Below are 118,528 nucleotides of genomic sequence, written 5' to 3' on the forward strand. Positions count from 1 at the left end.
GCAGAAAATTTACTCTGTTAGATAAAAAATGAAAAATTGTAAAACTCTATGTAACCCTAATCCGTGTCAAATCCTCTCAAAGAAAGAGTGTTATCTTTTCCTTAATAATAGTTAAATCATACTTAACTATTTGTATATAACTACTTTTCCTAATTTCATGATAAAAAATAATTATAAATTTATATATTAACAGGTTACTGTTACCTCTGAATAAGTAAAACTCTATAAAAGGCACTTGTTTTCTTCAACAGACTTGTTTTCTTTCAATTCACCACTCCTCATTCACCTTCTTATATATTTCATTTTAATGTTGTTATAGATCCAGTTGATTTGATCTATGGCTCATTATGATTCTAAATATGTAACTTTGGTTAAATTGGTTGGTGAAGAAGACCTAAAATGGAAATGCAGAGTAATATGTTTGAGGGCCATACAAGCATGTCAAGATTAGTGGAGATCAAACATCTTAAACATATTTGTTGAAAGTGAGGAAATTTGGAAAACAGGAATATCTTATATGTTAGGAAAAGTAAGCTCAGAAATGTTACATTTTTTTTTTTTGTTAAGAAACATTAGTTATTAGTTATTCATAGATGTTAGATGTTTATTTTGTTTGCTTTCCTGAAGTGTGTAATATGCAGCTGATTTATGTTCTGGTCCAATTACTTAACTTTCTTTCATGTGAATTTTATAAGTGATAATAAATGGTTTACTTTGTACATTTTTGTTGCTATGATATGTAAAATCTTCTTTTGTTGTTGTGATAATATATTCAATCTTTTGAAGATTAATGTTCTATTAATTATTTTCTCATCTAAAATGACGGTGGGTATATATTTAGCTAACAAACAGGCAACACCATATGAATAGGGGGTGCGAAAACAAATTTTCACCTTTGTAAAATCAAAGAACAAATCACTTGACCCAATAAGCCATCTTGGGCCTCTGTTCTGATCATTTCTTTTTAGGCCCCCTTGACTTTGTTTACCCCCGAAAATCCACTTTTTCCCTTGAAAAAAATTCGATTCGCAGAAATCGAAGTTTTTTATAGTTCAAATTCAGGGAAAATTTGGTAAATTTGATAAATTGTGAACCCATTGGTGATTGATCTTCTCCCCCTCGGCACATACAAGGGAGAACAATTATCTATTTCATTTGAGTAACTGAATATCCCTAACAACTATGAAGACTAATTATAAGTTAATTAGTTAGAATCATATCAGCAACAAAACTTTTTCTAAAGTTTTAATATTGTTGTATTTTTGTAATAGTTTCACACTCGATAACACTAACACTACTTTTTTCTACCGACTCAATAACACTAGTTAAATTAGAAGAAATTCACACCGGTGCATGTGAGAGTAACTTTATTTTGAAATGTTTTTTTATTTTAGTTATAAAGTGTCTAAAAATTTTATTCACAATAGAAAAATATTTTTTAGGACATTTTGTAACTAATAAATCAATCATTTTAGAATAAAGAGAATCTCAAGTATTTGAACTCCACAATCTCTAGTTTTATATCTTTCATTTACTAATACTACTACCCTATATTTTTTTTAGAGGCCCCTATTTTTTTAGGCCTTATGCCGTCGCACGTGTCGCACACCCTTAAAAGATGTCTCTGATCGAACTTAGAGTCTCATGCATATTACTCCAATCCGTCACACCAAACCTAATAATGTTTTAATAATTAAATACCAATTATGCAAATAAGTTTTATATAAATGGTGGAATATATGTCACTGCGTTGACATTTATACCGTCTCTTTTTTTTTTTCCTTTGGTCGAATATATTATTATTATTATTATTATTATTATTATTATTTTCATTCATAGATTCTTTTATTAGGGGGAAAATCTTATTTGAGATTCTCTTAAACACTAAATATAAATACATCTATATATATAATTCCTAGATAGTTCTCCTACTATCCATCTTAACCCTAATCCACATCACCCATTTACATCCAATTAAATCACACAATAATGCCACATCACTTTCTTATATTATATCATTTTCATCTCTTTTTTTTTTTACATCACTTCCTTATATTATATCATTCTCATCTCTATTTTTTTTATATTATATCAATCTCATAATAAATAATAAAGAATTATGATTCTCCAATAATCCAAAAATTGATGTCACAAGATGTTACATATTTCTACATTATTATTGAATTCTACCTCTCCAATTATCCAAAAATTGATGTCACAAGATGTTACACTCTTCTACATTATTATAACATTTCTTAGTGACAATGAAGATGAACATAGTTGGATTCTCTTTCAACATTTATCCCATTTAAATGTCAACCGTTTTCATAGAAACAACAAAGAGTTTATAATTTAGTCACAAAAAAAAAAATACGAAGAGTGTATACATTATTGACTTAATTACATTATAATTTTAGAGAAGAGTGAAGGTTATGCAAAAAGTTAGGTTATGAGATTGAAATATATAATAACCATTAGCATTATCATATTTCATTCAATTTTGATGGTCTGTACTCATTCTCTATACATATAGGTATATATATTGGTTGGAGGAAGTGATAAGTACATCACTTTTATATTATTATTATTATTATTATTATTATTATTATTATAATTTTCATTTTATAATACTTATTGTTACAATTTATACGAATAATTTTTCAACACTAAAATATAAAATATTACATAACACCTGTGCATCGCACGGGTGTGGGACTAGTTTTCATTGAAATTAAAACTTTGATTTGTCACGTGTTGTACAAAATTATGGCTTTCAGCTAATTAAACTTCTTTTTTGTTTACAATGAGCTGAGAATCGAATCAAAAACCTATAATGTACTACCCAAATTCATCACTATTAGATCAAACCATGACCTGCTTTCAGCTAAACCTTTATTTGACCTAAGTTTATTATTAGGAAATAATAATAATAATAATAATAATAATAATAATAATAATAATAATAATAATATTAAGTGATGTGCATACATGCCTGAAAAGCTATATAAATAATAAGTGTGATGTACTTGTGCATATATAGAATGAAAATGATGCAAAAATAAAGAGACAAAATATTTTTCCATTTTTTCATACAAGATAATTAAATGAAGAAAATATGAGAGTGACAGGCTAACATATTATAGAATGATTAGGAGGCACATGAGAGAATAAGCAACAATATATTGATAATCATTGATTTTGAACTTTGGCAATTAGCATCATGGTACAATATGATATCTATGTTGGACATATTCTAATGCTCCATAACATATAATATAACTAGTCACCGCCCGTGCGATGCACGGGTTTGGAAGAACGTCATATACATAATAATCATGGTTGTTATCAATCATGAATGCTATGAGCCAAATAAAGTTAGTCATAAACATATAAAAATTAATCAAATTGGTTCATTTGGCGGAACACCAAATTTATTTCAATCATGGATGCTGTCAATTAAGTGGGTTAATCATAATATATCATTGCAAATATAGGATGTATTAAATTAAAGATATCATATAATTTAATCTTAATTAAGTGGGTTAAACATAATTGATCATTGCAAACATAAATGCAGACCATATGCACACTTCAAGTGAATCATCACACCGAATTTTATAATGGAACTTTTATGACCCATGACATTTATAGAAAGAAGATTACTACTATTTGAGAATAGATAGAAGTGCTATGGGACATAGGAGTGCTATTCAAAATATAGGTAGGAGAAATTTTAGTGATGATAGAAGAATTTTACGAAGGACATGATAGCAAGTTCCAAAATAGTATTCTTCAACATATGAGAATTATTTCTACCTTCCTTTCCTCTCATCAACCTTCAATGTATAACCCTTTTCTAGGCCAATCACATTATATCATATGAAGCCAAATTCAATTTACAAAAACAACCACATAAATTATCATTATCATGACAATATGAAGAAAAAAAAGTTTCAATGCACAATAAGGATGCAAGAGTACATTAGGATATACTTTAAAGAAAAACATCAATACATAGACTCAATCTATTTCTCTCTTCCTCTAAACAATAATTCAAAAATAATCACAGCTCATTTTTTCCATTAATTTGGTTGATAACTTCAAACTCCAGGTCCCTCCCTCTTTAGGAAATCATGTCGCATATAGATCTAAGGCCCCAAACCAAATTGATAATCTTCTATCATATCCTACAATCTAAAGTTCCCTGCATAAAATTTGGAAATTCATTTTATCTGAGATAAAAAGATAACTATATTGAATATTACCAGCATGATTTGTCATTGGTTTCAATTCCACAACGTGCAACAATGTAAACATAGCTATATTGAACATAGTTTATCCATAGTCATGGAGAAAATCAAATGGATAATCAAATCAAGAATAACTAACATCTAAAAAGCAAGCAATCAAGTAGAAAAAATAATCTTAATTGTTAAAAAATAAATTTCAATATAAGTCAGAAAAAATAATATAATTCACACAATAAAACTGCTAATTTTGCCAAGACAATTATGATGTTCAAATGTTACAAATAGAACCACGTTGCTGCTATGTGACAAAAAATTTACCTCATTAGTATTGCTTGTACTTATCACCTCATTAGTTTAAATGAGAACATGCATGGTGTATATAGAAGTTTTTCATTTATGTTTCAATCCCCACCACTTAAGTCATGCTCAATAAAAATCTCATTCCACCGACCAAACAAAACTAAAGAAATTCCATTAATTGAAATATCACAAAGAGATATAATCAGAGAAAATTAATGCAGAAGTTAGAATCTTTTTACCTATAGCATTTAAAAAGGAAAAAAGGCATAACCAGGTAACCTATATCAAACACCACCAATATTTCCCCATACTATAATACTCTGCAATTCAAGTGCGAAAAAAAAAAACCATAAGAAGATAAAATATAATCAAATACCAATCAATTTTCCGTTAAGAAAAAGTCAATTACTTCAACACTCAACATGTCAAAATTATCTTCTTCTAACCCTTTATTTATTTAAGAGGAGATGAATAGAAAAGAAAATTAGAAGAGTGGTGTATTTGATCACAATGAGAAAATATGTGTGTATTAGTGAAGGAGTTATTCAAAAATATAGGATTGGATGCTCAAGACTTCCTAAAAAGTATCAATGATGATGTAGTCATCCCTATAAAATAGTAGTAACCATACATACCTATCCCTCCTCCCCTAAAAAGTAGCAATTATGATTCGCCAACATGAGTTCCAAATTTATATGCACAAGTAAAAAAGGAATAAAAAGTTGCTTACAAAAAATAAAATAAGAAGGGGTTTAGTTGCTTAATTAGTGTGTTTCTAATTGGAAGATCCCTAATCTCCCAAACAAACAAAACAAACCCCCAATAGCTACATCATGGAAAAACCACTTTTAACTCTCATTGTTAACACATGGAATTAAGGATCATGATGTAAGAGATAGAAGAAGAGAAACTACCTCTTATAACACAGATAATTAAAACTTTCAAGCTAATCCATCCTTTATCTGCAAAAAACACAATCTCAGCAAATATTAGAAAATAAATCATCAAATAATCTAGAAATTTCAAATTTTACAATCCATATCTATCCTTTTCATTCTATGCGAAATACATTTTCCACTATCAAGTGTTAGATGCATCCTTTTGTTAAAATAAAAACACAATTTAAAACAGGGAATTGGAGGTTCACTCATAATCCCTGGTTATTGAAATTCAGAAATGTTAATTCTTAAGATAGACATGAATTTAAAGTAAGAGACTACAATATTTAATGTGCAGTAAGGGACTTCGGATTAATCCTTTATCTTTTTTTTTCCTGAAGCTGAACTTTTATATTACCCTCTAAAGATGAAAAGCAACAATGATTCAAGCAAAATTAGGAAGAAAAACACCGGAAGAAAAAGAAGAAAGAAAATGGAGAAATGGAATAACAATTAAACTCACTTGTTGGGATGATCTGCTGTAGAGAACATGGAGATAAAGTATAAAAAGTCATCGTGGCCTTGAAACCGACTGTGTGTTCGTCACTGCATCCGTAGAACAAAATTTGACACCATGAAAAGTGTAGGAAATGAGCAAACATACAAAATTGATAGAAATCAAGAAATACCACTCAAACTCCAAAGTAAAAGAGAAAAGAGCACATGAATCCACATTGTTTACCTGAACAAAGGAACATCAAAATGCGCAGATACTCCTCCAAAACCATTTGGTGATGAACTGTACCTGCCATTTATGCTTATTAGTTTTAGGTGCCTGCTGGCTAAATATAAAATACACATTTGTAACCCAAAAAAAAAATGAGTCGTGAAAGTGCAATTCAATGAGGCAATCAATCAAACTTGTAAAAGGAGAATTAATTAAAACTGTAAAATTTACACAAAAAGTAGTAAAATAATAAAGATTTGATCAAAGAATAAAGTGGAATATTGTTAAGAGTTAATACAGACTTACAATAGTAGGAGTAGATATCAGTTCATCTTGCGTTGCATTTGCATCTACAATCATGCCACTTGATGCCTGGATAGTGCTTATGCAAAGATTTGAAGCATGGACCAATCAGAGTGCAAACTGTCCAAGCAAATTAAAAATGCATGATGTAAGTATGCAAACTCAAAATCAATATTGTTTTAATATTCTCACTTCATAGCTAAATCACTAAGCACATTATAAAAAAATAAAAATAAAAAGATAAGCCTCAATGGTAAACTAAATTAGTAGTACCTTCATTATCACACTGGGAGATTACTCTCCTTCATAAGTAACACTTCCATATCATTTTATAGCAGCCTTACCATACGCCACAGAATCAATCAATAGATCAAACAATTCAATAGCACGCTATGTAGAAAAGAAATTTTAAAAGGGACACGGTCCAAAAAAATTAATGAATAAAGCTACTGCCTTCACAAATTTCACCAAATCTTTCATTCCATCTAAGAGTAGTATGCACCTAATTAGTGATAGCTATGGTTATAACAATAACAAACATGTTCTAAGCAAACATAAGATAATAGAGCATAATAGACATGACATTAAGTGATGACAGATCAAAGAGGCAAATAGAAAACATAATAGAGCATAAACATGACATTAAGTGATGAATTCAAATGCATATCAGATATAAGCTTACTCTCCTTCATAATTAACACTTCCATAGCATTTTATAGCAGCCTTACCATAGGATCTAGAATCATAAGATCAAACAATTCAATAGCACACCATGTAGAAAAGAAAATATAAAAGGGACCCAATCCAAAATAATTAATGACTTGTAAGAGCTCATATTAAACCCTTGCAGCAGGTAACTAAAGTTGTTAGATTTGAATCAATATTCAACATCATAAAAGAGGTGAGTTATATTAAGAAATTGGTGACCTTGTTACTTGATTAATTCATATTGAGACGCTATAAGATAATGTATTCACTCATGATAAGACATTCTTGCAAGAATATTCATGATATGGAGGATTGGAAATGCTTTTGAGCTTTTTGTCAAGAAGCTATATCACTGATCCTTATATCCATGTTAAATTTCCCATTAGTCATTTAATTATGTGAGATAGGATGCCATATGGAAAATGAAGGGTTAGAAGAAGACAGTGTTGAGATAGGATAGACAAAACGCAGAGGAGATGAATAGAAAAGAAAATTAGAAGATTGGTGTATTTGATCAATGAGAAAATATGCGTGGATTAGTGAAGGAGTTATGCAAAAATATAGGATTGGATGCTCAAGACTTCCTAAAAAGTAGCAATGGTGATGTAGTCATCCTTATAAAATAGTAGTGACCATAAATACATATCCACACTCCCCTAAAAAGCAATATTAGCCGCATTCATAAGTATTTGACCATACCACGACATTCCACACTCAGCTTTGTAGCTTGAAGCTGCTTCTTTTTTGGAGCCCTCAACTGCTGCAATTTCTTATTCATCTGCAATTAACAATCCACACAGGTCAAATTCTAATATTTTACTGAATAATATGCTGCATACATGAAAAACAATAACATTGCATGGTGGACAACACTTTTATCAACCAAAGTAAATAGTTGATACCGTTTAAACCATTTAAACTAATATCATAAAGAACCCAAAAAAGGATATAAAAGGATGGAAAAAAAAGCGAACATTGTTTTGCATGTGCTCTAATTTCACCAGGATCAATTTTAGACTGGGGGCGGATCACAAAATCCAAAGGTTTTGCTTCTGGCCTTGATGTAATTTGTCTGGTAGACAACTTTCCAGACCTAGGCCTGCATTACAATTAGAATTTACCATCCAAATATAAATCAGTGATTCTTGAAGTGACAAAGTGAACAAAATAAGTTTATAAACATCATTCAAACCGTACTGTGAAAGATTCAAATCAAGATCACCATCTCTAGATGCCATCCCTGCAGCTGTATTTGCTGGCCTGTAAAATTTCAATAAAACTATATAAATCCAACTATTTACAATTTTTTGGCAACAAACAACCTGTCACAATGCAGTAAGTAAATCTAATAATGCATGAACCAGGCAATTAGAAGAAAAATGTATAAGCGTACTTTTAAGGAACCCTATCATCCTCACTATTTTGCATGTCTTCAAACCGAGTACTCTTATTAAATAAAGGTCGGCTCTGAAACCATAAAAAAGATGACAATAACATAAGATAATAGCAAAATAATGTCTTCCAAAAACAGCAATTTATGGTGATAGTAAAGCACACAAAAGATAATGTCAAACACAAGTTTTCTTCTACTTACCCATTTATCAACCAATTCCTTGGCTAATTTCCTATTTAGATTGATTTATTCATCGGACCTTGATGAAAACATAATAACCTGTCAAAACAATGAAAATATCAGTCTAAGATATTACTTCCAAATTCCAATAACAGCCTACATGTAGACACCCCCTGCAAATAAGGACCTAAAAACCCTAATTGGAAAGGAAAACCTTTAACAGAACAACACATTATGATTTAACACCAACCAACCTTGATGGGTAAATGACTTCAACACCAGTAACTTCCTTTGATATAGATTTCAAAAAAATCTCTGATGGCTTAACCCTAGACAAAAGCCATACCCCTAATCTGCAAAAACCCAAAACCACATTTAAGAATCAAGAACAAAAATTTCCCAAAAGAACAGAAACAAAAAACTTGAAAATTACTAACCCAGAATCTTCTTCTTGAAAGATCCATCAGGTGCCTTTTCCAAACCAAACCAACCCAACCATCATTCATCTGCATCAAAAGAAGTCATTAAAAAACAAACACATACTGTAAAATTCAAAACAAAGAACAATGGGATGAAAATAATATCAGGCCCAAAAATAGGTTATATGTAACATACCATGCGTAAAGAATAAGCTCCAGTGATTTCTGAACTCGTGGTTGCTGGAAGAAGGGAACCTCAGGTACAGTTCTTGGACAATCAACGGCAATCTAACGAACGTTAAAAGTAAAGAATTAAAAAGAAGAATTTATTTTCATCGTTAATAATCAAATTCAAGAGTGGCATGTGTTATACTTAAGGATATACCTGGCGAAGCATGTTGATCTCATCATCTGAGCGTTCTGTATCAGGAATATCATAATACTGAGAAACACAATCAAGAATGTTAAACGCTTGAAATCAAGGGAATGAAAGACACTCAAGTAGTTAAGTTTTTATTAGTGGATTATGGCTTCTTGCCGTTATTTCGTAGGAGTATATGTTTACTATCAATTGTTTGTGCATATAAATAAACCAACAAGAACCTGAAAAGAAAAACATATAGCTAGGTTTTTTTTATATATATAATCTCCAATTTTAAGAGCAATTAAACATGGTGCAAATGCAAAATTAATAATTAGAACTGAAACCGCGCTCAATCATCGACACTTTTCCCAGCTTTTATTATTATACCAACATTTCATAACAATAATCCACAACACTAAGAAGAAGAAGCCATCCAATTTGATTACATGAAAATTGGGGTCAATTATCATTATCAGAAATACACAAATCATTCCTAATCAATTGATCTTAATGTTTAAAAAAATCAACTTTTTTGAAGGGTTTTTCCGATATCCGATGAAAAAAAAAATAATCAACATGTGAAATCAACAAATCGGGCAGCGTAATTATCGAGATCATGATTTTTTCTGAAATAGCCATCTTTTTTTTTAATGAAATTATGAATTTTTTTTCTTACGAACAACTAATTTCACAGAAAAAAAAAAACGAAGATTGAGGGAAAAGAAAAGATACCCTTGAACATTTCTGAGGGTTTGGTTGAACATAATAATAATAATAAATATCTTCGTAGAACATTCATTTTATTTTATGCTAAATGCTAGTAATAACCAAAACATTATATCGAAATGGTTAATAAGTTGCTCGGAAGAATTCGAGTTCGATCTCTAATAAAAAAAAATAAAAAATAACTCAGACTAATTGAAAATATATCTTTCTAATTGTTGTTTATTATTTTTTAATTGCAAGGAAAATAACAAAAAAAATAAATTAGAGAGACAATATAATTACAGATTTTGTCTTTGGTCCCCAATTAAAAATTTCTCAATTTCGGTTCCTCCCTCATATTTGCATACTACTAAAAAATAGTGTTGGAACATGTTTAAAATTATAAGAAATTGAGATAATAATGCTTTAATTATCGTTCATCTTTTCATTCCACACCTGGCTTGATCAAAGTCAGAGCTAAAGCTCCTAAAAAAGTACAAGTTTGTTCATCTGAATCATGATTTCTAACATAACATATTCATAGAAATAAAATTCATCTAATGCTTCATATAATCAATCAATCATACCGATTTGTTTTGTGAGCAATAGCTACAATCAATACTGTTTGGTGGAATTGAATACAAATAGTTTTGTGCTATGACCAATTTGTAAAGAGAACAAATTGAATGAAAATTCTCTATCATGTATATTGATTCCATCATATGGTGGTAACTATTAACAGAAAAGCTATTCCATTGTATGGTAACTACTAACAGAAAAGCTACATTAAGGGAAAGCTAAACTACAGTATAGGAACCAACAAGCCATCACCCATCAGTAACAAATTGTGAGATATAGGAAACAGAAAAGCTAAAGTAAAGTATATGAATGAATATAGTATAGGAAAACAAGCTATCATCAGTAACAAATTGTGAGATATAGGAAGGAATAATAGGATAGGAACAAGCTTGTGGCATATCTGAATTGCATTTCATTTCATTTCAAGCATCCATGTTCTCTTAAAGTAGTGCATCATCCAATATCATCACCTCATCACATCACCTGAAAAACCAAACTATATATTGATTAATAAACACTTGTATCACAAAAATAAAAAGAACATAGTGCCTAAATAGTTGTTGATTTATGCCTAAATAGAGGATGTCAGTATAAAGCTTAGAACTACCAACAAGACAAACAGATGGTTGTTTACAAAACATATAAGTGAAAGTGAGACCAATTGATTCTTAACATATAAATCAGAGACCAATTGATTCTTAACACTAAGTCAGACCAAATGAGACCAATTGATTCTTAACAGTATTTTTTTTTTTTTTTGAATCGGCAAACTTGATTCTTAACAGTATATATAACATATAAATCAGAACCAGAAGTAAAATCTTGTCAACAGATAGAACCAGTGGACAAGTCAAAACTGAAAAGTGTGACAACAATCACAACACCAAAACTATTAATCAATAAACACTACTACTCATAGAGAATATAAACCAGTGAACAAAATTATAAACCTTACCTCTCACTCAGCAGGAAGTAAGGATGCTATTGTGATGATTTGATGCAAGACTTCAGCAGTGTAATCTTCATTGGTGTTTCCAATGATTTCTTCAACAGAATTTCTTACCACAAAATTATTTAAAATCAAGCTGTCTTCATCTTCACCATATGTTAGAATACGATTGAGAATGAAATTCTTCTTCTCAGTGTTGACAGCAAAGGTAAGTAACAGTTGTGAATTTGGGGGAAAGTAGAACCTGTCATTTTCCGTCAATGCTCCGATCGGCATTAAAATTGTCCTAGTATCAGATTCGATGAAAGTCCGAACAGAATTTGAATTTGACTCTTCTCCATAGGAGAAGAAATGAATATTCAAAGCATTCAATGCAGAATGCAAGTAATGATGTATAAGATCACAATCATCATGGAGGACTATGATTTTCGATGATTTAAAGCAACCCAACATCAGAAGTTGATCCACTCTATGAAGCACTTGTAAAAACTTATTAGATTGAACCAAGAAATCATGAAACTCAAAGCATGTGGGACACATTGGATGATTAGGAAATGGGTCTAAATATTGGTTGAAAGCATCTACACAAGAAAAACATGATTCATGATTGCATGACAATAAAGTGTTTACAGGATTACCCATGCAAGGACCAGCGCATAGTCGATTCTCCATCATCATTCCAGACAGCCTCTCCACAGCCTCAGCATTAAGAAGATTCAATTGCAATCCAAGAAAATTCCATGGCAAGGAACATGCCCATGTAGTCAAAAGAAATGATGTAGCACATTCCAAATTTGACGCTTCAGGATCGTCAAATGTTTCAAGGGCCTTCTGAAGTAGTTCTCTATAGTTCATTCTCTCACGATCAGACATAGTCACAAATATCGTTTGCTCCATCATAAAGTTTCAAAAAAGAACAAGATTTGTTTCAACAAAATGTTGAGAACAAGTGTCTGTAGAGAAAATGTTCAAGTGTGTGTGTGTAAACTAGTTTCAAAAAAATATTAGCGTTGGAGTTAGTTATAGTTTCAATTTCAAATTGTTCAATCTTGATTCTTGATTCTCAGCAGCAACCAACCTGCTGCCATCTCTGTTTCACAATTTTAAACCGTTAGATCGACGCCTTTACGGCATGTGTTTTTATTTTCATTAGCGGATATCATTTATGTTTTGTTCAAATAATCTAATTAAGGTTTTCTTTTTTAACAGGAAAATTAAATAAGGTTAATTCACTATGGTGCTAGCTGAGCATAATCAGTTAATCACGTACTCACATGACATATACTTACTTAATGTATCTTCTTCTTTTTTTAATATATTTAATAATAATATTAAAATCATGTTTTGTAAGCCAGCTCATCGTAAAAAAATAATAACTATGTTTTGTTCTCTTGACCAAAAAAAAACTATAATCATAAGCACTTTTTTAGCCGAAAATCGACAATAAAAAATTAGCTGAAAAATATAAAATCGACGATAAATACTAAAATTGGCCGAAAATCCAAAAAATCGGCAAAAAAACCTAAAAACCCAAATATCGACTATAAACTATAAAATCGGCCGGAAATCCAAAAAATCGGCAGAAAAATCTAAAATCGGCCAAAATCCCAAAAATCGACTATAAACCCTAAAATCGGCCGAAAAACCTAAAATCGACCGAAAACCCAAAAAATCGGCCGAAAACCCCAAATTCGACCCTAAACCCAATAAACTCGGCCTAAAACCTAAAATCGTCCAAAATCTCAAAAATCGACTATAAACCCTAAAATCGGCCGAAAAACCTAAAATCGACCGAAAACCCAAAAAATCGGCCGAAAACCCCAAATTCGACCCTAAACCCAATAAACTCGGCCTAAAACCTAAAATCGTCCAAAATCTCAAAAATCGACTATAAACACAAAAAAAGGCCAAAATCACAAAAATTGACTATAAACCTTAAAATCGGCCGAAAACTCAAAAAATCGGCCAAAAACCTTAAATCAACTATAAACCATAAAATCGGCCGGAAACCCAAAAAATCAGCCAAAAAACCGTAAAATCGACTATAAACCCTAAAATCGACCGAAAACCCAAAAAATTGGCCGAAAATCCAAAAATCAGCCAAAACCCGGAAAATCGACTATAAACCCTAAAATCAGCTGAAAACAAAAAAAAAAAACGACTATAAACCCAAAAAATCAGCCGAAAACCCAAAAATCGACCGAAAAAACAAAAATCGTCCGAAAACCGAAAAATCGACTATAAACCCTAAAATCGGCTGAAAACGAAAAAATTGGCGGAAAACCTAAAATCGGCCAAAAACACTAAAATCGACTATAAACCCTACAATCGGCCTAAACCCAAAAAATTGGTCGAAAACCTTAAATTATAGTAGATTTTTGAGTTTTCAGCCGATTTTTGAGTTTATAGTTGATTTTTGGTTTTTCGTCATTTTTTGGGGTTTTCGGCTGATTTTATGATTTATAGTCGATTTTAGTGTTTTTGCCCTAATTTATGGTTTTTGGCCGATGTTATGGTTTATAGACGATTTTAGGTTTTTCGGCCGATTTTTTGGGTTTAGGGTCGATTTTCGGGTTTTTTTTTTCCTAATTTAAGTTTTCGGCCGATTTTATAGTGTATACTCGAATTTAGGGTTTTTGGCCAATTTTTTTGGTTTTCGGCAGATTTTAGGCGTTATAATCGATTTTAGGGGTTTTGGCCGATTTTAGGTTTTTCGGCCGATTTTTTAGGTTTTCTGCCGAATTTTTGGGTCTAGGGTTGATTTTATTAAGATAAATAAAATTAAATTAAGGAAATTCAATTATATTACTCAAACTAAGAATTTTACAATTTATAGAATTTCACCGCTTTATCCAAACAATGAAATTTGAAAATGAAGAGAATTCAATTGAATCAATTAAATTACCTAGTATTTAAAATCCCTTAAAATTCTAGAATCCCCCATCCAAACACAGAAAATAACCTTTTAGCAAAAAATAATGAATAATCATATGTCAATCTAATGGTTTACACACTGCAGCAGAGATGGCAGCAGGATTAGTTGCTGCTGAGGATCCAGATTGCAAATCGTTAGAGTTGTATTTAGCTTAGTTGTCAACTAGTTACTTTTATTCTTCTCTAGTTATTGAGTGAAGACTCATCTTATAAAATAAATAAACTCTATTTTACAAATTATATTTCAAATTATACTAGTCAATACTTTATGCCATTTTAAAAACTCAATCAACATTCAATAAAATCCCTTTATTTACCCTCTTTCGAACTCAATTTTAAAAATCAATCTACATTAAAAAGAATTATTATGAACTCCAAGGGGCCTTAAAGGGATCCCTTGGCTTCCTTCCTTTTTTTTTTTCCTTGTTGTGGAAGGCTTTAGTGGTGTTATGCGGAAAGTGGTGGAATTGAATTTGTTTCAAGGTTTCTTCATTGGTAGGGATCCGGTGGTCATCTCACCTCTTCAATATGCGGATGATACTTTGTATATAGAGGAAACAACGGTGCCATATTGGTAGCGTGCTTGGTTCCATCAACTTGGTTTCTTTCGAGCAGAGCTATCAAACTATTATATTGCTCCTTAGTCAGAGAGACATTACCTTAATATGTAGCTCTCAGCTGTGCGTTGCCTGCATCATGATAACCTTCATCATTATCAACACCAGCATGATTTACATAAGCATTGCCTTGATGTCTTCTTCCAAATCCCCAATTGGATGGATAATCCCCAATTGATGTCATCTTATAACAAATATCAATTATGTGACCATTTCTACCACAATAGGTACAAACTTTATCTTTGTAGGGATTGCCTCTGCCCCTGCCACCTTGATTATTACCATAGCCTCTACCTCTGCCATAAACTCTACCTTGACTGTTGACTCTCATCTGCATTGGCTGAAGCCTCAATCTCATCATTCTTGCTCATGAATACCATAATTCTGTTGTCTTTCTTCTTGTAAAACAATAGAAAGAACCTTATTGATAGTTGGTAGTGGCTCCATCAACAGTATTTGGGAGTTGGGACCTTACACTTTGATATTGTTCATTCAATCCCATAAGAAACTGAATGATCTTATCTTCATTCTTGAACATTCTTGCATTGCGCATAGCTGCATAAACACATGGAAGAGGACATGCACATCTTGGCATGGGCCGAAATTGATCAAGTTCTTCCCACATGGATCACATTTCAGTGAAAAATTCTGACACCTTCAAAGCTCCTTGCAGATATCTTTCTTTAAAATCGTTCCATACATCTACCACATTTTCGATGTAAACCACACTCTCTGCAACTTGTGGTTTTCATCGAATTGATCAGCCATGAGTGAACTAAATTGTTGCACCTTTCCCATGCCACTGCCTTGATTGTTTCTCACCATCGTGCTTACTCCAAACGATAACTATCTGGATTATACCGGGCTCAATGATACCATATTAGTGTTACTTACATTCATAGAACTAAGAGAAAGGAATGAAAATGATTCTCATTAATTGAAAGACAGGAATTACGATGTTATATACAAGTTGCAATCTCCTAATTAACTATACACATGGCATAAGTGCCTCAACAACTTCTAACTAGCTATAACTACCCTGTAAATACCACTTAGAAATGAGATAACTTGCAGGACAAGTTAGTGAGTTTCTTCTTCTATTGTTAGAAATTAGAAATATTAACATTGTAATTGTTAATATTTATTGTTCTATGCCACATGGGTTTATGTCACATGGGTTGTTAACATTGTAATTGTCAATATGTTATCTAAACGTTAGAGAAAGCTGCAAACTAAACTCACGTGGCTTCGAGCTTGTGAAACACCTGCAGCAATTTAATCTCTAATGCCACATGAGTTTATGTTAACATTGTAATTGTCATGTACTTAATCTTCTGTTAACTTTAAATATTTCACAATATTTATCTAAAAAAACATTTCACAATATTAACATTATAATTGTTTTTAATGCAATATGTTGACTCAAGATAGAGGTTTTAGACATTGAGAGCTTCATGTTGAATGTGTGGTGGTCAATTCCTTAAACCTAAGGCGATGGGTAGTTTGGTGGCTAGAGACTTCACAACAAATCAAATCAAACGTTGCTAGAGATGGAAAAGGAGGCTAGAGTTCGTCACTCTTACTATGAGAATAATAAGTGTACGGGTGCGATGACTAGCATGGATTGTGATGGAGGTGAATAATTATTGAATACTTGTGAACTTTGTCGGGCTAAAGTTAGACATTGTTGTTAACCTACCTTATTGAAGTGTCTTCTACCCGTTTGATTAAGATATAATTTCTTTTGTTTTTAGGCTTCTGCCCTCTTGATTCTTTTTTTTTTTTTTTAAAAAAAAGACCCTATACTTGTTAATGTTATTCAATTATGAAAAACTCTCCATTGTAACTATTGACACTTAAACATTGCACTCACACTTCTGATCGAAGACGTTTCCCGGTGTCCGCCACCGACAACACCGAAAAATGTGATCACGTTGCATTATGTTATTTTCTCGAATTATCAATGTCAATGTGTCTGCGTCGTGTTCGTGCTTCATAGTTTACACAAATGAAAAATGTGATATTAAATTAACTTTGCCTAAAAGGATTACCATCTAATTAAGACTTTTGCAGACAAATAAATCTGCTTAGACAGTGTATTTCTGAAATCAATGTAATTGTCGTCATGGTATCAATATTCTGAAAAAATATTTCACAAGAAGAGATTAATTAGAACAATGAAGAAATATTTCTCAAGAAGAGATTAAATATTAGAACAATTATGTCTGTCGTGCTCCATCAACTAATCACCAGCACCAAACATTCCCATCTTGTCTTTAGCAAATCCTACGTACATTCTTCATTATAGTTTGTAACCCGTCAATGCCACCAAATTGCTTCAATATTTGTGGAGAGAGGGCACTCATGTTACCCTTTGGCATTTTAAACCTTTTCCATATATTTGCAAGACGTTTGTACTCTTCCACCATCTCCAACACTTCCCTAACTTGATAACCGGAACCTCGAGCTATTCGCATCATGCGTGATTCATTCATGAGCTTTGGGCTTGAACTATCCAGCTCTGAAACATTAGCATAATATTAACGTTTAAGTAAAAATATATTACAGTATATTATTTCAATGAAAGCATAAAGATATATTGCATGCATAAAGTTGGTATTTTCAACATTCAATTCCTAATGCATGCCTTCGTTTGTCATTGAATCCATCATTGTCATGTAACGCTTAACTTTCATCTGGCTTTCTTTCTCACGGCCTTTTGGCATTAGTTCAGCACTAAACCCTGGAAGCATGGAAAACACCTACATATATCAACGAATGAGTCAAATAAAATAGCAGTCACCAGATAATTGCTATATGGAAACAATAAAACAAGCGCTCATTAGATCATCCCCAATGGAATGGTCTCTCATTTTTAAGATCCCGTACCTATGAGGTACCCAGATTGGGGAAAAATAATTTTGGGTACCTAATGAACACAAGGTCTCAAATAGGTACCTTCTCTCTCCGCGGGTTCCACTCCTTTTAAAGATTAAAATATTGAAATATAATGATATAAGTTTTTTTTGGTACAAATAATGATATAAGTTATTGATAGATAATTAATAGATTTTGTTTAAAAAGTTTGTGTGAACTGGTGGGTTGGCGAGGTTGAGTGCTTATTAGGTACTACTATTAAAAAAATTATAAATGAATGTGTATAAGTGAGACCCATTTAAATACTCAAAAATAGATTTCTCCATTGTGGATGTTTATGGCGCATCAAATGTAAATATATAAATAAAAAGTCAATGAAACATAGTTAATAACCTCGTTGATAGGACCCATTTTGAGTAGGCTATGAAATTGGTCATACATAATCCTCAAGGTGAAGTTTCCTTCTGATAGCTTTTGATGCAATTCAGCCTGTTGATCCACAGGAACAGCTTTATGAATTCTGTCCATCAACCCGGACAAGTCACCCATGCCTAGTTCAAAAGCCATTTGACATTGACAATGATTAAAGATTACATATTCATAGGAACTTCCCCTAAAAAAATATATGCATAGGAACTTGGTAATCATTGAATGTCCTTGATATATATATTGAGAGTGGATTGCCTCCTGTCTGAAATTAAATGGAGGGTGTCCAGTTTCTATTTTCACCTTTAGATTATATTTTTTTATGATTTAATTAATGTAGAAAAGGAAAATTGAGTGGTCATGATTCAACTGCACAAAAACTTAACAGGAGACAATCCTCTCTCTGATATATAAAACATATCATGAAATATATTTCTCATTCCTATAAAATTACGGATCTTTTAAACTAGTCCCTATAAATTTTTTACCATTTAGTCCATACATTTTATAAAAATAGACGCTTGTAGAGGGTATGGAGTAAAAAGATTGAGACAAAATAAAAGCACCCGTTTTATTAAAGGTATGGACTAAAAAATGATAACAAAAAAATTATAGGAACTAAATTCAAAAAAGGAATATTTTATAAGGAGTGAAAACATATTTAACCTTATAATATATTGCATTGTACCGATGAAGCGAAACAAGAAAGTAAAAAGTATACCTAATAAACGACGGACAAATGGCCGGACTTCAAAAACTTCAAACTCATCCATATGTTCACCGGTTCCCAGGAATATGACATGACTCTTGGTCGCAGCAACACTGCGCATATAACATTAATAAGACCAATGTACCCAAAGCAAAATAAACAAAGAATAGTACAAAATTACAAATACAGGTTTTGCCTCATCTAAAATGAACTCTCACTTTAAAAGGAAATCTCAATGCTAATATTTTAATACAAACCGTTGAATTTTTTAACAGTTAAGATCTTACTCTATGGAGGTGGATCCTGAAAACACAATCTTTTTAAAGGCATCTATGACTTTGATACTAGTGTGTGTGTATTATCAGCTGGTAGTAAGACTTACGCGCTAAGAGAACCACCACCCTTGGCATGGCCATCCATTTTGGTGATAATTACAGCTCCAACAGCAACACTCTGTTTAAATGCTTGTGCCTGACCAAAAGCAGCCTGACCAATACTGCTATCCATAACAAATATAACAAGATCGGGTTTCTGAACAACACAGAAAATATGTTATAACTTATATTGAACTCTTTTTAAAATATTCGCAGCCTCTGGTGGTGCCAGGAGGAAACCAAAAGAGTGTCAAATGCAAAAGGTTTTAGGAAATAGTAATTCAAAATGCATATTGCTGCATAAACAATAAATGATTATTACCGTTGCTTCTGAAAGTTGACGCATTTCTTCAAATAGGGCAGCTTCTTGTTTGTGCCGCCCACTGGTATCAAGAATTATAAGATCGCAGTTTTCTTCCTTGAATCTCTCCACACCTTCCACAGCAATTTTGACAGGATCTGACTCCATATAGCTACCATAAAAAGGAATTTTAGCTTTAGTGGCATTTTGCTTCAATTGATCAAATGCACCAGCTCTAAATGTATCTGCACACACTAAACCTGGCTTCAATCCTTTCTTCTGATAATAATGAGCATATTTTGTACAAGTTGTAGTCTTCCCAGAACCTGGATGAAGATTTCATTATAATAAGTATCTGATCAACTAAAAAAAAAATGCTGAATTTAATTGACAGGGGGTAAAAAAGTAAAGTAACAAACCTTGTAAACCAACAAACATGACAACACTTGTTTTTCCTTTCTTGGGAAAGAAGAAAGAAGAAGACTTAATTCCGGTAGTAGGATCCAACATTTTACAGAGTTCGTCAAACACAGCCTACAAACAACAACATGTCAGTATGAAGAACCAATTTTTACGTACAGTAATTTGCAACAAAAAATAAATAAAAATTGTTACTTGTTGGATGATCTTGCGTTTGCTGTGACCGGCAGCGAGACCATCCAGATTGACGATGTTCTTAATATTGGCGTGCATGTTTCGAATGAGCTCGAATTGAACATCGGCTTGAAGGAGAGCTCGATTGATCTCGTTGAGACAATCATGGAAGACTGCCTCGTCGATCACCGTTGAATTGCTCATATTCTGGAGAGCACGCGAAATGCTCCCTCCTAATTGCGCTAGAACCATCTTCCTTTGCTTTGCTTCCACAGATCAACCGATTTCGCCAATTAGGGTTCCAATTTTTGACTTTGATTGCTGCCAATTAGGGTTCCAATCAAGTTTCACTTTGATTGATTTGATTCTATAGATAGATAGATAGATCAACCGATTTCGCCAATTAGGGTTCCAATCAAAGTTTGATTTTGATTTTGATAGCTTTCCTCGCTTATTTATAATTATAATAATAACGTTTGAAGTAGCTTTTTTTTCCCTCGTTTTCTTCCTTATCTTTAGAGGTAAGAAGAAAAAAAAATCTATATTTTAAAAAAAAAATTATAATATAATATAATATTAAACATATCTTTTTTTTTAATAATATATTAAACATATCTTTTAACTTTATTATAATAATAAAAAAAAATTAATATTTAAAATAAAATAAAAATTTACCGAATAATTTTAATTTTAAAGCTATTATTTCTAGCTTTATGATTATAAGAGTTTCTATGCCTAAAACAAATAGATCAAACGGTATCTTAGTATTTGTTGAGATTTTCATGTTTTATTCCTATCTTCTTATCTAATTATCAAAGTTAATCCCAAACAAAAACAAAATTTTATTCCTATTCTACCCTTTCATAACTAACTTTTATTTTAAATGCATATGGTTTGTTCTCATGGTTGATTTGATGAGTAAATACCCTCAAATTATAAGAAGGGTAGTTAAAAAAAACTTTGATCGTCGCCATGAGCTTAACTCAGTTTGGCAGGGACATCGCACTACATCGCTCCTTGGACCAGATACCGAGCCTTAAAAAAATAGTTAAGATTTAGAGGACTTCAAATCAGGTCAATGGCACAGTGCCTATGCAGCTCAATAGTTAAGATTTTGGGATGATAGATAGATTAATAGCATTCTATCTTGTTATCGGGACTCGGGAGAACTTCCCTCATGCAAATTTTACCTATGCAGCATATGTTTTTGCTTGAGAAATTAAGATTATCATTTTTATTATTTTGAAAAGATTTTTAGCTCAATTTTTAATCGATGTTTTCGCTTGAGCTGCGGAGCATCTGCTTGTGCAGTCCTGTTTATCTTACAAGCTCAAATCTGCAGCAGTTCCTCTGGTTTTTTTTTGTTTGTTGTTGTTAGTGATTGTGTGGTTTGGTAATTGTTGATTTTGGAAAATTTTCCATAGGGGCTATGCTCAACTGCTCATGTTTAATTTGTTTTATGATAATAGTAGCTGATTTGAGTGCACAAACTTATACGTTTCAAGAATTCTGGTGAACAAGGAAGCAATGTCTTGTGAAAATTTTTACGTAGAGGGACTCTAATACTGGTTATATTTTGATTGGTTTTAATCTGTAACCTAAGTATGGAATACCCATTTTACCCTGAGGGAAGAGGAATTGGGTATTGGCAGTCGCCTGGAACTCAGTTGAAAGAATCAAGATCATTAGATGGTGGAATCAACAATTTGGTGTCAGAGGATATGCCTAGCAGCTTCTCTGAGCTCATGAAATTTGATACTTATGCTGGTTTGTGTTCTGGTCCATCCATGACTGATCAGATTATGGCTAATGAGCTTCCCGTCTCTTGCCTCGGTATTATATCAATCACCTGATGAATTCAATATAGTAGAACAAAACACCGGACAATTCCATATGACAGGAGTCGGTGGAAATTACAATAATTCGGAAAGCTCCCCCATTTTTGGGGAGAAAATTGTGCGTCAACAGATGGATAGCCTGCATGGTTTATTAGACAACAACAATGATGCAAATAACTTAAGTTCTAAGCAAAACATTAATGACTCTTTACAGCATGTTAATACTTTTGGCATGGACAATTGCATAATCTCCAAGCCACCTGATTTGTCACTTGATGAGAGAATGCTGAAAGCCATGTCCTTCTTTAAAGAATCAGCTGGTGGGGGAATATTGGCACAAGTTTGGGTACCCATAAAGCATGGTGGTCAAGTTTTCTTAACCACTAGTGAGCAACCTTATTTACTAAATGCTTGCAGGGTATTGTGAAGTATCCAGGACATTTACATTTTCTACAGAAGGAAAACCAGGTTTTTTACCGGGACTTCCTGGTAGTGTGTTTATCTCCAAAGTTCCTGAGTGGACTTCCAATGTTGGTTACTACAGTCCAAGTGAGTATTTGAGGGTTGAGCATGCAAGAAATCATGATGTTCGTGGATCAATTGCGCGTATGGCTTATAAATTTGCATATTATATCACAACTTATGGTAGTAATGATGCATGTATTTCTCGTGCTTTTCTGCAGCTTGTAAATTTAAGGACTACGATGCCTTTTCGGCTGCTTCCTGAGGTATTTTCTTAAACATGTTTTTTATTTTCCCACTGGTTTTGCACTTCTTAGAATATTATTTCTTCTTCTGCAGTGTCTTTCGAATAATAAAAGAGCTGCTTTAACAGAGATAGTTGATGTGTTAAGATCTGTGTGTCATGCACATAGATTGCCACTGGCACTAACATGGATTCCTTGTTTTTACACCGAGGGCACAAGAGATGAAACTACTAGAATACAAATTAAAGAGGGTAATTCAAGTTCTAGAGAAAAAAACATACTGTGTATTGAAGAATCGGCTTGCTATATAACTGATAGAGCGATGGAAGGATTTGTGCATGCGCATTGAACATCCTCTTGAGGAAGGGAAAGGTGTAGCTGGGAAAGCACTTCAATCAAACCATCCTTTATTCTATTCTGATGTTAAAACATATGATATTAGTGAGTATCCGCTTGTTCATCATGCACGCAATTTCAATTTGAATGCTGCAGTTGCAATCAGGCTAAGGAGTACTTATACTAATAATGATGATTACATATTGGAATTCTTTCTGCTTATCAATATGAAGGGGAGTTCAGAACAGCAACTTTTATTAGACAACCTCTCAGGTACCATGAAGAGAATTTGTAAGAGTTTGAGGACAGTTTCTGGTGCCGAAGTATCAGAAATGGAAAGCTCGCAGGCAGGATTTGAAAGAACAGTGTCCCGAGTTTCCCCCCCTCATCCACGAGAAAATCTCGTATACCATTTATAAATGAAAACCATGGTTCTGTCCAGAAGCTGTCGTCAAGGGTTTCTAACATGAGAAACAATGGAAATGAGCCTTCTTCTAACCAGGAGGTACTGTCCTTTGACCCTAATGCATGAGTTTTAATGTGAAATTGCTGCTCTATCTGAGGAAGCATATTTGTTAAAAATGATTGTGAATCATGTAGTAGAGAACAAGGGACCAAAAATACTAAACCTCTATGACTATCACACTTCACTTGTGCTATAAAGGAGTATGCTAATGGGGCAACAAATCGATATAATTTATTGTAAGTTATTGACAGTTCATCAGGCTCATCTAATAGCTCTGCTTCTTCAAGAATCGCTTAATTAATCAATAAATGGGTTCTAAATGTGTAGTAGAAGAAAAGGAGAAAACTAGAAAAAAGAACTATGATCAGTATGCAGCAAATGAAAATGGCATACTTAACAAACATAAACTTGAGATCATGATTTTTTTTTTTTTGAAAAGCCAAAAGATTTTCAAAAAAACATAAAAAAAAAGTCCAAAAAATTGTAATCCTAATTTAAGATTTCATTCGCTCTCAGATGTACGGATTAATTTTAGTTTTACAGAAAAGTCACACAAGCGATGAGAGTTCGGTGTCACGTCCGTCAATGATTGGTCCTCAATGTAAAATTTGAAGGAAAATGGAGAGATGGACTTGGGCCTCTGTTCTGATCATTTCTTTTTAGGCCCCCTTGACTTTGTTTACCCCCGAAAATCCACTTTTTCCCTTGAAAAAAAATTCGATTCGCAGAAATCGAAGTTTTTTATAGTTCAAATTCAGGAAAAAATTGGTAAATTTGATAAATTGTGAACCTCCTCACATTGGTGATTGATCTTCTCCCCCTCGCATTCTGCACATACAAGGGAGAACAATTATCTATTTCATTTGAGTAACTGAATATCCCTACCAACTATGAAGACTAATTATAAGTTAATTAGTTAGAATCATATCAGCAACAAAACTTTTTCTAAAGTTTTAATATTGTTGTATTTTTGTAATAGTTTCACACTCGATAACACTAACACTACTTTTTTCTACCGACTCAATAACACTAGTTAAATTAGAAGAAATTCACACCGGTGCATGTGAAAGTAACTTTATTTTGAAATGTTTTTTTTATTTTAGTTATAAAGCGTCTAAAAAATTTATTCACAATAGAAAAATCTTTTTTATGACATTTTGTAACTAATAAATCAATCATTTTAGAATAAAGAGAATGTCAAGTATTTGAACTTCACAATCCCTAGTTTTATATCTCTCATTTACTAATACTACTATCCTATAATTTTTTTTAGAGGCTCCTATTTTTTTAGGCCTTATGCCGTCGCACGTGTCGCACACCCTTAAAAGATGTCTCTGATCGAAGCTAAAGTCTCATGCATATTACTCCAATCCGTCACACCAAACCTAGTAATGTTTTAATAATTAAATACCAATTATGCAAATAAGTTTTATATAAATGGTGGAATATATGTCACTGCGTTGACATTTATACCGTCTCTTTTTTTTCTTTGGTCGAATATATTATTATTATTATTTTCATTCATAGATTCTTTTATTAGGGGGATAATCTTATTTGAGATTCTCTTAAACACTAAATATAAATACATTTTCATTGAAATTAAAACTTTGATTTGTCAAGTGTTGTACAAAATTATGGCTTTCAGCTAATTAAACTTCTTTTTTGTTTACAATGAGCTGAGAATCGAATCAAAAACCTATAACGTACTACCCAAATTCTTCACTATTAGACCAAACCATGACCTGCTTTCAGCTAAACCTTTATTTGACCTAAGTTTATTATTAGGAAATAATAATAATAATAATAATAATAATAATAATAATAATAATAATAATAATAATCTATAACAAATAATGGGTTTACTTTTTTGTCCATTTTGCCCTTAACTTCCTTTATGGTTTTTTAATTATTCCATAATTGCCCTTAACTTCCTCTCTTTTTTTTATGGTTTTTTCATCTATATCTATTCTATACTATAATATATAAAAAGAATACATGAGTTTTGGGGTAGAATTTTCATAATACCAACATTACCCTTGCTTTTTTTTAGTAGCAACAAAAATCTTTTATTAACAAACTCACCATAACATAAGGCGTATCTTTTTTTTTGGGTACATAAGTTAGACACAGGCTGGCGCGGCTGCCTGCCTGGCCCGCTAGTAATAATAATAATAATAAGTGATGTGCATACATGCCTAAAAAGCTATATAATAAGTGTGATGTACTTGTGCATATAAATAGAATGAAAATGATGCAGAAATAAAGAGACAAAATATTTTTCCATTTTTTCATACAAGATAATTAAATGAAAAAAATATGAGAGTGACAGGCTAACATATTATAGAATGATTAGGAGGCACATGAGAGAATAAGCAACAATATATTGATGATCATTGATTTTGAACTTTGGCAATTAGCATCATGGTACAATATGATATCTATGTTGGACATATTCTAATGCTCCATAACATATAATAGAATCCAAGGTTTTCTTTCTTTTAGTTTTTTTTTTTTACCTTCTTATCCTCTAGTTAAAAGGAAACATATCTCAACCACATGACATCCTTTTTCGCTGGTTTTCTTTACCTTTAAATGTACACATTCTATGATGATAGTTACATGGTCACAAATTTTATTAGGTACCTTCCCTTTGCCTTTCTGAAATATATATAGCTTAATTATGCCTTTATTACATGACAAGTTTATTTCTTTTCACCTTTTGCTTGCTTTTGATGCCTATAATACATCCACCATGTTTGTTTGTGTTAGCTTTCTTGTGGTTGACAAAAACTGCCGCAACACTCGTGTCCTCCACTCCACCAACTAAAAGATAGATAGTGTTCCTAATCCAATTGCTTCTCTTTAAAACTATTCTATCAAGGGACAATGCCAAAGCAATCCCAATATATCTAGGACATATATCTATATATGGTTGAGGATTAGAGCATTTTGCCGGATGTTATAATCAGAGTTCGAACTTCGACTCAATCACTTGCATGCGATTAAGTTCCAAGTAGAAGATCATATCTTAGGTACGAAATAAAACCTTAGTAGGAGATGGCCGACATCAACGACCGTAAATCTCCACCAAATTACGCTAGTCAAATATAAATTTGGTTTTCATATATTTTATCTACCACTTATATAATATACATAATACATGGATTTTACACACATATGGTTCACAAGTAAATAAACTAAGATTTTCCAACCAATTATTAAATTACTACTGCATATAGTTTTTGTATTTTTTGGACTAGTTTTTTAATTGTGGCACATGAGTTTTTGGAACATATATGCAGCACGCATTCTGGCACAAACAAAGAAGCCAAAGTGATGCACATGACTATCTAACTTTATTAATTAAAGCAAGTGTTGCTGCTATTGCTGTCCTCCTCCACGTTTTCAATCCTGATTAAAATATTCAATTATGTTAATTTTGTCTAAGAAAGTTGTATATGTTATTGGAATTACAACTTAATTTGAAATTATGTGTTGGAAATGGAAAGCTTATCTGTTCTGTGAAGTGAACACAACTATGCAATGAACAATTTAACACACTGAATAGTTTTTTTTTTTTTTTTTGACTAATGAATGTAAGTAAATAGTTGAAATGAAAGGGTTTGGGGTCCAGTTTCAGCCAATTGCGCACCTCAACTAATTTACCTCTTTGATTTTGATCAAAAGCACTTTTGTTTGTGGTTATTCATACATCACCACATGTTCCTTCACCATCAAACAATAACTATTTATAATTTAAAGTTTTCAATTTGAGAATTATTATTTTCTTTTACAAGTTACTCTTTCTTTTGTATATATTATATTCAAAATAATTAAATTTTAATGAAAAATAAACAAACAACAAATTATGCCGTTAATCTTTTTTAGATTGTGTCAAAAAAAATCTTTTTTAGATGACAAAACCAAAAATTACTCTTTTAAATATTAAAATGGGAACATGGTTGTTTTTCTTTATCATTTTCCATATACCTACCTTATTGACATTTTACTAGTACTTAAAAGAGACCAATGTGATTTTTTTTTTTTTTAGTAATACCAATGTGATATTTTTTAATACTGAAAGGACTAACCAGACAAAAAAGTCTTACAGTATTAATTAATGTTTTAATATTTAAAATTTAAATGACCAACTTAATAGTAAAAGGATTTTGGTCATTCTATAATATATATTTTCTTTATATTTTGATATACATTTAAATAGTAAAGTCACCCTCGTCTCTAAGTTCATGTTCATCTTTAAACGTTAATAGTAGAATTAACAATAGAGTTATGGTTGACCAAAAAAATAAATTACAATAGTGTTATGGTAAGAAGAGACATCACTAGACACCAATGGTACAAATAGAAACTAAGAAGAGACATCACCAATTGATTTGAATTCTTCTACCAATAATAATAATTGAATTAGTGAAAGCCAATCGACCATATCAAACTTATTCAAAAATTTGTTTGTTTTTTCACGATGGAGTCTAGTTTGCAGCTTTTCTCCATATATATAAATCATAAACATGTAAGGGAAAATGGAATCCCCTTAATCCAAACCTCTTGTAGGATACTAGATCCATAGAAGAAAGAATGTCTTTTACCATTCCATAAATATCAATATAAATTACGATAAATCGTTATTAAACATTGATTATTATGAATTATTCTATTGAATTTTGTTAATGAATAGACTTAATTATTTAGATCATTCAAATTAGCCCAACAAAAAATCTCTATTGTTGTTTAACTATTTAATAGTTGTCTCATTAAACCATTAATCTGTATGTTCGAAAAATCGTAACGGCAATAAGATAATCATACTTGCATTAACTTCGAATATCTCCCTAATCTTAAATGTAATTTAATATATATACATATACATATATGGTGGATTGGTGGATTCACGATATGGTGGATTCTAGGATGAGGGCTTAATTAAGTCTCTCACCGGTGTACCACTAATCTTAACCATCGGATTAAATTGCCCCACATAATTTCAATACTCTTTGCCACACTAAAAGAATACATGAGTTTTGAGGTGGACTTTTCATAATACCAATAATACCCTTGATTTTTTTTAGTACCAATTTAATAGTAACAAAAATCTTTTATTAACAAACTCATTATAACATAAAGACACATTTTTTTTAGCAGCAAAAATCTTTTATTAACAAACTCACCATAACATAAAACATATCTTTTTTCGGACATAAGTTAAACACAGGCAGGCGCGGAACGCGCATGCCTGACCCTTTAGTGTTGCATAGAGCAATTTTCTTTTTTAACGCGAGATTGAGGATGGTGACAGAATTTTAACCATACCAAAATTTTAGTGTTGCATATGCAGTTGAAAATTATTATATATAGTATGAAGGGTAATGTTGTCAATATAAAAAGTCTATACCAAATTGAGGTATTCTCTTTATATTATGTATAGAATAGATATAGATAGATGTATAGATTAAAAGTGAGCGAAAAAATAATAAACTAATATGAATGAAAATTAAGAGTGAAAAATAGAGATATATTCAAGAATGGCTGACAAAATTTATGTATATTTTGAAATTTTTGTAAATATTGTATAATGATGATGTTTAAATTCCAACAACACTCTCTAAACTCTCACTAACTCTTGCTCTGACAATGACTCATACATAGGCCATAGCAAGAAGAAGAGAAAATGACATTTGCAAATTGAAAAGCAACCATTTAACGGCTCTTCTCTTCTTTTCTTTTCTCTAACAAACAAAACCTCTTCTTCCTTTTTTCTCTATATTTACTGTTACTTTTCCCATTTCAATCTCTCACCGACACCGTAACGGTTAACGCCACCATTTTCCGCCGTCGTCTCCGATCTACTTCCACCGTCTGGTATTTTCTCATTTCTTCTTCATTTTCCATTTTTCTCTCTGTGTTAATGTTAGTTTTCTGTTTCATTTTGCCATGCGTAAACCTATTCAAATCAAATCAAATGGTTTCACTGCTGCATTAGATTTTTCTCATTATTATTATTATATGTGTTAGTTTTGTTGAGTTTGATCTTTGATATTCATCATTCATTTTTCAACCTAGTTCCTTCTGGATTTCTTAATATTTTGCTTCTACAATGTTCTCTATCAACACTGCATTTCTTGTAGTTGAAATAGATAACCAGAAGTAGTGAATTTAGAACTATTTTAGGTTATGAATTACAACTTAGAAGCTTAATTGTAGCAACCGTATCATTGTTCTTGCGTTTCAGTTTGTTTGAATTGGATTATATCTTGTTTGGATTAATTATCAGGTTATCTTTGGTTTTTGATTTCAGGATACAAAATGATAGGATCCTTTCTTACCTGGGCGCTTGTGTATGCTTCACAATCTCCGAATTTTTTGAATTTATATGTTTTTTAATGATTTTAATTGTGAGATATTTGAAATTTAATGATTATTTCTTTGTCCTTTGGTGTGTTGGCAGGAGTGTTTTTGGATATGCATATCCAGCTTATGAATGCTATAAAGTAGTTGAAAAGAATAAGCCGGAAATTGAACAACTTCGATTTTGGTGCCAGTATTGGTATGCAATATTCATTGATCCTCCGTGCTAAACTTATATATACTTGATAACTTCTAGTAAATTATGATACTAACACTGTTTTTAATTTTTGTCCCATGTTGCAGGATTTTGGTTGCTGTTTTGACAGTGGGTGAGAGATTTGGGGATACATTAATATCATGGTAGATGACTATACTATCTTGGAAGTTTTCTATTCTAAATCAAAAAACTTTATCATGGATTCTTATTTTTGAATTGACTTCTTCTTGAAGGGTTCCAATGTATAGTGAAGCTAAATTGGCATTTTTCATTTTTTTGTGGTACCCCAAGACAAAGGTATATGATTATTTACTGTGGTGGAATCTGTTATGAGTTTATTATTTGCATCTCTTCTATATGATGGTAAAAATTGATGTTCGTGTTAGGGAACAACATATGTATATGATTCCTTCTTTAGACCATATGTCGCAAAACATGAACCAGAAATTGATCGGAGCTTGATGGAACTAAGGACGAGGGCAGGAGATTATGTAGTTTTATATTGTCAAAGAGCTGCTAGTTACGGTCAGACGAGAATATATGACATTTTGAAGTTTCTTTCAGCACAATCAACACCAGCACCTCGCCCTGCTCAGGTAGTTCACTAGGATTATGCATTGGTTTTATCTGCTATTACATTTGAGTTTGACTTAACTATGAATATAATCACTAATGGATGTGCATATCAGAACACAGTTAAACCTACATAGAACTTAATAAATACCTGTTAAAACATTAATCTAGGGAGATTTGAACAAGGAAAATAACTAATATCTCAAATGACTCTCATTTTTTTCTGATAAGCAAAATGACTCTCATTTCTACTAAAGAAAGCGGGACAATGGACAACTAATGACTCTCATCGTAAAGTTGTTATTCACTAGAAATTTTGTAGATTAACATTTGATTGATCACTAATATGGATATTGTAGTGTTCTTTGCTGGCATCGTATGCTTTCCTTTCACTTCCATCTTGAAAGTATGTATTCATCACTGGAGGAAGATGGGAGAAAGGGAAAGAACTCTATCACACAGTCACAATTCATATTCAATATATGAACAAATCCGATACAAGAAATTATTATATAGCGCTGTAATTGTGACAACAACAACCTGACAACCTAATTAACTTGTAACTAACAATGTTATATCAACCTTTTTATTCTCCTAACATAACAAACAAATTCTCTTGAATTTGCAGCAACGACCAGGTGTGAGGGTTCGTAAACCTGCACCTGCCAAGGACCAACCAGCTGCTGCTGCAGAACCACAAGTTGAGGAACCCCCATCTCCTGCCTCTAGCACATCTTCAAGTCAGTTCCAGAAGGAAGTAGCAGAGGAATTGGATTCTCCACAAGCTCCTAAAGCTGCCTCTCCCGTTGTAGGCTTAAATAAACAGAAGTCTTCTGTAGCAGGTTTAAATAAACAGAAGTCTTCTGTAGCTGATTTAAAAAACCAAAAGCCACCTGTAGCTGGTTTAAATACTCAAAAGACATCTGTAGCTGGTTTAAATACTCAAAAGTCATCTGTTGCAAGTTTAATTACCCAAAAGTCTGCTCCTACATCTGAAACAATTATCATATCTTCATCAACAGAGTCAGACTCAAAGAAGATTGAAGCTGTGTCACCTTCATCCTCTTCAGCAAATGAAAATGGAAAATCTCCTAAAAAGGAGACCATAATGGAAGAAAGCATTCGGGTTACACGGGGAAGACTAAGAAAAACCCGATCAGCAGGAACCCAGTAGCACAATGCTGTCAATGTTTAGCCTGAAATAGGGTAGTTGGACACCATACTGGAAATTGAATTATAAAAAGCTTTTATGTATGGTTTCCGGAGTTTTCATTCCATTTTTGCTTCGTTTTATTTCTTTTTATAAACTTGTCTAGGCATGGAATCGTTAGTAGCTTGATGCCAGTTTTTATGGACTAAATATTCTGACAGGATGAATGTTTGCATCAGCTGCTCTGTACAGCAGGTCTTCCTATCAAGTGTAACAAACAGTATTAACATGTTTTCCACTTTTTATGGACTAAATATTATGACAGGATGAATTTTAGTTGGTTTAACATTTTAAATTTAGATTCTACTTTGCAGTGAAATTGATAGTTGTCATCATCATCATCATACAAAACAGTATTTTGAAAAGTAAATATTAGAAGCAGTAGTTCAAACAAATGCCAACAACATAGCCAACTGAGCTTAATATAGTATTCATGATGAAAACTTCACTGCAGGAGTAAGTATGAAGTTGACGTTAAAAAAAAAAGTGAAAGTAAGAATGACATTAAATTTAGCTTGACTTTATTTTTGAAGGAATGGTACCGTTAGAACTTAGAACAACGGATATGATTTGGTAACGGAAGCGTTGAAGAAGTGGCTAAATGGCCATGATATGTGTAATAATCTTGTAATAAAAAATAATAACAACATAACATGGATAAGATTCTATCATGTGCTGGTGAGAATTTGATCAATTTATTATCATATTCTCTCCCTCCTCCTATTTTTAGTATTTTATTTGATTACAAAGGACCACCAAAATATGACTTACGTTGGAAGTCAGCTACTATAGACAAATATCTAGAAATTTTGATTATGGGTTGGTGGGGCTGGAAAATGCATGTGGCATCAACTACATATCGTTTAGTTTTGTAATATCTATACAATGTTGATCATCATACATAATAATCGAGACTAAGATTAGCTTTGGTTGCCACAAACATATATGACATCATAACCAACAATCCTTGAATTCGACACCACAACTCACCAAGCAAAAGTAGCAAAATCTCTAACCACCCTCTGCCATAGTGCCATTCCATATGCAGTTGACAAAAACATGAGTGCTAACAAAACTCTTTTTTACACGTTTTCTTTTAACATTTACACTCTAATTTAGTAAAACACATACGAGTCTTGGTGTATTTTTTGTTCTGCGGTGAGAAAAATTAATTTTGGCATAATTGATTCTGACTATGATTAAGTTGAAAATAGAATGATTTATATTTGAATATGTTCATGTAAAAGTGAGTTAAACAAAAACTGAGTACAAAATAAATTCTACACCTCTGGAATCAAATTTAGCCACTCTAGAAGTGGAACAAACCATATACAACCTTTATGTGTGACATTTTTAAAACAACTGATTTCAACAAGTTATAGAATGAATATTAGAGTATTCATGAGAGAATTCCTATGACTCCTCAAAATATTTTTTATTCTAATAAGATATATGCAATCTACTCTTTCACACATGCAGGCCATCACATACACAGAGGGGATTTAAATGGCCTATTGAGCACGAGAATAACAAGATAATATAGGAGTTTGTATTTTTTTTAATGTGTAAATCATAGAAGATAATATATATAAGATAAAAATAAACGCAGAGTAACATATCTATTTATTTTAGCAATAGATATATTCTTTGAACATATACTGTTAGTTTTGTGACGTAGGTAACTTGAGATTTAACAGTGACTGTTCTACTATATTGAGATTTATGGAAGAATGTAACAAAAAGTGTTTAGTTAAGAAAAAGTGAAAGTTTGACTATTATAAATTTCAGGTAAAAAAAATGAAATAAAATTGAAAATCTATAAAGTACAAAATAAATGATGAGATAGTTAAAAAAGGCTTGTGGGCAGAAAAACAAATATCTAGTGTACATTGGCCAAATTTAGGTTTTGGCCGACAAACAGAGGTGTACTGAATCAGCTGCTACTGATCTTTGTCCCACTGAGAATGTAGCCCCCAAATGCACTCATTTGCATGCACGGGTGAGTTCTTGATGGAAGTACCTGCATAATAAATATATGATTAAGTTGTTATCAGATATTTGTACAGAGTTGGTAATTAAATTGACATGTGATTAGTTTTTTAATACTATAAGATAACAATTAGTTTTTTATCTCCCCTTTTTATTTACTTTTGTCATAAAAAAGGTTCAAAATACTTGTATAATTTCATAGTATTGATTATTGATAAGAATAACTAATACCTGGTATTCGCGTAGCCAAGGCTCTGTTATTTGCAATCCAATGGCCATTTTCTCAAGCTGTAGATTGTGCATGCAGGTTGCCAGAGGCTGCAGTTTATAGAACAAATAAACAAGATTCTGTTAACAAATGAGTGAGCAGAATCATAATCTATTTGGTATTTTTTTTTTTTTGTTAAGTATCCTAGTGGCTAAAATTCCACCCTTGAGGTGAATAAGTGGATTGTTCGGGTTCCAATTCCGGCCCCTGCATATATAATGAAATGTTCCTACCAACTGAGCGAAACTCACAGGGACATCTATTTGGCATTTAGTGCCAAAGAAAGCATGCCAAGTTTTCAACTTTAAAAACATACCCAAATGAACGACCTACACATATGAGCTACAATCTACAGGAGTGCATCATAGTTATGTTGATAATTTGTGCAACATTGATTAATGTGAGTTGGAAAATGTTTGATCTCTTGAAAATTTGCTACCATTCATAACCTATCTTTTATATGTTCCTAAAGTTATAGCAAAGCTACCCAGAACAAATACCGTTGGATCCTTAACATTAAAGAAATAAAGAAAAAAACCAATTGAAAGTATTATCATGCATGGATACCTTTAAATTAAATCACTATTCATTAAGCTGGAAATTGAATTACAATTACCTGAAGATATTGATGATAAATAGCAAATGGGGCAGAGTTTGATAAAAGTGGTAAGAGGTCTTTAACCAATGTCCAAGTATCCAAGTCTGGTGCAGCAATAATTAGGCTGTTCAAATTTAAACAAAAAAAAAAAACTCAACTTTATGATTTTTTGAATAGTGAGTCAAATACTTCAAAGTTTAAATACCTAGAAAAACCATTTTCCTTCCACGAGTCAATCATTTCTTGAGATGCTTTTTCTCCAGCTTTTATAGCTTTGCAAGCTCTTAGAGCAGGAAATGAGCTATTCTCAGCATTCTCAGCACCAACATCAGAAATTACATTTTCTGATGAATGAGAGATTTCCTCCATGCTGACTGATGCATTCATTTGATCCTGCAACAATGCAACATATGATAAATTGTTCAAACAGTAAGATAGAACTGAATAGAAGTTCACAGAAGATGCAGTAACATTTGATCCTGGAACAATGCAACTTACATTTGACTGACTTTCCAAACTGCCAACATCATGTTTCGGATTTTGTTCGGGTGATTCCTTTTGTGACAACAAGTCAGAAACGGAAGTCCTTACAATTCTGCGATAAATAGAAGATGTTAATAACACCAGAGGCAAGAAACAGAACTTCAGTACATGCACATTCAAACAAGTCATGTAAAGTACTAGTAGTTTTCTTTGGCTCTTAGATAGTAACAGAAAATTAAGGATGCTTCAGTTTTGTATGGTGAAAATGCATGGCTTCAATCAATACTCCTAGTACCTACTTATTCAAAACATGTTTATAGACATGTCTATCCCAGAAGAAACTTCTATAAACATGTCTCTTTGATTCCTGAACTATAGTATTAAATTTTAATAAAAAATGCATCTAAAGTAAAACTGTTCATTTGGAAGAAAAAACTAATTGCATTATTAATGTAAAAAGATATCCAAGCCAATACAAAGAGCGTCCAAAACTATCTCTGATAAATGAAAGCTTTGGTGATTTGGTTTTTTTTTTTTCCTCTGATAAATGAAAGCTTTAAAAAGGATAATTGTTTCTCTTTCAGTGCAGCAGCAGTAACTAACTTACTTCAAGATGAAGACTTAAAGAAAAAAAAATGTTTTCATGATATTAACCTGAAAAAATAATTGGTAAACTGCAGAAAACACGTCAACTGACCTCTTGCAGATTTCATCGCTTAAATTAAATATCCTCACAATATCCATGGAGGGTGCCTGTCCAAGGTATGAGTTGCATACAAAACCAGTTCCTGTAAAACATTAACTTTAGATTGTAAAACTTCAATCATGTATTACCTGCTTAACTATGAAAACCCACATTACCAATCACTCAATCCAAAGATTGTTATGAGTGGAAAGTGAATATATCTATAGATCAACAGCATAATGACAATTTTTTAAGTCTCGTTGTTATGAAGTTTATTGCACACCACCATATGGGAAAAATAACAATATCTAAATGGCCAAGTTAGTTTATATCACACCTCCTAAACGTTCTGCCACAGCACCAGTAAGAAGGCCACCAACCATGTCAACAACGAGAATGTCAGAATTTGAAGAAACATTAGCCATCGAAAGTAGAAGGGACAATGTGTCCACCCGCAAGAATCTGAATCAGTTATAGTCAGTTTAGAAACCAAATCAAGGAGATTTATATCACTTAATCTAGAGAGAATGATCCTATAAATCAATTTTATTTCTATAATAGCCACACACACACCCCTTAAAACTTGCCACACACTATACACAGGTCCAAAACGCAAGAAAAAGTGAGCTCATAATATTTACATCCAGATATTGATAATGAAGTCAGAAGTCCCCAAAAAACAAAATTCAAGAATTAGTTGTTTAGACTCAAAGTTTGTGGTTTACAGAAAAGCACAAAATAGCAGTAGCCATATTTTATAGCCTGTTTATTAGTTTTCAAAATTCTAATGCATTCAAGGTAGAAATTGCTCTTTTCTATTCTTATTCTTTTTTCTCTTCTCTGACCTAAGCCACATACATACATTAAAAGTGTTATAATGCCATCTCTTCATGGTTTACATCATGCTTCAAAAAAATAGCTCAAACCTAACAAAAGTAAATTCAAATGGTAAATATGCCTTACCCAATTTTCAATGGATACTTCTTGAAATAGGCCTCACATATACTGCAAAAAAAAAGTGACAACCATAAGCAATTGAGTAGATACTAAAAAATATACATATTTAAAGATATGTAACAGAAAAAGGGGATCATAGTGAAATCAAGGGAAGGGAGCATTTGTATAGTTATTAATGAAAACAGAATTTGCTTATACCAAAAAGACCTCAAATTTGTTTAGAGATGATTTTTTTTGAACTTCAAAATTAATTAAGCATTAAATTGATTGTTTAATGCATTTGTGATGAATGAGACAGAAATTAGTATGAGACCTGAGTACAACACAAAAATAAATGCATTTGCCAATCAAATGTCAATATTTTAGTTTTAGGACCTTTTCCGGTGCATTAAATTCAATGCAAAAATCTGTCTCATTCATCCCAAAAATATCAAACAATCAATTCAAATTTGTTTAGAGATTGTTAGAGTTGATTTTGTTTAGGTATGACAGTGCGTAGAGATTATGCACTTAATATCAATTACCATTGACAGAGCAGAAAACAGATGTTCCCAAATAAAAAATAAAATATTTATATTTACTCATACCAGATCATGTAAAAATTTGATTTTTAAGGCACACATCATAGAAAAAAGAAATGTGAAGCTTTCACAATATTTCAAAATAATAACATAAAAATAAAGGTCACCTTCGAGCTACAGGACGCCTTATAAGTACTTTTGGTGCATATTTCTTCTGCTTCTTAAGTCTATATTTCTCCTGCAAAGATATCATGACTCATGAGCTTCAGATTAATCCCTAAATAAGGAGAAAGTAAACAATTTGGTCCATAAAACATGTAGCTTGTGTTATTTTGATACCCAAGGGTTTCTGTCTACCCAGAGTATTCCCAGAGTTGCCAACTTGCTTAAGAGTTCACCCTTCGGGTATTTGGTATCGTCAGTAAGCCCTTGTAAATAAGTTGATGTTAAAACGTTAAATGCACACATCTAATGTTATTTTGCTATTACTATTATCATCTTAATGCCCTTATAAGTAATGTTTTACACTAGCTCACTAACCCCAAATGCAGGAAGTGCAAACTTGTTAGTAATTCCTGGACTTGTTACATCTTTACTCTAAAAAAATAAACTGCATAATATCTTTATGCAGTCAGATCTATACCTGTGAGAATGATGTTTTCTTATCAAATGTTGCACTATTGGCAATCAGAGCTTCAATTATTTCATTACCCTTAGCACCCTGCCTGCATAAAAAGAATAGCTTAATTTTTCACTACTGAATCTCAAAGAAATGATAACTTGACAATGTAATTCAGAAAAGCATGATATGGGTTGCAGAATTCACATTGACAGCAATGACACTAAGATGTACTGTATTTATTTATATGGCACTTCTACATCAAAGTTCTAGAGCCAAAGTACACAAATAGAGAATGCACCAAACTTTATCATTGAGTCCCGAGAGACAACATTAGCATTGATAATCCAACCAAAATAAGATGCCCAGAGACAACATTAGCATTGATAATCCAACCAAAATAAAATGCCCTGACCTTCGCATATCTTCTATATCTTCACCGGTGAGGCTTTGGGCAGTATTATTGTCGATCAACGACCGGTTGTCCTTCGACTCACCACTGGGTTGACCATCTTTTGACTCAACTTGGAATTGACCGTCTTTTATTTCTTCAGTGTTATTAACACTACCTAAATAGCAGATTGAGATGTGTCAATCATTAAGTTTAGAGTCAGAGTAAAAGCATAGAGTGCAGAGAACATAAGTATATCTTATCGAGAAACCACAAAGAGTCGAAATCAATCACAGATAACCTCCCTCCCTACATCATATTGCTAAAAAGCATGTAAAACAAAGCTATTAAAAAAATCAACTACTGGGATTGGATTGGACTAGTTGCCAAGGGGCGCCAATTTAACCCTCTTCAACACAGTTGTAACTTGTATGTTAGTAGAAAAGAATGTAGTTTGGTTGAAGCATAAAAACTGATATAGACTGAACAACTACAACTAAACCTTAAACAATGTTGTCAATTGCAAATCATGCAAAATAGCGGTTTGTTCAAATTCTTCTATGCAACAATGAATGCTATAGTGCCGCTAAAGCCTCTATAATTCATAGTTTCATACTAAATAGCATATAGCCAAACAATAACAACTTTTTCAAATTATGCTATGCAATAGCGTCACCTCTATAACTACTAGTATTTAACAACACTGGCTAACTACATACACTCAATTAAATTTTATCGAATAGTTGCGAGTGTCAGTGTTGTGTCCGGTATCTGTGTTTGTACCTTTAGATTGGAAAGGCGATAAAAAAGCAGCAGCATCAGAAGAAGAATCAAGTTGAAAAACAGTTCCGAAGGGACAACCGATCAATGGTTGCAGTGAACAATTCTTATTTCCAATCTTCAATTTCCTGCATTCATTCATAGTAGATTGTTAGTTACAACAAATAGTATATTAGAATATTAGAATCAATAAATAAATAAATAAAATAAGAAAATAGAGAGAGAGACTGACGCAGCAGGAGAAAGACGAGCGAAAACGAGACGATCACCGTCGTTGATATCAAGCAATACGCTGCAACCTTCCCATGTCATTCTCGATTTATTATTATTATTTTCACTACTCATTTTTCTCAATTCTAAATTCTTCAATCTCAATATAAGATTATTATAGTTATAGATTGAAAAAGATAGATAGAGATTCTTCAATTGAAAAACAATGAATGAATGATGAAACCTTCTTCACTTCACCGCCGCCAGATTCGATAACTGTAACTGTATAAATAAATATCTTTACACAGTTTTTTATTTCCGGCAATAGATTTTGCTCATCACATAAACCCTCTTCTAACTCAAACTAGGGTATATAAGTAACTTCGTTTTTTTTTTTTATCTTTTTTTTTTTTATTATAAAATCTTTGTGATTTATCTATGAAGTCCGGATACGTGACACGATATACGATACAACGAGATATATTATTTAAAAATTAAATTTAAAATTAAATATATTAATAAAATCAACAAAGTGACAATTACATATTTTAAAAATTAAGTAGCAGACAATTAGTGTTATGAATCGAAGGGATAAAGATCATAGATGTCGGCAAGATAGAGTACATAAGAGTATTCATGAGGAAGATACTCATAGAAATTCATATTGAATGAATATATATTGATAAAAAGAATTATTAAAATGTACAATAGAGTAACTTATTTATTGAACTTATTTGGAGCAACTAACTTCCTAACTAACTTTCTAATCTCCTAAGCAACTTGGTAATCTATCAACCAACTCTAATTGATTAACTAACTACCTATACTCTTAACAGCCCCCCTCAAACTCAACATTGGAAAATTTACCAATTCGAGTTTGAATTACAAAATCACAAAATTTTGGTATCCAGATGAATCAAATACAATGCAGTCAATGTGTGCATGTGAAACTCAAACAAGGGAAGTGTCAGACCAAATCTTCCACTAGAACATGATCTTAATCCTAACACAATTTCCATCTCTGGTAACAAATCTCAGCACCTAACAGAACTAAGAATGCATATGTTGTAATAAAAGTAGGAATCAACATCAAATAAGAAGAGAGTGGATCCAACTGCTTCACATCCTTTCTCAATCATAGTGTAAAGATAAAAACAATACTCTAGTGAGCCAAATGAATTTCTTTGTATTTTGTTGATAAACTGAACAAACTTGCGCCAAATTTAATCTGAACCAAACATACATTCAGCCCATTGTCTTGAAGCAGAAATTGTAAGCAAGGGTCAAACTCCATAGTGAAGTGTAGAATGCTACTAGTAAGCTACAACAACCATGTAATGTTTTGGAATTATGCTTCGAGACAGACAATTACAAACACCTTTCAAACACTACCATCATGTTTGCATCTAGCTCAAAGCTCACTTATATAAATCAGCATTGAAGATATTGCAATGGAACAAGAATAAAAAAAACTCCAATATATAAGTGTCCATAGAGAATAATAGTAACGCGGGAAACCCAAAAAAGGAACTACACCAAACAAAAACAGTGAGCTGCTCTAAGATGAAACATGGATTCATTGCTAAATAGTGAAGGGAATGGAAACTCTCAAATATTTCTTCAAATCCAAGCAACTTCCAAATACCAAAGCACAATGAGATGAGTGTAGTTCACATAACTCAATTCAAAATTGTGAACAGCCAGACTCAAGCCAATATGCAAAGGACAAGTTATCATTCCAATTTCCACGTTCAATCTTCCAAACTCCAAGAACAAAGCAACTGTAACAAGAAGCATAATGATACCATACGAAAACTGAAAGAACGTTGCCTCCAGGATAAAAAAACAAAGTGCGATGATTTTAAAGAATGATAGCGCGGCGATAACATCATTGCAATGAAAAATACATTCGATGTAAACAGAGAAAATCGAAACGAATTTGTTCCGCCAGGATCAAAAACTATGATGCATAGACCAAGATGATGAGAAAAGAAAACGATGCTCGCCGACGAAGGCAGTAGCAAATCAGAAAGCGTCTCACCTTTCTTGCTGTTTTGATCTTGATCTCGCGAGAATTGGACGTTGTTGTCGTGTTGACGCTCGACCTTGATCGGAGAAGAAAACGCGTGAACGGTGGATTGTGAAATCACAGAATCATGATGTTCTGCTAGTGTGAATTTGTTCAACAAACATTCAATTTGCCCAATCTTGACAGTGCATCCTTTGATCTCTGGTTTCACAATCTCAATCGATATGATCTGAACATTTTCAGAATGAAAATTACCAAAACTGAAATTGCAGGAATCATTTGTTGTAATTGATTCAAGAATAGAGGTAGATGATTGTGAAATCTCCCCTACTGCCTCTGAAATTGAATCACTTGAAGAATCTTGAATATGGATTGAAATAGCAAAGCTTGAACCAGCTTTTTGAACTTGATCTTCTTCACAATTTTCAGAACCGTGAGCGGAAGCGCAATCTTCATCTTCATCCCTCGGGTATCGCTCTGATACCATGTTATGAATCATGAAATCGAAGAGATAAAGATCATAGACGTCGGCAAGATAGAGTGCATAAGAGTATTCATGAGGAAGATACTCATAGAAATTCATATTGAATTAATATAGATTGATAAAAAATGATTAAAATGTACAATGGAGTAGTTTATTTATAGAACCTATTTGGAGTAACTAACTCCCTAACTAACTTTCTAATCTCCTAACCAACTTGGTAATCTATCAACTAACTCTAGTTGATTAACTAACTATCTATACTCTTAACAATTAGTACTATCCCTAAAAAATATCATCCGTACTACCAAAAAAATAAATAGTTGGTTATCCATAAAGAACATTATATTTTAACATTTAATACTAGGAAACACGAACTGTATCAATCTCCTTTCCTAAGTTTCAATCATCAAAGAACATTAATTTTTCGACACTTTTCAGATACGCGTATCAGAGAAGTATCTGACACGTATCAGTTGCATTTTTTTATAAATAATAATATTAATTTTCGATACTTCTCCGATACGTGCATCAGAAAGTATCGGACGAATATCACTATCGAGTACGTCTTACTTCGCTAGGATGCCTTTTGTTGCATACATGCTGTTGGATCAATCGAACCGTTTAAAAACATCCACGTGGCCTTCAATTTGTCTTCAATTTCGTTCGTGATCGACTGATCGTGACTATTTTTTCTTTCTTCATTTCTTCGCTCACTCACTCACTCCCTCACCACTATTCCAACGCCACGCCGCCGTCGTTAACGACTCACTTCCGGTTCCATTTTTTCTGCTTCACTTCCATTTTCAATCAATCATGCTCACGAGAAGAAAAATTCTCTCGTTATTTTCATCTTCAAAACTAATTTCTCACAAATTGAATGCAAATGCACTTCCACATTCAATTCACAACAATTTTCCCCAAATTTCAAACAATTTTAGGGTTTTCTTATTCCATCTCTATGGAACTCAAGATTCCAAATTTCCTGAATACCAGATGCCTACTGTTACATGGGGAGTGATTCAAGGTCGAAAAGAGAAACTTGTTTCGCGTGTTATTATCTTTGATTACCTCAAGGGTTTGGGAATTATTCCTGATGAATTGCAGGATTTAGAGCTTCCTTCAACCGTTGAGGTAATGAGGGAACGTGTTGAGTTTCTTCAGAAATTAGGTTTGACCATTGATGATATTAATCAGTATCCTTTGATGTTGGGTTGTAGTATGAGGAAAAATATGATTCCTGTTTTAGGTTATTTAGAAAAAATTGGGATTTCAAGGTCTAAACTTGGTGAATTTGTTAAGAATTATCCACAAGTTTTGCATGCTAGTGTTATTGTTGAGCTTGCTCCTGTTATTAAGTTTCTTAGAGGGCTTGATGTGGAGAAAGATGATATTGGGTTTGTGTTGCAAAAATATCCTGAACTTTTAGGGTTTAAGCTTGAAGGTACTATGAGTACTTCAGTAGCTTATCTTGTTAGTATTGGCGTTAGTCCTAGAGATATTGGTCCAATGGTTACACAGTATCCTTATTTTTTAGGTATGAGAGTTGGTACGATGATAAAGCCACTCGTTGATTACTTGGTCAATTTGGGGTTGCCTAAGAAGATTCTGGCTAGGATGTTGGAGAAAAGAGCTTATATACTTGGTTATGATCTTGAAGAGACTGTGAAACCAAACGTTGATTGTTTGATTAGTTTTGGTTTGAGGAAGGAATGTCTGCCGTCGGTTATTGCTCAGTATCCACAGATTATCGGGCTTCCTCTTAAGGCTAAATTGTCTTCGCAACAATATTTTTTCAGTTTGAAGCTCAAGATTGATCCGGAAGGGTTTGCGAGGGTGGTGGAGAAGATGCCACAGGTGGTTAGTCTTCACCAAAATGTGATTATGAAACCAGTTGAGTTTTTACTTGGTAGGACAATACCGTCGCAGGATGTGGCTAGTATGGTGATCAAGTGCCCTCAGTTGGTTGCGCTGCGAGTTGAGCTCATGAAGAACAGTTATTTCTTCTTCAAAAGTGAGATGGGGAGGCCTATAAAAGAGCTTGTGCAGTTCCCTGAATACTTCACTTATAGTTTGGAATCAAGGATTAAACCTAGATACCAGAGGCTCAAGAACAAGGGGATAAAATGTTCTTTGAATTGGATGCTGAATTGTAGTGACCAGAGATTTGAAGAGAGATTGCAGGGCAATTATATTGAAACCGAAAGTATAGGTCCTTCATTCTGTATTGGTGGGAAATTAGAGTTACCTGGGAATGACATAGTATCAGATGAGGAAGAAGAGAGTGATGATGAAATGCTATACAGAAGAACTGTTTCTCTTTAGCACAACAATGTTTTTTTTTTTTTTTAAATTTCTTGATGAAACAACCATAGAGTATAGCTATCATGTCATCAAATGAAGGACAAAGATTCATCAATATTTGATATTTCCATTTACTGCACTTGTTTGCTGCTAATAGAGTAATAGTTGACATTTCAAGTTTTCTATTCATTCATTATTCTCAAGGGCACAACGATCATTTAGGTGAAGTGAGGTCTGAAACCAATGACAACATATAAATAATCACAGACAGTGAGCCAGAGACCAATAACTTCAAGCTGTTGCTGAAAGTTCAGCCGCATCTGTTACGAGGGTGTGGTTATGGTAATTTGAAATGGTAAATGGATTTTGAAGTTGAAATAAAAATATAGCTGCATACTTTTTCAGTTCTTTGCCACTCATGCATATCCATCCCTCTATAAGGAAATGAAATAATTCTGTTGAGATTTGATATATGTCAAAATGATCATTAACATGTTCTTGCATAGATGTTTCAAGCTGTTGATAGATATCGATTCGAGCGGCTGAATACATCTCCATCTACCATACCATGAAATATCGTTGTGTGTATTTAGCATTGTTATGCATTTTCTTGGTTGATGTTCTCTGGTAGTACTGCTTACTTTTTGTTACTCCTCTTTTTCAATACAATCCTTGTTTTAACATAAATGTTAGCTAGGGCTCTGGAACTCATGCTTTTCCTGTTTGAATTTATGGCATAATAAATCTGCTCTGAACCTGTTTAGATTTACTTTTCATGAAGACTGAAACAACATGGGTCGTCTATGTTTCTCTTTACTATTCTTTGAGCCTTTAAGTATTGCTTTCGAGACCCTAAATGCATCTTTCCAGATTTGAGATCAGCTCATATAATCGGATCATACAGACGGACACAGAACGTGCATGTCTGGCCACGAGTGACAATGACGGGAGGAGATGACAGGATATACTGAAATTATAAATTATAATTTTCAATTAAAAATTTTAAGTTTTTTTTTATCTTTTAAAGATTTTAAATTTCAAATAAAATATCATTAAAATTTCAAATTTAAGATTTTTTTTAATCTTCCGTCAAAAAAAGATCTTTTTTTAATCTTTTAAGATTTGTTTATTATTTAAAAACATGATGATTTGAGTCAAAAAAAAAAAATCATGATGATTTAAAGATTTGTTTTGTCTCTGGCTATATATTTGTTTGACAGAATCTCTGGCTATATATAAATAAATAGCTACTTAGCCATCACGAATAATAATAAGAGAATTAAAGTAGCGGTCCTTATTATACAAAAAAAAAAAAAACAATGGCGTGCGAGGAGGATGAGGATAGGTTAAGCAGTTTAACTGATGATATCTTGCATCAGATTCTGTCTTTGACTCCGACCAAAGACGCAGTTAAAACAGGAGTACTTTCAAAGAGATGGTATGGTCTATGGCGTAGTTGTATTAATATCTACTTCACAAATATCAATTTGGAAGACGAATCCTCTATACTCAACTTCAATCTGTTCCTGAGCCAGATCTATTATGTACACCACTTTGAATACATTCTCTTCAACCGTTTCTACATCGACATTCAATATTCGGCAGACCCTAATGATATAATCTCTCATAGCATTCCCAGTCTCTCCCAATGGATCAAATATGCTGCTGGCGCCAGAGTTAAGTTTCTTCATCTTCTTCTAAATTATGTCCATGGTAATCTTCATCATCTTAATTCATCCCCCCATTTGCCTAGTGGCGTCTTGCGTTGCAAAACCCTAATAGTCCTCAAGCTTCGCTGGTTTTTAGTAAAAAGTTTTCCTTTTACTGATAAAGTTGATTTTCCCGAACTCAAAACCCTTCATTTGGAAGACATTAACTTCAAAACCCATTCGCTATTTATGTTGTTTCTTGCTGGATGTCCGGTTCTTGAGGATTTAAAGGTAGCCAATGTATTCTTCTTGGAGGACAAGACGGATGAGGATGATCAAGTGTCCGCAAGCTTAAACTTAAGCAACTTGATTAGAGCAGATATTACTAACTGTTGCTTTCGTTTTCCGATCAAAACACTTTTTAATCTGGAGTTTCTAAGGATACAACTATCGCCACAGGTGCTTAATTTTATTGTTCACATGATTTTCTATTCTAGTGATCTTTGTTCTGATTTCTGATGTCTACTCTTTCTTTTTGCCTAATTTCAATTTTCCAGATGTATACTCCTGATGATTTTCCCACCTTCCATAAGTTGACTCATTTGGTGATCAATAATATTTCGGATTTGGTACTACAAATGCTCCACCACTGTCCTAAACTTCAAAATCTCGAACTTTATCAGGTTTCTTAAGTTTAAGAATTGTATTTAATTTGTTTATCTTTTCTTAACTTTATGATTAATTTTGTTTTGTGGGTTATTAACAGAAGACACAAAGTGAGTCGTGGGATAACAGAGAACAGGGAAGTTGGGTGGTCCCAAAATCCGCTCCAAAATGCCTTTCATCATATCTTCGAAGGTGCACTATTCGGGACTTTGCACTTCAAGACCTACATCAGGACATTATGTTAGCAAGATATATTCTAAATAATGCTGGACTTTTACAAACCATGACAATATGGAGTGACAAGGAAAAACATGAAATAGAAATCGAATTATCTTCATGTCCAAGGGCCTCTGCAACATGTCAAATTTCAGTTTCTTGATCATAATAGGATAGGTAAGTACTAAGTTGTGAGATCTTTATCTCAAATAGCAATGTCTGTTGTTTCAGCTTCTATGGACATTCGCTGCCAGGAAACTGCTGTATAACTGCTGTATTTGATGGTTTGATGAACTCTGCTCATGTGCTATCTTTTCTTTTCATTGCTTATGCATAGGCAGAAATTAAATAAGCCTCTGTTTTTTTTCAATGGAATCCTATCAATCTGTCTTATTTTGATATCATTTATATTTGAGGTGTTCATCATCATCTAGTCGCGATCCTGAGAATCTGCACATGGAGCTAGTAATGGTCATGGAATTAGTAAGGGACATGAAGCTAGTCAGTGAGCTGCTGTTCACAGAGCTGCATATGTTAATTTTAGTCTTTATCAATGAAGAATGAATGCTTAATTTGTTTTTTTGTTGGTATTAAACATATATAATTTTATACTTGGTTATAACTTTGCATGTTATTTTTATTTTTGTATATTTCTCAGTATTATTTTTAAAATTGATGAACCTGGAAAAGAATGACCTTTGTAAAATGCAGTAGTTGACCAATCGTCGAGAGTGTCATTTTGCAGCTTTTCAGTTGTTGCAATTACACTTTTCATTTCCTGCAAGTAGTTCATTTTCATGTAGTGAAACATAGAGATTAAAAGTAGATTATACGACATGGTACTTTTGACAAACTACAACAAAATTATGATGGGTACTTGGTTAACTAGACATTAGTAAACCTACCGGCCGCCACCCTCTTTTCCCTCAAAATCCGAACCTTTTTTTCAAGATGTAGTCTCTGGCGTGGTGGTGCGCTAGCAATCTTATAGTTACAACATACATTGTACTAAGCAAATTAGTCTATACACAATTGCAATTACCGTAAAATAAATCACTGGGATTGCCAAAACATGTTATCCTAGTTTGAACTAATAGTAGATTGTGATGGTGCTATATATACCAGATCGTAGAAACATGTTAAAATAACTGCTCTCATATTTCATGCAAATGAGTATCACAAGAATATATAGCCAAGTAATGGTTTCTTGAGCTCATGAAGAACAGTTATTTCTTCTTCAAAACCATTCAAAGTACATTTAAGCTCGACATGTCTCCTAATGCTCTTAATTTACCTAAATAATTTAAATTCGACAATTTTACATAAGTAACAAACCAACATTATCGGAGGATAAAACGCTTTTATAAGTGGAAATTAGTTGGTTAAAATTACTTAAACAATTCGTGCAGATTAAAGAAAATACAGAGGATTGTTTCCAACCATGTATCCAAATTAGTACCATTTGTGCTAGACATTTTCTTCTTCAGTCCCTTAATATAAGGCTTATCTATTTTAAAATTTCTCTTAGATATATAGCAAGGGATTTGTCACTTATGTGTATCACTATTTTTAAAATTTCTATTAGAATTTTGATTTCTTAATTGTACTATTATTTTTTGCACTCTTTTAGATTCATATACTATTTTATTGATTAAAAATAATAATGATTGTAGCGCATTGAGATACCAACTTAGTTGAACTGTCAATATTTTACCATGATGTTGTCATCTTTAATTTTACATAAAAAGAAGTGTGCATGGTTCATCTTTAGACACTTATTTAAAGGTTCGTTTTAGATGCATCTTAAAATGAACAGGGTAGAGTTAATATATTTAATTAGAACCCTAAAACATATTATATCGAAGGACTTTAAAAATAAAAATAAAAAATAACTCAAGGTTTATAAAAATAAAATAAATAATCAAACAAGATATGTTAAGTCCAATGTTTGACCTAACACAAGCAAGATATGAGATCTTCATCTTGACCAACTAAATTGAACAAGCATTTATGATTAATTTGTCGTATTATATATTTATAACTAAATTAATTTTTAGACTAAAATATTGAGTCTAAAATTTTATCTTCATTTGCCTGGCTCTAAGACCGACCTTAAAAATAAATAATTAATGTATTGAGTGATGTAAAAATAAAATGAGTCTTATACAAAAGGAACAAATGAATATGAAAAGATCAAGTATTGTATTTAGAAACAAAGTTTTAATATATTTTTGATCATCCTATTTTGAAAAACTTGACATTTTGATCCTCTTATTTTAAAAGCCAACTTTTTTATCTCTATTTTGAAAAATCTGAACTTTTAATCCCCAACTCAATTTGGTCAAAATTTTGCTTATGTGTCAAGCTTATTGATGACATGACACTGTCATTGTTGACGTATCATATTACATGTCATTAATTGTTTTCTTTAAATCAAATATTGTGTTTTATTTGACCATGATATACTAACATGGACACGGCCACGTCATCAATAAATTTGACACACACGCAAAATTTTGACCAAATTGAGTTGGAGGATCAAAATCTCAGATTTGATATGCTGACATAGACACTGCCACATCATCAATAAACTTGACACATGAGCAAAAATTTGACCAAATTGAGTTGGAGGAGTTTTTCAAAATAAAAGGATCAAAAGTTTAGATTTTTCAAAATAGGAGATCAAAAGTGTATTAAAACTAAACAATGAAGTAATATTTATCTTTTTGGTACAAATATTTACCAATCCTTTTATTTTTCGTCTTGTTTTTATTAGTCTTTAGTGTTTTATTTTAAAAAAATCAGCGATAGTTTTTTTTTTTTTATGGAAATAAAGGGTATAGCTCCAAACAAACAAAAAAAATAAAAAACCATTAATGAAGCATCAACATTCAAGAAACAAATAAAAGCGCATATCTAAAAATCCTAACACCAATAATATTAGAAATACTAAGATCATTCTTGCCAAAATAGTCAGCAACATGATTAACTTTTTGATCCTTAATTTAGAAGAAGAAGATACACGCACTTATTTCTCTTTTCTTTCTCTTATATCAATTAATATATTAAATCTATTCTATTTCTTATCTTTTTCTCTCTTCTCATACTCTCTCTCTCTCTCACCTATTTCTCTCTTATCATTTTCTTCTCACAATCAAATATACTCTATAATTCATTGAAACTTGGTTTTCTTATTTTAAGTCTTTTTTTTGGGGCAACTAGCCTGATGGCTAAATTTCACATTTAATAAATGAGAATATCAGAGTTCGAAACTCAGTCTCTACAATAACTTGCAGTTAGGTTTGATCGGTAGCAATTTATTCCATATAAAATCAAGAGAAAAGCTAACGTAGCACATGTTATTAATTCAAAAAATGAAATATTTTACTATAAATCATACATTAAATTCACTTTTTAAATTAGATCACACATTAATTACACAAAATTTAAGAGAATGTTTCCACTTTTAGGTTCTTATGCCCTATGCCTTTTTTTATTGTCAGATCTTCAATCAAACCAAGGAGAATAAAAAAGAACCCAAACAAAGAAAATGGGAAGAACAAAGATGAAGAATAAAGTAGATCTCCTTTGCAACTTTACAGTAAAACATTGTTGAAGGAATAGTTGATGAAGAAGATCACATTCACATGGCTTCGTCTTCTCCAACTCCTCCGGAATCTTCTTCTCCAACTCCGATTCCCGGTACGTTCTCTGGATCCTCCTTTTCCGTTTCATTTTTCTCAAATTCACCAGTTCCAGTGAAATTAAGCTATTATTCTTGAAATTAATCGGGTTTATGTTTAGTTTATGATGATTCTTGGTGAATGTTCTGGAAGAAGAGCGAGTTCCGATTCACATCGTTCGCTCCACTCAGCTTCCAATTGGTCGTTCTTCTCCTTCTCTATGCATAATACAGGTTACTTTTATTATTTGTTTGTTTTGTGTTATTACTTAATTAGGTTTTGAAACTGCCGACTCGTTCATTACTATTTCTTTCCTGCTTGTGTGTTTCAATGTAATTTGAAACTCATTAGTCTGTAATTGTACGGAAATTACGTGATCGCCATATGACGATTTGAGGTTTTGATGAAAATGTATACCGTATAGGAATAGGAATGAATATACACGCATTGAATTTAGATGTTAATGTATTAGATGCTATATACGTCTGTAGGCATAGACACGCACAATTATACACAAAAATATAGTAGAAGCTATAGTTTATAGTATAGTAGCATGTAATATATAATGTAGAGGTTAATTTCAGTTTCTTCTTTTTCTTTTCTGTATGAACAATTAAGCTCCTGCTTCTCAGCAACTTTAGTTTATTTTCTAAAATATGTCCGTTGGTGGTTTGGTGTTGATTTTTTAATATATGTATGTACTTCTTTTTCTCTTTGGTGTATTCTATATCAGTGGTCTGAATGACATTGTCTCTAAGATCTAGATTATTTAAAAATCTTGTTATATACCAGTTGTTGCATGTCACCCTTACAACATACCTTATTTTTCTTTAAAGAGCACAATGCATGTGATTGAGAATCTCTGATCTATGAATGCCTTTTTTATTTACTCATTTTGAAAACTGCATTGGCAGTCTGCCGTTTTATAACTCGTTATCTTTTAAATTGTTACTATAGTCTTATTTGAGAAACTGTTATTTAACTCTCTGGGTGTGTTAAATTTTCATGTTTTTACGCGTGTTAAATTTTCATGTTTTTACGTAGGTCTTCATCATTGGACCAGTGAAGCAGATAAAGAAAGCTGAAGACATGTTAAGGGGGGGTAAGACTATTGCCTGACTTGCTGCCATAGAGTGAAATTTTTGCTTAGATTGAAATATATTGTATATATTGAATTATTTTCTACAGAAATAATTATAGGAAATGCTGTTGTATATGTGTGATGAATAGTCTGGACAAGAAATTTTTTTACTCTCACTTCTTTGAAGAGATAAAAAAATAAGGAAATGATCAATCTTTTGAGGACTCTCAAATGAGCTAATACTCCACATCCAGAGATCATTTACCACCAAAGATTTGACAGCGACCATGCAATTATCGAAGAGATGGCTCGATTTATGGCTGCAAAACCCTAGGCTAAAATTCTAGCACAGTTTTAATCACAATTTACATAATAGTCAAGATGTCAAACTCTTTGCCAGCTAAGTGAATAAAATGATAAGTTTTAGGTTTGGTTCCGGGTTTGATAAAACCCATCCAGTTGTTGATTTTGAACTTTCTTTGTACTGCAGCCTTCAAATGTATACAGCAGTAAAAACGTTTGTGGCATCACGTCTGCTTGAGTGGATAATGTTACTAAAATCAAAAGGGGTCACTCGTCTAACGATAAAGATGGGAATAGAGATTCCAAATGATAATAATGTCGATCTCCATAATCTCATTCCCCAAACACCTTTGACTTTGCTGGGATATAAGCAATTAAGTGATTTAAAATTGCATGGTCTTTGTTTTCCCAATCTCAATTTTTGGAAATGTAATTTTCTCTTGCTACAAAATCTCAGTATCTGCTGGGTATATTTTGAGCATGACACTCACTTTGTGAGTCTAGTAAAGTGGTGTCCAAAATTGAGAACTTTGTCTGCCATTGATATTAATGCACTGAAAATAGTAGAAAAGGCTGAAGGATTTTACGACAAATCTAGACAAGTTAGCTTACCAAATCTTGAAAGTGCACAAATCCACAGGTGTGAATGTTTTTATGACCTACGCGCGTTTTCAGCAGTAAGGACTCTAAAGCTTCAACTTGGTGCGGTATGTTTCTAAATCTTCCCTTTGTAATTTTAGTATATTGATGCTATGACTTGGTGTAATTGACTTCAAATGAATTGCTTTTATGTAGAGCTATGCAGGTGGTTTTCCTATATTCCGCAACCTAGTGCATTTGACTTTAAAGGAAGATACATCCGGCGAATATAAGAAAACAATGGAAATCAACAACCCAGGCGTCGGAAAGATGGTTACAAAGTAATCTATCTTTCCGACGCCTGGGTTGTTGATTTCCATTGTTTTCTTATATTCGCTGGGTGTATCTTCCTTTAAAGTCAAATGCACTAGGTTGCGGAATATAGGAAAACCACCTGCATAGCTCTACATAAAAGCAATTCATTTGAAGTAAATTACACCAAGTCATAGCATCAATATACTAAAATTACAAAGGGAAGATTCAGAAACATACCGCACCAAGTTGAAGCTTTAGAGTCCTTACTGCTGAAAACGCGCGTAGGTCATAAAAACATTCACACCTGTAGATTTGTGCACTTTCAAGATTTGGTAAGCTAACTTGTCTAGATTTGTCGTAAAATCCTTCAGCCTTTTCTACTATTTTCAGTGCATTAATATCAATGGCAGACAAAGTTCTCAATTTTGGACACCACTTTACTAGACTCACAAAGTGAGTGTCATGCTCAAAATATATATACCTAGCAGATGCTGAGATTTTGTAGCAAGAGAAAATTACATCTCCAAAAATTGAGATTGGGAAAACAAAGACCATGCAATTTTAAATCACTTAATTGCTTATATCCCAGCGAAGTCAAAGGTGTTTGGGGAATGAGATTATGGAGATCGACATTATTATCATTTGGAATCTCTATTCCCATCTTTATCGTTAGACGAGTGACCCCTTTTGATTTTAGTAACATTATACACTCAAGCAGACGTGATGCCACAAATGTTTTTACGGCCGTATACATTTGAAGGCTGCAGTCCAAAGAAAGTTCAAAATCAACAACTGGATGGGTTTTATCAAACCCGGAACCAAACCTAAAACTTATCATTTTATTCACTTGGCTGGCAAAGAGTTTGACATCTTGACTATTATGTAAATTGTGATTAAAACTGTGCTGGAATTTTAGCCCAGGATTTTGCAGCCATAAATCGAGCCATCTCTTCGATAATTACATGGTCGCTGTCAAATCTTTGGTGGTAAATGATCTCTGGATGTGGAGTATTAGCTCATTTGAGCGTCCCTCAAAAGGATTGACCATTTCCTTATTTTTTATCTCTTCATAGAAGTGAGAGTAAAAAATTTTCTTGTCCAGACTATTCATTACACCTATACATCAGCATTTCCTATAATTATTTCTGTAGAAAATAATTCAATATATTTCAATCTAAACAAAAATATAGTACGCTCATATTGACGGTCGAAGCTTTTTTTAAAAGAAATATATTTAGCGCCCAAATCTTCTACTATCCCGCCTAAACACCTCTTAATTAATATCACGTGCTAATGTTCCTGGATTAGCACCAAGCCACCAACCATTTAGTTTCCAACTCCAACAAAAAATAAAAACGCTTCGATTCTCTCACAAATTAGAGGAAAATTACTTTAATTTAACATTCACGTACACACTCCATTGTGACAACCCTTCTTCTCTTCTCCAATTTGTTGTGACCTCCCTTCTTCCATCAGATAAGCTGTGCAACCTTTCTACCTCTTCTTCCTCTCTATTTGGAAACATTTGTTTTGAAAACCCTTATTTTTTTTCCTCTTATTTTTCCTTATTTTTCATGTGCAACAAAAAACAATACTTTTCAATCACCCGTCAAAAAACGATACTTTTCTCCGAAACTTTTCCCCAAACCTCACCCATTCACTCCACACATTCTTCCTACAATAAATTTCCACCGTTGCTATGACAAGGCTAGAAGAAGGCTTGGTCTTGATCGACTATTTCCGCCGCAACCGGTAGAAATCGTTAATTGCGGCTCTATTGCTGCAACCCCTAGCATGCGCGCCGAGTCGTATCGGTTGAGGCAAGTTTTCACTTAAATTTTCAATTTTTTTCCTTATAATTTCATGTTTCACTTGAGTAGCGCCTCTTATATCCACCTTATTTTCCCTCCGCAAATCCCTCACTTTGAAATAGAAGAACAATATTCCCACAAGTGTTGATATGCCTCATTGTTTTGTTTGTTAATATCACTTTTTGTTTTTGTTACAGCTGAATGGGTTATTCTTCCTCTAATGTGATCACCTCTTTTTTTTTTTTAATTATTAAAGGTAAATTTAAATATTTTGTTTCATTCATATTTATTTTGCATTATATTCTTTACACTATTTTGCTCATTGATTGTTTTGATTTAGAATTAAATTAACCATAGATAGTTCATAGATATATGTTAAAGAACTGATGTATGAATTCCAAAGTATATTATTCATATTGATGGTTCCTTGCACAAATTCTTTTAGCACATGTTTAAACTACCATTTTTTGTTTTTACGAAATGGGTTAGATCAACCTTCAAAAGAATAGGATACATGACACACACCAGATTTCTAATTCTTACATCTATTATTTGGAATGTTATAGGTCTTCACTCTTCACATGTGCTGGCTTCTCAGTTTGCTGGATCAATAAGGTAGCTTCCATCTCACAAGATGTTGCTTGATTCAATCAAAGTATTTGTTTGGAGGATATCGATGTCAATGTTTAGGTTCTCATTCTCATAATTTATTTTGGCAATGGGCAAATCATGTTTTTTGTTAGTTGTTGTGATTGGTTTGTGTACCATTAACCTCATAAGTTCGCATCTCAAACTCTTCAGGTTTGGAGCATCGATGTGTACCATTTTATTTTCACTCCAATATGGATTCAATATAGAGGGTCAGAGCATCCACTTTTACTGCCATCCAGAAGATTGTTTCATCAATTTTTGGTTGGTAGAGTCTTCAAGATTGAATTGGTACAAAACACATCAAAAAGATGTAAGTAGAGGACTTTAAGATGCAAATGCAATACTTCGCGGAGAAACTGATGCTGCAAATGCAGGAAAAAGAATAGTTTTGCCATCGTCTTTTACAGCTGATGCACATTATCTAATTCAGAATTATCATGATGCTATGACCATATGTACATGGACCGGATATCCAGATCTGTTCATCACTTTCAGTTGCAATAAAAAAGGCTGGAATTACATGTTGGCGCAACAAGGACTCAAACCAGAAGATAGACCAGATTTACTTTGTCGTGTTTTTAAGATTAAACTTGACCAATTGATTAAAGACATGAAGGAAGGGAAAATATTTGGCAAGGTCAAGGCAGGTATGTATTGTTAACAACAAACTCTTATTTCGATATTTAATTAAATATAAATAATTTATATCATTGATATTCAATTAACATATTAATTTTTTATTTTTACATTACAGTTGTATGCACCATAGAGTTTCAGAAGCGTGGATTACCACATTCCCATATATGCAGCAGAATGGCAAATGCTCAAAATCTTTCCTAAAAATATCTTGAAGCAAGAAGTCTTACATATGGTGAATTTCCTTCAATGTTTGTTTGGGATAAACCCAAACATGAGTGGACAAAGAGGAAGAAGGGATATGCAGTTGGAAGATTACAATTTATTCATCTAGGAAGTGGTCAACTATATTACCTGAGAATATTGCTTAATCATACTAGAGGAGCAACATCATTTAAAGATTTCAGAACAGTAAAAAATGTCGTCTATGCAACATTTAAAGATGCTTGCTATGCTTTGGGTTTGTTGCGAGATGAAAAAGAATTCATTGAAGCCATTATAGAACAAAGCCATTGGTGGACAGTTATTATTTAAGGAAGCTTTTTATCGGTTTTTACTTCTATAGTGCTAACTGCTAAGGACTTGGTAGTTGTTGGATTCTGGAAAACAAAAAACTTATCTTTAATTAAGGGAGAAAATCATATATCTTTTCCAGATCATCTTACCTTTAATTTGGAGTTTTAATCTTTGTCTCAAAAAAATGTCCTCACTTAGATATTGCCAAGTTTTGCTCCAAATCAATTATGGTTGGTTAAGTTGGTCTAAAACTAATAAGGTTACAAAAAACTTCCTTAAATAATAACTGTCCAATGAAGTGCCAAAGGGTAGTTTGAACTAATAGTAGATTGTGCTGTTGTGATGGTGCTATACCAGATCGTAGAAACATGTTATTGAGTATCACAAAGGATAGCCAAGTAATGGTTTCTTGAGCTCATGAAGAACAATTATTTCTTCTTCAAAAGTGAGATGGGGAGACCTATAAAAGAGCTTGTGGAGTTCCCTGAATACTTTATAGTTTGGAATCAATGATTAAACCTAGATTCCAAAGGCTCAAGATCAAGTGGATAAAATGTTCGTTGAATTGGATGCTGATTTAAAGAAGTAAAGACCTCTAACAAAAACTATCAATGAAGCATCGGTCAAAGCTAGAGAAGCAAATAAAAACACATATGGAAGACCCTAACACTAATTAATAATACTAGAAATAGTAATACTAAGATCATTCTTGTCAAAATAGTCAGCAACATGATCCAACCGGATCTCTCCGGTTAAAGGAGAGGTCTAGTTTCATCATGTCTATTCAAATTAATAAAATTAACATTAAAATTAAAAAAGACAAAGAATGAAGAGTGGATGAGTCCACTTGACTCCCTCATGTGAAAATATGACGGGAGGTGTCCTTTCCCGCCGCAACATGATGCATTCATTTTAAATTGCAAATAAAATATGAGATTTGTTCCCATAAGTTTAACTCAGTTTGTAAAGATATCACATTATTATATGTAAAATTGAGATTCAAACCTCTAACACTTCATTTATTTGTTTTAAAAGTGAAATTTTGGTCACAATATTATTTGACAAAAAAAAAATATGTCAGCCTCTTAAAATAAATAATTGAAATGAAAAAATAAAAATAAAAAGCTAGTCTAAAAATAAAACAGTTTAAAAATGAAGTCAAGAAGACTTAAATAAATGAGAGTGGTACTTATTGTATTTAGTTAAAAATTTAGATCAAATACATTCACTTTTGTTTACCTACTGTTGCTTATATTTTAGGACGTGTTCCTTGTTTGTTCTTTGATCATCGTGTTCATGTAGGCCAGACCTTCCTAACTAAAAAATCAGAGCCATCTGATCATCAAAGTGTTTCGGTTGAACGATCATACATGAATTGAGACGCCCCACATATACTACGTAGCACTACTTAAAGACTTAAAGTGAGTTAAAACTTAATCAAGGTACAAAGAGAGAACGATAGATAGGAATATTTTAGAATTCAGTGTAACATATTAATTTTAAATTTCAAAACTTTCTTAAATATCTTCTCCTTTTTACTCCATAGGAGTACTTCTGTTCATAAATATAAGACATTTTTTTTAAAAAATTATCTCTTTTTTACATGACATTCTATTGATTTGTAACCAGGTTTATTATTTACTCCATTTATCTAATACTTCTAATTATTTTAACTTTTTTTTTCCACTCCTTATATTAATATAAAACTACTTCTAATCTCTTTGATGAGATTAGGCCGATTTCTTATAGTTTAACCAAGTTTATGAGTTCGATTTCAAGTTTGGACATGCAATAATAATCGAGTTTGAACATGCAACAATATTGAAAAAAAATAAATCATTCATTTTTGAACATTTTTTTTTTTACAAATTGGCCACTCATTAAGAAAGCAATTAACCGTTCTTTTTCAACTATATTTATAGAATAAGTTATGCTAAACAATGTTACTTTAGCAATGGTGAAAAATAAAAATAGGATCATGAAAACAAAAGTTTTGAGTAGAAAAAAAATTAACTTTTTTTTTTAAGATATTGAATTCACTATTTTCAAAATTATGTTACAATTTTTGTCTATATATTTGATCATTAACCTAAGAGGCATTGTTTATTATTTCCCTTATTTACTTTAATCAAGATTTTGACAAAAAAAACAATTAACATGAATATTACAGAATTCAGTGTAAACTTTTTTGCATTTTACATTTTAAAATTCTTTTAAATAAGTCTACTTTAACTCCAAAGATATTTTTTCTGGTACAAACTCCAAAGACTTTTTTTTTTACTGAATCAATATCCGGTCTTCTGGACCGTCTAATCTAGTTCGAGGATCAATTATAGTGTCAATTACCACTGAACCAACCAATTGGTAACTCTAAGGATATTTTTTTTTTGTTTATAACCCCCTGTTTCCTATGGTAAATGGGCCCTAGTAGTCCGGAGTTCGGTCGCGAGACAAGTAAAGCCTGACCCATAAATTATTCCACCCAAGAATTAAACCCGAGTCTCCCAAAATTTGTTCTTTTTGATAAAATTTATTAACCACTTGAGCCAAATTACTTAGTTGATAACTCTAAGGATTTTACTCGATAGTAAAAAGACCAATTTTATCCGGTAGTTATGAGTTTGAGTCAAAGTTATTTAAGAAGAGCAAAAACAAATATATTTGTAGTTTACTTTTTTGGTGAATTCTTTGGACATTAATTATTATTATTATTATTATTATTATTATTATTATTATTATTATTATTATTTTCTTTAAGATCATCCATGTCTTAATATTTTATTATAAAAAAGTGATATTTAAGTTCATAATTTCTTCCTGTATAACGATACCTCCAATGGTGATACCACTTTGAGTATCATACATTACTAATAAGTGATCTTCACAATGTCATATAATATTTATGCAACTCATACATATTTTGTTCTAATGGTGATACCACTTTGAGTATCATACATTATTAATAAGTGATCCCTTCTATATTTTTTTTTAACTTTGAATTAAAGATATTTATAATTGATGACACGGTAACTTAAATAAAGTATCATATCATCAATTTTGATAGTCTCTATGTCACGTCATAGAACTCCAATAATAAAAAATAAATAAGCTACAAATCATTAATCTATGAAACTCTCTTTGATGCCTTATTGGATCATTAATTTATAAAACTCTTTTTGATATCCTTATTGCCATTGGAGATACTCTAAGCAAAATGAATTTGGTCAAAAAATTAGACTAAAAATGTTTGATTTTCTTATCCTTTTGTTTATAATTACTTCCTTTATATAAATTATAAAAAGTTAAAAAGTTGAATGAATTTGACCTAAAATATAGGTAAAAAACGTTTGACTTTTTTATCATTAAATGTTTATGGAATTTTATTGAATATCGTTATTTTTTATGAGTCTCAATAATATATCAAATGATTTTCAATTTCTCTAAACAAATTTATTGATGATCTATATCATATAAACTTTCAATCCAATTTTGAATTTTTGTAAAATTCGTATTCGTTATAATATTATTCATTATTTGTAAACACTTGAGAGATTTGTGCATGTTAGACGTCGTCCAAATACTCCTTTCGGTCACTATTATAGATAAATTTGACTTTTTTAGTACATTGAAAAAGTAACGTTAAATTTGACTTTTTTGGCTTAACTACACATTTGGTCCCTTACGTTTATTTTAGATTTCAATTTGGTCCCTTACGTTTAAAAAGTATCAATTTGGTCCCTTACGTTTATTTTAAGTTTCAAGTTAGTCATTTCCATTAGTTTTGTCACTAACACCGTTTGAACAGTACACGTGTCAGCGTGTCCAAGTGCCACGTGTCAGTCCACGTATGCAAATTGACTGCCACATGTGACAAAATTGACGGAAAGGACCAACTTGAAACCTAAAATAAACGTAAGGGACCAAATTGATACTTTTTAAACGTAAGGGACCAAATTGAAACCTAAAATAAATGTTTAGTACTTCAAAAAAATGATGTATGTAGTCTATATTACGAAGTAAATACATTACTTTTTTAATGTGTAAAAAGAAGTCAAATTTACTTATAATAATGATAAAAAAATATCTAAAAATCGAGATTCGAATTTATAATTTTCATCTTATTTACCTCAAATGGTTAAAAAAACAGGAAAGGAAAATAAATAACATTAATGAATAAAGACCATGTCCCACCAGAAACATCACTCTGCATCCTCATTTATGACACATCTGGCATCCTTTCTCATTTGTATCATTTACATAAACTTCTTCAAAAATTTGTTGAAAATGGAATTGTAGTAGAATAGAACCACCCTCTTTCTTCAACCTAAATATCTCTCTCTCTCTCTCTCTCTCTCTCTCTCTCTCTCTCTCTCTCTCTCTCTCTCTCTCTCTCTCTCTCTCTCTCTCTCATCAAAGAGAGAGTATACATTTTACTACTTCCATTCTACTCTTTAGGATTCTTCCTAATGGCTCTCATCACTAATCCCTTGCCTGAACAATCCCACCCCAAAAAACAACTCCCAAAACACAACCATAAGAACCAACAACAAAAACAGGAACAAAAACAAAAGCAAAAACAAAAACCAAAACCAAAACCAAAACAAAAGCCACCATCTTCATGGGATCAAATCAAAAACATCCTAACTTGCAAACAAATCGAAGGTTCAAAAGTTCATGATCCCTCAAAACCAAATAACAACAATGGATACTCAAAATTGGGTTCTTCTTGTAGCTCAATTTGTAGCTTCAGAGATGTTGTTCATGGAAACACTAGAGTTGTTCATAGGTCTGATAATTCATCACCAGAAAGTAGCATCTTGGGTCAAGAAACAAGTTTGCTCAAAAGAAAACCTGTTACTGCTTCATCATCATCTTCATCAACTCGCTCCGCATCATGTTCTGGGAAATCATCCAACGGTGGTAGAAACTACACGTCATCATCTTCTTCTTCTAGAGGAATGCAGTTCAGGAAGCTGTCTGGATGTTATGAATGTCACATGATCGTTGACCCTAGCAGGTAATTAATTATAATGTTTTTAATTTGCTCTGTTTTCACTGAATTCTATATTATCATTAATTAATGTTTTTTCAGTTTTTGTTGAAAAGTCTTTATGAATTTATAATTTTTTTTTGACTGATTATGAATTTATAATTAATTATTTAGAAATAAAAGATTTTTTTTTTTGGTGAAGGAAAAATGAAAGAATTTTTGAATATATGATAATTAGAGTACTCACAATTATTTTAAGGTTAAATAGCTCCGGTTGAAATTGATTCAACTCAAATTCTACATATATGACGGATTTGAATTCTTTAACGTAAGTTTCTTTATCAGCTCTCAGTCTTTAGATATTTTATGACTTAAATTGCGAACCATGATGACTCAATTTCTTGACTTATTTTATTTTTTACCTTTTTGATATGCATATGTCGAAAACTTAGTTGAAAAAAATCTTTGAATTTTTGGTTGCTTGTGCAAAAACCAAATGAGAGTTGCTTGCTTGCTCTCATCGATTCAATATATATTCATTGAAATTAATCACTTGAATTCTATTACTTAGTTGCGATGTTCATTTTTTACAATTATTTGTACATATTGTATTCAAGCCTACCGATTGTGATATTATACATATGAAATTTAATCAATTAGCTTAATTTATTTAATTGTTGCATAGTCATAAACAAAAAAAAAAAAACGAATGAATCACTAATGTTTTTTGTGATATTGCAAAATGAATCAGGCTACCAATTCCTAGGAGCACAGTGTGTGCTTGTGATCAATGTGGAGAGGTCTTCCCTAAGATTGAAAGCTTGGAGCTTCATCAAGCTGTTCGTCATGCTGGTAATTTTTCTTGTTCTTTTTTTTTTGTTTGACTCAATGGTTCCTTTTTTTTAATTCTTTTTTTTTTGACTAATTTAATTTCTCTTTTCAAACTTGTTTTTTGGTCAATCTCTTTTTTTTTGGGTACATTTTGGTCAATCTCTTTTCAAACTTTATTTTCATCTTTAAGAAGAAAACATGCATAGACATTAATTCCTTTCATATTGCATTTACTATGCAAATTGATTTATGTTTTCACATTTTTTGCCAACATTATTCACCAAGTCATGCACTAATTTAAAAGACTAATCAAATGACTGCAATAATAACAAGAATATATCTAGTGGTTTTGTTGAAGCATTAACTAGTACTACTCCTACTAACTAGCTAGCTAGTTGTTGTGTCAATCCAATCTAAAAAATCATCTTTATGGATCTAATTCCCTTTGTGCTAAAATTGAATCATGTTTGTGGGGTTGTTTAAACTTAGTACTAAAAGCAAGCATGCTTCGAAATTTGAATAAAGGAGGCATAAAGGACCACCATATCCGTGCATGACATTACGCTAGTAGTGTAGTACCGGTAGAGCATGTAGTATGAATTGTGCTACCAACACGTTTATACACTATCTTTAATTGATTGAATTGAAGAGATTCAAATATGGCTCATTAAATTTATATGATTTAGTGAGAGTGATCTAAATTCAACCAATTAAAGAGTTTGTATTGTCAAAAAAAATTATGTTAAAAGAGTGGTGAGATCTACTCGATCGCTTCATTTGGATGTATTTACCCATCAACCAATGAAAACAAGACACATAAGTAAATTTGCATATAATACTCACAACTAACTTGTAACCAACTTTTATTTCACGCACATATGACTTGTTTTCATTAGTTAATGAGTAAATACCTCCAAATTATGAAGGTACGTTTACAAAAAATCTGAAAAAGTATTATATGATAATATTTTATTGTTGTGGCAAGTTTGATCCGAGTTAAGTATCATATTACTTAGAAAAATTGAGGTTGAACATTTTATAATTGATGAAATGATCCATAAACCTAATTCCTTAAGATTTTGAACAAAAGTGTGATCTTCAAGTCGCTTGTATGGTTCAACATTTACTTTTCTAAGCAATATGTGGATAATCCCCTAGTTGTTCGACGAAGGATTCAAAGGTTATGGATAAAAATATGGTGTCCAACTGATTTACATGGTTGCACTCTAAGTCCAATGTAAATGATCCCCGACTGGTCTCTCATATCTTAATATTTATTTTAAACTTAAATATATTTTTAGTTCTTAATGAAATATTTATTTATTTTATTACGGTCCTCATAAAGAAAACTAGTAGCTATAGTAACATAACATTCATACATCAGCATCAGCGATTAATTCAGAATTTATAACTGAACATGCAATGGGGTACCGTCCACCAAACATGATGCACCCACACCAAGTGCATTTGTTATTATGAGTCTCATACAGTCATACGTACACAAGTAGTTCACTAATTAATTAAGAGACTATTACGTACGACACATCACAGCTGTCTAGTGCAACAAAGATTAATGATCTATCCACCTCTTGATTTCTGGAATCCATTCAATTCAATTCACATTTCAAAACCACCCCAAAATATATGAACTTGATCATAATTCATATGATATGAGAGAGAGTTCATTCTTTTTTTATCCACGCTCTTTCCTCCTAGTGAAACTTATGATTAGTCAGACACTATATTTAGTTCACACTATTATTAAATATAGGTACTTCTCCAAACAGAAATTCAAACCAAGTTTCCCAAGTTGGAGGCACTAGGAATCTAATCCTTTTTTAGTACACTTTTCTTACAACATATATAAATCAATGGCTCCAAAATATCAACTGAATCGTACTTGTCATCTTCAACAAACATTTAACTTAGTACGTATTTTGGTACTCACATAAGGATAGCATTATTACTATATAAAACAAGGTGAACTTTTCTCTTTACATGTTTTTGATTGTTCTAAAATTTTATATACACTTTAAAGATAATTAAAAGGCAACAATTTTCTATAATTTTATAGATTTAGTTAGTTCATATATATTATCAATGTAAAAAGTTTTTACTATATAGGTTAATTATAAATGTCAAATTATTACAAATATTTGGCTTCATAATAACTTATATAGTCACACGCATAATTAATTGTGATGTGTTGAGTGTACATATTTTTTACACTACTTAAAAATATTGATTCAATTGATAAAGATATGAGTTATGCCCCCGCACTGCATTGAACTCATGTACGCCCCATGGTGAGAACCTTGTTGGTGAGTCTTAGAACCCAATTCACCTAAGCTTTTATGCAACACTTACTTACGATGAATAAAAATAATCACTTACTATACATAGAGTTTAACGAAACATAATATTGTCCGCATAAAATAGTTTTAACCTAATACTCAATTAGAACTCATGATATTGCCGACTTGCCGTATAAGTAACTTTCAAAATGTTAAATTCTCATTAAATATCACTATAAAATTGATCTACTCCGAATTTTTTTTAATGCATACTCATAATTTATTTATTTTTTGGTAGAAATTTTAATTTATTTTTTTATTACTGATAATTTTATCAAATGCTAAAACAGTCAAATGTGTTGATTTTAATTTCATGTTCTTTTACTGAATTTTCTAATTCGTAAGAAGTGTACTTGTGAAACAGTTTCGGAGCTGGGTCCAGAGGATTCGGGTCGGAACATAGTGGAAATAATCTTCAAGTCAAGTTGGTTGAAAAGGGAATCTCCAATGTGTAACATCGAACGGATATTAAAAGTCCACAACACCCAACGCACAATCCAACGGTTCGAAGAATGCAGAGACTCCGTAAAGTCACGTGCAGCCTCCACCACCAAGAAAAACCCCCGCTGTGCCGCAGACGGCAATGAACTTCTCCGATTCCATAGCACAACCTTATCCTGCGCACTCGGTGCACGTGGTTCCTCCGCCTTATGCGCCGCCGTACCAGGCTGCGGTGTCTGCACCATTATCCGGCACGGTTTTCAAAACAAAGGTGGAGTGAAGACCAATGCTAGCAGTGGTATGGCCCACGACAATTCAGTTGGAAGGATCGGAGAAGATTCTAGAAGAGCGATGCTTGTGTGCCGTGTTATCGCCGGAAAAGTGAAGCGTGTGGCGGAGGAAGGAGCGGCGCCGGTGACATTGGAGGAGGAGAATGTGGCGTTTGATTCAGTTGCGGGAAATGCGGGAATTTACTCGAATCTCGAGGATCTAACCGTTTTCAATCCAAAGGCTATTCTTCCTTGTTTCGTAGTTATTTACAAGGTGCTTTCATAGTTAATTAATTTCATGCTGAAATTTAACTAAATACTTTGTGTTATGATTATTGTCTTCTTGGATTTGGAGTTAATTAAGATTAATTAAGTTGATAAATTTGTAGTACCATTTTCGTCCCCAATCTTGATACGCGATCTAATATTTTACATTAATTATTAATTCATCTATTACAAGAAGAATCTCGTTACCTATAAATAATGTAGGGTAATAATTTTTTTGTTTGTATTTTTTTGGATTGAGAATTAATGTGAGGACGTGTTGTTAAGATTGAGGACGAAAATGGAATATATTATATTCTTATCATTAGTTTGTTACTAGGAAAATGTTGAATCAAAGATATTTTCAACAACTAGCTAGCTCTTGAGTGTTTATTTATAGATGCATGCACTTGTTTAATAATTCATGGTTTTCTTATTAGTTATTATTGTCACATTGTGTGTGGGTGGGTGGGTGGGTGTGAAATAATGTGAAGGTAGATATAGCCAAAACAATTACTCGTACTACACCTGAAAATTGGTTGATGGTTAGATTAGCTTGGGTAAAAAACATGAGAATCAGTGCATGTTTGCGGTGAAATTGTCAGAATTATAATGAGCCATCATGTAGCATTGTAGCTTATACGAAATCACAATAACTCATTTGTGATTTCAACAAATTTATCGTTAGAATTACATTATAGCTTTTACAAAATCGCAGGAACCAGATGTGACGATGTCTATAAAGTCATTGTAATACTAAAGATGCAATTAGAATTAGAATGTTGTAAAGTAAATTGTGTGGATTGGGTACTTGGGTTGGTTGTGCAATGCTCATGCGTGACCCAAAGTGATGAAAACTGAAAAGTGTGGTGGAAGGTGGAACCCAGTTTGAAGGTGAAACATCATATGGATATATATATCCCAACTACTACTACTACTACTAATGGGACTACTCTGTTTGTATATGCATGTTGTGTGTGCTACTTGATAAGGCAAATGGTACTTCTTGACTTTCATTGATCATAGCAAGGCCTTATATAGCCAATGTACAAGATACAAGTTAGTTACAACAAACTTAACAAACTCAAACTAAGCTAACTTGCGCCTCAAGCTTCAGCTGCAACACGCGCGTGCCTTGACAGCAGGCCTGGCTCATAGGCTTGGCAAGCTTGCTCATGAGCATTGCATCTAACTAGCTTACATTTGATCAATACACACCTAACATTGCCTCTCCTAAACTGAACCATGTCAAGGCTTCAGTTTATGTCTTCAAGCTTACACAATCCAAGCATATCTCTGAACTTGCAAAAACTCTCAAGGGATAAGGCCTTAGTCATAATATCTGCAGTTTGCTCAAAGGATGAGCAATGTAGCAGCTGTACCTTTCCATCTTTGGTCAAATCTCTGAGAAAATGAAACCTAACATCAATATGTTTACTCCTTCCATGCATCACTGGATTCTTTGACAATTTGATTGTGGAGCTGTTGTCACAATACAATGTAATACAATCCTTTTTCCTGCTGCTGATGTGATCAAGTATTCTACTCAACCAAATGGCTTGACAAGCACAGTTGGCTGCTGCTATGAATTCAGCTTCAGTTGTTGACAGGGTCACAATTGGCTGCTTTTTGGAACACCAGGACACAGCTTTTGAACCAATCATGAACACATACCCTGATGTACTCTTTCTATCATCAAGGTCTCCAGCATAATCTGAATCTGACCACCCAACCAGCTCATCATCCTTTCCCTTTTCAAACCACAAACCATAGCTCACAGTCCCTTTCACATACCTAAGTATTCTTTTCACTGCTGCAACATGAAGTTCTGTAGGCCTCTCCATAAATCTAGCTACTAAACAAACTGAAAATGCTAAATCAGGTCTAGTGGCAAGCAGATACATCAGACAACCCACCATTTGCTTATAGCTGGTTGAGTCACAAGCTATTCCATCTTCATCCTTCTTCAATTTGTTTCCAGGCACAATAGGGTTGCATACACTATTGCAGCTTTCCATATTGAACCTTTTTAGAACCTCACAAGCATACTTCTGCTGAAACATGAAGATCCCTTCTTTTGTTTGTTTTACTTCAATCCCAAGGAAGTATCTCATCTTGCCCAAGTCAGTCATAGCAAAGTTTCTTTCCATTGATGTTTTGAATTTATCAAATAGGTTTTGATCATTGCCTGTAAAGATGAGATCATCTACATACAAGCTCACAATAATGATTCTCCCATCTGATTCTTTCTTTACAAACAATGTGTGTTCATGAGTACACTTGACAAAACCTTCTCTGCAGAAGTAGGCTTCAATCTTGCTATACCAAGCTCTTGGAGCCTGCTTCAGACCATAGAGAGACTTCTTCAGTCTATACACCATCTCCTTTTCTTTCTTCTGATAGCCTAATGGTTGCTCCACATATACAGTTTCATCTAATTCACCATGTAAAAAGGCACTTTTCACATCAAGCTGAAACACATACCAGTGGTTTGTTGCAGCTATAGCTAGTATTGTTCTTATGGTGTCCCATCTGGCCACAGGTGCAAATACCTCATTGTAATCAATGCCATGCTGCTGAGAATACCCTTTTGCAACTAATCTAGCTTTATGTTTCTCAATCTTTCCTTCCTCATTGTACTTAGTCTTATAAACCCATTTAACACCAATTTTCTTTGCTCCAACAGGTAAATGTGTTAGTTCCCAGGTGTCATTGCTTTCAATTGCTGCTATTTCTGTGTCCATAGCCTTTTTCCATACATCATGTTTAGCTGCATCATTGTATGTCATTGGATCTTCACTAGGGCTGAAAAAGGCTTGACTGTCACTACTTTCTCCTGCTTCATAATCTCCAACCTCATAGTCATTCAAATAACTAGGTTTCCTTGAAACTCTTTTGCCTAGTTCATTTACCTCATTGTTTCCCTCCTCTTCTGAATCAGATACAGTTAGATCCATTTCTTCACTGAGGGGATTGCTGGCATTACTAGCATCATCAGGTGCATGAACTTGTGCATCACTTGAATGATCATGATGACTACTTGTTGAACAAGTTTCTACATCAATTTCACAGTCAATCACTTGCTGACTTGAATTTGATTTCTCAGTTACCTTGTTCTCCCAATTCCACTGCTTTTTCTCATCAAATCTAACATCTTTGCTAACAAGAATTCTTTTCTTTACAGGATCAAACAGCTTGTATGCTTTTGATTCTTCACTTAAACCTAAGTGAACACATATTATGCTTTTGTCATCTAGCTTTTTCCTCAGATTATCTGGTATATGCACATAGGCAATGCAGCCAAAAATTTTGAAGTGGCTTACAGATGGCTTGATCCCACTCCAAGCTTCTTCAGGTGTGACATCTTTCACTGCAAAAGTAGGGGATCTATTAAGCAGATATACAGACCAATTCACTGCTTCAGGCCAAAAAGTTTTTGGTACACTTCTTTCACTAAGCATACACCTGACCATATTCATAATGGTTCTATTTTTCCTTTCTAATACTCCATTTTGATGAGGAGTATAAGCAGCTGTGAGTTGCCTCTTAATTCCATGAAGATCACAGAATTCACTGAACTCATTTGAGGTATATTCACCACCTCTGTCTGTTCTTAAGCACTGAATGGACTCTTTTGCCTCGTTTTCAACCATCACTTTGAATTTCTTGAACATTGCTAGAGCTTCTGACTTTTCATTCATGAAGTAGATCCATGTTCTTCTGCTTAGATCATCTGTGAAAGTGATGAAATACCTCTTTCTTCCATTTGACTCAGGGTTAATAGGTCCACATATATCTGAGTGAACAAGTTCAAGCTTGGTACTAGCTCTCCATGAACTTTTCTTTGGCACATTTTGTCTCTGCTGTTTACCCTTCATACAATTGGAACACTCCTCTTTTGGCTGTTTCAATTTTGGCAAACCAATCACCATTTCCTTATGAGCCAGCACATTCATACCCTTGAAACTGAGATGGCCATACCTCTGATGCCATAAGTTGGCATTGTCATTGCCATCACTTGAAGCATTCATGCAGTGAGGGACTATAACTGGTGCTTTGATAACAAACATTCTATTCATTGTCATGTGTGTGGCCATGATCAACCCTTTTTCCTCATGAAAAACTTTGCAAGTATCATTCTTAAAGATAACAGTTAGGTTCTTTTGCTGTAATTGGCCTATGCTTAACAAATTATTCTTCAGGCCAGGCAAATAGTAAACATTTGTAAGTACTTGAGTAAAACCTTCAATATGCAATTTTAGGTTACCTTTTCCTTCAACTGCCATCTTTGAATCATCACCAAGTTTAACTGAATCTTTGAAAGTGCCATCATATTCAAAGAGCCAGTTCTTATTTCCCACCATATGATTGCTGCAGCCAGAATCCAAGAACCACAGCTCATTCTTTGCATCAGAAATGATTGAATCTTGAGATTCATTAGACTTTGTTCCTTGAGCCATTAGCAAGATTTCTCCCCTATCATCAAACTCAGCATACTCAGCATAGTTTGCATTGTCTTCCTCCCAATTAGGACATTCTGACTGAAAATGACCTAACTTGTGACACTTATAACATTCAACCAGTTCTTTGTTGAATTTTGCTCCTCTTCAATTTGTCAAGATATTCATTTTTAGTAATTTTTTCATTTTCGGTTATTTAATCAATGGAAAGGTAGCTGAAAATTAGTAAAAAAAATTATTGTCCTGAACTTTTGGTGATTCGCTGAAAACCAAGATATTGACCGTTCATGTGTGAATGAAACATCATCATATCATAGAATAAATTTAGGTGGGTGTACTGCATTAAAGTATTGATTCATAACAATTGCTATAGATGATGCATGGTTTTGGACCTTCTAGTAACTTGGGTTTAAGTTCAGAATCTAACAGACAGTAAGTTATACTACATCTCAATAAACTTGTGAAATGTGTCTTTCTTAATCTAATTTTTTCTCATATAAAAAGTATTAATTAACACCATATTGAAAACACACCACTAATGTCACTTAGCAATTCATATTAGAGATCGATGTAGTTGTTTATAGACTATAATAATAAGTCACACGCTTTTTAAATATATTTACTACAATGGAAATAGCTCATAATTAAATAGTGTTAGCATGAATCAACCTTCGTTAAAACAATAAGAAAACGACTTTTTTATTGAATAATCAATAAGAGAACAACATATTTCTAATTCTCAAAATATCTGTCTCCATATTCAATTATATATTTTAGAAATTCTCTAAAAAAAACCTCAACCAAGAGATGAAACCCTTTCTATATAGATAGACTGATAGAGTGACTAAACAGTTTATATTTGATTTGAGGAGCAAAAGAGAGGATCTAAGTCCAAAAGTTAATGGATCGAGTTGGTTCAGTGACATTAATTACTACCTCTGTCTCTAAATATAAGATCCATTACGAGGTATCTTTTAGTGAATTTGTTGGGAATTAGGAATAGCTGATGAGATGAAACAAATTATGGAAACATTATCACGATCGAGGTCAAAGTGACTATCTAGGTGTATTATACAATAATTGAAAGATAAATATAGGATATTAATTTATAAGAAAGAGGAGTGGATGAGGTTGGGACGTGATTAGTTTTGCTTGTCCTTCACCAAACAACACTTTTCTTATCAAAGGCATAATGAAGAAGGTAGCTTTCTATTCCTTCTTTTTTTTTTGTTTCTTTTTGAATGTATCTAAGCTTTTAGCATAGAAGAACACACAAGTTGATCATTGCTAACACATGCGCCAGCACATGGAAATTTATTGTTTTCTTAATGTCCTAAGCATTTGGATTTTGGGAGATTCATATACTCCAATATATTTCCCATCGAATATAACATCCCACGATGCTAGCTATGCTATAGAACATTCATAATGTGTTCTCCACTTCTAGTTCTATTAAGCACTATACTAAATTTCATAAAAAAAAAAAAAAAAAAACTATACTAAATAGAATGACAATTGATCCAGACCCATTAAATATCTGCAAAAATTAATTATCTACAATATATAGGGTTAAAAACCGCAATATAGATAAAAATACGGATATGAATAATTATTGATAAAATTGAGCGGGTATGACTACATTAGTATCCATCGCATTCCCCTAACATGTATACATATTGTTGTAACGTTGTATACCAATAAGAATAAAGAGTTGAACAAATAACACTAGCAACCAAATTGAACATTTCAAGCAATTAATCTAACAATAAAACCTCAATTCCTCTCTTTTCCTCTCAACCCCTCACTTGATAGATTTCACTCAAAAAAATCATTAGAAAAAACTTTTATGCTTCCTCCACAAGAAAACCTTAACCTTGGGTTCGAGGGCGCTCCTTGTGTGTTGTGAAAATATGATTTTTAACTCTATTTTTATAGGCAAAACTCGAATCAATATTTTTTTATTTTACCAAGACTCGAATCAACCCCCACAACAACAACAACAAAAAAAAAAAAGATTTTCACCACAAGATTCAATCAACCTATTCAGACCATTGAAATCCAATCTTGACATATGATTCAAAATTTCAAACCAACATTGTAATCCTATTGGGTAGGGTGGGTGCTCAACTGATTTGAGCTAAAGATTAAAAAAGTTGAAAAAGTAAAGATATAAAATTCAGGTTATGATGTAAATGAAAATACTAACATTATCAATTAATTAGTAACTTTTACCGTTTTAAAAAACATTGTAAACCTATTACTATGATAAATCTCCCGAAGCTAAAAACTCCACATATTTTAAGGCACATTCGCAACACATATATTAATGTTTTAGATATTTATCATCTTTTGAAATTATACCAAATTGTATTGGATATTAAGCTATTAGCCACAAATTTCTCAATATAAATTTCAATTTTTTTCATCGATATTAAATTTACTGTTTATCTAGTAAGATACTAAGAAAAATCTATTAACGTAAGTAAAAAGGAAAAATACCTACTCATTTTGAATATCGATGTTAAATACTTACTCATGATTAAGTATTAAACTACTGTAGTATATTTTAATTATATAATTTATACCAGCATTTTGAATATAGTTTAATATATTTTGTGTTATTATTAGTTAAATTAAATACTTACTCATTTTGTTTTATTTTATGTAGATAAGTAAAAAGGAAAAAAAGTGGAAAAGACAAGATTATTACAAATTTCCAATCCATTAAAGTGTCTAGATTTATTTTTTCTGAATTAAAATGGGGTGCATAAAAGCAATTGAAAATAAATAGGCCAAATTGAAGAATGGAAACAGGTCCAACAAGAAAAATAAACGTGATGGCCCAAATTAAATTGAAGTGAGCTTGTTGGAAATTTTCTCATCCCACCCACTCATTTTCTCGCCTACCCCCAAATTTTCTAATTTGTCCCTGCTATATTGACTTCGGAAAACACGAACCGAACTTTTAATGGTTCGGAAAACGTTTTCCGCTCGCTACTTTTTTTGGAAAACGTTTTCCGAACGACTGCGATATACACTAGAAAATTAATCTTCTGGTCAGTTTCAATTTTTCTGCAAAGAACAACACAAAGCTTAAGGTTTCAAAGGGAGAAAAACGAAAAGGAACACAAGGCTTGCATCTACATCAACAAATATCATCAATCTTTGATTCAACGAGTAAGTTATTGTTATTAATTGTTGTTCATCCAATTTTTATTTGCATCCGAAAATTCATTGTTATTCATAGTTCACTCGAAAATTTAAGTGATTTTTTAATTGATTAAATTGTTGATCATTGATTTTTTGCCTATTTAATAAAAGACAGAAACCAATTTGTAAGTGTGCGTATCTACACTTATTGGTGAAATTTGGTGAGATGATTTTCTCACTATGATTCGGACGGACCACACAAAAAAGATGTAATGAAAGAAATATGTCATTCTTTCTTATGTCAGATTTTTGGATTCAAGTACTAGCAAAGAGATGTGCTTTTTACTAGTAAAAAATGTAAAGCGATCATGTTATCATTAGAGAAATGGGTGACGAGAGATTAAATGAATTGGATGGAACGGTGACTTGGTAAATGAAAGTTCGTTCAGGATTGTTTTATTAAAGTGTATAAACAAATTAAATTAAAACAAACTACATGAACAAATTAAATTAATTAATAAAACCCAACAATTTGGAATTGTGTTTTTTTAAAACTTAATTTGTTGTTTCTCCTTAATTTGTTGAAATTGCATCCATATGATTTCCCTGTATTTTTTATCTTTTACGATTTTAATTCTTCTGTGAATAAATAAAAGTAAGAAAACACAAAAAACTCAATTAATGAAATGTTTTTTTTTCATTTTTTTGAATAAGTCAATTAATGAAATGTTAAAAATAGTACATGCCAATAAATAACAAGAATTCTATATTCGAGAAGAAAGAAAAAAATGAAGGAACTTGATGTATGTTTACACTCCACACCATAGAGATAAAGATAATGAACTAATCATCTTTTACTCGAATTCTTAAAATTCTCCAAAAACCATGATTGTTGAAGTCTTTTTTTAAATAAGATGTTTAGACAGAGTTCGAACCCAACTCCTATATATAAAATGTGATGTTCCTATAACTGAGCTAAACTTATGGGGACCGATGGTTGAAGTCCTTTAATAAATGGTGAATATAGTGATGACATCAAAGAACATTAGTTGAGTTTAAGTTGAGATAAAAACAATTTCAGAAAAAATTAATAAAAGAGAAGTAGAGTTAAGTTGCATAGCATAGTAATGGTATATTGGTTTAAAAATGGTAAAATAATGGTCTTTTAAAATTGGTTTAGATCGTGAGAGAAAAAATAGACTTTTTTATAACTTGTTTTTGGAAAGCTCAATAATGATATATTGCACCATTTTGCAGAATTATCCTTCTATTTTAAAATTTGACAATTTTGATCCATCCAATATATATTTTGTCTAAAATATGGTGATACAACATGTTTTAAATTAATTTTATATAAGATTTTTCTTACAAATTAACATATGTTGGTATTTTATCATAATCAAATCATATGTCACGCCGTTTAAAACATGTTACATTGTCAATTTATAGTTAAAAATTATGATAGAGGACCAAAACTATCATATTTTAAAATATAAAGCCTAAATCTATAAAATGATAAAAATATGAGAACTGGAACTGCAATTAAACCTAAAAAAACAAAAAATTATCAAAATAAAATAAAATAAAAAATAGTAAGGTAATAAATTAAAATAATAATAATAATACAACCAAAAAATTGGTTCAAACCACTTTTTTAATATATTTTAGACATATTTATTAAATGGAGTTTAACTTCACAGTTGGCTTAGGAAAAATGACAGGCATAGAACACGCCAAATAACACACGCCAACTACTCAATTCATAGGTTTTGTTTCTCTATATATTACAATCTTGGAGTACACATGTTTGAACTTACAACAAGCTAGCAATGGAGAAAACATTCCTCTTGAAATTTTTCACTCTTTTAGCATATTCTTACTATGTTGTTCTGTTAACATTATCATCATCAGCTATAAGGTTGTTGATGGTGTCCCCAAATCAAAGAAGAAATGGGTAGGTATGTGCTGTTTATGTTTGTTTAATTTTAAGGTCACTAAATCAAAGTTTGCATGTAAATTAATCTCCGCTAGTTTTGATAATTGCCAACATGGTTCATGAATTTAAGGTCTAGATTGACATACATATGGCATAATAAATCTTCAACATTGAATAAAATATTACTATCAGTATTAAATCTAAAGACTATAAACTTATGGAAAATGTTAACATGTGCACCAAAGGCACATGTTAAGAATACAAATATAGTAATATTCTCTCGTAATTTGTGCATTATATTTTTTAAATATTAAATTCTTTTATGTTATTAAATATAAATTTCTATTTTTAGATACCTTAATATGTGCCCTTGGTTAGGGATGGCAAAAAAACTCAAACCCGAGAGACCCACCCGAACCCAAACCCAAGTCAACGGGCGAAACCCGATTTGACTGGGTTTGGGTTTGGGTTCGGGTGACACCCGATAATATGGGTGTGAGTTTGGTATCAGTCAAACCCACACCCGAAACCCATACACCCACACGAAATATTTTATAATTACCTAATTACCCCCATAGTCTCCCTCAATTTTCTTGGAAGACCTTAAATTTTAGTTGTAATTTAATTTCTTGAAAGTCTATGTTGTAATTTCTTGAAAGTCTATGTTTGAATTTCCTTGGAATACCTTAATTTTAGATGTAATTTAATTCAAAGTCTATGTTGTAATTTAATTTCTTAAATTTGCAAATTATTTTCAAATGTGATGCGGGTTTGGGTTTGGGTGGAAAAAACCCAAACCCAATGGGTGTGGGCGTGGGTGTTGTTTTGCCACCCGAATAGCCTTTGGGTTTGGGTGATGATTTCGGGTGTGGGTTTAGTAAATGTCAAACCCGCACCCATGGGCGCCCGTTGCCATCCCTACCCTTAGTGCACATGTTAACATGACCCTAAACTTATTTGTGCATCATGAAACATATTCTTCACTTTTTCATGTTTAGAAAGAAAAAAAAACAAAAAACCTTCGATAGATTCATTCAATTATATTAATTTCAACTTTATTCCTTCAAAATTAAAAGACTTTATGGAATCTAATATATGCCCCGAAACTTTTATCTATTCACAGAAATTTCACAGGGACTTGGACTTACCACCAACAAGGCAACAGCAGTTTAATTACACTTACGGAATAAGCAAGTACACAGCAACAGTGCCTTGTCCAACAAGAACTAGCATCATAGCAAGAGTAATCTACTCACATTTTATGAAGGGTTACAAAGCTCCTACTAAATCATATGCTCGAAAGTCAGACAATACAAGAACAAAAAACAATCGACTATACCAAGAGAAACCACCCAACCATGACAATAAATTAGGCCAAGCTTATAATGACGTACATTTAAACAAGGCCAAAGCTTTTCCGTTAACTATAATGACGTCCCTGGAATACTCTGATTATCACTGTGGATGAATCGAAGGGTTATTACCAGTTGAATTCATGAAAATCAAACCATCCTTTTTAAAACTACGATCAAAGAGCATCAACGGTAGATCAAATTCGTCACTGTGAAGTAATCCTAGTGGGGATTCAGTTTTAGGGTTACAAATGATGTAGGACTCAATTAAGCCAGTTAGAAGGTTGACTCTGGTCCCAAAGCATGACCATGATACCAAAAATTGGGTAGTGATAGGTTTTTTTTTTTTGTCGAAGTAGGTCCATTGATTTTGAATTTAGCGGTGATTCATAGTTTACTGCTAAATTCAAAAGCAAGGGATCCACTTGGATAAAAAAAAAAAAACAACCTATCGGTATCCAAATAATCTACATCCTGAAAATCTTTGGTATCATGATCATGTTTTGGGTTTGACGAGAGTCAACATTCTCGTTTGCTTAATTATTAGGTCCTACATCATTCGTAATCCTAACATTGAACCCCCATTAGGATTACCTCACAGTGGCGAATTCGATGTACCGTTGATGCTCTTTGATCGTAGTTTTAAAAAGGACGGTTCGATTTTCACGAATTCAACTAGTGATAATCAGAGTATTTCAGGAACGTCATTATAATCAACGAAAAAGCTTGACCTTGTTTAACTATACAACATTATAAGTATAGATTTCGTAAAAAAGATACATTAATTGCAATTATTGTTACTCAAACTCGCCAATTAAACCCACAATTTGAAACACCAGCAAATTAATCATTCCCCGAAAGGATTCTCTCTTTATTATGTTTTTTTTTTTGCATTACTTATTTTTTTTTCTATTTCTTAATTATTATTCTAGGTTGGTGATCGGAATGAACTATTTCAAAATTTAAATGGTCCCTGCAAATAAACCACTGTCAACAACCACGTCACGTCCAACAGTATTGGACTCGGATACAAAATAGTAGGTGGTCTGAAACGATAGTGTTGACACTTAATTTTGTCATGACAAATTTTATAAGTATATAGTACAATATAGAGTTAAATATGAAAATGATCCTTGCAAATATAGATAGTTTTAATTTTAGTCCTTGTAAAAATAAATTTTATTATTTTAGTCCTTGTAAATATATAACATAACATTTTGCTTTTGGTCAAAATTGATTTTTATTGGAATTGGTCCTTGTAATATGTAAAATATTTTATTTTAGTCCTTTAAAAAATAAGGACTAAAATAAATATTACAATGACTAATTTAAACATAACCTATTTTGCAAGGACTAAAACAAACATCAAGGCCCAAAAGCGAAACGTTATATATTTGCAAGGAGTAAAACGAAAAAAAATATTCATTTATATTACAATATCTATGAAATTAAATATTATTGTTTTTTAAATTGTGTATTCAATATTTTAAAATTTTAATTTTTTTTTGCTCATTTTTTTTAAATTTTAATATTTTCAAAATAAAATTATTATTTTATTTCTCCTTTTGATTCTTTTGTATTGGTTTTATTTTAAGCATAGAAGATAAACCTCATATATATTCTCTAGTAGTTTAAACGAAACAAAGTACAAGACATCATTATAGTGCTTACTAATTGATCATGATTGCCTCAAACTTTTCAGTCTAATGATACAATTTTCAGACAGAAATAGTTACTAGTATATATGATTTTCATTCCCATATAGTATCACATTTTACTGCCCCTAATATAAAGTTCACCTATGCTATATCACAAGAGAATGTAAACTTTGTATCCATCTAAAGTATAAAAAAAGTCCATAAGAAAATTTCAATTAATACATATATACTACACTTCGAATTCAAAATAGGATCAAACTTATGTACAGTTCCAAATACATAGTTTTTACTGTGCTAGATATATGGGGAAGTTATTTTTATTTAAAAACATTTTTCTTTTTCTTTTTTTAATTAAAAAATATAAATAACTACATTTTTGTGAGAGGGACAAGAAAAACAGCATTTAAAGAAATGCATATAAGTTTTGTCCTTTGAAATATATACGGTTTTTTGGAACACTGCGTGTCAAAATGCAGCTACCGACCAACTAACTTCCACATATGAAATCCATTCTTAACGTTAAAACTTTGCCATAAAAAGGAGAAGAAAAGAATTAATAAAAGGATCATCATTATAAGTTTTCTTTTTATTATTCTTCCTATAGTTTTATATACTAAATAATCATATATAGGAACCATATTATTACTTTAACACAAATAGGGAACAGAAAATCCCTTCAAGATAAGTAACTGTATATAAAAAGAATTTTTTTGAAAGAAGAATCAAAAGCAAAATCATTTACTTTAACGTTGGACATGTTATATATGGGTTCCACAAAGGTTACAATTGATTATAGTTGGAGATTCATCAAGGTTTATATATGTAACAAATTGTGGATCAATCATATCATTCAGTCCCTCTTGATCTCTTTCAATTACTAATTAGTTCTAACTAATGGCTAATTAATAATATTCCATGGATATTAAATATGGTAAATACTACTAATAAACATGCTTAGAATCTATATTAAAGGATCATAATCAAGAAAACTTAAGAAACAAAGCAAACCCGTTAAAAGGAGGACAAGAGAAGGCCATACCAATAATTTGGGCACATGGAACTTAGCTTTACTAGGCCAAAATTTTTTGGCCTTCCAAATTAGAATATACGTAATCAGTAATCAATTTTATAAATTGATTTTTGGTCAAAAGAAAATTTATGAATTGATTTGAGATCAAACTACTCGGATTACACATTTAAAAAATTAATATTTTAAACGATTTTAATCATTAATGTAAACCAAACACGTGATAATCTATTTAATATGATATATTATACGGTTAAGATTGTTTAATGGCATGTTTTTACAACCGCAAAGAATGTGAATCATTTTTATTTTTGTTTTCGATATAAGTTTTCTTTTTTAGAGGTGATTCAAGTTGAGATATTATCAGACGCTAAATGTCGACATAGATGTTTCTTTTAATCAAGATTAAAATTTTGATTCAACACATTATGCGAGTATACAAAGTTTGCTAAACTCAACTCAATTTGGTTCGTCTGAGTCTTTTTTTCTTTTTATATTAACCTTCTGGTTTCCAAGCAAAAGAGATACTGATAATTCAAATTTCGATCGTGAGATAATCAAAGTCTGATAAAAATTTGTTCTCGCTAGGAATCTGAGTCTTCTTTATACACCCTTATTATATTCACATTCTTTTGACACATGACTTTAATGTTTTGAAACATTTGAATTTGGTCATCCTTTTTATATATGCCCTCAACAAACCAAACGACAAACATCATAGCATTACATTTCCCGGTGGTATCAAAGGAAGAAAATGCACAACACACAAAGAGGTCAAACATTAGAACATAGCTTTGTCATCTTACAAGTAAGAGAAGAACAAGAACAAGCTCAACAACCCAAAATTTCTTCTTCTAATTTCAAGTTAAACTTTTCAACAATGAAACTCATTAATCGTTTCCGCAAGGTCCTAATGCGTTTTGTATTCCCATCTAATTCTTCTCATCATAGGTCATCAGCAGATTCATCAAGGCATAGAAACTCTTCTGAAAGATTTGAACCACCAAAGACTTCATGTAGTTCATATTACTCATCTTATTCTCATTACAATGAGGCTATTTCTGATTGCATTGAGTTTTTCAACAAAGAGGGTGTTTTGGATGGGAGAAAATCATCCGATGTTAATGTGTAACACTCTTTTTCATGTCTTTTACCAACCATATGCTTATGCGAATCTTTGTCGGCCAGGTCTCGAACTGAGTGCCTCGAGATTGAAGAGTGAAATCCACAACCAAGTGACCTCTCGAGAGACAGGCTATGCTTATGCTACTCCAATGTATATGTGAGCTCTCATTCATTAATTTCTTCATATGACCATTTGGCTATTTTGTTGTTATTTTATTATATTATCATTTTCATTTGTTTTGATTATATGCTCCACCATATTGTATTTTACAAGTATTCTGTTTTTTTTAAGTGTTGAATTTGAATATAATTCTTCTTTTTCTTTTTGTGACGAAATTGAATATAATTTTTCTTGTGGGTAATGCATCCGTTGCTTGCTACCTCTTTATTGACTACTAGTAATTAGAATTCATGCCCTTCATAATATTGATGATTCTATGAAGAAGGGCATGTGCATTTTACGCTTCAGTTTGTTTACCTAAAAAGAAAGTCACGAGTTTTTTATGAATTTCATTTGAAGTGGCATGACAATATATATTTACTCGTTATCTAAAACATTGATTTTGTGAATACAAAAAAAAAAAACATTGATTTTGTTACCTCAAAACTGATCCAAACCAAATCGTGAGTACTCCTAGTTGGGCAGGATGAAAGGTGGGGTTGGGGTTTTGCACATGATGGTGATTTTTATATCCTTCATTGTAATTTCACTAAAAAAATAAAAAAATAAAAAAATAATATAAGATAAATACAAAAGGAAAGATATATGCTTAAAAATATCAACAAAACAAACTACAAATAGAAATAATTCATACGCATAAAGTTAGGAAAAAAACAATAAAAACTTAATAAATAAAAAAATTATAGAAAGAATATAAACAATCTTGACCCAAAAAAAATAAAGAATATAGACAATTTTTAACAATATTATATAAATAAGTTTACAAGAAAAAACATAATAATTCCATTTATATTTTAACAATATTATATAACAATTTTTTCAATATTTAATTCTAAATAAATTTTCTCTTGCCTGCTCGTGGCAGCCGTTCAAAAGGTTGACCTATTCGGGAATCCTCAGATCTATGCTTATTGTCAACTCCCCGAAGCATTTCGTCGCTTACTACGCCCTTCTTGGTCTCTGGGTGCCTAGGTATCCACCATAAGCCTTTCCTCGTTTGAACCTCGCCCTTAACTTGAAGTCTATGCCATCCTAAGGTGCTGCTAGATGAAAGGATCTTATCAACGTCCAAAAATGAGAAATCATAGCATAGCTTCAACCAAACTAGCGAATCAGAAAAATGGGAAAACTTAGATATAGAATTAACCCCGGTCCCCATTTATCTCATGCCCGTTAGCTCTTCGATTCACTCTCTTACAAAGATGTTATTGTTGAATATGTTGTTGGAGTTTGTTTGAAGTCTCACATTGCTTAGGTTTCCGGGTGGTTAAGTGTATAAATATGTGAGGGCAACCTCACCCTTTGAGCTAGTTTTTGGGATGAGATCCAAGCATATTTAACATGGTATCAGAGCCAGGTTAAGGACTGCAATGTGGGCATTTGACCCAGGACCACGCTAGGCGTGAGGGTGGGTGTTGAATGTGTTGTTGTGTTGTTGGAGTTTGTTTGAAGTCCGACATTGCTTAGGTTCCCAGGCGGTTAAGTGTATAAATATGTGAGGGCAACCTCACCCTTTAAGCTACCTTTTGGGATGAGATCCAAGCATATTTAACGGTTATTTCATGGAATTCTCTCATTTCCGGTTACACTCTCTCCGGATTACCACTTCAGTCACTCTCACTTTTTAAACAACCGTTGGCTTTTCCATTCAGCCTAATGCATTGTAAGGTCTCTGTGATGCACACAACAAAAGAGAGCAGGAAAAAACAAACAGTTATCCTTTCGAGGGGAAATCCTCCTTTAGAAAAAGAAAAAACAAAGTTCTGATAATGCTCATTGTATTATTCATTCGTTCCTCATTACATATATATAGTACTAGGATAATCTGTTAAGGTGTCAGGGTAGTGGTGTTCACTCCACTAACTGTCCTTGACAGTGCACAAAACAACAACTTATGTAATAAGAGGATAGATCCTATAGACCTTTCTTAGGATAATATTCTTAGAGCTACAATGAGGTAATAATCATAGGATACTTTCTATTTGGGCCTAGCTGGCATCACAAAGTCTGATGCCCAGTAAGGTTGGTGGATGATTCTCTTGGATCTGTCTCTCTTGGGCTGCTCTTCACGTGGTCCTTCCTTAATGGGCTCCTTGTCAATTAGGCCCGTAACATCCCCTACCCCTTCTGCGATGACCTTGTCCTCAAGGTCAAAATTAGGAAAGGAAGCTTCAATGTCAGCAAGAGACTCCCAGGTAGCATCTTCTGGGAAGGAGTTCGACCATTGGACCAATACTTTCTGGTTGTTGTCCTCATCCAGCTGCTGATCCAAGACTGCAATCGGGTGCACCAGAGGGTGATTGTGCACAGTGTCAGGAGGGAGAAGAGACGCCTCCGTTTCAGCCCCATGATAAGGTTTGAGCTTCGAAGCATGGAAGACCGGATGGATACGGCTGGTAGGAGGAAGGTCGAGTTCAAAAGCAACATCTCCAATCTGCTTGGTGATGCGGAAAGGACCAAAGAAACGTTTGGAGAGTTTCTGCAGACGTTTGCCCGCAACGGAAGTCTGTCGATACGGACGCAGTTTGACCAGAACCAGATCACCTTCTGCAAACGGATGTGGGATACGCTTGGCGTCTGCATACTTCTTCATGGCTGCTTGAGCTTTTTCCAGTTTCTTGCGAAGCGCATTCAACATCTCATCTCTTACAGCCAAATCAGAGTCAAGAGCCTCTAGAGAGCTACTACCCAAGATGTATTGAGGCAAGCTTGGTGGTGGTTTACCATAAACCACTTGGAATGGCGAAACACCAGTAGCTGAATGAATGGATGTATTGTAGTGCCATTCAGCTAAAGGGAGGAATTTGCCCCATTGATGTGGCTGATCCTGGATGAAGCAACGCAGATACTGCTGAAGGGCTTTGTTGACAATTTCAGTCTGTCCATCGCTCTCAGGATGGTACGCAGACGACATGCGTAGCTTGGTACCATTGATTTTGAAAAGCTGTCTCCAGAAGTTGCTCATAAAGATAGGGTCACGATCAGATACCATAGACTTAGGCATACCGTGATGTTTGAATACCATTTGAGTGAATAAATCCGCCACTTTGGATGCAGTAAACTGAGTAGGAAGCATGCCAAAATGCGCAGCTTTGGAAAATCGATCAACCACGACGAGGATCACCGTCGAATTCTGAAATGAAGGCAGCCCGGTAATGAAATCCAAGGAAATGTCTTCCCAAATGCCAGTAGGAATGGGCAAAGGGTGTAGCAATCCATAGGGTAGATGGGATGGAACTTTACTCTGCTGACAGACGAGACAAGTTCTAACAAATTCCGAGACATCCTTTTTCATCCCGTTCCAGTATATATTTTCGCGCATCCGGCCATAGGTTTTGTCAACACCACTATGGCCGCCAAGAGGGGTAGCATGGAATTCTTCCAGCAGCAGTTGTTTGAAAGAAGAAGATGGTGAGATAAATAACCTATCCTTGAAGAAAATGAGGTCATTAACCACCTTGTAATCAGCATAGAGGGATGGTTTCTGTCGTATGTTAGCAAGGAGCTCCTGATATGATCCATCTTGCTGCACCTCACGGCGAAACTTGTCCAAGAATACAAAATGAGGAATGGTGATGCTAAACAGAGTAGTATCGGTGTCTGGAAGTCGCGATAAAGCATCGGCGACCTGATTCTGCGAGCCCGGCTTGTAAACAATCTCATAATTGTAACCCAAGAGTTTAGCCAGGTAGTACTGTTGCTCCGGTGTTTGGATGATTTGAGTCATGAGTTCACGAAGGCTACGTTGATCGGTATGGATGATAAACTTGCGACCCAATAGATACGGTCGCCATTTTTTAACTGCAGCAGTGATAGCACAGAGTTCTCTAACATAGGTAGATGCAGACAGGAGTTTGGGACAAAATTTCTTACTGAAGTAACATATAGGGTGGCTCTGCTGAGATAAAACTGCGCCCATGCCTAGCCCTGATGCATCAGTATCCAGCATAAAGTGTTCGTTAAAGTTCGGAAGTGCGAGTACTGGAGCTTCTACCATAGCTTGCTTCAATGCCTCAAACGCCTTTTGGGCCGCGTCTGACCAAGCAAAAGCATCTTTCTTCAGTAGTGCCGTCAGTGGAGAGGCAATGGTAGCATAATTCTTGATAAACTTCCGATAGAACCCGGTGAGGCCCAAGAAACCTCGTAATTGTTTAAGGTTTTTTGGAGATGGCCACTGAGTCATTGCAGCAATCTTTTCTGGATCAGGTCCCACTCCTGTCGATGAAACAATATGACCAAGATAATTGATAGATTGTTGTGCAAACTGACACTTGGTTTTCTTGAGGAAGAAATTGTGCTCAACTAAGCAATTAAACACAAGCTGTAAGTGTTGAAGGTGATCTTCAAAAGTTTTACTATAGACGAGAATGTCGTCAAAGAAAACAATGACAAAGCGTCGCAGATAGGGCTCAAAGATGAGATTCATAGTTGCCTGAAATGTAGATGGGGCATTGCAGAGACCAAACGGCATGACCAGAAACTCGTAATGACCTTGGTGGGTTCTGAAAGCAGTCTTTGCAATATCTTCCGGCAACATTCGGATTTGATGGTACCCGGAGCGTAAATCGAGTTTGGAGAACCAGCTAGTACCATACAGCTCATCTAATAGTTCCTCAATAGTTGGAATCGGAAAACGATCTTTAACAGTGATCGCATTCAAAGCACGGTAATCAACGCAAAACCTCCAAGTGCCATCGCGCTTTCGTACCAACAGAACCGGTGACGAAAAAGCACTACAACTTGGACGAATGATTCCTTGATCCAACATAGCTCGAATCTGTGATTCAATCTCTCTCTTTTGAAACTGAGGATAGCGATAAGGTTTAACGTTAACTGGATTCGCACCGGCGGTGAGGGGAATGGCGTGGTCAGTTGGTCGATGGGGTGGGATGGTAGTTGGTGAGTTGAAGAGTTCGGAAAATTGGTTAAGGAGGTGTTGGATGGGTAAGGATGGTGGAGAGTTGCTTGGTTCGGTGGAGTTGGGTGTGTTAAGAATGTGGATTTGGTAGTAGGTGTCGATGGCGTGTGTAGAGGCTAGGCGACATAGTTGATGGAAGGAAGATTCAGTGGGTTGTGGTTTGGGTTCACCTTTTATCTGGGCTATTTGGCCATTTTTGAGGAATTTTAGGGTGAGTTGGTTATAGTCTGTGAGTACTGGACCAAGTGTTTTAAGCCATTGAACTCCTAAGACTATATCTGCTCCGCTAAGGGGAAGAACAAACAAGTCTACTGAAAAGAGATGTGAATCCACCGTTAAATCCACCTGTTGACACATAGTGTCACATTTGAGTTCCTCTCCATTGCCTACTAGCACTTGAAAGGTGTGAGAGAGGGTTTGCGGAAGGCCCAATTGTTTCACAATGCGATTTTGAATGAAGTTATGGGTACTCCCGCTATCCACCAAGACCACAACCGGGCTTTTGTTGATATGGCCCAAAACACGAAGGGTTTGGGGTATTGAGTGGCCCAGTAAGGCATGTAGGCTTATTTGGGCTGAGTTGGTTTCGGTTTCGGGTTGCGGGTCAGGGTTTGGTTGTGAATCAGGGTCCAATAGGGTTTGGATGGCTAGGTCTGGAGAGGTGGGTGGTATATCTGGTTCGGCAATAAGGATATGAAAGGTTCGTTTACAGCGGTGTCCCGGAGCATAACGCTCATCACAGTTATAACAAAGCCCCTTTTCACGGCGAGCTTGCAATTCCTGTGGGGAGAGACGTTTGATGGGTGTTGGCGTTTTGGGAGGGGTGGCTGGTTGGGTAGTATTTGTAGGTATAGTTGGACGAAATGAAGGGCGAGTCAGTAAAGGTGGGTTGGGTCCGGTGATAGAAGTGGTGGGTTTGCGATTGGTGCGATCGTTAACCTTATCTTCTTGTAGTTTTGCAAGACTAATAGCGTGAGAGAGAGAGATGGGTTGGAATGCCTGTACCTCGCGACGGATTTCTGGTTTGAGACCGGAGATGAAACAACTGAGGTAAAATGGCGCTGGCAGTCCAATGATGCGATTTGCTAGTGCTTCAAACTCAGTTTGATATTCCTTGACTGTCGTTGTTTGACAGAGCTTAAACAACGAGCCCTTTGGATCTTCGTATTGTGATGGAGCAAATCGCAGTTCCAAGGCGTGAAGCAGCATTGGCCAAGACACCAATTGACCATTGGAGTGCATCCACTGAAACCAGGTGAGAGCTTCTCCCTCCATATAAAAAGAAGCTAAACGAAGTCGTTGATCATCAGGTGTTTGATGAAAGTCAAAAAATTGGGAGATTTTAAAAATCCAATTTAATGGGTCAGTACCATCAAACTTAGGGATTTCGAGTTTGATGGAGGAGGGTGTGAAAGGTTGAGGTGGATGAAAATCATTGTGGTGTGGTGGTTGGAAACCTGGAGGAGGTAACCTGGTGCGAAGTTGTGTGACTTCCGCGGCAAGAGTGGTGAGATTCTGCTGGAAATTTTGTTGGTTCTGCAGAATCTGAAGCAGAGTTTCCTCCATAGTAGGGGGTGGAGGAGTATGTGGAGGTGAGGCCATAGCAATGAGAGCACCAAATGTAAGGTCTCTGTGATGCACACAACAAAAGAGAGCAGGAAAAAACAAACAGTTATCCTTTCGAGGGGAAATCCTCCTTTAGAAAAAGAAAAAACAAAGTTCTGATAATGCTCATTGTATTATTCATTCGTTCCTCATTACATATATATAGTACTAGGATAATCTGTTAAGGTGTCAGGGTAGTGGTGTTCACTCCACTAACTGTCCTTGACAGTGCACAAAACAACAACTTATGTAATAAGAGGATAGATCCTATAGACCTTTCTTAGGATAATATTCTTAGAGCTACAATGAGGTAATAATCATAGGATACTTTCTATTTGGGCCTAGCTGGCATCACAAAGTCTGATGCCCAGTAAGGTTGGTGGATGATTCTCTTGGATCTGTCTCTCTTGGGCTGCTCTTCACGTGGTCCTTCCTTAATGGGCTCCTTGTCAATTAGGCCCGTAACATGCATTCACTTTATCTTCTGTTATTAAAGCTTGTTCCCAGCTTAATGATGAGTTAAACATCGGTCGTTGTTTTCATTCTATGGTTATAATGCGTGGTTGTTTTCATTCCAACATTGTTGTTTCTTGTGCTTTGATTGATATGTATGGAAGCTGTTTGATGAACAATGTTTTAAACTGTGGTAACTGGTAATAGTTGAAATTAGATTATAACTCTTGTTAGGCCATCGTTGCAATTACACTAGCTAGGACTCCTAAAATTTCCAATAAATGTGTGGCTACAATTTCTATCACAATGCAACTGCAAAAGCAGTATTCTAGCATGACAGAGATAGTGTTTGGATGATAGAAATTGGCAGATTATTGGAAATCGTGGTTTATGACCTAATATTTACCCTCTTGGCAATGTTGAGCTAGCACATTAACTAGTTGAAGCGAGTCTCCTTCAATGGCATGTCTTCCTCGCATTGCATCAAATAGTCACAACTCTCTGGTTTTTCCTTCACTTGATAATCACTTCTCCAATTCATATTTGCTGTTGTGGGGATAGGGCAAATCTGTAACTTGAATCAATAACATGTATATTTACTGATAATTAGATTAATGTTTTCATCATGCCCGGCCCACATCCATATGCCGGGTGTTCGACGATTTTGAGGCCATATAATAATAGTTATATATTTTTATGCGTCAATAGATTAATGGTAGACAATGATTTTTTTGGTTTATTGGTGTGCAAGTTCTTGGTTTAAATTCTTATAGTGCCATTTTTTTTTTTGCATCCTTTTAAATTAAATTAAAATCAATAAATTTCAAGTATTCACCTTGCTTATTAGAGTATGAGGAATCTAGAAATCTATTTGCATGTTGGAAATATATAGAAAATCAATGTGGCTTGATGTTGAGGGAATGGCGTGAGGTAGGGTGAGAGTAATGGAGAGCTCAGTTTTCTTTTGCTGATGAGAGAAAGTGTTGAAAATGGGAATGACTTGCACTTAAATACTCATGAGCATGCTATTATCAACATGCCCTTCTTAATTTCTCTACTAATTCTTTGATAAGCTACTAGTTCTAGTGACTTGGTTGGTCATTGTCCTAACTCGGTAGAGTTTCCTACGAGACAAATAAATATAATGACTCATAAGTTGGCTCGAGTGGCTACATATACGGCCAATCCTCAACTTGTTTATTTTTTACCAACTTGTTTTCTTGACGATATTACAAACAAAATGATATAAAAATTTATACTTTGCTCAATCTTGGCTGTACATGGAATTTGAAGCTGCCAATAGAGCACCTCCAATACCAGAACCATCTTTTGAATGTTCTATCACAACATTGTTTGACTTTTCTGTTCCTAATATTTCCTTTACTGAATCTTGCAAGTAAGTCCTGTATTGAGGATAATTTTCATACAAACCCCCATCAATGGCAACAACACTTCTCTTTCCAAAGATAAGACCTTTTGAATCCTCTTCCATTTTTTGTAGAATTCCCACAATTCCTGCACCAGCTAAGCTACCGCCTCGCTTTACAATTGTCTCGCAAACCTCTAGAACTGTTTTTCTTTCACGTAGATTGGATTCAACCTGAAGAGAACAAGTCAATGGCAAGAAAATAACAAAATTATATGTAACTTTTTATGCAAAATTATTTGTAATATCATGAAAGAATAAGTTCAAGAAGTTTACCCCTGCTTTATCATAGAGGAGGGATCCAACTGCATCTAAATCGCCAGAATTATCCTGCTGCATGGCGCATAGATCTGGAGTCCTATTAAATTTATATTTGTAAAATGTAAGCATATATAATTTAGTAATAATAAAGTGTCACATATCTTGGAAATAAAATACAAACACAATGTGTATCTAAGAAATAAAATATGAATAGAATGAAAAAAATTTACTTGGAACGAAGAAAAAAAAGTGTCGCATATCTTCTAATATAGAATGATACTAATTTCAATATAACCAAGTTCTATTAGCAATCGGAATTCAAAACATATCTAGAGTTTTGCTAGCAGTTCTCTATGCAGAATTGGACTTTGGAATTAAAATTTACCCGAGTATGAATGGCGTAGACAGTTTTTGAGGGATAGATATTCCAAACAAACCTTCCTCTTCAGCCATATTGAATAGAACTCGTCTCACAATTTCACCAAGATACATTCCTGAGATTGTCTTCTCAAAGATCTACTCAATGATATCAAGAGATTAATTGCATTTCTAGCTGTGCCACTCTGTCAAAATTATAAACATCGACGTGCGAAAAGCCGAAAACTTACCTGGTGACCAGGATTGACGCTGGCAGCATCCATTTCTCTATCAAATACAGTTAAAGGTAGACCATTTGAGAAAGCACCCCATTCAGTACTAATGATCTGAATCAACCAAGCGATGTTTTTCTTCACATTAATAAGATGAGCTAATTCAAATTCAACTATAGAATTTGAACAAAGAAATAAAGCAGTAGTAGCACTAACCATTTTACCAGAAGAAGAGACATGGCCTTGTAGTTTTGGAATGGAACTTATCTGCTCAATATAGCAAGCATTGGTTCCGGTACCTAAAATAACAGCAACCTTAACATCATTGTCCCAGTATTCTGCTCCGGCTAGTGTTCCAACAGTATCATTAACCTATTAGGTAGGAAATTACTAGAATCATACATACCAATACGGCATTTGCTTATTTAAACTTATATGAAAGTATGTTCCTACGAGATACCAGAGCAGAAACTCGCATATCTAATCCTTGTCTTTCCATTGCCTCATTCAAACAAGCAACCACATCTCTTCCTACCTATGTAAACAGAATGGATTTTGTAACTATCTAATTAATGGAAGTGATTAAAGAAGTTAATGAAACAATTCATTCAAATTGTCCCTAAATATAGTAAGAAAAAAAATAGTGGGATCGAAAACACATACAGTTCCAGAGACAGCGAAACCCTTGGTCCACTTGATTAGTATGCCAGAGTCGATAGATGTTTGTTTGACAGGAAACGAAAATGTGAAACCAATCTCTCTCTTTCTTCCTTGTGGAAAATGAAATCTATCATCCTCTTTAGCCACAAATTTGGCTAGCCCCAAAGCAATGAAGTCAAACAGCTCCTAGTATATTGTACCCAATTAGTATTAAGAAGAAAACAACAAAACTTTATACCCTACGATTTAAAATGAGTGTCGCCAAAAAAAATGTTTAAAAATGAATGATTTTCCAGTACTATAGATACACTATTTTCAAAACATTATATTTCACTTTACATTTATAATAATGCGAAACACACAAGTTTTTTGACAACGTACATAACTGTCCTTCTTAATCTGTGTGCAAAACATTAAACGACATTAATGGAAGGAGTAAGATGCACGAAAAAAGCAAAACAAAGAAACAAACCTCGGATGTAGCAAACATTAGATCATGAGGTATAGAAACTTGATCAAACTCAGTTGAAATGACACGATCATCTTTGCCACCTAATTGTACTCTCAACACACGAAAATTTGTTCCACCAAGATCCAATGCATAAAACAATCCTTTCTCATTTCTATATCATAACAACAATAAAAGTGTGGGATCATTATAAAAATTAAAAAGTGTGGATCGTGGATCCCATGATACCATGAAGTGAAATAATAAGCTATTAAAAGTCACGTGAGTTTAGCTCAGTTGTACGGAAATCATCACATTTTATAGCTCAGATACTCCATTTATTCACCTATAATTCTAGCCACTACGCTACTTGATCATCGAAAAAAATAAGCTACCAAGAAAGAAATGGAAGAAAGTCATACCCGGTGGGAAGAGTGTGGACAAAAGTGGGTATCATGGGAAGCCCGGGCCCATGATCAGAGGAAAGCCCGGCCTGCATTTGAGAAGACATGGTATCTGCCACTTGTTGAAGAAGAGGAAGAGGAGTGTCACAATCATGTTTCAGTTTCGTTAATAATCTGGTTGGTCCAACTGACACCGTGCTGGATCGGACGGCCGTAGTTGAACGCCGGCGGGATCGTGAAAGAAAGGGTCCCACGGCAGAGGTAACAGTAAGAGAAGAAACAGACATCATGTATTTTCATAAACAGAAACAGAACCGTTGTTTGTTCGGTTGCTCAAAACAATTTTGGGTAAATGATAATATATTTGATTTGATGACAAAATTACATGATGAATCATTAGTACTCCTACTTTATTTATTTGTTACACAGTATTTTTTTTCCTCTTATTTTAGATCTTTTATTTTTATAAAAAAATAAATAAATACATCATTTTTATCTTTTATTATTAAAAGATACTCATATGACAAGTAGGATAATTTTATTTTAAGAACTCCTGAATTATACGAAAACGAAAAACACGACACATGACATGGTGATTTCCACCCAGCCCAATTTAATATATTTTCATTTTAAAATATCTTTTATTTTATTGTAAACTGATTGTTAATAGCCACATTTGTGTATGTTTCGTGTTGTTGTCATTCGTAATGAACAGCATAGCTCTTTTAGTTTTTAAAGTAAAATATATTTTTATTGACAAAAAAATTCTGAAAATTACATTTGTATGATTGTATCAAATAGACCCTTTAAGTTTTACATTTGTATCAGATAAGTCATTTAAATTTTTTAAGTAATAAGTAGGTCTTTTTTAAGTTTTATGTTTGTTACAAATACATCATTTAAGTTTTAAGTTTATAACATATAGGTCTTTAAAAAGCAGGAATTGGACGTTATATTGGGGATGACGCGTCCTTCCTTTGGACGCTAGCTTGGGGACGATGTGTCCTTTTTTTGGACGCTAGTTTGCGGATGGCGCGTCTCCCAAACAGCAAAAAGTAGTATAATTTCGTTTTTTCTTTAAATAGTTTGGTGTTATTTTCTTTTTACATGAGGAATTTGAAAAAATAATCCATGTCTACAACTAATTTCTTCTTCCTATTCTCTTTCCCAAACAATCTCATCATTTGAGTTAAATGTTTTTGTAGTTACAAACTTATAAAACAAAATAGAAAGAAACAAATGAAAAGATGATAAAATTGTTAAGCTCTTAAGCCAATAGCTCGCTGCAACTCTTTTTTTTTTTTTACGCTACCACAAGCCATCTCATTGGCCAATGTCGGTGTTGGGCATCATTCGGGAGAATGAACTGTAGAACTCCGCCACTTTGGTAATTTTGGTGAGATTATTGAATGAGTATTTTCTTTGTATTTTTAACTAAAAAGTCTCACAAAATTCACTCTATAAAAGATTTCATTGAAATTCGTAAATTTTTTTAATACCAATAAACGTTTTGTAAATTCAGAAAAATCTCAATTGAATATAAATGGATTTCATTTTCTTAAAAAAAAAAAAAAAACCTTAATTATGTTTATTGAATATCTCAAAATGTTGATTGAATACAACAAAATTATTTTATCATTAAAAAGCCTTTTAAAATCCTTTAAAGTACACCCATAAAAATAAAAAAATTGTGGTTTGAGTGACGTCATTGAAAGTGATTATTACTACACACGGTAGTTGTACTGGATCCTTCCTTCCTTTGGTCGCTGAAAAGAAAGAAATGAGAAAGTGTTGAAATCTTCTTGCTGCAATTCTTTCACCAAAATCCATTTCAATTCAATATCGTTCTTCGTTCCTTTGCAACCAAATGGTACTTTACTAACTCTACTCATCATCTAATCAATTTCCTTATTTTCCATTTCAATTTCAAATAATTGTTTTGTGTCTTTGCTTGCACGCAGATCCGATTCATTCTGTTACAGAACAGGCAGGGTAAGACCCGTTTAGCCAAATACTATGTTCCTCTCGAAGATTCCGAGAAGCATAAGGTCGAATACGAGGTGAGTCACTTCCAATTCTTCTCTCTCTCTCTGTCCTTTTTCTGTTCCTTAATTTCTCCTTAACCTAATTATTATATTTTCTTCAGGTTCATCGTCTTGTCGTTAATAGAGATCCCAAATACACTAACTTTGTTGAGGTAGGTATCATCATTTCTGTGAATTAATTTGTTGATTCATGTGTTTAATTTAATGGGTAAAATTTGTTTGTTTGCAGTTTCGTACACACAAGATAATATACAGGAGATATGCTGGATTGTTTTTCTCACTTTGTGTTGACATTACTGATAATGAATTGGCTTATTTAGAGTGCATTCATTTGTTTGTTGAAATCTTGGATCACTTCTTCAGCAATGTTTGCGAACTTGATTTGGTTTTTAACTTCCACAAGGTTTGTTATTTTATCACATACTGGTGGCTGTTCTGTTCTATCATAGTATTCATGTATGATTTAGAGTGCTTTGTGATGATTGTTGTAGATGTTTGCCTTCTCCTAGTTTCTAGCATAGCACTACCACATGTGGTTCATTACATTCAATTATGACCAGTGTCAATGAGACAATGTGAATGATTTTATTTTTTCTCGTGATTCCGGTTCCTATTATCAATATTGCTCTTTCTTTGCTTTCTGTTGCACTCAGATTTGAGCTTGTATTCTAGTATTGGCTAACCATCGCCTGCACTGATCAATTTGTTTTGCTACGTTGTTTATTTTTGCTTTAATGTTTCGGTCTGTGTCTTCAATGCCACTATTCTGATTGAGCATTCCTCAGATGCAACTCCATCCACTGTTTGTGTTAACATACACCAGTAGATATGTACACAACCCAAGTTTTACCGTTATCTATATATGTTATGTTTTCTTTGTAAATGATGTTCGTGATTGCTGTGAGTTGGGATTCGAGTGGTTATTGATTACATTATTGATAGAATTTGTTTCTTATTAGTATTATTTTTATTGTTGTTGATTGCTCACTTTTTTTATCTGACTTGAAGGTCTATCTTATACTTGATGAATTCATTCTAGCGGGTGAATTGCAAGAAACAAGCAAGAAGGTATGCATTCTTTTGATGTTAGTATACTTTTGACATGTGATTACTAGTTTAAATTTTGAGATGTGTAATTACATTATGGTTTCAGGCCCACTGTCCTATTTCCTAAGCTTATTTGGGCATATTTCCCTGCTTATTATGACAATTGCGGCTTGATTGTAAACTTAATCAATTGCTAAATTCATGACATACAAAACCTTAATTTCACAACTATTTCTAAGCTTATTTGGGCATATTTCTCTGCTTATTATGACAATTGCGGCTTGATTGTAAACTTATTCAATTGCTAAAATTCATGACATACAAAACCTTAATTCTACAACCTAAGCTTATTTGGGCATATTTCTCTGCTTATTATGACAATTGCGGCTTGATTGCAAACTTATTCAATTGCTAAATTCATGACATACAAAACCTTAATTCTACAACCTAAGCTAATTTGGGCATATTTCTCTGCTTATTATGACACTTGCGGCTTGATTGTAAATTTATTCACAAGCTAAATTCATGACATAGAATACCTCAATTCCACAACAACTATGTTTTGTGTTTGCAGGCTATCATTGAGAGAATGGGGGAACTTGAAAAACTAGAGTGAAACTTTACATTTCAGCAGAGTCACAACGGCTTGGAGATTCGGATGATTTGCTCTTGCACTTGGCACGTTTCTTGTATTTTAATTGTGATACAGAGTTTTGATTTTTTCTCTCTTGAGCCATGTATTATGTACACTACAAAGGCTTCTTAATTGTCTTGTGTTAATATATTGTAGACATTCACAAATTCAAGGTTTTTAGCAACATTTATTCATTGTCCATCTGTGTTGCTAAAACAAATCCTTTGCACATCTTGGTAGTTAGCAAGACACCAAAGATATACAACTGTATAATTGTACTCCCCGCGTCTCCAAATAAGTTACATGCTGCTCATTTCACACATTTTCTGGAATGATTATAAATGAAAAGAAAATGGTAATTTTACTGAATTAAACTTATCGAATACACATATACTTTGGAACATGTTCCTAATTTCTTCACATATAGAATTGAGATGAAGATCTTGCCCATTTGTTTTGGATGGGGGAAATGAGCTGTAGTTGTCGCCCCGAGATTGAAGTTATATTGGATCCAAATATTTCTTGTGAAACAGGGTTATTTGTAAAGATGGCTTGAGCACATGGACCCATTGCAGAAGAGTCATTTCTTCCACTCTGCCAAATAGGATTTTGGGTCCTCATCATAATGTTGCAATTTAAAGAACTTCCTTGAGCTGCTTCTTGCATCCCCCAAAAGTTTTGGTGCTTTTGTTTACCAGTATTGGAAGTTGAACTATATTGAGTTCCACATAATTGGTTACCATAATAATGAGGTTGTTGCAACCGAAGCTGGAGACAATTAAAGCATATAGAACAGCATTAGAGTAGATAGTATAATAGTAGTAAGATCAAGGCATGTATTTATGACGATACTGAATTTCATGTTTATGGTCTATGGTTGTTAAGAGTGCTTTATTCAATTCATTGTGAGAAGCAAACTTTAGCTACCTCATTTCATATATTAAAAACATAGAATATGGGAGTTGGGACCTAGAATCTGTTTGTTTAGTTATTTTGTAACAAAGACAGATTAATTAATACCTGTGGTCCTACAACAGTTAGCTGATCTAGGTAAACTGTTGAGGCATAACGACTTTGATGTGTAGGAATTGGCACAACCCTTTGTTGATGAGCCGGTGACTGAAAATAAGGTACTTGCAAATTTGACAATGGCTCCATCCTACTTCCAACTTTATTATAATTATTACTTTGGACTGATAATCCATTATTTCCAGTTGACAAAGACAAGAAGTTGAAACTCTGCATAATAAGGATAGTTATCAGGGCATGAAAGGGGATAAGGGGAAGCATTGTTACCGAAATAAACCTCGAGCTTACTTGCTTTTGAGGACCGTATGCTCCAGATGTTGGAGCAGCATGTGATCTCTCATCATAGTGGCATTGCTGCAAAAGAATACTATTCTTACTTTCACTAGGATTCTTCACAGTTGCAGATGCAACTCCATTCAAGTTGTGTACTTCCAAAGGAACTCCACGCTTTGACCCTTCGGGTGCTCTCGTTTCACGACATTCAAGAAGCTTAGACTCCTTGATGACTCCTTGTTTTGCCGACTCTATACTTCGAATTGTATGACTGATGTAAACATGAGTTGCACACCTTTTACGCAATCTTATATGACTAACAGCAGATGACACCGAAGACAAGTCAGGCCACAATGCAAGACTTTCTGATGAAACAACAGGAAGATGACTAAGAATTAGTCATATTGATGTAAAGAAACTTTAGCATATACTTTTATCACCAAAATAAGAGTCTATACTATATAAGAAAAGAACATACATATGAAATTCTCAATTTGCCCCTATTTTATTTCTTGACACATAATCAATTCAGGGTTATTTTGTGTCTTTATTAAAAAAAGTTAGTAGAAAAATGCTAAAAAATTTCTTAGTAGGATTCGAACCCTTAACCTTTTAGTTAAACTTCTTATTATATTTACCAATAAGCCATATGAATTAATTTGTTATATTTTTGGAACCAACATATAATCAATATGAGTTAAGTTAAAAGAAGAAAGAGGAAGTGTTTATTTTTTTTTTCTTTTTTATAATTAGAGAGTAAAATTAATGTACAAATAAAATGAGAGATTCAATGAAATTCTTTATTTCAACGTCATAAGTGCATTATACCAAATAAAACAACAAATGTATGGTTTTGTTTTTACAATATAGAGGTATATGGTGTTGTTTCCATTTATTTATAATATTTTATTTGAGTCCAACCCTTTCTTTATTGTAATTTTATCATTTATTAATATTGTTTATGTTTTGTTATTTTAGATTCACTCAACTTGATTTATGGACTTCAATCCAATATTTAATTAAGTTAATTTTCAATTTGTAGTTCAACTCAATAAATTTAATTAATTTAATACAAGAATATGGTGGGAGAAAAACTGAAAAACTCCCGTAAAAAAATGGTGAGACAAAAACAATAAAAATTGTCAGTTACCTCAAGAGGATTATTTTTTACAATTGCGCGTGAATGATACATTTAGTTTAAAAAAAAACAGTAAAAATTAAATACAAAGTTGAAAATAGTTGAAAAATAAATGACATTTTTTAGAAGTTTTTTTTTTTGAAAGATTTTTTGTTGTTGATATAAGGACTAATATTTTTTTTAGGAAACCAAAATGATATATATTAACATAGACAACCTCCCCAACACAAGACGTACCGAGGTAGACTACAAAAGTTTACAAAGAGTTAGAGAAACAAAATCATAAACAAATCACACAAGAAAGATATAACAAGAAAGATATGACTTTCGTTCTTATGAGATTTTTCTACGCCGAAGAAAATTATTGGAGAAAAAACTGACTAAAATATTATGTTGCCTATTTTTTTTTAATAATTTTATGGGTTATATTCATATTAATACGGGAACCTAATTTTTTTGAATATATCTACGGGTCTTATATTTTTACTCATATATTAGTAAAGTTGTTTATTTTTTTTTTATTTATAATTTTACAAGTTATAGACATATATTAATACGGGGACATAATCTTTCGTATGAATTTTACGGGACCTATGTTTTTCCTCTTTTTTCAACAAACAATATTCATTTATTCAAGTAAGTAGAATACGTGTGAATTTGCACTGAATCTGAATCGGAGCAAATCTACAAATCTGAACAAAACAAACATCGTACTACAACGGAATTAAACCGAACATCGTACCAAGACGCGAACTCAAGACAAAAAACTCTGCACTAAGACAGGACTAAAACAACATCAGACAAGAACAACAAAAGAAAACTCAAATGAAACATAAGAATGTGTGAAAATCACTTATTTAAATAAAAAAGGGTCTTGCTAACGAGTGCCCCCGAGACACTCTTTAAGCATTCCATTTAAAGAAACTTTTTATTCAAAAAGTTAAACATTACAATTTTCAATGCGTTGATTTTATGCATTCCGATAAAAATACTATAAAATCTTTACTATTTAAGGGCTTAAAGAGTGCTCCGGGGCACTATTTAGCATTTGCCATAAAACAAATATATAAAACAATCAAAAGGGGGTGATTTCAGATCAAAATTATCCAAAATCACCCCTCTTTGGAAGATGAACAAGAATAAAAAGCAAAAAATAGGGTTTACTATGTTGTTGTTGTGGAGAGGCTATGAAAAAGCAAAAAGTGGAATATGTTTTTTCTCTTATTAATAAGATTTCATGTTCTTTAATAATTTATGTAGGACCTATATATATTTATACTCATGAATTAATAAGACAACCTTTTTTTGTGATTTTTACGAGACTTATAATTTTAATCATATATTAATAAAGTTGTTTATTTTTTTATAATTTTGCGGGTTATACTAGATCAAATATTAATACAAGGACCTAATTATTTTGTTCATTTTTACGAGACATGTATTTTTTTATTAATATATTAATAAGGTTTCTCATTCTTGACATATATTTATACTCATGCATTAATAGAAGGATATAATCTTTTGTGTGATTTCTGCGGTGCCTTTTTTTTTTTTTGAACAAACTAAAATGAATTTTATTATTAATAATGAGTCCTGATTGGCACAAGGTGTGCCAAACAAAACAACAACAATTTATATCATACACGTACGCAGGCCCTATGTTTTTACTCTTATTAATAAAATTTCCAGTTTTTAACTATTTTTTGTGAACTTATATTTATACTCATATATTAATATACGATAACCTGATCTTTTGTGTGGTTTATGCGGGACCTATGTTTTCTACTCATATTAATACGTTTGTCCGTTCTTTTATAACATCTACGGAACCTATAAAATACTCATATATTAATATGGAAACTTTTTTTTTTGTCATTTCTACGGGGCTTATAATTTTATTTATATATTAATTAAGTTGTCTATTTTGTTTTACAATTTTACGGGTTATACTCATATTTAATACGGTGACATAATTATTTTGATGATTTCAGTGAGACCTTTATTTTCACTAGCATATTAACAAGGTAACCTATTTTTTAATAATTTTAAAAGGATATATTTATACTCATATATTTAACACAGGGACCTAATTTTTTTGTGGTTTTTACAAGGCCTATGTTTTTACTAATATATTAATAAGGTAGTCTATTTTTCTACAATTTCTACATTATCTTTTATATTCAAATATTAATACGGAGACATAAGGTTTTTTTGTGATAGTTTTACCATTGTTCTTTTTCTATTTTTTTACCAAATATTATATCTTTCTATTTTTTTAATCTTTTAATCTACTTTTCAATAAATTACTATTTTATGTTATCAAGTGAGGAGCGGCAACGCCGCGACTCCCGTGCGGACGCACGGGTGTCCAGCTAGTTTAACAATATTAAAAAGGACATTTTATTGTTTTTGGAAGCATACCATTTTTTATGTGTTCCTTTATCAAATGATGTTTTTGCTTGCTATCAACATTTCTGGCCTGAAATGTGAACGGATCACACCGTGAAATCTGTGATTGTCCGGTAATATTTAATCTGAAAAATGGCGACAAAAATGTTTATGATTACAAAAAGGACTCGAAAATTATAGAAATTTCGAAATGAAACTGAAAAATACTCACCCCATTGCTAGACATAACTCAGAGTCATGCAATGCAACTTTATTGCGACATTCGCGGTTAACCGTCTCAGCCTTGGTCCGAAGATGTATCGTTGGAGTAATGCCATGAGATTCCCCCAATAACTTTGCTGTCTCAGACGGTTCTTGACTAATTACAGTTTCATTTAAAGAAGTGATTTTTGAAGCTTCTCCGGTTAAACAGCTTTCAGGACAAAGACTTGCACCTTGACCAATTACTGAGGCTGAAATATATGGCAAAAGAAAACAGAAATCAAAATGAATAATCATTATGTAATGAATTTAATCGATATGCACCGTTAGCATTTTCTACCCTGTTAGTTAATCATAATCGTTCAATCATTAAAAATATCCGACTTTAACCATATCTGCTTTAAAAGTCATACATATAATAACTTTTTATTGGTCGATAGTGTGAAATGTTTTACGCTGAGACTGAGAGTACATCAAAATTAATCTCTTATGTAATAGAGAACAACGAGAATAACCTTCAAGAGTCGCATTAGCATTCTCCTTCATGTCCCGCAAAACTGAGGAGTTCACTATCAACGATTCTCCATCTAGTTTCTTACTAATAGAGTCACTGTGAGGGAACATTGCAGCCATGGTATAAAGTGTCTCAGCTACCTCTTCCTCATCTTTTGTGATGGAAGCGGAAACTTCTCTTTGGGACCAGTTTTGGCTAATTTCTTGTTTCTACAAAAAGTAAAATTCCAAGTTAAAGGTGAAAAATAAATGCTTAGGAAACTAAGCAAAAGGTCAAGATTTTGAAACTGGAATCAAAATCAACCACAAATGTCAAACTCACAATAATCACTTTTGACTTCTTTACATTATCCTTTTCTGGAGATTCTATTTCATTGATCTTATGGTTCACCTTTTCTGTATCGAGTAAGATGGATTCGCGACCGCGCTTCTTCATGGCTGTAATTTTTAAAAGGAAAGGTAAAAATAAAGTTCATACTTCTTTTAAGCAAAAGAAAAATAACAAATATTTAGATTAAAGAACAAGACATGTGAGCTTTATAAAAGCTTATCTACAAAAGCATGTGTTCATAACTTGTTTGAGATAGCTTTTAGTCCTTCCTCTATTCCCATGAATGATGAAGTTTCAAATTTTATAGTTACATAGTAAACAAATATTGACATTGCAAATAAACACTAGCGTGCAAGGATTCAGGTTCAAGTTCGAGCTTTGTGAATTGAAAAAAATTATCGGCTGAGAAAAAGTACTTTTCTGAAAAAAAACACAAATAGCTTATTGAATGAACTTAAGAGCTTATTGAATGAACTTAAGTGCTTAATTAAAAGCAGCAACAGTAGTATTTTTCTGAAAAGATGTATATGTTGCAATAATTGAAAAACAAAGAAAAAGAGACAGAAACAAGAGTCTAAGTGTGTAACAATCATGACAAAGAAAAAGCAAAAGCAAAAGCTTCATAGATTGCTTCAAGACTAATTGAAAAAAATCAGCAAAAACTAATAGAGTTTCAAGTGAAGAAGATAAAAAAAATCATAAAAGATTGGATTTTGAAATAGAAAACAGCACTCACCTGAACGTAGCTTCCGTGGAACAGAAGCACCATAGCATCCATTCATAAACTAAGAAGAAAAGTAACAAAAAAATACAAAACCCAAAATTAATAATTAATGATAATCATGAAAGTTTATGAATTTAGAAAATTAAACCAGAACACAGTACTAAAAACTTACATTATTAGGAATCTTAAATCTTTTAGTATGTTGTTGTTGTTGTTTTTCAGAAACATGACAACCCATTTGAGATATCGGGGTTGTAATATTACTAACAGCACTCAAGCTTCTAACTTTTTCTCGTTTCTTCGATTTCTTCAAGAATTTGACAGCACCAGCACCACCACTGAAAACTATGAGTCAGAAAGAAAAAGAAGTGAGAAAGATAACAAAGGAAGGAAAGAGAGTAAGAAGCATAAGCATTATCCTCAAATTAAACTCTTTTATGATACTAAAAGAAAAACAGAAAAAACGACAAAGAGATTTTGTTTTGTAGCTTAGAAAAAAACGAGGATGAGTTAGTGATGTGTTACCACCGAAGAGTTTATTTGTGTGTCGTTGCTTCTTAGCTCCACACCTCACGTTTTGAGTCTTGTTGTTAATTTTCATTTTGTAAGAAATGATAGTAGTAATTTTTAACCTTTACAATGATGAATTTAAGAAGAAGATGAATGGAAGTAGTGTGGTTTTTGTTTTGTTGTTGATTTGATTTGATCTATGTATGTGTGAGGTAAAGTTGAAGAGGAAAGTGAGCTTGTTTGAGACAGAGACAAACAACATGGAATGGGAATGAGGTTGCTTGTTTGTACTTTTGTACTGTGATTGTTCAGTTAGTTATTCAGTGGAAAAAAAAGGGGAGATAGTAGTTAATTATGGGATTGTTTGAAACAATTTTGATTTTTAGTTTTTAAAATGTGTTTTATAGAAGTGTTTTAGAAAAATGTTTTTAAGAAGAGAAAAACAAAATTTCTTAAACATGTTTTACTTTTTTAGTTTTAAAAATTTTAGGTACCGTCGTTTGGTCTAGCTTATTTTTCTTTTCTTTTTCCTTAAGAGCTCTAGTAAAAAAAAAGCACTTTTTTTTTAAGCGTAACATTTTATGTCAAATTAGTTGGTGTCAACGAATTCTGACTCTATAATATATTATCAAACATATCTTCTTTTTTTGTGTAAACTGGATATCCTCTGCGCGCACAACTGCAGAGACTAATTCCTCGAGCATTTTAGGACCCAAATGGGTGGCAAACTCTCCTAAGAGTTTTAACACTCTTGACTCTATAATATATTATCAAACATATCTTTTAATCCTATTATAATAATAAAAAAACAACTTTTAATTTATTTGTTTTTAAAAAGTAAGATTTATCTAACATCTTCAATTTTAGTTTTAAAGCTATTTTTTTTAGCTTTATAGTTAAAATAACTTCTACACCTAGAAAAAGTTAGACCAAACGGTACCGAAAAATAGTTTTTGAAAAGACTTTTGTAAAACTGAATTACCAATCAAATTTTTTTTAAATTTAAAATTTTTAAAAACTAAAAAACTGTTTTTAAGAAGGGAATCAAACATGCCCTAAGTGAAGCGGTTCTCAATTTGCGCGTCATCCAAGGTTGTCAAAATCTAGTTTTTATGTTAACTCGTTTTAACTAGGTGGAATCGAAACGTAGACTCAACTCGTAAACTCGTAGAGTTTTCCTCATATTAAAATAAACATAGATAATATATATTTTAACTTATTTAACTTTGAAATTATATAAAAATAATAATTTTATTTTTAATTTAGAAATTTAAGTGGTATGAATAATAATAATAATTAAAGTAAATATGACAAAATTAATATATTAGTTTAGAGGAGGGATCCGTTGACTCAAAGAGTAAGTCTCCATTGACTTACTCCGCTTAATAACTCGATATCGGCATTATATTTCTTCAATCCACCGTTGAATTCAAAGATCTTATTGAGTCGATCAACTCAACAAATTTTTATAAAAATTCAAAAAATGTATTTATGTATTCAAACTATTGAAATTCAATGGTTTTTTAAAAAGTTTGTCGTACGTTCAATTGAAGTTATCAGAAAAAGTATCAAACGGTTTTGAATTTTTATAAAAATTTGTGGAGTTGATCTACTCAATGAGATCTTTGAATTCAACGGTTGGATTGAAGAAATATAATATCGATATCGAGTTATTAAGCGGAGTAAGTCAATGGAAACTTACTACTTGAGTCAACGGATCCCTCCTCTATTATTAATTTTAAATATTGGATAATTCAAACTTAATTAATTTTCTCTCATTCTCATTAGGTAAATATGATTATAGTCATGCATTTTAATAACACATAACCCAACAACTATATCCCATCAATATATCTTGTAAAGAAATAATACCTCTCTCATTTTTTCCACATATTAAATATGACTATTATTTTTTTAATTATTAAATATGACTATTTGAATCATGCATCTCGTGAGATTGAATATCATATATGATTGAAATACCAAGTGATTGTATATTTTAACCCTATTATTTTATTTTATTTTCACAAAACCCCTGTTATATTATATATCTTCTATTTTTAACAATATTTATGCATCTATTATTTATCAAATTAGTTATTATATTTAAATGTCTACAAATTTAGCTCAACTGACAAAAATGTAGAAGTTGCTAGGTCTGACGTTATTTCATCTATCTACAAAAAAAATTAATATATTTAAATGAAATTATAATAAGAGAATTTTTGCTTTGTAATAATTCTCTTAATGTATGTGTAAATAATTCCCTTTTGAATCGTTACTCGTTAGGTGAAAACATGCGAGTTCAAGTGATTTTACTGATTTTATAGTGAATTAAATCGTGTAAACACGTTTTGACTTTCGATTTTACTCAAAATGATTTTTGGTCTGATTTAACACAAAATTCATTCCTGAAAACGTAAAATCCATAGAGTTTACGATTTAAAATGAGATTTTAACGACCTTGGTATCATCCTTATGTAGGAATCAGACTAATCTTCTCTATATCATTTCAATTTTCCAAGAAAGATTAAAATATTCCACTGATTTCAGAAGAGAAAATGCATACGAGCTATGTCTTGCTTGTTTTGCCAACGGTTATCCTTTGGGTGTTTTTACCCAAAAATTGTTAGTTTGTTTGAATATCTTTGTTACATGGAAGTTCCAGAAAGTAAGTTTTTTTGACTATTGGATTGGATCAATATTGAAGTCTCACCTTTTTTATATAGGATTATTTTGGAACTTATCCAATTTTTGAAAGGCTGACATACCTCACAATTAAATGCACAACAGAGAGAATTTATCTGAGAATGACTTTGAATTGCCCTGTTGAAGTCTTGTACACGAATCAAATGGGATGATGAATGAACTTTTGGTCTTCAATAAAATTTATTTTAATTTTTTATCTAATGTATTGTTTTGATGAATTAGTCTTCGATGAAATTTATTTTTGTTTTCTATTTTCCAAGAATATTAGAGCTTGAATTTCATGTTACAAGTAAATGAAGTAATATTTCTCACTTAATTAGACTGACAACAATTTCGTAATCCTAACTTCTATGTATCATCGATTCAATCTTATCTAATTAGATTTATTCCGACTTAAGAATTCCAATTTTAATGATAAAATGGTTCAATCTCATCTAATTACACTAATTTTCACTTAGAAATGCAATCTTCTTAATACAACATGGTAATATAATCTAAGGTTTAACATCAATAAATTTCAAATTTTATGTCTCTAAAAAACTCACGGGGGACTAGGCGAGGCTGTGCGATTTTATGTAGCCTTTATTATACACACGAGAAGTTGTACAATTTTGACTTTTACATTGTTTGAGGATTGATCCAAAAAAAAAATCACTTATTGTAAAACAATTGAATCTGAGAAGCTATCCATTGACCATTGAGTTTGATCCAACAATGTAAGAACATCTTGCACTCAAATGTTTCCTCTATTGTGTTTTTTTTTTTCTGTTCTCATTATAAGATTCTTGCACATATATTCTCATCTTTGGTGTTATTCTGTTAAGTAATATGTCTTTCAAAATCTAATTTATATTCCACTTTTTGTTTCAGTTCTGATTATATGAATTTCTGTTCGTTTTTGGTGAAAAAAATAAAATAAAGCAAGCATTAAAAATGGAACTTTCAGTCTGTTTGGTTCAAGGGAGAATGGAAGGAGAGAAAGTACGAATACCAATATCCTTCCCTGGTTTCGAATCCCACGCACACAAAGCTTTCCGCCCAAAACTGGGAAGAAAGTGTTGAGGGGTGATGTTATTTGGCAAAAGGACAATATTGCCCTTGGTTTTGAGAATCCACGTGATGTTTTGCTTCACATGCCTATTTGTTTGTAACATTTTATTATCATCTTATAATTATCATCATTTACCATATTTTTATATACAAACATATTAATACTATATTATAATTACAGCTTTTTTTGTTTTATTATAATTACAGTAATACTATAATATAGTATATATAAATATCAATATATTTATACTTAGAAATTAGTAGAAATTAATACAATTTTGATTTTAATATAGGGGTATTTGTGTCATTCATTAAATTCAAATCTTTCTTTCCTCTCACTTTCTATTCACTTTCACTCAAACCAAACAACTAAGTGTATGTTTGGTTTCAATTCTGGAGTATCCAGAATTGATTCTGGACGTGTAGAATTGATTCTGACTTGTTTGGTTTCTCAAAAGTAGAATTGATTCTGTCTCCAGAATTGATTCTACTTGAAGTTAGAAATCGTAGCTTCTGATTCTAGAATTGATTTTTACACTCAAATTTTTTGTTCAACTCACTTTTTCATGAATATATCCAAACATAAACCACTTCAGCTTAAAATCAATTTTGGCCAGAATCAATTTTACAGAATCAATTCTGCCAAAATCAATTCTCTCCGCCGCAGAACCAAACACACGCTAAGCAAATCCAAATACCCAATCATCACAATTTTGGGCTAAGGAGCAAAAACAAACGTCATGGGTTCAATGAAAAGCTAAGAACTTTTTTGTCTTTTACGTTTAAATGCAGAACAAGAAGACTTTATCAGAGAGTGCGTTTCAAATGTCCAGTATTGAAGTTTAGTGGATGGATCAATCAATATTGAAGTTTAGGGGATGCCCAATAAGTATTGAAGAGCTTATTACGATCCTTCTCAAATAAATGTGGTAGGTGTAGATTTTGAGATTTTTTTCTTCAAATCGGATATCAAGTGACATATTAATTGATATTAGTTGTTTGAATTTTTTATATTTTGATTCCTTAATTCCTTAATATGTGTCATTAGACACAAGTTAGGATTGGGTCGGTCCTAGTGAAGTATTGAGATTTATTTTCGTAAAAAAATTTAAAGTGATGAAATAACACTTCAATCTAAGATAGAGAAAATCTTTAGACTTAAATAGTATTTACAAAGAATATTATAATTGTACACATTTTCATTGTGTTTCAATCGCAACAAATATTTAAAAGCATAACAATATTGAAGATATTTCTAAAATAACATTGTAGAACAAGAAACTCATATTATTATTAACACAAAATGATATAGGTTGTACAAAAGAAGTAGATACAATAGACCAGAATTGAAAGCGATCACACAAATAAGATTATTATTACACACTATGAAAACAGATTTATTATTTTTCATGTTGTTCACATCATAGTGACCAAATGAGGAATATTTATTATTATTAATGCATGGTAGTAACGGTTTGGATCTATATGTATTCAGATTCGATTGGAAGTCGAAATTCCAATTAAGGTAACTTTTGTTTGTTTTTTAAGGGCACTTGGGTTTGCCACCATGAGTGGTCAAGCTGGCATAACAAGGACACTTTTCTTGGTTGCCATAAGTGCCAGGTGGCACGCAGTTACATCTTCTACAACAAGTCCCACAAGCTCTTTGGCACAATCTTGGACGAGATGATAAACGACACCTTGCAACGCATGCTCCATTGCAATCTGAAAAATTTATAAATCAAATTAACCATTTCATTCATTCTAAATGTTGATTATATTCTTTGTAAAAAATACATTGGTTATATTCTTACACACATATAAATCACCTTATATTTGTTTTTGGCATTAGCCATCTGTTTTCCATGAAAATTGAAACTCCGGTGATTTAAAGTTTAACAGAAAAATTACAAAAATTTGGTAAAAAATTATTTTCATCAGGAATTAGATATGAGTTTTTCCGAACACTTTATCCTAAGGAGAATTCATTAACCATTTAAACTCAATGTCTTGGTTATAAATCACTATTTTAGTTCTCGAGGATATAGCTTATTTTTAAACAATATATCAAAATTGTAGATATTTATAAAAATGTTTTTCTTCTTAATCATTTTGATGATAATTAAATCTATTTGTAGTAGTCAATTTAATTATTGTACTTTTTTGTTGGTTAATTTAGTTTATAAAACTATTAACAAAATAGATACACATAGTTAATATGACAATAAATAAAATTTTCCCCCATGTTTATTAGTACTTCATCCGTCCCAAATCTTTGATCTTTTTACCTTTTTAGTGTTGTCCCAAATCTTTAGTTTTTTAAGAAACTAATGCACAATTAATGATATTTTACCATTTGTATTTTATTAAAGTTAAAACATTAATTAAATATATTTTTTCTTTCTTAATAAAGTACGGGTAAAAATGACTTAACTTGTCAATCTTTATCATTTTTTAATCTCCGTGCAAAACTCTAAAAGGGTAAGTTTTGGTACGGAGGGAGTATATATTAGCACTTAATGTTATCTAGTTTGAAACTTCAAATTAAAAGCATATATGAATTTATATGTTGTGGTTTATTAGTACGTACCTATTTGCCGAAGAGAACCCTGTATTGCCTGCGGTTCATCAAAAACATGCATAAATTAGTAAAGTAGATACCTAGTTGATTAAAAGAAAAGATGAAAAAAATGTCTCCAAGACATAGCTCAAATAGTTGAGCTGAGATATACTTGAAGGATTTTGATAAAGTTTGGAGTATAAACTATATAACTAGTAACATAATATATTATAAACGGGTGGTCTATCTCATAAAATACTAAAATAGCAGTCCATTTAATTACTAACATAATATTAGTAACCATTAACATTTACATGTAAATTAATGATAAAAATAATACTAAGTCGGTTATTAAAAAAAACACACACTAATATAAAACTCTTGCGCTAGCTTCATGCAAACAATGAATTTAAGTTTAAATTTATACATACTGATTGATCTGCTGCATCAACAAGATGAAGAAGGAGGAGTGATGCAAGAAGGGAAGCAGCTAGAAGCTTAGAGAAAGCCATGGAATATGAAAATGGTTTTTATCTTTCGGAAGAGAGAGGAGATGAGCCAATGCCAATGCCAAATTATGTGTGTGAAATGAGAGATAAGATGAGTTACTATTTATAGCTGATGAGAATAGCTTTATGAATATATAAAAATTATAAAAAAAATATAATAAAAAAAAAGTGGTAGCTAGCTAGCCAATTAATTAATTACTAATAGTAGTATTTTGTTTAGACTCATGCCAATTGTTATGCTAGTACTAATTATGTAAGAGTAGATTACCATATATATGTAAGTGGGACATATGTATTTTTATACATTCATTTTTTGTGTTTAGATTTCAAAGAGAGAAAAAGAATTAGGTTAAGGGTCCGTTTGATTTGCAAAATATAAATACTGAACAGGACAATACAAGACAGAACAACACAAAACAAACGTTTAAGGTTTTGAACAAACTTTGTGGACAAAAGATTATTTTGGTATTTTAGACAACTTGTGTTGAGGACAAAAAGTTGTCCCGTGATTTTGTGGGAGACAAGAATTTCAAGTTTTGTCTCGTCCATTGGCCTTCAGTTTGTCCAGTATCAGGAACAGTTTTAAAATATCTAAAACTTCTTTAGCATATCAAAAGCACCATAAAATATCTAAAACTTCTTTGAAAATATTAACAATTTTGTTTTAATCTCTATAAAATAGATTTGTACAAGTGGTTGAAATTTGTACTCCTTAATTTTATTTTATTTTGAAAACTTAGTATTCGCTCTATGACCGACTAATTCGAGAGGATTAATTTCATTATCACTTGTAGGGCTCCTTTTTACTGGAAAAAATAAAATAATTGTTAAGAGAAGTAATCCATTAAAAAAATTTCAGTTTATTTGAAAAGATTATTCTATATAATTGTACACAGAAGGTGTATTTGATTTTAAAAAAACTAATATAAAATTAGAAAGTGTACATATACGTACTTGAATACGTGTCTAAGTTTGTTATGGATTTGTAAAGTGGTGCATACGCGGAAGAGACCTGAATCTGAAAGTTGGTCGGGAGGGGAATTTGGTACGTACTAGTGAAACTGAAAATAAAGTGCAATTGCTTGAGAACGGCACTTAGATAAGATGATGCGGGACTCTTCCACCTTAATCAAGATTTTGAGTTTGATCCTTGATTTGGGTATGCAATAGTGTTAAAACTCTCAGAGAGAGTTTGTCATCCATTTGAGTCCCACAAGATTCGAGAGATTAGTCTCTGCAATTGCACGCAGAGAATACCCGGTTTTTTTTCTTTAAAAAAAAGGGCAATTGCTTGCTTGGCAGTGAAGTATTCATCATGTATGGCTGGCTGGCTGGCTTTGAAGAATATTAATTCAGCAGCTAGCTATAGCGCATATAGTTTTCTCTCTATTTTTTGTCAAAATATGATTGCCTCACTCTCACAGCCCCCACGACTCGTGTGACCAATTAATTACATTGTGCTTCATATTACCGACATCTAGATTAGCTTTGATCACCATGTTATGCTTCATATTACCGACATCTGAATAATAGGGGTGGCAAAACGGGTTCAACCCGTTGGGCCGGTTCGTTCACCCCGCCATTATTTAGAGAAATGATATTTGTACAACAATTTTTGAACAACATTTGACAACTTTACATTCTTATTCTCTCTCTTCTTTTCTCTATCTCTCTATTGTTATTGTCCAATAAGAATAAGTGAAAAGAAAGTTGTCTCAAAAGTTGTTCCAAAATTGTTGTTCAAATAACACACCTCATTATTTATGGGTTGAGCTTAAATTTTGAGCACGACTCTTTTAGTTGGCCCACCTCGTCAAACTCACTTAAAAGACAAGGTGGGCAGACCTACAAGTTACATAAAAATATAAAATCTTTGTTTTAGTAAGAAACAGTATAAGATAGTCCAATTCAATAAAATACACACTTATTTAAAGTAAATTTAAGTTTTTTTTTATTCATTTATACAACTAGTGCCAAATTTAGGATCACTTGAATCAACATCACATACGATGTAGTTAATGTTTTTTCCCGATTCATTACCTTAAATACATAGCCAAATAATTTCTTGATGATTAATTAGAGTGACTATATACATGTTTATAGGTATATAATTAATAGGCTTATAGTATATTTCATTGATGATTTTGTCTCACAAGCTAGTTTTTTCTCACAAATTTGTTTATTTCTATTTTTAAAAATAATATTGGCATATTTTTTGTAACAACACAAGTGTCAAAATAAAAATAAAATAAAAAACAAAAAAAAAACATTTTGTTTGACGGGTCAACCCGCCAACTCGTTTGTCCGCAATTAAACTGGACAACTTGTAATTTTAGACTCGGCCACCTAAATTGTCTCGGCTCATCTCGTCACGCTTTTAGGCGGGCTTAAGCCGACCGAGCCTAAACGGGGCGGGCTTGCCCGCTTTGCCACCCCTATATGATTCTTTAAATAAGGATCATGTTAATTAACTAGTGTCTGTACCCGTTACCTAAATATTCACACCCGTTACTTGCATTTTTGCTAAAAATAAATCAATTAATTATAAAATATAATATCATTTTAATTAATATAATTAAAAAATTAAAAATTTTAATGTTGACTCATGAAAATTATAAACAAAATTATTACGAACATCACGCTAAAGTTCATATCTCTATTGACATATTCAAATTGTGGTTGTATTATTTATAATAAATAAACATTTTGTTAAAATTTTGTAATAGTTTAATAGGGTTATATTTTTTTAAATTGATATTCATATATTATATATATTGTCGGGCAGAGTGAATATTATGGTATTTGTACTCGTATCGATACCCATTCAATTTCCTAGATAATTACTCATACTCATACAGTATTCGAAATGCAGGTTTTTATCCACTTATTACGGATATTTTTACACATATCCACTGAGCATGGTGAAATTGTCATCTTATAAAAAACATATATAAAAGATAGATTTATTCGATGTAATATATGGTGTCTAAAATTGAATTAAATGTTAAAATAACATAGATTAGGTGGTTTGCATTATTGAGAAGTGAGAGAAAAGGTTGGTGAATACACACACTAGGGGTTCAATTCAATTTATTCCATGCATACAGAAAAGTACAAGAAGTGAGTTCAATTTGAAGAGCCAAAAATTGGCAAGAGTGTCTGCCCCTATGTGAGGTTTAGGTTTGGTAGATGGTGATATATGGAATTGGATGCAACGAAGGGATGTGGAGAAGGAAGGAACCATTAGCGGAAAGTAAGAAAAAGATTGTTGAAGACAACCTTGACAGCTGTTTATGGCGGCACCACAGCTGTGTATATATTATGCTAAGAAAAGATATACTCTACAACTTTAATTTTTTAAATCAAATAAATCCATTCATTTTTTGTCCTTATTTTTGTTTATTCTGTATTTTGTTTCTAGCCACTTCTAATTCTCAAAATACAGTCTCCCGTTTTTAAAATTTCAAAAAAAGTCGACCATTACACTTTAGACTTATTTCCTTGAAGTGTTGGATTGAATTTTATATTTAGGTATCGTTTGACCCAACTTCTTTTAGGTGTATAAGTTATTTTAATCATAGAGCTATAAATAATAGTTTTAAAACTAAAATTAAAGTTGTTTGATAAATCTTATTTTTTAAAAAAAAAATTAAAGGTTTGTTTTTTATTATTATAATAGGGTTAAAAGATATGTTTTAGAATATATTATAATTTTTAAAAAAATATAGAACCTATTTTTTCTTTCTTAGTAGAGCTTTTAAAATTAGTTGTTTAGCCTAACTTCTTACTTATAAGAAAGAAGATGAGGAAAAAAGTTAGGTCAAACAATAGCTTATTTGTGTTAAAATGTCATGTTAAAAATATCCACAAATTTTAACTCAATTAAAAAAAAACAAAAACAAAAAAACTTTTTGCTTATAAAGTAAAGACTAAGAGTATGATAATCTTTTATACAAATGTTCATGAACAATCATTGAACTTTGAAGGAATTGTTCGAACATCTGAAGAAGTCTGATTTATGATAAGGTACAACTATTATACAATTAGTATAAGATTATAGATTAATTATTTTGAGATATAATATCATATTTTTTGCTTCAAAAGATAACTTTACAGATTGTTCACAAAAAATTAAGTAATAACAAAAATGCAACTACTATACTTTCAAAAAAAAAAATATCTAGGTGGATTAGAGAAGGGAATCAAACTCCAACTACTTTCATGTTGTATAAATTATAAAAGGAATTAGTGAATTCATTGCTTTGTTGGTAGGCGAAAATTATTTGGGTAAAAAATTAACACAAAAAGAGTTGTTTTTTTAAGTAATCAAAATCGGACCGGTCGACCGGACATCAAACCGGTGAAGTCACTAATTCAAAATTCAAAGATTCTATCGGAGTCGGACCGGTGTTAATTAAATATAGTTTTTATATTTAAAATAGTATACAAATAATAATAATAATAATAATAATACATGTTTTTTTTTAGTATAAGTGGATTTTTTAGTTGTATCGGGTATTGTTCTAGTTTAACTAGCTATGGCCCAAGCCCACTTATCTAAGTCCTAATCCTAAAATGCAGAAAATTGAGGAACTAAAGCTGTGTCAAAGAAACAGTAGCCGCCAACTTGGTTCTCTCATCTTCAACACTAATATTAACATCTCCTTGTGAAATCTTGATTTTGAACATGCATGCATTTGAACAACATGAATCTCGTACCCACCATTCAACTCCAGAATCTTGAATAAAATGAATCTCATGCCCATTATTTGACTCTTGAGAATCTTTAACAACAATCTTGTTTGTCTTACAAGATTGTTGTTAAAGATTCTCAAGAGTCAAATGATGGGCATGAGATTCATTTTATTCAAGATTCTCGAGTTAAATGGTGGGTATGAGATTCATGTTGTTCAAGACGCATGCATGTTCAAGATTTCCAAGATGTTAATGTTAGCGTTGTAGATGAGAGAACTAAGGTGGTGGCCGCTGTTTCTTTGACACGACTTTAGCTCCTCAATAATTTCTATTGGCATTTTAGGGTTAGAACTTAGATAAGTGAGTTTGGGTCATAGCTAATTAATCTACAACAATACCCTATACAACTAAAAACATCCACTTATACTAAAAAAATGTATTATTATTTGTATACTGTTTTTAAATATAAAAACTATATTTTATTAATACCGGTCCAACTCCGGTTGAACCTTGAAAAAGTCTGTAGGTAGTATTTAAGAAAAAACTCAAAGAGATTAAAAAGTTAAAACTTGAAGAGAAGAGTTGAAAAAGTTTAGTTAAGGACTTTGAACGTAAGAAAAAAAATTCCTAACTTTAAGAAAAGAAAGAAGAAAAAATATCAATCTTTTGATGAAGGTTAATTAAGTTGTTCATAGCTAACCTCAAATGTGTTAGAAGCATTCACAGCTATTTTTTATGTTTGCAATGGTTGAGCTTCATCAATTGCATGGAAACATAGGCTTGTGATGAGAAAACCAATTCCATAGCATGAAGCCATCATATAGGTTACAACAACTAGAAATTTTTAACTTAAAAATTATGGAATTGTGATTCTATGTATTGGTCGGTTTGGTTGTTGCTACTTAGTGTACGTTCTTCTAATTAGAGTTGTAAACTGGTGCACTAGTACTACACGATTTCTTCACAAAATGAAAATACATGTATATATGTTTCACTCTTCCATCATGTGATATTGATTAGAGATAAAATACAATGTAATTTTTGGTTTGGTTCTATTTTGGTTTATATGTCATTGTTTTCTTTTTCCAAGTTGGAGAAAGAAAACAGTGACATATAAACCAAAATAAAACTAAATCAAAAAATTACAGAACGTTTTTAATCTCTAATCAGTGTCACATTATCAAAAAGTGAAATATGTGTTTTTATTTTGTGAAGAAAACGTGTAGAACCAGTGCATTAGTTTGGAACTCATGACTAGAAGAACACTAAGTAGAAAAAACCGAACCGGACATATAATTACAATTCTATAGTTAATTAAGTTAAAAAAAAAATATAGTGTTGTAACCTGTGATGGCTTCAAGCTATGCAATTCTTCTTCTCGTCACTCTCCTCTATTTTTTTGCAATTGATGAAGCTCAACAATTGCAAACATCAAAAATAATTGTAAATGCTTCTAATACATTTGAGGTTACCTTTGAAAAACTCAACCTTCGTCAAAAGATTTTTATTTTTTTAATCTTTTTAAGTTAATAAAAATTTTCTTAGATTCACAATTTTTAACTTAACTTTTTCAACTATTTTCTCTTCAAGTTTTAAATTTTTAATCTCTTCAAGTATATTACAATAATTTTGATGGATAAAACTATCCATTTTTCAAAAATAAAAAAAAATTAAAATAAGGACTATTCTTACACTCTACGATATTATCGAAGAAAAAAATTACTATTAAAATTTAATTGGAATTAATATTAAAATAACATGATTTTCTAGGGACTAATTAAAAACATATTTACTCCTATATTTTTTTATACCGGCATTCAAGCATATTTTAAACAATAAAACTATATATTAAAACTGAATAATTTATTTATAAATTAGAAGTAAAACTAACCTGAAATAATAATCCGATAAAAAAAATTGCCGGAGAAACAACAACAACAACCCCAACAAATAGTGAAAGTAGAGAGTAACTACAAAAGAGGAATAACAACATATATATTATATTAATAACTAAAGTAAATAAACATGTATAATTAAATAAAATATATTTTAACAACTATAAACTAACCATATACGTCATGTAGGAATATATCCTGCTGTAATGTAAATTGTAATATATAGAAGTTCTTCCGACTTTTTTTTTATGATAGTTATGTTCTTTCTATTCCTTCGAGCCGAGGGAGAAGAAGGGTAAAAGAATGAATGTACAAAAAAATTGTATCTACCGTGAGTTTTTCATTCCGTCGTCGACCTATGTATGTTTCTATGATGGCCATATATGTGGAGAAAGATTGGAGTTGTGCTGATAGAGAAAGTATTGATTTATACTAGTGGAGAGAGAATGAGTGAAGCAATGTTTGAATTTGATAGATATGCAATCTATATATAGGCACACTGCACAACGGTCACTTTTTTTAGAATTGCATTTTGAGAAAGTTTTTTCTCTTAACGGCTCTTTGGAAACGAATCTTTTTATGTGTAACGGCTCTTTGGAAATGACTCTTTTTATGTGTAAAGAGTGCGCATTTATGTGCAACGGCTCTTTAGAAACGACTCTTTTTTGAAAAAGAAATTTTGAGGAAAACACGTGCATTTATTATTATTGATGTATTTTTTGTCAAATATAGTTAATTCCTGAAACTTTCCGAGAACAAATTCCCCGAAAAAGCTTTTTCATTGTGAGGACTTCATTGGGAAATACTAGTATATGAGTTGGATTGAATATTCTGAACTTTTCAAAAAAAAATAAAGAAATTGAAAGATTTAGTTGAAGAGAAGCAGACACAAAAATTATAGTAAAGATTTTAGAATTGAAATCTTCTCTATTCTACAAAAGAAATAAAAATTATTTGTGAGTGAGAATGACATGTTGAGGATGTTGGCGGGTTCTATGTTTAATACTAGAACTCGTATTATTATTATTTTTGGTAAAAAATAAGAACTCATATTTAAATGTCTCACATATCAATTTTATGTCCATCTTTTCAAATGAAATCATCAATTTCTGTAGAAGTGTAGACAAATAGATATCATTTTGATCGATCTCGTCATCATTATTATTAATTAAATCAAAATTCTCTATTTAAGTAGACCCTCTAATGACTAATACTAACATGTGAGTTTGGTTTAGGTTCATCAATCTTGTTTACGAATATGAAGCATTTTAATTATCAACAACATGTTGATATACTACTATAAATAGAATGGATATACATTTCTAGACATTGTACGAGGTTAAAAGAACTTTCGGATGATAAATTATCCCACATGTGTCAATAGGTTATTGAAACAATCTTCTAGATAGAGACTTTTTTAGACGAAAAAAATTGAATAGAGTTAGTAATATACAGCAGCAAAAACAACGGTGCTAATAGCGGCACCATATTTTTCTTATGTTTGGTCAACATAGATGTACTCCGGAGTATTACAGAGGAACAAACCCAAAGAACGAAAGGCCCAAAGCTACGATATGATGTTGAAACTTGAAAGAAAGAAAAAAAACAGATGTTTTCTTTTCCCACCCCCCATGAATCTTTTATCTTCCTTGAATTTCCAATTTTGCCCTTAAAAAAACTTCGGTTCGTAGAAACCGAAATTTACTCTGAATTTGCACTAGAAAAAATTCGGTTTCTGTGAACCGAATTTTTCTGCAAGGGCAAAATTGAAATATTGGGGGGTATAAAAGATTCATGGGAGGGGGAAGAGAAAACATCAAAAAAACAAGCACATCACCTTGGGTTGTGAGTTGTGACACAATGGTGGACATGCATAGTCCATATTACTATGTCTTATAAAATATATTTTGAAAATTATTTTCCATTACTTCCATTTATCCTTTGTGTTGCCACTAATATTAAGTTTGTAATAGTACCACAATACCACATTAGACCAACTCGAGGATCAAACAATCTAAGTTTCAAAATTATAAGAGGAAGAAAAAAATCTCATAAAGTTTCTTTTTGGTTATACAAAGATGTTATTTAGTACGAAGGATTCTAGAAAAGAAATGCAAGAATTAACGTATAGTAATATCTTAAACGATAATGTCACTTTAATCTCTTTCTTTTGTGGAAATCATGGGGGTTTGGATGTAAATAATGATGGAGATTTATTCCTGCAATTTTCCTCTTTAAATTTTCTTAAGAAAAAAGCTTTTTCCATTTATAAAGTAGCAGTAACTATTAACTTTTAAATATTTATTTAGGTCTCATATTCTTCTAGACTTAAAGTACAAGATTTGGTGTCAACAATATTTAAAAAAATTATTTTTCCATAAAATCTTATATAATTTTTTTTCCACAAGATCTCACAATAGGCCTCTAAATATATTAGACAGGCAGTGTCCATTATTTCGGGGTCCAAAATGTTACATGAAAAACTAGCCAAACCTAGCTTAAATTGCATGCTTTTGTTTGTCATTAATTTTTGCGGAACCTGATTGATGTGGTCCTCAATTGTAATATATTATTAGTAAAAAATAAAAAGATTAAATATAATGTACCAAAAAGAAAAAATATATAATTTTGGTCCTTATAGAATGTTGACCTTTTAAATTTAGTCTTTATTTAACTTTTAAAATATTTTTATTCATTGAAACATTATTTAGCACTCAATTTTAGTCTTTACTATT

General features: G+C 32.4%; 11 protein-coding genes, 2 long non-coding RNA genes, 1 other non-coding gene and 2 pseudogenes across 31 annotated transcripts; 9 read left to right on the plus strand and 7 right to left on the minus strand.

Moving 5' to 3' along the window:
- Window positions 1-3,895: 3,895 nt before the first annotated feature.
- On the minus strand, window positions 3,896-10,342 carry LOC123902458. 12 transcript variants are annotated; one of them, XR_006807606.1, is made up of 17 exons: window positions 10,255-10,342; window positions 9,544-9,600; window positions 9,355-9,446; window positions 9,177-9,245; window positions 8,994-9,092; window positions 8,761-8,838; window positions 8,560-8,633; window positions 8,364-8,426; window positions 8,141-8,265; window positions 6,732-7,944; window positions 6,462-6,578; window positions 6,171-6,233; window positions 5,952-6,034; window positions 5,465-5,512; window positions 4,790-4,870; window positions 4,569-4,710; window positions 3,896-4,204 (listed from the first exon to the last, which is right to left on the minus strand). It is a non-coding gene; the product is annotated as an uncharacterized LOC123902458 (long non-coding RNA). The 12 variants fall into 12 exon arrangements; XR_006807599.1 differs by lacking the exon at window positions 4,569-4,710 and having other exon boundaries at window positions 6,732-7,194; window positions 7,866-7,944; window positions 10,255-10,326; XR_006807602.1 differs by lacking the exon at window positions 4,569-4,710 and having other exon boundaries at window positions 6,171-6,227; window positions 10,255-10,326.
- Window positions 10,343-17,359: 7,017 nt separating this feature from the next.
- LOC123902833 lies at window positions 17,360-21,041 on the minus strand (annotated as a pseudogene).
- A 1,150-nt stretch (window positions 21,042-22,191) lies between these two features.
- LOC123894483 lies at window positions 22,192-24,000 on the plus strand (annotated as a pseudogene).
- Window positions 24,001-29,549: 5,549 nt separating this feature from the next.
- On the plus strand, window positions 29,550-32,564 carry LOC123902622 (HVA22-like protein i). 2 transcript variants are annotated; one of them, XM_045952394.1, is made up of 7 exons: window positions 29,551-29,811; window positions 30,248-30,287; window positions 30,398-30,496; window positions 30,601-30,657; window positions 30,748-30,811; window positions 30,901-31,110; window positions 31,716-32,564. In XM_045952394.1, exons 2-7 carry the CDS (start codon window positions 30,256-30,258, stop codon window positions 32,259-32,261), a joined length of 1,008 nt encoding a protein of 335 aa, XP_045808350.1. In that variant the 5' UTR covers window positions 29,551-29,811; window positions 30,248-30,255; the 3' UTR covers window positions 32,262-32,564. The 2 variants fall into 2 exon arrangements, with proteins under 2 accessions (XP_045808349.1, XP_045808350.1); XM_045952393.1 differs by having other exon boundaries at window positions 29,550-29,811; window positions 30,248-30,496.
- A 1,416-nt stretch (window positions 32,565-33,980) lies between these two features.
- On the minus strand, window positions 33,981-40,148 carry LOC123891127 (tRNA (adenine(58)-N(1))-methyltransferase non-catalytic subunit trm6-like). Of its 2 annotated transcripts, XM_045940952.1 has the most exons (13): window positions 39,821-40,148; window positions 39,592-39,716; window positions 38,833-38,986; window positions 38,442-38,523; window positions 37,966-38,036; window positions 37,284-37,325; window positions 36,658-36,782; window positions 36,333-36,423; window positions 35,651-35,747; window positions 35,358-35,545; window positions 35,171-35,276; window positions 34,518-34,604; window positions 33,981-34,317 (listed from the first exon to the last, which is right to left on the minus strand). In XM_045940952.1, the coding sequence occupies exons 1-13, from the start codon at window positions 39,931-39,933 to the stop codon at window positions 34,231-34,233; spliced, it is 1,368 nt and encodes a 455-aa protein (XP_045796908.1). In that variant the 5' UTR covers window positions 39,934-40,148; the 3' UTR covers window positions 33,981-34,230. The 2 variants fall into 2 exon arrangements, 1 of the variants encoding a protein (XP_045796908.1); XR_006802999.1 differs by lacking the exon at window positions 33,981-34,317 and having other exon boundaries at window positions 35,171-35,256; window positions 39,821-40,130.
- Window positions 40,149-42,972: 2,824 nt separating this feature from the next.
- Window positions 42,973-44,751, plus strand: LOC123885448 (transcription termination factor MTERF4, chloroplastic). Its single transcript, XM_045934739.1, has one exon. The coding sequence runs from the start codon at window positions 43,125-43,127 to the stop codon at window positions 44,631-44,633; it is 1,509 nt and encodes a 502-aa protein (XP_045790695.1). The 5' UTR covers window positions 42,973-43,124; the 3' UTR covers window positions 44,634-44,751.
- Window positions 44,752-45,389: 638 nt separating this feature from the next.
- On the plus strand, window positions 45,390-47,790 carry LOC123885460 (FBD-associated F-box protein At4g10400-like). The gene is made up of 4 exons (XM_045934749.1): window positions 45,390-46,720; window positions 46,819-46,944; window positions 47,028-47,320; window positions 47,375-47,790. Exons 1-3 carry the CDS (start codon window positions 45,932-45,934, stop codon window positions 47,304-47,306), a joined length of 1,194 nt encoding a protein of 397 aa, XP_045790705.1. The 5' UTR covers window positions 45,390-45,931; the 3' UTR covers window positions 47,307-47,320; window positions 47,375-47,790.
- Window positions 47,791-50,611: 2,821 nt separating this feature from the next.
- On the plus strand, window positions 50,612-56,873 carry LOC123884062. 3 transcript variants are annotated; one of them, XR_006800652.1, is made up of 7 exons: window positions 50,612-50,845; window positions 50,948-51,059; window positions 51,871-51,928; window positions 55,113-55,171; window positions 55,482-55,530; window positions 55,717-56,213; window positions 56,321-56,873. It is a non-coding gene; the product is annotated as an uncharacterized LOC123884062 (long non-coding RNA). The 3 variants fall into 3 exon arrangements; XR_006800651.1 differs by having other exon boundaries at window positions 50,648-50,845; window positions 55,482-55,605; XR_006800653.1 differs by lacking the exon at window positions 55,113-55,171 and having other exon boundaries at window positions 50,648-50,845.
- A 4,133-nt stretch (window positions 56,874-61,006) lies between these two features.
- On the plus strand, window positions 61,007-66,238 carry LOC123898440. Of its 2 annotated transcripts, none has more exons than XM_045949389.1 (4): window positions 61,007-61,047; window positions 61,092-61,735; window positions 62,460-62,560; window positions 65,258-66,238. In XM_045949389.1, exons 2-4 carry the CDS (start codon window positions 61,185-61,187, stop codon window positions 65,887-65,889), a joined length of 1,284 nt encoding a protein of 427 aa, XP_045805345.1. In that variant the 5' UTR covers window positions 61,007-61,047; window positions 61,092-61,184; the 3' UTR covers window positions 65,890-66,238. The 2 variants fall into 2 exon arrangements, with proteins under 2 accessions (XP_045805345.1, XP_045805354.1); XM_045949398.1 differs by having other exon boundaries at window positions 61,028-61,047; window positions 61,096-61,735.
- Window positions 66,239-75,158: 8,920 nt separating this feature from the next.
- On the plus strand, window positions 75,159-76,896 carry LOC123894502. Its single transcript, XM_045944518.1, has 3 exons — window positions 75,159-75,198; window positions 75,301-75,431; window positions 76,537-76,896. Exons 1-3 carry the CDS (start codon window positions 75,159-75,161, stop codon window positions 76,879-76,881), a joined length of 516 nt encoding a protein of 171 aa, XP_045800474.1. The 3' UTR covers window positions 76,882-76,896.
- Window positions 76,897-80,182: 3,286 nt separating this feature from the next.
- On the plus strand, window positions 80,183-80,827 carry LOC123902041. Its single transcript, XM_045951748.1, has one exon. The coding sequence runs from the start codon at window positions 80,205-80,207 to the stop codon at window positions 80,580-80,582; it is 378 nt and encodes a 125-aa protein (XP_045807704.1). The 5' UTR covers window positions 80,183-80,204; the 3' UTR covers window positions 80,583-80,827.
- An 8,061-nt stretch (window positions 80,828-88,888) lies between these two features.
- Window positions 88,889-91,989, minus strand: LOC123885295 (hexokinase-2, chloroplastic). The gene is made up of 9 exons (XM_045934573.1): window positions 91,540-91,989; window positions 91,142-91,292; window positions 90,673-90,855; window positions 90,470-90,544; window positions 90,226-90,381; window positions 90,028-90,123; window positions 89,805-89,935; window positions 89,435-89,516; window positions 88,889-89,332 (listed from the first exon to the last, which is right to left on the minus strand). The coding sequence occupies exons 1-9, from the start codon at window positions 91,809-91,811 to the stop codon at window positions 88,997-88,999; spliced, it is 1,482 nt and encodes a 493-aa protein (XP_045790529.1). The 5' UTR covers window positions 91,812-91,989; the 3' UTR covers window positions 88,889-88,996.
- A 1,256-nt stretch (window positions 91,990-93,245) lies between these two features.
- On the plus strand, window positions 93,246-95,441 carry LOC123918557 (AP-2 complex subunit sigma). Its single transcript, XM_045970639.1, has 6 exons — window positions 93,246-93,391; window positions 93,483-93,581; window positions 93,668-93,718; window positions 93,796-93,969; window positions 94,575-94,634; window positions 95,188-95,441. Exons 1-6 carry the CDS (start codon window positions 93,389-93,391, stop codon window positions 95,227-95,229), a joined length of 429 nt encoding a protein of 142 aa, XP_045826595.1. The 5' UTR covers window positions 93,246-93,388; the 3' UTR covers window positions 95,230-95,441.
- Window positions 95,442-95,582: 141 nt separating this feature from the next.
- LOC123918543 lies at window positions 95,583-102,716 on the minus strand. 2 transcript variants are annotated; one of them, XM_045970628.1, is made up of 10 exons: window positions 102,391-102,716; window positions 102,038-102,210; window positions 101,878-101,926; window positions 101,133-101,248; window positions 100,813-101,020; window positions 100,308-100,548; window positions 100,109-100,221; window positions 96,565-96,914; window positions 96,268-96,486; window positions 95,583-96,015 (listed from the first exon to the last, which is right to left on the minus strand). In XM_045970628.1, exons 1-10 carry the CDS (start codon window positions 102,464-102,466, stop codon window positions 95,665-95,667), a joined length of 1,896 nt encoding a protein of 631 aa, XP_045826584.1. In that variant the 5' UTR covers window positions 102,467-102,716; the 3' UTR covers window positions 95,583-95,664. The 2 variants fall into 2 exon arrangements, with proteins under 2 accessions (XP_045826584.1, XP_045826576.1); XM_045970620.1 differs by having other exon boundaries at window positions 96,268-96,914; window positions 102,391-102,697.
- Window positions 102,717-104,819: 2,103 nt separating this feature from the next.
- On the minus strand, window positions 104,820-104,917 carry LOC123903353. Its single transcript, XR_006807931.1, has one exon. It is a non-coding gene; the product is annotated as a U6 spliceosomal RNA (small nuclear RNA).
- A 2,485-nt stretch (window positions 104,918-107,402) lies between these two features.
- On the minus strand, window positions 107,403-109,277 carry LOC123924256 (gibberellin-regulated protein 1). The gene is made up of 3 exons (XM_045977095.1): window positions 109,126-109,277; window positions 108,725-108,752; window positions 107,403-107,859 (listed from the first exon to the last, which is right to left on the minus strand). The coding sequence occupies exons 1-3, from the start codon at window positions 109,204-109,206 to the stop codon at window positions 107,678-107,680; spliced, it is 291 nt and encodes a 96-aa protein (XP_045833051.1). The 5' UTR covers window positions 109,207-109,277; the 3' UTR covers window positions 107,403-107,677.
- Between the last annotated feature and the right edge of the window lie 9,251 nt (window positions 109,278-118,528).

The sequence above is a fragment of the Trifolium pratense genome, linkage group LG1, assembly GCF_020283565.1.
Source record: "Trifolium pratense cultivar HEN17-A07 linkage group LG1, ARS_RC_1.1, whole genome shotgun sequence".
Taxonomy (NCBI): Eukaryota; Viridiplantae; Streptophyta; class Magnoliopsida; order Fabales; family Fabaceae; genus Trifolium; species Trifolium pratense.

What these genes read in the sequence shown, in the direction of transcription:
- LOC123902622 (XM_045952393.1), top strand. Translation starts at nt 30,333, where the DNA reads ATGATTTTAATTGTGAGATATTTGAAATTTAATGATTATTTCTTTGTC. An exon ending in GGGGATACATTAATATCATG is followed by an intron (nt 30,658 to 30,747) that starts GTAGATGACTAT and finishes TTCTTCTTGAAG; the next exon opens with GGTTCCAATGTATAGTGAAG. An exon ending in CAGCACCTCGCCCTGCTCAG is followed by an intron (nt 31,111 to 31,715) that starts GTAGTTCACTAG and finishes TTGAATTTGCAG; the next exon opens with CAACGACCAGGTGTGAGGGT.
- LOC123891127 (XM_045940952.1), bottom strand. Translation starts at nt 39,933, where the DNA reads ATGAGTAGTGAAAATAATAATAATAAATCGAGAATGACATGGGAAGGT. An exon ending in GATATAGAAGATATGCGAAG is followed by an intron (nt 38,524 to 38,832) that starts GTCAGGGCATTT and finishes CTTTTTATGCAG; the next exon opens with GCAGGGTGCTAAGGGTAATG. An exon ending in AGAAAACATCATTCTCACAG is followed by an intron (nt 38,037 to 38,441) that starts GTATAGATCTGA and finishes ATATCTTTGCAG; the next exon opens with GAGAAATATAGACTTAAGAA.
- LOC123885448 (XM_045934739.1), top strand. Translation starts at nt 43,125, where the DNA reads ATGCTCACGAGAAGAAAAATTCTCTCGTTATTTTCATCTTCAAAACTA.
- LOC123885460 (XM_045934749.1), top strand. Translation starts at nt 45,932, where the DNA reads ATGGCGTGCGAGGAGGATGAGGATAGGTTAAGCAGTTTAACTGATGAT. An exon ending in GGATACAACTATCGCCACAG is followed by an intron (nt 46,721 to 46,818) that starts GTGCTTAATTTT and finishes TCAATTTTCCAG; the next exon opens with ATGTATACTCCTGATGATTT. An exon ending in AAAATCTCGAACTTTATCAG is followed by an intron (nt 46,945 to 47,027) that starts GTTTCTTAAGTT and finishes GGTTATTAACAG; the next exon opens with AAGACACAAAGTGAGTCGTG.
- LOC123898440 (XM_045949389.1), top strand. Translation starts at nt 61,185, where the DNA reads ATGGCTCTCATCACTAATCCCTTGCCTGAACAATCCCACCCCAAAAAA. An exon ending in ATGATCGTTGACCCTAGCAG is followed by an intron (nt 61,736 to 62,459) that starts GTAATTAATTAT and finishes AAAATGAATCAG; the next exon opens with GCTACCAATTCCTAGGAGCA. An exon ending in TCAAGCTGTTCGTCATGCTG is followed by an intron (nt 62,561 to 65,257) that starts GTAATTTTTCTT and finishes CTTGTGAAACAG; the next exon opens with TTTCGGAGCTGGGTCCAGAG.
- LOC123894502 (XM_045944518.1), top strand. Translation starts at nt 75,159, where the DNA reads ATGGAGTTTAACTTCACAGTTGGCTTAGGAAAAATGACAG. An exon ending in TGGCTTAGGAAAAATGACAG is followed by an intron (nt 75,199 to 75,300) that starts GCATAGAACACG and finishes ACTTACAACAAG; the next exon opens with CTAGCAATGGAGAAAACATT. An exon ending in CCAAATCAAAGAAGAAATGG is followed by an intron (nt 75,432 to 76,536) that starts GTAGGTATGTGC and finishes ATCTATTCACAG; the next exon opens with AAATTTCACAGGGACTTGGA.
- LOC123902041 (XM_045951748.1), top strand. Translation starts at nt 80,205, where the DNA reads ATGCACAACACACAAAGAGGTCAAACATTAGAACATAGCTTTGTCATC.
- LOC123885295 (XM_045934573.1), bottom strand. Translation starts at nt 91,811, where the DNA reads ATGATGTCTGTTTCTTCTCTTACTGTTACCTCTGCCGTGGGACCCTTT. An exon ending in GTCCACACTCTTCCCACCGG is followed by an intron (nt 91,293 to 91,539) that starts GTATGACTTTCT and finishes GTTATGATATAG; the next exon opens with AAATGAGAAAGGATTGTTTT. An exon ending in TCTCTTCTTCTGGTAAAATG is followed by an intron (nt 90,124 to 90,225) that starts GTTAGTGCTACT and finishes TGGTTGATTCAG; the next exon opens with ATCATTAGTACTGAATGGGG.
- LOC123918557 (XM_045970639.1), top strand. An exon ending in AATACACTAACTTTGTTGAG is followed by an intron (nt 93,719 to 93,795) that starts GTAGGTATCATC and finishes GTTTGTTTGCAG; the next exon opens with TTTCGTACACACAAGATAAT. An exon ending in TGGTTTTTAACTTCCACAAG is followed by an intron (nt 93,970 to 94,574) that starts GTTTGTTATTTT and finishes TCTGACTTGAAG; the next exon opens with GTCTATCTTATACTTGATGA.
- LOC123918543 (XM_045970620.1), bottom strand. Translation starts at nt 102,466, where the DNA reads ATGAAAATTAACAACAAGACTCAAAACGTGAGGTGTGGAGCTAAGAAG. An exon ending in TCCACGGAAGCTACGTTCAG is followed by an intron (nt 101,249 to 101,877) that starts GTGAGTGCTGTT and finishes TAAAAATTACAG; the next exon opens with CCATGAAGAAGCGCGGTCGC. An exon ending in TAACTGTTGTAGGACCACAG is followed by an intron (nt 96,016 to 96,267) that starts GTATTAATTAAT and finishes AATTGTCTCCAG; the next exon opens with CTTCGGTTGCAACAACCTCA.
- LOC123924256 (XM_045977095.1), bottom strand. Translation starts at nt 109,206, where the DNA reads ATGGCTTTCTCTAAGCTTCTAGCTGCTTCCCTTCTTGCATCACTCCTC. An exon ending in TTGATGCAGCAGATCAATCA is followed by an intron (nt 108,753 to 109,125) that starts GTATGTATAAAT and finishes GATGAACCGCAG; the next exon opens with GCAATACAGGGTTCTCTTCG. An exon ending in GGGTTCTCTTCGGCAAATAG is followed by an intron (nt 107,860 to 108,724) that starts GTACGTACTAAT and finishes TAAATTTTTCAG; the next exon opens with ATTGCAATGGAGCATGCGTT.